General features: G+C 61.6%; 4 protein-coding genes and 1 long non-coding RNA gene across 14 annotated transcripts in view; 3 read left to right on the forward strand and 2 right to left on the reverse strand.

The window, feature by feature from the left end:
- The window catches only part of Faap20 (FA core complex associated protein 20), an 8,655-nt gene extending 7,113 nt beyond the window's left edge, over nucleotides 1-1,542 (reverse strand). Inside the window, exon 1 of the mRNA XM_078025040.1 lies at nucleotides 1,219-1,542. Coding sequence (XP_077881166.1) covers nucleotides 1,219-1,527 — 309 coding nt within the window. The 5' untranslated portion in view covers nucleotides 1,528-1,542. The remainder of the gene's footprint in view (nucleotides 1-1,218) is intronic.
- Nucleotides 1,543-18,008: 16,466 nt separating this feature from the next.
- Nucleotides 18,009-70,523, forward strand: Ski (SKI proto-oncogene). Its single transcript, XM_005339286.5, has 7 exons — nucleotides 18,009-19,038; nucleotides 64,583-64,708; nucleotides 64,793-64,908; nucleotides 65,151-65,413; nucleotides 65,529-65,821; nucleotides 66,676-66,906; nucleotides 67,471-70,523. Exons 1-7 carry the CDS (start codon nucleotides 18,070-18,072, stop codon nucleotides 67,657-67,659), a joined length of 2,187 nt encoding a protein of 728 aa, XP_005339343.4. The 5' UTR covers nucleotides 18,009-18,069; the 3' UTR covers nucleotides 67,660-70,523.
- Nucleotides 70,524-78,620: 8,097 nt separating this feature from the next.
- Morn1 (MORN repeat containing 1) lies at nucleotides 78,621-127,799 on the reverse strand. 7 transcript variants are annotated; one of them, XM_078025044.1, is made up of 14 exons: nucleotides 127,477-127,799; nucleotides 126,502-126,573; nucleotides 125,104-125,202; nucleotides 124,233-124,343; nucleotides 123,093-123,183; nucleotides 122,162-122,249; nucleotides 113,161-113,257; nucleotides 112,454-112,645; nucleotides 106,696-106,819; nucleotides 106,122-106,258; nucleotides 92,299-92,435; nucleotides 92,147-92,205; nucleotides 81,296-81,339; nucleotides 78,621-78,952 (listed from the first exon to the last, which is right to left on the reverse strand). In XM_078025044.1, exons 1-14 carry the CDS (start codon nucleotides 127,550-127,552, stop codon nucleotides 78,810-78,812), a joined length of 1,470 nt encoding a protein of 489 aa, XP_077881170.1. In that variant the 5' UTR covers nucleotides 127,553-127,799; the 3' UTR covers nucleotides 78,621-78,809. The 7 variants fall into 7 exon arrangements, with proteins under 7 accessions (XP_077881170.1, XP_077881171.1, XP_077881169.1 ...); XM_078025045.1 differs by lacking the exon at nucleotides 78,621-78,952 and adding an exon at nucleotides 80,488-80,592; XM_078025043.1 differs by lacking the exons at nucleotides 78,621-78,952; nucleotides 81,296-81,339 and adding an exon at nucleotides 82,803-88,178 and having other exon boundaries at nucleotides 112,454-112,564.
- LOC144367825 (uncharacterized) lies at nucleotides 91,302-106,100 on the forward strand. The gene is made up of 2 exons (XR_013427321.1): nucleotides 91,302-91,406; nucleotides 93,206-106,100. It is a non-coding gene; the product is annotated as an uncharacterized LOC144367825 (long non-coding RNA).
- Nucleotides 127,747-135,418, forward strand: part of Rer1 (retention in endoplasmic reticulum sorting receptor 1) — a 12,499-nt gene continuing 4,827 nt past the window's right edge. Inside the window, exons 1-4 of one of the 4 annotated variants that reach the window (XM_078025049.1) lie at nucleotides 127,829-127,966; nucleotides 130,165-130,324; nucleotides 131,544-131,631; nucleotides 133,549-133,653. In XM_078025049.1, the coding sequence (XP_077881175.1) occupies nucleotides 131,551-131,631; nucleotides 133,549-133,653 (186 nt within the window). In that variant the 5' untranslated portion in view covers nucleotides 127,829-127,966; nucleotides 130,165-130,324; nucleotides 131,544-131,550. Of the gene's footprint in view, nucleotides 127,967-130,164; nucleotides 130,325-130,363; nucleotides 131,259-131,543; nucleotides 131,632-133,548; nucleotides 133,654-135,418 lie in introns of those variants that run through there. The other 3 variants (XM_078025050.1, XM_078025048.1, XM_040287790.2) reach the window with 3 other exon arrangements.

Here is a 135,418-nt window from a genome sequence, read left to right on the forward strand (position 1 = left end):
TGCGGGTCCCAGGGCCCCACTGGACCCCCGTCATGGTAACTGAGGGGAGGAGGTGGATCCTGGGCAGTGGATGAGACCAGAGAGGAAAGGCCCCAGGGGACCTCTGTCAGCTCCAGGTCCCCAGAGCACCAGGCCCACAGGCCCTGGACTCTGCCCTGGGTCAGTGCCCATCTCCCCTGGCAGCCAAGGGTAAATGAGGCCCACGGGGGGGGGGGGGGGGAACTAAAGCCAAAGGAGGGGGCGCCCCGCCTTCTTTGTCCCAAGGGCCTACACTTCCTGGCCCAGGGCACCTGCTGCGGAGAACTCCTCAAGGAGCCAGCAGGGCTTGGGTCAGCCCTCAGAGCAGCCCAGGCCTCTTAACACTGCCCCTGCCCTCGCTCTGCCCTGCCTCGCTTGGGCCAAGAGCCCAGCACCTCTACAGGGAAGAGCCTGGTCTTTAGGGGAGGGGCAGGGAGGGCTGGGGTGCATGGCCCCCTGAGCCGTCCAGTCCACCCTACACCCAATACTGCAGTGGAGACAATGCTGATGGCCCCATTTACAGATGGGCCAGTTGAGGCCCAGGACATCCATCATCTGCTTGTCACAGGTCCCATGACAGGATCAGCCAAGCTAGCTACAAAGCCAGGCCCAAGCTGGGAGCCCTGCTGATCTCCTGGCACCCAGTGGCCTCCTGCTAGAGGTCAAGGATCAGGGTATGAAGTAGCACCTGGCCCTCTGGGCACCCTGGGGTGGCTCCTCCAGCCTAGAAGACCCAGCCAAGGCCAGGCAGCCAGTGAGGCTAACTCCTGCCCTGTCAGTTCCCAGCACATTCCATGGGCTGCCTCCCAGGCTTGGAAGGCCCCAGAGGTGCACAGGAAAAGGGCTGTCCACCCTTTGCTCTGCCCCCACACCTAGCCACCCCATGTCACCTCCTACAGCAGCCTCTGGAGGCCAACTTAGCAACTCCAGCTGCCCATGGCCCACCACCTCTGTAGATAGTGCTTGGCCTGACCCCCCAGCCCCCAGGCTAGGGCCCTGGCACGCACTTGTCCTGCCAGTGTGCTGAGCCAGCGTCCCTTCTGGAGGCATCTGCCTCTTCTGAGATGTTCTGCGTCCCCCAATATAAGCTTCTTTCCCGCACACTATAAAGGCTCCCGGCTGCGAGAGGTGGGGAGGACTAGGAAAAAGCCCAGCGGCCAGGGTCCAGAGACCTGAAGATCCTGCCTATGCAGGGCTTACCGGATCCCATGGCCCCGCCCACGGCCCAGCAGGCCTGGGAGTTAGAGGGCGCTCGCTCTGCAGGGTGGACCTTGTGGTGGCTTCCTTCCACGGCCCAGCCTTTCCAGGACCAGCAGGAGATGGACCTGTGCTAAACTGGCCGAGGCGGGATGCGGTCCTGCGGAAATGGGCGCCGAGCTGCTGGGTCTTGGCCGGCTCTCCCCGCCGGCCACCCACGGGCACTGCCTTCTGTTGGCCCGTCAGGGTTCCCGAGCTGCGCCCTGACTCACCCTCCCCCTGACCTGCCTCCGCTCCCCAGCCTTTGTCCATCTGCCGACCCTTCCTCCCGGCGGTCTCGGGCGCCCCGCCCGCGGCACCTCCAGCCGCCCCCGCGCCCCCGCGCCCCCGCGCCCCGAGAGCTTCCCACGCCCCGCCCCGCCCCTGGCACCGCCACGCCACGCCCCCCGGAGACCTCCACGCCCCCAGCCAGGCTCCGCCCCGCCACGCCCCCTCCCCATAACCTCCCACGTCCGGCCACGCCCTGTTCCTGTCCTCGGCGCCTGGGTCCAGGGCCGCTGCCGTGTCCTTCGAGCACCGGCTCTGGGGGTCAGCGCACAGCGACCTCGCAGCTCTAATTTCCTCCAGGTCCAGCGAGCTGGGCCTGGCGCGTTCCGCTTGCCTGGCGGGAGTCAGAAGTACTCCAGGGCACCTGCCCAATAGGTCATGTTAATTGTATGGTAGCCACCTATGGAAAGGTGAAGGGAGGTAGGTGGAATTCATTTTAATTGGTGTATGTTGAACGTGGCGTGCACATGGACTCCATCGCTGCACACTCTACGAGCACATTGAGCACGTCTTTGCTCCACGAGGTCTTGGGAGCCAGGGTGTTCTGCATGCCGTGCAGCTTAGTGGTCCCACCGTATTTCAAGTACTGGTGGCCCGGACAGGGGGAGTGGCACCGGAACTAGGAGGAGGAGGGGCTGCCTGGGTGTCCTCTGCCCCCTGTGGGCGTGTTCTGCCCCATCCAGGCTGTGGGCATCTTCCCTTGAATGGCCCCAGAAACGCTATGTCGATGCACAGGGCATCCCAAGGGCGGCCAGCAGCTGAACAACTCCTACCCTGGGCCCTAGCCCTCTGCACCTCACCGGTCCTCACACCTGGGGTTCTGGAAGACCCTCCCCTGCAGAGAAGATGAGACCTCACTTCTTCATTCCTATTTAGCCTGACCTGAGAGTTGATACCTGCTCGCAGGAAGGACACCCCCAGAGTTGGCATGCAGGTCCTCTTCCAGGGATAGTCCAGGAGGAACCAGAGCTCTCCTGATCACGGCACTTTCATGGTGGTTCATTTTCCCCCTGAGAAACTGTGGAGGAGGAAGACCCTGGCAGGGGGTCCTCCTGTCCTGGACTTCTCTCCAAGTAGCGCCATCCGCGAACCCCTGCTTCTCCTGCAGCCCTGCACAGTCCCAAAGGCATGCTTTTTTTTTTGGGGGGGGGGGCTTATTTAGACCTTTGTCAAGCCCACCACAGAAGTGCACTTCCACGGGTGGTGAGTTGGAAAGCTGTGGCAGAGATGCATCTGGCCCAGGCAGGGAGTTGAAAAAGAAGCAGTTTAACTTGAGTGAAGGAAAGCGGCAGAGACACATAACAGGGAGGGACGGGGTGGCTCAGAGTGTCTTCCATCCCACCGGTGAGACTCGGTGACACGGAGGCTCTGGGAGTCCAGAGTGCCCCTCCCTGGATGGAGACCCACTCTACCACTCTGGGCCCCTGTCCCTGCTGGGCACCTGTCCGTCCAGTCTTGTCCTCCCTAGAGTGGAAATGACATGCTCTGACTCAGGAAGAGGTAGACTTTTTTGCCCAAAGGCAAGTCAGGAAGAAATACAGAGTTGGGAGGGCTACGTTTTTGCCAGTGAAAGTCTGTGTTTGTGGGGAAGGTTGGGCACTTAGCCGTGCTGCACTCTGGAATGGGGTGCATTGGTGAGGTGCAGGAGTAACGGTTCACCCGGGATCTGGGGCGGGGCCAGGGCACCAGCGCTACTGATAGATTTGGATCTTGGTGAGGGGACCAGGCTGGCCCCAAGTGGCCTTTGGGGGCAGGACCCTCCCCTGTGACCCTTCAGCCTTCTCAAGTGTGTTCTGTAGGTTACCTGGAGCTGGGAGAGACCTGAATGAGAAACAGGCCCAGGGAGCCGCTGGGGGGAGGCAGGGGCAGAGCTCAGTGCTCCTGCCCCGCAGCCCGGCCTTCTCCCTCTGCGCCTAGCAGCACCCCTGCCCCGCTAGCCCCCATACTCCCACTCACTCATTGAGTGTTTCTGGGCACCTTGAGCTGGGCAGGTGGTGGACAGGCCAGAACTGCCCCAGAAGTCGCAGTGCTTCCTGAGGTGGGTGAGGCACACCAGTAGAAGCATTATCTAGTCAGGACAAGGGTGGTCAGCCCTGCAGGCACCGGCCCTCAGAAGGGCAGGGGCTTGTGTCACAGTGGCCTCTGTGTAGGGAGAACCCTGTGCCAGCTCCAGCCTGCCCCCCCCACCAGCTGGGACCTCAACCTTGTTTCAGCCTTGGATTTTCTCAGTGTCTGGGGTGAGGCCTCACAGCTACAGGCTGGCACTAGCACCTGTGCACAGTCTCTGGGTGTGTGTGTGTATGTGTGTGCCCCCCCGACCCCCTCATTGCTGGATCCCAGGCTTCCTTCTTGGTTCAGAGTGGTTTCTGCTAGGAGACTGAGGCTTGGGGTCTTCAGTCACACGTCCAGCATGGCCTGCCAGCAGGCTGTCCTCAGAAGTTCATGCCTGGGGCGGGGGGGGGGGGTCCTGTGGCCCTCGGCCAGGCTTTGTGCAGGTCCAGGACCTTGGCTGCAGAACCATGGCCATGAGGCCCAGGGCCGAGCTGTCCACCAGCGGCGGCTGCCCTGCCCGCCTCCTGCCCTCCTTTCTTCCTCCCAGCTTTGCCCCCTCCCTCCCTTCCTCCCTCCAAGCCTCCCTCTTCCTCCCCCTCCTGGCAGGCGGATTGCAATCCAAACCTCTTGTTAACGTCCCCCCTTCCAAGTTAAATATTACTCATGGAGATGAGCTCCCACTGGGCAGAGCTGGGCCTAGAGGTGGACTGGCCTCTGGAAGGTGTTGAGCCAAGGCAGATCCAGCCCTGCAGCCATGAAAGACCCTCCCTGCAGTCAGTGCAGCAGCTGGGGATTTGGGGGCAGTGGGGCACCCCAAGCCCATCCCTGGGTCCCTGAGCCTCCACTTGAAGTTGCCAACTTGCCTGTTTATTCAACCCCCAGGCTCCAGGAGAATGGGCAGGGCAGCGAAGAGCCGTGCCCTGGGTAGGGTGGGAGGGGCCAGCTAGGGGCTGCAGAGGGTCTTGGGGTGGGCCAGAAGAGGGCCCTCCCCTCAGCCTGTCACCCTGCCCTGTGCCAGGCTGGGGGTGGGGCTGGGAGCAAAATGTTCAGAACAACAGCCTCAGCTGTCCATTCCTCTTGTGGAGGCATAGGGGTGCTGTTGGCTCAAGGACTTGGGGATCCCCCATAGCTAGGGGAGGCATGAAGGCCTGACCCTCACTCACCCTGCTCACACCTATCCCCCAGGGAATAGAGCTAGAGCTTAACCATAGATGGGCCCTGTGTCATCTGCCTACCTCCACTCTCATTTCATCTCCCACCACCCTGACCTCTATCCCTTTTCATGGGTCCTACCTCAGGGCCTTTGCACCTGCTCTCCCGCTGCCCAGAATGCTCATTCTTATCTATTTTACAGCTTTGCTCAGATGGAGCTTGTGGGGAACTCCCTGCCTCAGACTCATGACCCCAGCCCTGCACCCTGATCTTCCTTCTAAGAGAATGGACCCTGTCCAACATGAAATATATAGAAATCTCATCATCTCTTGCAAAGACATAAGCTCTTGAGAACAGGAAGTCTCTTCTGCTGCTCTGCGCTTGCTGTAGATAGGCACTGGGTACCTGGGTGGAGAAACCGATTCTGCACTGCCACCTCACCAGGGGCTCACCCCCAGATGCCACTCCCCTTCCACATCACACCCAGCTCCTCCTGGGCCTCCACCTGCGCAGACATGGCGGGCTGACCAGCATGCAAACCCAGGGTCTCCCACGGGCCTTCTGAGCACCCCCGGGCCAGGAGGGAGGAGCAGTGCAGACGGGCACCCGAGCCCCAGCACAAGCCCTGAGGTGGGTGGGTGTGGAGGGGCCTCCTGGCCTGAGCCGTGAGCTCGAGTGGTGAACGCACCCTCCGGTGCGGCTCTGCTGACCCTTCAGACCCCGAGGGCTCCTCGGCTTCCCCTGCACTCTCCGGGCGGAGCCTGTGCAGTGGGTGCTGTACTGGACCAGCTATGTCCACCCTGCTGCTGTAGCTGGAGCCTCTTGCGTAGTCACCCATGTGCAGGGCCTCTGTCCCATTGGTCCTCTGGCCCTCTCCAGCACTGCACCCCTGAGACGGCCATGGGGTGTGGCTCCTGAAGGTCGGTGGCCCCAGGCTGTACATGCACCTGGTTGGTGACAGGGTCTCTGGACTCTGGAGAGGGCCGCCCACCTGCTGCCTCGTGCCCAGACCTGCAGGTGTGCCTGCCAATGTCAGGGGCGAGTCGGGACTTCGTACCTGGAACCCAGCAGGAGGCAGGAATGTGGGCCTCGAGACTGCCTGTGTCCGTGCCACCGAGGAGCAGCCAGCGGAGCCGGGAGGACCTGCGGATGTCCTCTTCCCTACCTGGGCAGGGCAGGACAGCGTGGCCCCTAGCCAGAGAGCCCAATGCCTGACCTTTCCTCCTTGACTAACCAGCACCTGCTTTGGGGGCTGAGGCTTGGGGGGTGCACAGAAGAACAAGCGCTGCGGAGGGGCAGGGCCAGCAGCCCACCTGCAGGTGGCAGGCCGGGCAGTGCGTGGCTGGATGGGCTCCTCTGTGGGCTTCTTGCTAGGAGTGTCCCTCCCTCGTGGCCACGGAAAGCAGAGTGGTCTGAGCCATGCTCACCCCTGGCACTGCCAAGACCCCTCCACCACTTCAGCCCCTCGTGCTGTAAACACGGGGCCTGGGTCAGGTAGCACACCTCCCACCCCGTTCTGGTCACTGGTGTTCCCATCCATTCCCAGTTTGGCTGAGGGCTGGCCCTAGACGGGCACTGCAGGGACAGCTGGATGAAGAGTGGCCCCCAGAAGGACATAGGCTGCCCTGGGAGGCCTGGCCAGGACCTGGGTACCTGCAGAATGACCTGCAACAGCTCGTGTCCCAGGTGTCCTGGCAGCTTTGTCTGAGGGGCCTGCGTGCACACAGGCACCTGGACAGGCCTGAGAGGCCACCCCAGGCTGTCCCAACCCTGGCTGTACTTGTGGGCCCTGCACGGTGGTGGCCGCCTCTCTTAGGAAAGAGTTTGTGCTGAGGGGCCACAGGGAGCTGGCCAGAGGGGCTGTGCCGGGGCCAGCTGCCCCTCCTCCCTCTCCGCCAGGGCCTTTGGTGACTCCACAGGGCAGGGCGGTCGGCATGGCTGGGATCCCAGAGTGGGAGGGCGGCCGCTTCTGGGTCACATCCCCTGGGCCTGTGCCCTCCGCCAAGGGGCTCCATCAGAGCCACTCCAAGGGGCATGGAGAAGCTGCCCCCCACCGAGCCCCTGATCCCTGGGCCAGCAGGAGCCTGGGGTTTCAACCTGGGGGAGCTGAGGAGATCTGGGAGGGGGTCTGGGAAGCTCCGCAGTCCCTGGGCCCCAGGCAGCGCCTCAGAGGCCTAGGCCGCAGGAAGGGGAAAGGTGACGTCATTGCCGCCTGGAATCTGCTGTTTGGAGGCGTCGTCATGGAGACCGGAAGGCTCAGGGTGGGTAAAAATAGCAAACCCAAGAGGGTGTAAGTTCCAAGAACCGGGCCTGAAAAGAGAGGAGTGATGTCTGCTGCAGAGGCCGGTGGAGCAGTGGGAGGGGGCCGCTCTGCTTCCGCTAGGCCGCCAGTCACACAGCTCAGGGTGTGGGTGTTTCTGCCACCCCCACCCCCACCGGGCTCTGCCCCCGGCAGGCAGGGTGTGGCCTGTGGACAGGCTCCCTGCAGGGGACGCAGGAGCACGTCCCCTTTCCTTTGGACAGGCACCGGAGCCTCCTGGAGCAGGGGCCGCTCCACTGGGACCTTCCCTTCCTTGGAAAGGGGAAGTGGCCGGCCTCTGAGTGGCTTCCTGGCCCCTTCCCAGCTGACGCTGGCCTCCAGGCTGCCTCTGCGGGGCAGTGGGCAGAGCCATCTTTGCTCTGGGCCTGTGTCCACTTTTCCTGCCCTGACTGCAACAAGAAAGGACTGTCCCATAGGAAAAGTCCCCTCCACCCTCCTGAGAGGGTGGTTCTCCTCCCAGGAGTCAGGATTCCCCTCCACACCAGGCGAGGCCTGGCCAGCAATGCCAGCTGGCTCTGCTGTGTCCGCCTGGGTCCCCCGCAGGCCCAGGCCACAGAAGATGCAGCAGGAGGTGCAAGGACCTTGGGCCCCTCTCCCCAGAAAGGGAGGGGTGGGAGGACCCCATGCATCTCTGGACTGGGGTTTGCATCCCAGCATCTGGCAGGGGCTTCCGGGAGCAGAGGGAACCCCTGCTGGGCAGTGTGGAATCTAGATGCGGATTCCCCCTGTGGCAAGTCCAGGTCCCATAACATTTGGCTCAGGACCTGAGGATGACCAGGTGTGCTCAGATGGGCCAAGACCCTGGGGAGGGGGCAGCCCCTCCCTGGAGAGGGTGGCTGTCCACCCCAGCAGCAGCCTGGGAGCCGTTTCCTCCCTCCCTCCCTGCTTCCTTCCTGAGGCTCTGTCCTGGTTCCCGGGGTGCCAAGGCCTGGGTATCTGGGTTTCTGCAGTTGCTCCTGTTTTGCAGACACCATGGCCCTCTGTTTGGGGACGGGGCCAGGGGCAGGCAGAGTTCCCTTCCCACAACACAGCAGCACTGGGGTCTCTCGCGCCCAGACTTCCCTTGTTCCTTCCCTCTGCACGGTTGGGGTAGCTCCAGGGGTCCCTCCTCTCATGCCCAGATGTCCCTTGGTTTGCAGCAGTTGGTGGCTGGTAGTTGGAGAGGGCAGGCGAGGGGAAATGGAGCCCCACAAAGGGGGAGCTCGTTCCCCCAAGAAATAGCTCGCATGCCTTATATAATGAGTGAGCTCACTCGGAGGCCCTGCCAGAAATGACGGCAGGAGGGCGGGAGGGGCCTGCTCGCTCAGGAGCCAAGTGTGGCTGAGATTTAGAAGAGGCCAGGAAGTGGTGCCTGGAGGAGAGAGGGGCCTAGGGCTGATATGGGGAGAGGGCTGCCGGCCAGCCTGGGCACAAAGGCTACCAGGGCACGGCCTGCGTCCTCCCGGGGTGGGAGAGACAGAAGGGAGGAGGGGCAGGTGCAGGGCAGGGCCACACTAGGCTGGTCTCTCACCACAGAGGTGCCTGGCCAGACAGCGCCAGGCCCAGGCCATCCTGCTCCCCCACCAGCCTGGCACCAGCAGGACCGTGATGTTAGAGGAAGGGCCCTCCTGAGTCACCCAAGACCCCCAGACCCGTTCTGAAAGTCCTGGAGGGGGATGGGCGCTCTTCCACCCAGCCCTGCTGTCTTCTGCCCTCCTGTATCTCCATCCAGGACAGCTGGCCAGGCAGAGGCTGTCTGAGGCAGCCCTGGGCGGGACTGGTCTCCAGCTCCCCTGGTAGAGACTCGGGCCCACCCCAGACCCCCTCCCTGTCCCTCGAGTGTACGCAGCACCACCGTTGCCGCCAGCCCTGTAGAGGCCCAGACTCCAGGGGACCACTTGGGACTGGGCTGGGGCAGCTGGTCCAACCACCCTCCACCTCCTGGGGAAAGACCCAAGTCCAGACAGGAGAGGGACTCGGGGGCTGCGAGGGGCCCTCCTGCCTTTCCTGGGGCCTCATGGGGCTATTCGCAGAGATGGGGGAGGCCCCTCGCTGCTGGCTGCTGGCTCCCAGGTAAGGGGGCAGTTCCAGGGCTGGGTCTTGGCCTGTACAGCACACGTGGTCAGGGCCGGGCCTGGAGAGGCCGGCAGCTCCGGAAGGGCCCTGGACCTGCTCTGAAGGCATGAAGCTGGAGAGTGGGAAGGGGTGCCCTCTTGGCAAAGCCACCTGCCAGTACCCTGCCCTGGGCCCCAGCCCCTCGCTGGCCGCTGCATGGCAGACACTGACCATGTTGAGACAAGCTGGTGAGACTGGGGTGGAAGCAGAGGATGGGACAGCCTGGCACCAGGGCTCCTGAGATGCGGCCTGCGATGTCGCCCTTGTCCCTGACTCTGCAGGAGCCACTGAAGCTCCTCTGTGACAGCAGCTACCTGTGCCCCGGGTGCTCTCTGCCCACCTGTGCGGCTCAGGGGCATATGTCCCTCAGAGGGCAGCAGAGAGGGCCCGGGGGTGCTCATGGTGCATAGGCCCTGGCCTGGGTCTCTGGCCCCTCTGCCCAGCAGCCTCTCAGCCCCACATCTTACACATGACCTCTTAGCTGGCCTTGGGGCCCTTGCTGGGCAGAGTGCTGCAGGGCATAGGTGAAGCGGCCACTCTGTGATCTGCATGGCATGGCCGGAGCCCCAGGCAGGCTGTGGCCAGCTAGGTGTACATTCCAGAGCAGCACAGGACGCTCTGGGGCACAGGGTCCAGAGGATGGGGTGTGGCCGCAGGGCAGGGTCATGGTTTAGCATGCAGCTTCTCCAGCCTGGCCTTGCTGAGTGTCCTGCTGGCTGTCCACAAGCCAGCACCTGGACTACTCAGGGTGGGGGGACCCTCATCTCCCGCAGGGGAAGGGGTCCAAGGGCCAGCTTTGTCTTCCCGCTCTGGCTGGCCAGGCCCCATCACACCTTCACTGCGGATCCAGAGCGGGGGCTGGCACCCATCTGACTCCTGGGGTTGTCCAGTGCCCTGTTTGGGCCCACAGAGTCTGATGGCCTCATTGTCACCCCACCACTTTGTCCAGCAAGTGAGGCCAGACCTACCGTTGGCAGAGGCCTCTGAGGAGTGGACAGAGAGGAAAGGGAGCTCCCCTCCCGCTCCTTCCCGCTCCGAGGATGGTGCAGGTGGCTGGCTGCTGGACAGGAGGCAGGCCCCGGGGTACTGCTGAAGTGGGAGTGGGCAGGAGCTGGGCCTGCGCTGGGCAGAGTGGTCAGCTGCCAGCCAGTTCCTGCTGCAGTGTGCTAGGTTTAGTCTCTTGTTCCCACTGGCCACACGGACAGGACTATCCATGGGCAGGCCCCTGGGACAGCTGCCCGCATAGCGCTTCCTATGCCTTACCTATTGACCCTAGGAGACAGATCTGGGCTACATATGGGTTGGTGGGACCCATGGATGACCCTGACAGGCCCAGCTCTGGGACCACCCCAGGGGAGGCTGAAGCACACTCAGGGCCACCTAGGCAAATGGGCCTTGTATGGACCATGTGGCTGACCCTCGGAACTCCACTGTAGGGGAGATCCCTTCCAGCCAGAAGGTCCAGAAAGAAACAGCAGGGAGCCAGGCATGTGGCCAACCTGTGATCCCCACGACTTGACTCGGGAGGCCGAGGCAGGAGGATGGCAAGTTCAAGGGCAGCCTGAACAACTTAGTGAGACCCAGGCTCAGAATGAGAAATTAAAGGGCTGGGGATGTCTCTCAGTGGTAGAGCACTCCTGGGTTTAATCCCCAGCACCAAAAACCAAAAGAAAACAATTCCAAGTACCATGTCAACCACACCCAGGAACTTTGACAATTTTCATTATTGTTGAGTTTAAAACATTCTGTGATTTCCGTTTTTATTCCTTTTTAATTGATGACTTACTCAGGTGTGTTTTGTCTTGCCCCAGACTATGGTTTTGTTTTGGTTTTTTGGCAGGGGGGATACTGGGGACTGAACTGAGGGGCACTCAGCCACTGAGCCACATCCCAGCCCTATCACATCTCCAGCCCTATGTTTTTTTTGGTACCAAGGATTGAAATCAGAGGCACTTGACCACTGAGCCACATCCCTAGTCCTATTTCGTATTTTATTTAGAGACAGGGTCTCACTGAGTTGCTTAGCTCCTTGCTTTTTGCTAAGGCTGGCTTTGAACTTGGGATCCTCCTGCCTCAGCCTCCTGAGCTGCTAGGATTGCAGATGTGCGCCACAGCGCCTGGCTCTTTGTTTTGTCGTGGGATTATGAGTTCATTTTCCTTGTTTATTTTCAGTTTAGAGTTCTGTTTTTTTTTTTTTAATTTGATTCTTACCCAGGAAAACCAGATATATAGATAAAAGGAACAAAAACCCCAAATATGGGGGGTTCTCAGTGTATCTGTAGGATAGCCTACGACTCTCTGTTGGCCCTGGTCCGGTGCCTCAGACTTACCCCTTCAGTTCTTCCAGCTGCTCTTATTTCTCCGTGGCTCCACGTCACGTGCTCACACTGCTCTTTGAGACATGGTGGCTGTAGCTGAGGATGGAGGCTCGGCTCTTCCCCAGTGCCATCCTCTACTTTCTTTTCTGTCTCCCCAAATCGACAATTTCATAATTTTTGTTAAGTCGTCCACACTGTGACAATTATGCAAGTGTTATTCACCACTGAAGCAAGTAGTGGAGTTGGCTTCAAATTTCCTTTTTGTTTTTCCTGGAGTTAATTTTTACCTTGCTTTTTTCATCTGCTGAGTTTTCTCTGGGCCCCCAGTTATTCCCTACTACCTCCACACAGTCCACAAAGTTCTCCATGTTCTGAGGGGCTCTCTACCCTGCCTTGGTCTGTCTGGGCTGCACGTCAGGGCTTATGGGCAGAGTTTTCCACAACCTATTCATGGAGTGGACAGCCCATGTTGGCCTTAACTGCCAGGCCTCAGCAGACCCAAAGCTACCCCAGGATTCCAGTTGGCTATCTGCTCCTCATTTTTATTCTATTTTATTTTTTTTTTTGGTACAGGGATTGAATTTAGGGACACTTGGGTACTGAGCCACATCCCCAGCCCTATTTTGTATTTATTTAGAGACAGGGTCTCACTGAGTTGCTAAGGCTGGCTTTGAGCTCGTGACCCTCTTGTCTCAGCCTCCCAAATTGCTGGGAGTATAGGTGTGCACAAGAGCACCTTGCTCCCACAGTGCTTTTGAGGTTAGCAGCCAACATGATGCTCCACTGCACCCCCAGACAGAGATTCCTCTTACATACCCATAGGGTGTCCGTGGGAGGAGGTGTGAGGACTCAGACCCTGTCCAGGGCTTCCTGGTTGTCACACTAACATTCTTTGCAGCAGAGAGATGTTGGGTCCATACATGGCACTAAGTCACTCTATCTTCTTCGTTTCCATTAGTCCAGAACATTCCTGGCCTTTCTCTGACTGCCGTGACCCTGGCGCCTTCAAAGATTCTGGGCCAAGGCTCCTGGGGTAGGTCCCCTGTTGGCTTGGTCTGAGGAGCTGTCACAGGAGGGTGGGGTGTGTGTCTTTGATGGGAGAGTCACAGAAGTGAGCTGCTGTGCTCACCTATCCCACCATGTAGCCCATGGCCATGGCCAGGATCCTCTTGGGCTGCACAGTGGAGTGCTGTCTGCCAGGGTCTGTGGTGGGGGCCTGCTGATCTGGGCAGGGGCGCCCCTGCCTGCCAGCTCTGTGTCCTCTGCAGGTGTCCCCTCTTTGGAGGCCCTTCCTCCTGCTTGTCCACACTTATCCTGGCCCTGAGGGCTGGTCATTTCCCTGTAGGATCTTGGCTGCCTTCAGGAGAAGGGAAGGCAGAAGCCAGCATCTGGGCCCTGCTGTGGTCCTTGCCTCTAGTGTCCCTCCGCTCATGGACAGAGCTGGGGATGGTACATAGGTTAGCACAAACCCATTTTCACATCTTGGTTTTGTTTGTAAATATGGACCTGAGATCTCACAGGTGTGGCCAATTCCAACCCAGCACTGTAGGTCTGATTTTCCTTTCTCTATATAAAACACACACACACAGAGAGAGAGAGAGAGAGAGAGATGGACATGGTATCTTTATTTATTTACCTTTAGGTAGTGCTGAGGATTGAACCCATGCTAGGCATGTGCTCTGCCACTGAGTTAGAACTCCAACCTTCTCTTTCTGTATTTTTTTTTTGGTGGTGAGGATTGAACCCAGGCCTTGTGAATGCTGGGCAAGCACTCTACTAACCGAGCTATAGCCCTAGCCCCTCTTTCTGTATTTTCAATGTGCATCTCTAACAGTGAGAAATCTGGCCCTTGACACCCTTTACGCTTTTCCTTATTTGGTCACCCCCATAAATTAGTCACCCTGCTGCTGTGATGTGCCCTCACCCTGGGGGCTGCCCCTGGGAATGGTGCTGAGACTGCTGTGTGCTCAGGTCTCCCAGGGGCCCATGGATAGGAGGCTCCTCCGCACTCCGGGGGGCTGGCTCCCTCTTGTTACACCACTTGTTCTCAAATCTCGGTCTGAGGGTCTGTTTCTGGTGGGACCCAAACTAAGAAAAAAGTCTTTTCTCAGTTTTTAGGAAGCTCATGTTACTTGAGCCGTCTTTTCTTCCTATTTACAGTGGACAATGGCTGCTTGTTCCTGGCTGCTACCTGTCTCTTCCTTCTGCATCCCAAGGAGTGGGGGGGGGGCATGGCATAGGGCTGAAAGGAGCAGGGTCCTCTGTGGAGCGTGGGGACTCAGGCCCTGTCCAGGGCTTCCTGGTTGTCACACTCACATACCGGAACTGTGTGGGCTGGTGGCTTGACCTCACAGAGTGCTTCTGCTGGGTCTGAGTTCCCCCAAAGTCGGGATGCCCCTTTCACTGGCAGACCCACATCTCTCATTCCAGAGTGCTATCCTGTGCATCTCCAAATTGCTGGCCTCTTAGGCTTGGGGCTGAACTCCAAGGCCAGCGCCCCCAGGAAGCCTTCTCTGGCTGACACCAGCCCCCTGCCCAAGTCAGGCTGCTCAGAAGTGGGTGACCTCACTGCCGTCCAGGCAGGCCTGTCACTGGGTTGTCAGTGTCCCACACAAGAATAGAAGCCACTGGGCTAGAAATCGGTTCCTTCCCAAGGGTGCAGCACCTGGCTCATACCTGCATGGTGCTGATGAACCATGTGTCACAAGCTGTCCCAGCTCCCTGGTATGGTGAGGGCTTGAGCAGGCCCTGTCTGTCTGCAAGCTGGTGTGGTTTTTTGTTTTTTTTTTTTTGCCGGCAGGCACAAAGCCAACCCTGCTCCACCCCCAACATGGCTGTACCTGTGGCCTGGACCCTTCACCTTCTGATGTAGTGGCCGGCCTATGGCATGAGTAGGCCACAGGCCAGAGTGGCTGTAGGTGGCAGAAGGAGGGCCAGCAGGTGGGGTACCCCTAGGTGCAAGGGGAAGCAAGGCCCCATCAGCTCCATCCCAGCTGCCCTGGCCCTGGGTGGGCTGGTTGGGCTGTTCTGGAATGCCAGCATCTTGGAGAAGGAGGCCTCAGAGGCCAGCCTGAGGCCTTGCCCGCGCTGCTGCCCAGGGCCCTTCAGCCGGACCAACCCCTCCCACACCCCTCCTGTGCTCAGCCTCTTTATCCTCCTGCATCCCCGTGGCTGCTTCCCGGTTCTGGGTTCTGTTACTTTCGGGTCCCTGGCCTGGGCCTGCAAAGCCAGAGGCATCAGGAGTGCAGCATCTCCCTGGGCTCTGGCCACTGGAGCCAGTCCTCAGGGGCCTGCTGAAGCAAGAGAGCCAGAGGTCTCCTCACTGGATGGGAGACTCGTCCTAGTCAGCTCTGATTCTGGTTATCTTCTTCGAATTACAATGTATTCTTTTCAGTCGTGGGTATTGAACCCACAGGCACTATACTACTGAGCCACATCCCCAGCCCTTTTCTAATTTTTAATTTTTGGTACCGGGGATTGAACTCAGGGGCACTTGACCACTAAGCCACATCCCCAGCCCTTTTTTGTATTTTATTTAGAGATAGGGTCTCACTGAGTTTCTTAGTGCCTCGTTGTTGATGAGGCTGGCTTTGAACTCGCCATCCTCCTGCCTCAGCTTCCCAAGCCGCTAGGATTACCAGCGTCCACCATCTCACCCAGCTCTAATTTTTAATTTTTGAGAAAGGGTCTCACCAATTTCTGAGATCCTCCTGCTTCAGCCTCTGGAGTAGCTGGCACTATAGGTGTGCACCATTGCGCCTGTCTGGATTGTAATCTCCCTGAACTGTATGGAATTCAAATCTAGATGGAAGGAGATGAATCCTTCGAGCCATGTTAACTTTTGGCGGAGGGGTCTAAATGTGGGCTAAGAAAACCATCTCCAGGAAAACAAATCAGTTCCTTTTCTTGTTTTAAAAATACCCCTTTTTCAGGAAACAATTGTCGTATTGGTTTTCTTATGTGTGAGCATAAGATGCCTTGTGGTGGGGATTGGGTACTGCTGGGGCCAACAGCGCAGGGGGAGCAGCAACTGTGTGACGAGGAGGGATAATCCCAAGGCTCCTGTAGGCCAACACAGGGAACTGGGAGTGGGCTCACGTATGTATGCTTGGTGACAAGCCATCCAGTTTTCAGACTCGGATAGGCACTCTAAGTCTTGAGCCCAGACTCGGGGTCACCCACTGATCTCAGCTGTCCAGACACCTGCCCCTGGCACAGAGTAACTGAGGCCTGTCCAGGGATACTTGCCAATGCCCCAGGGCAGGAACTGTGCCCCAGGAGTGCTGGTATGGGACCATTTCCAGCTTCCAGGGGGAGGAGAGATCTCCAGGCTGAAATGAGTGTGGCTCTCATCTCTCCATCCAGCTCTGGGAGCCTCTCTCCCCTGTTCCCCAGAGCCCAGGCCAGCTGAGGGCCTGGTCATGTGGGAAAGGCACCACTGTCCAGCTGGAAGTCCTTTGGCCTCAGGTGAGCAGAGCCAGACCCATCCACCCCTCTGCTGCATTCAGCTTCTGTCTAGGGCCACCTGACAGCCTGCTCAGCTCCGCTCTCCCTCCTGGCCCTTTCTGGCTTGTCTCCTACAGCACAGCCACAGTGTGGAGGGAGGTCAAGTGCTGTCTCATTCAAGTCGCAACCTGGGTGCCTGACAGAGTTCTTGACATGCAGGCCGCAGAGTGAGAGTCACATTAGCTGCTGGCTTGAGACACACTGAGGCTGAGTTCCTGGGGTTGGACACTGGCTAGTGGGGTGCCTCAGGGAGAGGCTGTGCTGGTGAGCACAGGGCTGGGCTCTCAGCACACAGAGCCAAGTCCCAAAGCCCCTTCCCTGAGAAGCAGGGAGATTCCTGCACTGGGACCAGGGTTCAGGTGCTGCTGCTGGCGGTGTGGTGGGAACCAGAGCCATGGGTGGTCCATGCTGCCTGCCAATCACGGGGTGGGATGGACCTTCCTGAATCTTGTTTCCTTCAGGTTAGGTCGTGGTGTCCCTGGGTGCTATGATCCTAGATCCTAGCATGTGCAGTGTCCCCATATTGTCTTAAGTGCGGCATTCCTTCCTGTGTTGGATTCCAGGTCCTGGTCCTATGTGGGCATTTCCACCATGTGTGGAAATCCAGCATGTGCTCTGGGCATCCTCGTAGCGTAAGGACACCGGGGTAAGCTGCGTGGCCTCCCTCTCCAGTGGGAACCCTGTGGTGTACCCTGCAGTGTTTCGCGACTTCCCTTTCGGGTGGGGCCTCTGGAGCTTGTCCCATGACGGGCCCCTTGAGTTGGGGATCCCAGTGCATGTCGCACGGTAATCCGTTCAGCAGAAACCCCGGGACCTGCGGTGGCGGCTGCAGAGACCGGCCCCGGACCGCCCCTCACTTGGTCTGCGGTTGTGGCGGGGACCCTGTGGGTTTCTGGGCCTCGGGGCGGCGGCGGGACGGGCGTCTACCCAGCCGCGCAGGAAACGGCCTCGGCCGGAAGGGGGGCCCCGGGCGCAGCCGCCACCAGAGGCCTCCGGTGGGCGGGGCCGAGGGGACCGAACGGGGCCGAGCGGGGCCGAGCTCCGGGCGGGCGGTCCCGAGCGGAGCCGAGCGGAGCCGAGGTGCGGGTGGGCGGGGCCAAGCTCGGCCGAGTCCCGGCCGGGCGTAGCCGAGCGCGGCCGAGCAGAGCCGAGCCCGGGTGGGGGAGCGCGCGTTCCTGGAAGAGCCGGCCGGCAGCGGGTCGCATTCTTGGCCGGCGCTGGGGCCGAGGCGGACGCACGGCAACAAACAGCGCGGGGGCGGGGCGGCGCGGGGCGGGGCGCGGTGGCGCGGGGCGGGGCGGCGCGCGGCAGCGTGAGCTCAGCGCCGGGCACTCAGTCCGAGCCGGAGCGAGCCGCCGGGAGGATGTGCGCCGAGCGCGCCGAGCCCCGCGCCGCCGCCGCGCTCTGAGGCCGCGGGCCAGAGGCGCCTCCGCCGCCCCGGGAGCCGCGCGCGCGGGCCGGCGGGCGGCCGGGAGCCGGCGGGCGGGCGGGCGGCCGGGGGCCGGCGCGGGCGCGACGCGGCCGGCCAGCGCCGCCGGGACGAGCCGGGCGGGCGCCGCGCGGTGGGAGGAGCGGGGCGGCGGCGGCGCGCCGCGCGAGGACGGCCCGGCGGGCCCCGCGCCCGCGCCCCCGCTCCTCCCGGGCCCCTCGGCCTCGGCCGCCGCGGCGATTCGCGCCTCGCGGCGCCGGCACCTGCCCGCGCGCCCCCCGCGAGCCCCGGGCCCGCGAGCGTTGGCGTTGGCGTTGGCGGCGCGCGCCGGGGCATGCCCCGCGCCTAGAGCCCGGGGGGCGCGCGGGGGGCGCGCGGGGGGCCCGGGCGGCGGCGGGCGCGGCGCGGGGCGCGTGGATGTGGCGCCGGGCCCGAGCGGCGGCGGGCTCCAGCGGCGGGACCCCTTCGCCCCGCCCGCCTTCGCCTTCGCGCCCCCGGGCGAGGCCGAGGCCGCGGCCGTGATCGGCCGGGAGCCGGCGGCGGGGGGCGGCCGGGGCCGGGGCCGCGGGCGCCGCCGGGGCGCGCGGGGCGGCGGCGGGGGCCGCGGGGGCCCGGGCGCGCGGGAGCGGGAGCGGCCCGTGGAACCCGAGCGCGCCATGGAGGCGGCGGCAGGCGGCCGGGGCGGCTTCCAGCCGCACCCGGGGCTGCAGAAGACGTTGGAGCAGTTCCACCTGAGCTCCATGAGCTCGCTTGGCGGTCCGGCCGCCTTCTCGGCGCGCTGGGCTCAGGAGGCCTACAAGAAGGAGAGCGCCAAGGAGGCGGGTGCGGCCTCTGTGCCTGCGCCGGTGCCCACAGCCGCCGAGCCGCCGCCCGTGCTGCACCTGCCCGCCATCCAGCCGCCGCCGCCCGTGTTGCCCGGGCCCTTTTTCATGCCGTCCGACCGCTCTACCGAGCGCTGCGAGACCGTGCTGGAGGGCGAAACCATCTCGTGCTTCGTGGTGGGTGGCGAGAAGCGCCTGTGCCTGCCGCAGATCCTCAACTCGGTGCTGCGCGACTTCTCGCTGCAGCAGATCAACTCGGTGTGCGACGAGCTGCACATCTACTGCTCGCGCTGCACAGCCGACCAGCTGGAGATCCTCAAAGTCATGGGCATCCTGCCCTTCTCCGCGCCCTCGTGCGGGCTCATCACCAAGACGGACGCCGAGCGCCTGTGCAACGCGCTGCTCTACGGCGGCGCCTATCCGCCGCCCTGCAAGAAGGAGCTGGCGGCCAGCCTGGCGCTGGGCCTGGAGCTCAGCGAGCGCAGCGTCCGCGTGTACCACGAGTGCTTCGGCAAGTGCAAGGGGCTGCTGGTGCCCGAGCTCTACAGTAGCCCCAGCGCGGCCTGCATCCAGTGCCTCGACTGCCGCCTCATGTACCCTCCGCACAAGTTCGTGGTGCACTCGCACAAGGCCCTGGAGAACCGGACCTGCCACTGGGGCTTCGACTCCGCCAACTGGCGGGCCTACATCCTGCTGAGCCAGGACTACACGGGCAAGGAGGAGCAGGCGCGCCTGGGCCGCTGCCTGGACGACGTAAAGGAGAAGTTCGACTATGGCAACAAGTACAAGCGGCGGGTGCCCCGGGTGAGTATTCCTGGCTCCCAAGCCTGGGAGGTGTGCTCTGGGCGGGGGCTCTCCTGGGCTGGGACCCCGTCCTCCCAAGGCAGGAATGTGCTTGTGTCCTGTCTTGCCAGGCCACAGGGATTTGTTTTAAGGAAATTTGGGGAAAGAAACTGTCCACTCTTGTTTTGTGTCAGTGTCCCTATCTGTGGCCCCACCGTCTAGGAGGAAGGCCTTCCTGCCTGGTGGGCTTGTCCTCAGGGGTAGCCTGGATGGAAATCTCGGTGGCCAGGCCTGGCGAGTGTAAAGTCTCCCCCAAGCCCTCAGCCGTGGCCTGGAGAGGTTGGGCCTTGGCCAGTCTATGAAGAGGCTCTGGGAAGTCCAGTGGACTGAACCCCAGCTGTGGGCCTCAGGCTAGGGCCCCCATGGGCCCCGTGGGGGCGTTCAGACAGGGTTGGGGTGAAGTCTCTCAAATTCAGAAGTCTCCCAGACCTGCAGAGGGGTGCCTGCCCTTCCGTCCCAGGCCAACAGCCTGATTTGATTCCTAACTCCCCTGAAGTCTTGGGACACGGACTTAAGAAATGAAGCCAAGCCTTGGCTGCTGTGGCAGGTGCTGAGACTTAGTGACTGCAGCCCTGTGCCCTGAGTCCCTGTGGTCGTGGGTCCTCAAGTGTCTCTGAAGCACATGGGCTGGTGTGCAGAGCTGCCCGCCCAGGTCCTGTTGTTTGTGTTGTTTCTGGGCAGCTCCCGGCTACTAGATGGTGAGACCGAGTCCACAGGAACTTTCTGTAGCGCGCGTCCTGAGTATCTGTGACTCTTAAATATTCTGGCTTACTAAACGGCACACACAGACGCTGCATTGGCTCAGCTATTCTTGGGAGGCCTAATTAATTCAGCTATTGCATCAAACTTTTTTTTTCTAAATCTGTGAATAGATGCTGCAGCCCGGTTTTCTCTGGGCGCCCCTCCAGCAGAGTGTCAGAGTTGTGGGGGGAGGGGCCGTGAAGAGGGCTGCTAGAGCGCGTGTGCTGTGTGTTGTGTGTTCAGTAGCTGTCGCAGTGGTGGTTCTGACCTGGCGAGGCCAGCGCCCAGGTGCAGCTGCCTGCAGCCCCAGCAGGCTGCTGGCCCTTCATTTCAGATGGGGAGTTGGCTATGGAGTTCCCTGTGAGCAGGGTCTATCTGTTTGGGGTGCCAGCTTGAGTGGCCCAAGGATGCCACGTGTGCGGGCTGCTGGGGTGGGCCCTGCTGTGGTGGAGCGGGCGACTGGGAGGCTTCACTGATTTCCAGAGTGGGAGTGAGCCAGGGAGCACGGAGGTCGGCCTGAGCAGGGCGTGTCTGGTTTGTTTGTGTTGACTCTGGGTCCTGTGTGTATTGGAGGTCTCTCTTTCTGGGCTTTGCAGGCCCACAGGGCCCCTCTGTCCCAGCTGTTGCCTGGGGGTGGGCCGCAGGTCGTCCCCTGCTTTGCAGCCAGCCCTGGGGTTCTGCTTTTGAGGGTCCTCGGGTGCAGAGAGGGCCAGAGCTGCTGAAAGGAAGGAGGATGGCACCCTGGGTCCTAGGGACAAGGCCTGGTGGCTCCTGGGTCATGGCGGATGGTTTGGAGCTTCTTTTCCCGCGTGTTCTCCCTGGCAGGGCTCTGGCACTTTGTTTACTGATTTAAGAGAAATTCCTCAAAGTGAAGAGGAAGATGCTGGGGTGACAGCCCTGCCCCTGCTTAGGCAGCGGTGGCCTGGGCCTGGGCGGCTCCTGCGTGCTTTCCTGATGAGGGAGGAGGGTGGGAGGGCCCGCTCCCCTCGTGGGACACTCCGCGTCTGTGTGCCCCCCTCCGCCTTCAGCCCAGAGTGTCCTCGGCTCTGACCTGCACTTGGGGGTCCTCCATATCCCCCCAACAGCCATGTGGTGGTTATCTGTGACAGTTCTGTGCCATGTGGAAATGGGTCGGTCTAGGGGGTGTGGACCTGAGGTTGACCATGTCCATGCACTGCCCTCTCTGCCGGCTCCTCCCCTCTCCTCTGGGAAGCCTATTCATGGGATATGTTTTGATTTCTTCACTTCCTTTGTAGCTTATTTTAATATTTTTGATCTACTGAGGAGGAGGGCTGGAGGAACAAAGACCGTACTGGAACTCTGTGCAGGGCCGCGGCTCCTGGCAGACCTGGGCCTGCTGACAGGCGTGAGCTGAAGTCCTTCCTGGCCTGGGTGGGAGGTGGGTGGGGCTCCCGTCCAGTGAGGCTGGCGAGGCCCCTGCCCTGACGCCCTGGCTGCCCTGGCCTGCCCGCTTGGCCATGGCCTGGCTGAGCTGGGGCCGGGTTCGGTGGGGCTCCAGCTTTGAGCCCAACCTTCACGAAGGCAGATACACCGGGACCTTGGCACGTTGCTGGGGCTGTGACAGTGTTTAGGGTTGGTGACCTGTGGTGACAGGAACTGTCCACTCTTGTCTAGAGGTGGACCTGGGCCTGCTGACAGCTTCCTGCTGGCATGGCTCGGAACACACAGGCTTCCTGGGTGCTCGTGAGCCACTTGTAGGACTTCCAGGACTGCGGTCCTTGGCGTGTGTCCTGCAGTGAGCCGCGCCTACCCAGCTGAGGAGCCTCTTGGGGTTGTGCTCATATTCCTCCTCTGTCCCTCATTGGCTGGGTGACCTTGAGCGAATTGCTTAACCTTTCTGGTACACTTTCTGTTCGTATAAACGGGGGCTAATACTTTCTGATCCTGGGTGTCAGGTGTTGCCGGACAGGTTGCCTGGCTTCGGGCACACAAGGTGGATGGATGGAGCCTCTCAGCCGTCCCCTCTGGCTTCTGCCTCACAGATCCCTCTTCCTCGCTCCGTCTTCCTATCAGCATAGATTGCTGTCTGTCTGAAAGAGAGACAGCCGGGGACAGTTCGCGCTGCCACTTGGCTTGCTGCCTGGGATGAGGCTGCTGTCCTCAGGCCGTCATGCTGTAGCCCAGGGTTGCCCTCCCAGGCTGAGACCAGGGCACTGGGGTGCCTCCCCTGGGCTGGAGTGGGCTCTGCCCTGCGTGTGTTGGAGGGGGCTGCCTGGCTTGACACTGTGGCTTGGACATTCTTATGGTGAGAAAGCTGGGTTCTTGGTCGCTGTACCTGTGCCCTTCAGAGCCAGCTTCCCGGGGGACCCATAGGTCTGGTTGTCGTTATTGGTGGTTGGTGTGGCCGACGTGCATTTAGGGGACTGCAGTGCGGATTGTCTGCATTCCTCGGGCAGGACTTTTTGCCTGGGCGCCTTGATGCCCTCCCCTGGCCCTAGGTAGCCTTTCAGTCAATAACTGGCTAGCTGAGTCCTGAGGTGCATTTTGCACTCCACCTGAGACTGGTGTGGGGACCCATCTGCCACCTGGGTCCGTGCTCCCTGCACAGCCTCTGCGGGTGGCCTGTGAGCGTGCTTCAAGCGTGGCTTCCTCGGGACTTGAGGTGTGCGGAAGAGGGCATGCCTCTGTGCTAACCCTGAGGTTGGGCCCTGGCCTGGAGCCCCTGCAGGAGGAGGGGCCTGCATCTGGTCGCTGGCTGAGGCTCCAGAATGATGTCCAGCAGGGTCTTTCCAAAGGGACGACAGTGGCTTGAGACTGGGCTCCAGGCCCTGCCTTCACCTGGGAGCCGTCCTGCAGCAGGGCAGGTGTGGGCCAGCATGACCCTGCCTGCCCACTCCCACGGCTGGGTTTCTTCTGAAGGGAGCAGAGCCGTGCCTGGCTCCTCCAGGGGTATGGTCCACCAGTTTCCAGGACCCTTGGGGACTGAGTAGGTTCCCTTAGCCTCTGGGGCAGCAGGGTGGTGGAGTGCCCGTCTCTGTCCCCGGCTGTCCCTTTGGAGTCTCTGTTGGTCTGGGCTCCGGAGAGTAAGGTCATTGGCAGCGCCGCAGCGTCTAGCTTCCCCGCCTCCCTGCAGCGGGTTTGTGTAATGTCTGTCTGAAGTGTCGCGTAAGGGCAGACAGGATGTGGAGCTGAGGAAGTCTGGGTGAAGTGTGAGCCGCCCCGCCCGGAGCCGGGTGTGGGGCGCCCCAGCCCAGGTCTGAGCCGCACGCTGCCCGCAGGGCTGGAGGCGGTTCCGGGGCCCATGCCCTGGCTGTCTGGCAGGAGGTGTCCGGCCGCCGGACTCTGTGGCAATAATGTGTCTCTTTCTAAGGATTGCGAAAGTCTAGGGAGGTTTCTCCACTGGAAGAGTTGTGCAAGTTTCAACTGAAATGTTTTTAAAAAGTGTCTTTGTTTTGAGTGAAAATACGGAGGTTGGATTACTTCCGGGAGAGGTGAGAGAAGGAGGCCCCAGTTCTGGCCGGCAGCCCTCGGGGAAGGGGATAGGTGTGAGCGGATGGGGGCTGTGGGTGGGTTCTCCTGGTGCCTTGGCCTCACCTGCAAGGTCAGGAGCTGGTTTTGATCCGCGTCTGTCCTGCAGCCCAGTGTGGTCACTGACCTGAGACTTCCTGATCTGTTCCTGCTCTGGACAGGTGCCGCGTCGGTGCAGCAAGCAGGGGCTCTGGGCACCCTGGGCCAGCGAGTGTCCCCAGTGTGCTTCTAGGGGCGAGGCAGGTGGGGCAGGGTCCCCCAGCTTCGGGTGAATCCCAAGTGGGCTGTGGAGAAGGGCAGTCTGCAGGCGGCCTCTGCGTCCCTGCGTTGCTCCAGCCTTTGCTGGAGGTTCCCGTTCTTTGGAGTCTTGTTTCTTTGGGCAGAAGCAGGTAAAAGGGCCTTGGCACCGCCTGGGCGGCAGCTGGACTCTGCCTTGGCGTTGGCGTTTTTATCTCCTGTGACTTGACTTTCTCGGCTTCTGAAGACTTTTTAGAGTGGCTGCAGCGTCAGCGGGAAGTCAGGTGTGGCTGGTGGGTGTACGGCCTAGTGGCCTCTGGGAGCTGTGGTGGCTACTATCAGGTCAGGGCTGGGTGGGGGTCACAGCTGTGTCCTAGCTCTGGAGGGGAACACGTGGGGCTGTGCGGCTGCTTCGAGGGCTGGCAGCTCTGTGTCCACGGATGGAGAAGGAAGGTTGGCAGCCCTCGGGAGTGAGCATTGTCTTTCTGGGGTGTCCTTCCCTCACCCCTTCTGTGTTTGGAAGGAAGCACTTCACCCAGGTTGTAGGTAGGGACACGGCCAGGGGTCCCTGTCGGTGTGCTCGGAAAGGTCTGGAATGTTGCGCTTGGCTGGTGCCTGAGCACTGGTGTTCTTCCCAGCCTGCCCTCCCTGGCTGTGGCTTCCATGGAACTTCCGCTGGTCACTGTGAAAGCAGCAGCTGTTGGGAAGGTCTCCCTGGGACTCCCACTGCGCTGCTTGTTTCAGGGCAGCACAGCGGCTGCCTGGTGGCCCCGGAAATCCTGGGTATAGGAGGCTGGTCCTGCTAGGGGACCCAGGGAGCGTCACCACTGTCCCCAGGATTTGCAAAGCTAGCTTCACACCAGGGCCTGAGGGAGGTGAGGGTGTCTCCTGGAGCTGACCAGACGCTGGTGTGGCTCACTCCCGCCGTGATGCCCCAGGAGCCCGGGGGTGGGGGGGTGACCACACTTGGCTGCCCGAGCAGTTCAGTGGGAGGGGGAGTACTGGGGGAGTGCCCAGAGGTGTCCCACCCACGGCACAATGGCAGCTCACTGGCTGGCCACACTGCCCCTTTCTGCAGTGTCCTTGGTCATGTTGTTGGGGCCACATGGGCGTCGGCTGAAGATCTCCTCTGCTGTGGGCTCGTGTCTGTGCTGCTGCCAGGTGTCCTGCTGATTACTGTGCTGTCGACGTCTGCGTGCTCAGAGCAGGGCCTGCTCCCCTCCCTTCAGACCCCTCAGCCGGGCTGGGCAGGCATGTGCACACAGGGACTGCGGGTCCAGCTGTTGGGACGGTGGGCTGCGTGGACCCCGTACCGGGAGCGACAGGAAGTGTCTGTTTACTGTGGATCGTGTCTTTCCTGTAAGCAGAGAAGTCTTTCTTTGCTTACTAAGCAAAGCCAAAGGGTGTCCCGTGAGGTACAGGCTGGCTGGGCACCTGGCTTGACGTCCAGGATGTGGGAGAGCAGCTGGTACCTGGGACCCGGGGCCACCGTTGCACCAAGATCCTGCTGTCCTCAGGTCTGGGAGCAGTTCTGCTGCCCTGTGCGTGTGGGCCTCAGAGGCATCTCTGGCCAGACGTGCTGTGCTGCAGTCACCTGGTGGTCTCTACCCAGGGCAGCTCCTGTGTTGTCAGGGGCCCAGGAGTGGGCATCCCTGGGCCCTTCCCTGCTGGCCCCGGGAAGTTTTGTGAGCACAATTGGGCCTTGCGCTCATTTGGAGAATACACACCCCTCGGCAGGTAATTTGTTCTTGTACTTCCTTCCAGTGGCTGTGGGCAGTGGGCAGGCCCCTGCACTGGCTACAGCACCAAGCCCACCCACACCTCTGGCCCTTCCAGTTACTGTGGTTCCCCAGGTGGCCAGGCTATGTCAGGCCTTTTTGCCCTGGAATGTGCTGCTGTCCTCTGCTGTCCAGGAGGTGGGTGGCTCTGCAGTATCTCCCTGGTCACAGACTGGGCCAGTCTTGATGTCAGCGCCCTGTCTGCCTTGGGCATCTAACGTGGCACTCTGGTCTCCTGGCTCAGCCTCGAGGCTCCCCTCTCGGGAAGCAGGAAGAGCCCAAGGCCCCCAAGTGAGGGGCTTATGCTTGTTATTGAAGTGAGCATAGGGCTGGACTTTGACCTGGCCTCTGTAGGAGCCGAGGAGGGGCTGTGGGGACTTGTGCCGCCAGCATGGCTCTGGGGTGTCCTGGGTGCTGTGGTGGGATGCACAGGCTCTCAGCTTGGTGCTCTCGGGAAGGGGCTTGGCTGGAAGCTGCCCAGACCCCGTGGCTGGTGTTATGCTTTTGAGGCCTCACGGGTGGCTCCCTAGTCCCCGTGTGGAATAGCAGGGCGTGGGGACCCTCCTGGTCCTGCCATGCTGTGCCCTCCCTGCCTCACCTGCTCCTACAACCTGTGTTGCCCAAACCATTAAAAATTTACACTCCCGAGTTGAATGATATGCAAATGTAGTCAATTAAGCGAGGGGATTTTAATTAGCAGTTTAAGTTCATGTGTGAAGTGCCTTGCCTTAATTACTTGACAGTTTTGTTGTAAATTTGCTAAGTTTTTTTTTGCAGAACTATCAAAACTGTGATTTTTTTTTTTAACATCCTTGTATGCAGTAAGTGTCGCCCAGCTTGCCTGACCCTCGTGGATTTCGCCTTGATTTATAAAGCTCTTTAAACTGTGAAAACAAGGTGAGCCCCGTGGGTCGCCTGGGTGCAGCGTGGAGAGTTAGGCTGTGTTCCCTGGTTGGCAGAGCGTGGCTGGCAGAGCTGCGGAGAGCAGGGGAGCCTCTCTCGCAGCCTGTCTCTGGCTAGCTGGTGGAGCCTGCACTGTCCACAGGGACACCTGGAAAGGACTCGGGAGGGTTTCCACCTGCCTGGGGTCCTAGAGCTGGGTGTGCTGTGGCCAGGGACCTGTGGGTTGCTGGAGTCCTTGATGCTGGCAGTCAGCTGTCCTTCCCCGTTTGTTCTCACGCCCCCATGGGCTCACAGGTGAGTTTACGAGAGGCCAGGGCTCCAGTTCTGAAGTTTCTTGCCTGACCGTGTGACAGCTTCAGGCCAAGCGCCTGCCAGGTGCCCTTCCCAACCGCTGGGCCTGGGCCCCACCTGTGTCCCTGGCTGGAGGCTGGGGTGGTGGGTGGTTGAGGCCTGGGCTACCTGCTGGATTAGGATGTGCGTCCACTTCCCTGGGCTGCCCTCAGGCCACCTATGGCAGGGTCTTGGGTTTCAGCCCGACTTGCTTTCATTACAGTTGTGTTGCTTAGTGACTGGTGTGTCCTCAGGCAGGTTGTAAGCATCTCAGTGCGGCTGCAGCCCTGAGCCCCCACAGCCCACAGCCCTGGAGTCCTGCAGGAGCAGGGCCCGGGCCTCCATGTTGGGTCTTTGCCAATCCCCTTTTCGCCTGTCTGTGGTGCTGTGATTGACACCAGGGCTTACGCACACAGGTGTGCACTGTACCACTAAGCCACGTCCATGACCCTGCTTTCTATTTTCTTTTGTGGTCCTGGGGATTGAACCCAAGAACTCTTTACCATCGAGCTGCATCCCCAGCCCTTTTTATCTGGAGACACTTTTGCCAAGATCCCCAGACTGCCCTTGAACTTGGCATCGTCCTGCCTCAGCCTCTCAAGTTGCTGGGATCACAGGTGTGGTGCCTGGCGGCCCTGTGCTTCTGCAGTGTCCTGTATGAGGCGTGCTGCAGGGCAGGCCTGACCAGCCTTCCCACAGTCCTGCAGGCTGCTCCCAGGCTCCACCAGACAGGCCCGGAAGCTCCCACCCGCTCAGTGGTTTAAGCCTGTGCATCGAGACATACCCCAGCACGGAGGGGCCCAGAGGAAGTGCTGGGCACACAAGCTGCCGGGTGGTCCTGCAGGGTGTGCCTGTGTGGCTGCACCTGCCTCTAGAGTAAGTGGTTTGTTTCCTCATTTAATGAGCATTTTTCAAAAATTTTGTGATTTCTTTTGGTGATTTGATTGCCCCTTCCTCTGCACCAATGAGAGGAGGGTGGTGACCAGGAGGTGTCACCATGCGTGGCCCCAGGTGGCTCTGATGTCACTGTGGTTGGCTCAGCTTCATCATGGGTAGCTTTGCTGTGTGCCTCTGGGGACAGGAGCACAGAGTGCCCTGGAGTCTCAGTGTGGTGCGTGTAGGAGCCGTGGGCTGTCCGCAGCAGGCCCGCCTTCTAGAGAGCTGCCCTGTCTCCGTGCGCGTGTCCTGGCTGTTGTGAGTGTGCGGTGTGCCGTGTGCCCGAGGAGAGCGTCTGGCTGGCCTGCCAGCACAGCGCACCTGCACGTCCTTCACGCACTTCAGTCACACAGGTGACCTTGGTTCTCGGCTGGTGTGTTCCCAGGTGGCAGGGCTGTTGCCTGGCATGCAGGAGGCCCTGGGTTCCGTCCTCAACACTGGAGAATAAAAAAGTCAGCTGGTGCACATTTCTGAACAATTCCTTGGTAGACTCACCCCCAGAAGGCAGGGCCTTTTCAAGGCGCTGGTCGCCTTGCCAGGACTCTGTGGAGCGGGTGCAGAGCTGCAGAGCTGCCTGCTTCTCTGCATTTTTTAAAATTAATTTGTTTCCTTTCACATGGTGCTGAGGATCGAACCCAGGGCCTTGCTCGTGCTAGGCGAGCGCTCTACCGCAGAGCCACCACCCAGCCGCCCCCTTTTTTTTTTTGCTTTTTAAATTGTTAGTTTCAGCAGGTTTGCCTCGTGCGTTTCTGTTTATCGTGGTAAATCATCCATGACACAGTCTCGTCACCGCTGTCTCTAAATGTGTGGTTCCGGGGTACCCGTGGCACTCGGGTTGCTGTGTGGCCATCGCCACCTTCCGGCTCAGCTGCCTCCTCTGCATGCTGTGCTGTCCCTGCCTGGCTCCTATCCTGCCAGCCCTGGACGTGCAGTGTAGCCTTGGGGCCTGACCCTCTGGCGCCGGGCTTAGCTGGCTGAGGGTCGGGGTCGCACCTGCCAGCCCCCCTTCAGGACCGAGTGACGCTCCACATCATGGAGGTGCACGTTTCTGTCACCATTGCTGGGATCAGCGGCTGCTTGGGGTGCTTCTGCCCCTGGCTCTTGTCACCCTGCCATGGATGTGGGAGCCTGAGCATCTGTTTGGGTCCTGTTTCCAGTCCTCTTGGGGTCAGAGTGGGATTGCTGGACCACGTGGCGGTTCTATTTTGAGCTTTTGAGGAACTGCCCTGCTGGTCCGCCAGGCGGTGTGGTGTTGCTTCCTGCCAGCCTGCGGGAGCGCCAGGGTCTGCACTGCCTGCGTTCCTGTCTGCTGACAGTGTCCGCCTGGCGCGCAGAGGCATCTGGCGGTGGCTTTGATCGTTTCCCTGGTGACAAGTGGTGTCCAGCATCCTTTGGGCTGGCACCTGTTGGCATGCGAACATCCTCTATGGGAAGGTCTGTTTGGGTTCTTCTGCCGGTCTGAGCCAGTTTGTTGGGGTTTTGTTCAGGGCTTTGTGGATGTCAGGTGTAGTTGTTGGGTTTGTGAGGGGTTGGGTTTGGTTCAGGTGTAGTTAGTGGGTTTGCGAGGTGTTAGGGTTTGGTTCAGGTGTAGTTGTTGGGTTTTTGAGGGGTTGGGGTTTGGTTCAGGTGTAGTTGTTGGGTTTGTGAGGGGTTGGGTTTGGTTAGGGTGTGGTTCTCAGTGGGTTTGTGAGGTGTTAGGGTTTGGTTCAGGTGTAGTTGTTGGGTTTTTGAGGGGTTGGGGTTTGGTTCAGGTGTAGTTGTTGGGTTTGTGAGGGGTTGGGGTTTGGTTCGGGTGTAGTTAGTGGGTTTGTGAGGTGTTGGGTTTGGTTCAGGTGTAGTTAGTGGGTTTGCGAGGTGTTGGGGTTTGGTTCAGGTGTAGTTGTTGGGTTTGTGAGGTGTTGGGTTTGGTTTGGGTGTAGTTAGTGGGTTTGTGAGGGGTTGGGGTTTGGTTCAGGTGTAGTTGTTGTTGGGTTTATGAGGTGTTGGAGTTTGGTTCAGGTGTAGTTGTTGGGTTTGTGAGGTGTTGGGTTTGGTTAGGGTGTAGTTAGTGGGTTTGTGAGGTTGGGGTTTGGTTCAGGTGTAGTTGATGGTGGGTTTGTGAGGTGTTGGGGTTTGGTTCGTGTGTAGTTGATAGTAGGTTTGTGAGGTGTTGGGTTTGGTTTGGGTATAGTTAGTGGGTTTGTGAGGGGTTGGGGTTTGGTTCAGGTGTAGTTGTTTATGGGTTTGTGAGGTGTTGGGTTTGGTTCGGATGTGGTTCTCAGTGGTTTTGTGAGGTGTTGGGGTTTGGTTCAGGTGTAGTTTGTGGGTTTATGAGGTGTTGGGGTTTGGTTCAGGTGTAGTTGTTTATGGGTTTGTGAGGTGTTGGGTTTGGTTCGGATGTGGTTCTCAGTGGGTTTGTGAGGTGTTGTGGTTTGGCTCAGGTATTGTTGGTTTTGTGAGGTGTTGGGGTTTGGTTCAGGTGTAGTTTGTGGGTTTATGAGGTGTTGGGGTTTGGTTCAGGTGTAGTTGTTTATGGGTTTGTGAGGTGTTGGGTTTGGTTTGGATGTGGTTCTCAGTGGGTTTGAGAGGTGTTGTGGTTTGGCTCGGGTGTCATTGGTTTTGTGAGGTTTTGGGGTTTGGTTGAGGTGTAGTTGTTATTGGGTTTGTGAGGTGTTGGGGTTTGGTTCAGGAGTAATTGTTAGTGGGTTTGTGAGGTGTGGGATTTGGCTTAGGGTGGTTCTCAGCAGTTTTGTTCGATCGCTCTGGGCTGTATGTTGTTTTATAGCAGGGTGTCATGGCTTCTGTTGCTGGAAGGCCAGTTCTGGGTGTCTGCTGGCACCTTGGGAGGGGGCCGTCTCTGGGCCCTGTGAGCCTGGTTCCCGGGGCTGTGACTGCAAGGTCTCTACCTCCACAGAGCCGGTTGTGCCTGGCTGTGCCGGGGAAGGGCTCCTGCCTGCCTTGGCTGAGAGCAGCCTGCTAGAGCAAGGGCTGGGATGTGCCTTGCGTGTGGAGGAGGTGGGCCAGGCCTGGGAGCTGCTCTGGAGCGCTGCCGTGTGCCTGGACGGCAGTGGCCACAGAGGTCGGTGGGCCCAGGGTCAGCTTGCTTGCTGTCTGAAGGCTCACCCATCCCCTTTGTTGGGGGTGTGGTCCTCTGGAAGCTCTGCTGGTGTGGGAGCTGCGGTGGAGGCCATGGCTGAGCGACGGCTGGCCTGGGCAGGGCTGCAGGAGGGATACAGGCCCAGGGGAGCTGCTGATCCCTGCCAGCTCTTCCTTCTGGCTCTGAGTTCCTAAAAGCAAGCCGTGGTCTCCCCGAAGGCCACGCTGCTTGCTAAGTCCACACTCCTCGCGACCCAGAGCAGGCCCCAGGATCTGTGTCTGCCAGGCAAAAGGGGCAGCCCTGCCCTGCTGCCGGGGTGCTGTCCACCTCTGGCTCAACCTCCACTGCCCCTCCCCTCAGCAGGAGAGAGCCCAGGACTCCTGGGCGCGAGGTCCTCCTCCTTCCTGGTTTCCTGAGGGAACTCGGGACACTTCCTTCTGGCTTGGGGACTGAGCTGACCCTGGCTGTGGCTCTCCTGGCCATCTGCATCTGCCTGCTGTCCCTGATGTGCCCTTTCCTAGGCCGCTCAGCCAAGGCCTGTTTTGTCCCAGCTGGGGCTGGTTTGGCGCTGTTGGTGGCAGGTGGCCTGGCTCCAGCATCTCATGGGGAGATGAGTGTGAATGAGCCAGGCTTTGGGGGCCTTGGGGACCTTGCGGTGAGCACCCTTCCCTGGAGACCCGTGGCCTGCCCTGATGTCTCTCTGGATGGTTGGTCATGCCTCCAGGATCTGGAGGTGGCTTCTGGGGGACAGCAGTGACCATACTGACTGTCCCTGTCCCTGGGGGTTACTCTGACTGAGCTGATGACTCAGCCAGGCCAGTGGCCATTTCTGTGGGGTTTACACAAGCCCTCCCTGGCCTCCTGCGGCAGGCTCCTGACCACGGGGCCAGCTCTGCGCTTCTGTCAGGCTTTGTCTTGGCTGTTGAATATTAATGAGGGGGGCTGGGGCGAGAGGTGGCTCTTGAAAGGAGGGTCCTTGCTTTTTGTTTTGCAAATACCTCTGTGGTCTGCTGCCTGCTGGTGGGAGTGACTTTACTGGTTGGATTCAAAGGGCAGGCCTGTCCACTGAGCCTGGGTGGGCAGCCTTTGACCCCAGGTGGGAGGTGGCCCTCTGCTTGGTGTGGAGGCCCAGGGGAGCCTGTAGCCTTCCCACCTCTGGGCTCAGCTCTTCCTTCCCTCCCCTTCCTTGTGCACAGGGGGTTGTGCAGGTTTCAGTGCTGAGTGTGGTTTCCAGCTCAGAGGGACGCCCCTCAGCTGCTGGAGGCCTGGGTTGCTGAGGCAGTGCTGGTGGGTCCTGGCTCGCGTCCTGCATCTGGCTCTCAGCTACCCTCTCTGCACAAGGCAGTGCTCGGAGCCTGAAGACTGTGCTGGGGTGCTGGGTGACAGAGGAGAGGCAGCTGGGCCCACTGCAGACCAGCCCAGGAGCCACAGCTGGCCTGGGCAGAGCGCGGTGACCATGGCCACGGATCAGTGGTGGATGCCAGCAGGTGCTATGAAAGCCCAGGGAGGCCCCGGGGCCAGCAGGTGAGCGTCCCCCTGCTGCAGACCTGCGCCTTGCTGGGAGCTCTCCCTGGCAGAGTGCCTCCCACGGGACCTTGCCCTGGCCCTGTTGCTGTAGGCCTCATTCGCCATGACGTGGGTGCTCTGGGGTGCAGGCCGGATTTGCATGGGTGTCACTGCAGTGCTCACCAAGCTTGGGTGACCCAGAGCTGCCACAGCAGGGGGCCAGGGGGGTCTGGAGCTCGGTGGCTGCCACTTCTCTGCCTTCTCCTTAGCACTCAGCTCTAAAGCCTGCTGCCGTAGCCCAGGAGCTTCTGCAGGGGTGGCTTCCAGGCGAGGCGCTCATCAGCCCACACACTAGAGCCTCAGGACTGGGCGGCCACCCCCAGGAGCAGCCCCTGGGTTGTCTGTTTGGAGACCATCACCCCAAGCGTGAGAGCCTTGGGAACTGCTGTGTGGAGGGGCAGCCGCGGCCCCGCCTCACTCTCCCTCCTTCCTGGTGGTCTTGTGGGTTCTGAATGGCCAGGGGAGGGCATGCCCCAGCTAGCGGGCCCCCAAGGCATTCTGCAGGTGTTCTGCAGACCGCGCACAGAAATACCTTGTACGACCGACTGGGGGCTCCCCACCGCCACAGCCCGTCGCCCACTCCCTCAGGTGCCGGTCGTGTGGACTGGACCTCCAGCCTGGGTGTGCCTTGGCACCTGGAGAGGTGCCAGGGTCAGAGCTCTGCAGACTGGTGTGCTGCCTGGGAGCCTTCCCGTGGGTTAATGGGTAACCGTGGGGAGACTTTCGACCCTGCCTGTCCCCTCCCTGTGAACTTTCTCCCACGGGCTGCAGGCCCCCTGACCCCGCCTGGCTTGGTGCTCTGGGCCCCTGGGAGAGAGTGCCCCCTCCTCCCCACCCTGCCTGGACTGATGGGGGACTGCTTCCTGGAGAGTCGCTGCACAGCCCCCGGTGCGCTCTGATGCCCAAGGTGCCCTGGTTGGCACCCCTGGGGCTCTGGTGGGTGCTGGCTCACGTCTGATCCGGGCCACTGGGCTTTAGGCTCATGAGGCCCATTCTGAGGTGGACACTGTCCTCCCAGTGGGTGCCCGCCTCTGCGGGGTGCTGTCCAGTGGCCGCTGTCCAGCAGTTGAGGATCTGCACGACCTTGCTGCTGTAGCGTTTGAGGTGCACAGATGTTTTCAGGCTGTGCACAGAGCAACTTCTGGAAAAGTGGGCAGCAGAATGTTTTCCGCAGTGTCGCCTTCCCGCCATGTCGCCTTCCCGCCCTGCTGTCAGCCAAACCTCGCAGCCTCCGCCCGCAGTGTGCTGCTTCCCTCCTGTGCCTCGTGCTGGTACTGCCTCGTCCCCAGCCATGGCGGTGCCCAGACACCGTGTGTGCTGGGCTCAGGCTCCTCCTTGCTTGGGCTCTGCCTGTCACGGGGCTGCCTTGGAGTCTCCAGGAGGCCTGCACGGGCCCGCCAGGTTTTTGGATAGGTCTGTGTGTCCCGTTGCAGGTGAGGGTGTGAGTGGCCCTGTGGTGTGGGTCTGAGGGTCTGAGGATCTAAGGGCCCAGGAAATGAGAGTCTAAGGGTCTCAGTGGCCCTGGCGGTGTAGATCTGAGAGGAAGGGCAGGTTGGGCAGGGCTCTCTTCCTGAGGATTTGAAGGCTACTCTTTTTCCTCCAGTTTTAAAACCAACTTTACCCCATCTTAAAATTCCAAAAGTCTTGTAGGGTAAAGAGTCTAGTCTGCCCTCGGGTGCCCCAAGGGAGGTGAGGGAGAGGAGCGCAGTGGCTTCAGGAGAGGTGCCTCCTCCACACTGCCGGTGGCAGGTCCTCTGGACCCAGCAGGGTCGCAGGTGCACTTGGCTCTGGCAGATGGGGACCCCATGGGCCACTGGTGGGTCAGCACCATCTGAGGGTCCTAGAGAGTCAGCGTGCTCTCTGCCTGCCAGGGCCTCTCGTGTCTCTGAGCTGATGACCGCCGAGCAACACCCTGACAGTAAACAGAAGACAGATGGCTCAGTGCCCAGTGCTAAGGAGAAGGCAGAGAAGTGGCAGCCACCTGGTGTGGCCAGTGCACACTCAGGTGTTTCTGCAGAGGACCAGGCCCGTGTCCCCACAACTGTGCAAGCCGGGGTGTGGGCTGTTCACGTGGGCCACACAGGCTGACCTCCCTCTCCTGGAGGAGCCTGCTGGTCCTCCTGGGCTGCAGGAGGCGGCTGACGGACTGGACTTGACTGGGAGGGTGCAGGTTGCCAGTTGGAGCAGACTCTTGGTGCTGTGATCCCTGAGGCACACCAGCTGCCCTGCGCCCCGCACACAGTGTCCCCGACCTGAGTTCCAGAATACCTAGGCGTGGCCAGAGACCACCTTCTCCACCAGCATCTACATCTCCAACAAGTGGGCGTCACAGGCGCTAGGAGGTGTGCAGGCGTGGGGGCCTCGGGCACCCTAGGAGGGCTATGTGGAAGGTGCCTTCCAGGTTGGCGTGTTCTTTGTTGGCACTTTCTGTGGAGAGGGGGACAGGGCCACGCTCCCTCCGTCAGCCGTCCTGGAAGGTGCTGGCCTGTCGGGGACCCTGCTCTGGTTCCTGAGGCTCATCGGGAAGTGAGCCCGTGCTGCACAGGCCAGCGTTCGAGGAAGGGCGGAGCTGAGGGAGAAGCTGCCCCTGGAAGGTCAGGAGGGAGCGGGCCGGGCTCCTGGTGTCCTGTCTGGCAGAGCCACATGTCTCTAGGACCCTTGTTGCCCCCGTGGGATCTGTACACTGGATGGGACGTCTCTGAGCCATCCTGAGATGGGCTCTGGCCTCAGGGACAGATGTGTCTGCAGAGGGCTGGGGCTGTGGTCTGTGAGTGTCCCGGGCACCTCTGCAGGGGAGGGCGTGCCCCCTGAGGCCCACTTGTAGGAGCGCGCCTGCGGGGAGGCGGTGTCCCTGGGCGCTCGGCTCTGTGAGTGGCTCCTTGGCAGGATTTTTCCTGTTGTGCTCCAGAAGGACCGTGATGACGGGGTCTGGGCAGCACTGCCCAGGAGGGGCTCGCCACGTCGGGGGTGGCTTGGCCAACTCCAGACAGTGGTTCTCAAGGGTGGCCGTGCAGAGGGGCTGCTCTAGGCTGGATGCACCACTGGGAGGTGGCCTGGTGTTGGTAGATGGATGGGCAGGGACACGTGCCTCTGCCCTCCTCCCTGTGTGCTCCCGTGCCACAGGAGGCTTGGGGGCTTCCACCCAACTTTGGCCTCTGGGTTGTTATGACCTGGTCCTGGAGCAGCTCTGTGGTGACGCTGCACCATTCCCAGAGCCCAGCAGCCACAAAGGCCCAAGATCCTGTTTAGATATCTGCTCGGCTGCCTTTGCTCTCGGTGCACTTGACACTCGCCTGGGCACATGGCCTGTGGCTCACTGCTGCCAGTTGTGCTGTGTGAGGGTGATCGACTTGGTTGCTCCTGCCACCTCAGGGCTAGGTGAAGGACACGGAAGGCTGGGCGATGGGGAGGGCTCCTGTTGCAGTCCAGTCCCAGCTGGGCTGCTGGGGCGTTTGTTGGTAGGATAGCGAGGCTGTCAACATGTTCTAAAGTGCATGGTGGTGGCCCCTGCTGTGTACCCGTGGGTCTTGGGGTCAGGTGAGCTTTGGGTCTCTGAGATGGAGATGCGGCACACACAGCACCTCCCTCCTTTGAGCCTGTGCTGCGTGGTGAGCAGGGGTGGTCTTTGGTGGTGTTGGCCTGGTCTGGTCCCCCAAGGCCTGCTGTCAGGTCTGTTTGTTTTTGTCTTACCTACCACTCAGGTTTCCCGTTTATGATGGAACATGGGCTACAGAATCCCAGCACATGGCTTGGAGTCAGAATGCCAGAGTCAGGTGATAGTGTGTAGGTGTCCCTGTTCTCTCTACCACCATTTGGCCACTGACAGGCATGTGTGTTCTCTTGGCCCCACATTTCTGGGTGATGAGCACTGGGGTGCTTGACCCCTGCCACCTATTCTTACCTGATGCCACTGGGTCTCAAGCTCCAATAAATCTGGTCTTTTGTGATTATTGACAAGCATCTTCTCATCTCATTTCCTATTGGTGCTGCTGTGTTCTGATACCGTTTCCTGCTTGGAACACCACATTTTGATCTCATTTCCTGCCTGGGTCACTCTCGGTTCTGATCTCACTTTCTGTCTAGACTATTTGTTGACCTCATTTCCTATCTAGGACACTATTCTGACCTTATTTCCTGTCTGGATCATTCTGTTCTCACATCATTTCTTATCAGGGAAATTCTGTTCTGATCTCACTTCCTATCTGGAACACTGTTCTGACTTTACTTCCTTGTCTAGATTGTTCTGTCCTTCAATTCCTTCCTGGGCTGCTCTGTCCAACCTCCGTTCCTGCCCGGACCACTGTCCTAAGCTCACTTCCTGCCTGCACCGCTGTGTCCGGACCTTACTTCCTGTCTGGACCTCAGTCCTGACCTCACTTCCTCTCTGGACCTCTGTCTTGACCTCACTTCCTTCCTGGATCACCAGTCTGACCTCACTTCCTGCCTGCACCGCTGTGTCCTGACCTCACTTCCTCTCTGGACCTCTGTCTTGACCTCACTTCCTTCCTGGGTCACCAGTCTGACCTCACTTCCGGCCTGGACCTCTTTTCTGCCCTGGAGGGGTAGGCTCTCATTTCCTCCTCACTTTGTGTCCCTGGTTTCCGTCCTCTCATCTTTTCCTGGCATTTGGTTTTCTCAGGATCTCTGGCTGCTGTGTCCCACCCAGTGCTCTCCCCTGCCTCTGGGCACAGTGCTGTGTGGTTCAGTGGCCTGTCCTCCTCCTGCGCACTGCTGCTCCTGGGCCTGTCTTCTTCCTGGTGTGGGCTCCAGGGCGCCCTCCGGGGTCTGTTCCCATTTATGAGTGAGCACAGCATGCTGTGTGAACGGGGCCTGGGCTCAGAGTTTGGGCCTTGCATGGTGGAGCATTGACTTTGATGCCCTGGGTTGGCTGGGCCAGGAGGAGAATGTCTGCTCCACCTTCTAGCGGCTGTCTCCTGTGTCCCACAGAGCCCCGGCCTGGGCCCGCTGACTTGGGCCTTTGCATGGGAAGGCCCTGCATCTGTCGCCCTAGAGCTCTGGGAACCTTGTCTTGGCCTGGTGTCTGTGGTGTCCCTGCAGTGTGTTGTCTTTGCTTGTCTGCAGTGGCCTCTCCTGCTCTTTCTCTCCGGGGGAGCTGTGGTGGACGTTGGTGCTCCTGCATGGTGCTGCTTTCCCGGTGTCTCGGCATTACTTCCTGGAGCGCTCTCGGCCCTGTTAACCAGCTCTTGGTTCTGTGATTTCATTGCAGTTTCTAAGCGTCTTTCCCTTCATTTCTTTGTACAGGCTGCACCTGCCCGTTTGTCGGCGAGCTTCCCTCTTACGGTCTTCTGTTGGTCCCTCTGTGGGCGGTTGCCTGGTGGCTTTGGACCTCGGCTTTCCCAGGTCCGCACTGCTTCACCCGCCCGCCGAGGCTGCAGGGCAGGAGCTGCCAGGAGCCGGGCCTCCGAGTGCACCCTGTGGTTCCTGTGGCTGCAGTGACTTAGCACCCTGAGTTCTGGTTGGGGTCCCCTGGCACCTTCCTCCATGACTGCGCCAGAGCAGGCTCGGGCAGGGTCTGAGCGGACGAGCGTGTGCTGGGCCTCTTGAAGCTGGCCTCTTCCTGTGCTGCTCATGAGTCCTTATATCTTTTGGCTGTTTCTCTAGATTTCACAAGTCTTGGGGGCAAGTGTTGGCATTTTAAACATCGAGGAAAGAAGGACACAGAAAGCTGCTGGGCAGGGAGCGGGCGCGGCCCTGGCCTTGGCCCAGGAGCCAGACCTCCAGGCTGCGCTGTGAGTGGGCCCCCGTCCTTGGGCCTGACATTCCTGGGTCTGTGGCAGACTCAGTCCATGATCTTTGGAGAAATGACTCAGATGCCCCAGTTCCAAGAGATTTGATCACCCCCGAAGGACGGGTCAGTGGTCATTCTGTTGAATGTGATGTGAATCAAGCATGGGAACTACAGCCTTTTAGAACTGTTTTGTGAAAAGGGTCGAAACTCGTCAGGAAATGAGAAGAAGCTGCAGGAGCCATTGATCGGCGGGTGTGTTATGGGGAGGCCGTTTCCTCCTTTTTTCTTTAAATATTGTTTAGTTGTTGATGGAGTTTTATTTATTTGTGTGTGGTGCTGAGAGTCGAACCCAGTGCCTCACGCATGCCAGGCAAGTGCCCTGAGCCCCAGCAGCCCCTGTTCCTTTTTCTCTTCCTGCTTTTGGGAATTAATGTTCTTGGTGGGTGAACCTAGTGTGGTGCTGGGCAGGTCCTTCACAACTGTTCTGCGCCCAGCCCTGGACTTGTCCCTCAGCAGAACTGCCCCTGCTTGCTGCTGGTCAGCAGTATTGAGCTCAAGCCTTGGCCTCCTGGTCTTTGCTTGGGGGTCTGGATCTGTCCATGGCCCTGCCGGTTCTCTAGATCAGTGGTTCTAGCGTAAGCTTGGGAATAATGGGATTTCCTCTTAAATAATGTAGTCCTAGAGTTTCAGATTCCTCGTTAGAGTGGGCCAAAGAGGTGCTTTTTATTTATTTATTTATTTATTTATTTATTTATTTATCTATCTATCTATCTATCTATCTATCTATCTATCTATCTATCTATTTATTTATTTATTTATTTAGTGCTGGGGATTGAACCCAGGGCCTTGTGCATTCAAGGCAAGTGCTCTATCAGCTGAGCTATGTCCCCAGCCTCAGAGAGGTGCATTTCTAGCAAGGTTCCTCCGTGGCTAGTGACCGTGGTCCTAGGAACTGCTGGCTTTCACCAGGCTGCTGGCCCAGGTCAGCGGCAGTGCTTGGTGCTTTGTAAATAGAGTGTTATAGGCACAGGGGCGCGCCCACCCCTCCCTGCTGCTGGTGCTCCTTCTGTGCCAGCTGGAGTTGGGACCGCAGGGCCCACAGAGTCACACGCAGCTGTGACTCGGTCCTCCACAGCAGAGACCCCTAGGCTCCCGACCCAGAGAAAGCTTTGCTGTCTGCAAGGCTGGGAAGGAACAGGGCTTGCTAGCGTGGGCCACGACAGAGGGTAGCCTTGACCTGTGAGCCTTCAGAGCAGCTAAACAAAACCGTGCAGCAGCTCCGCCTGCCGTCTTGCCACCGGGAGGGTGGTACCCCAGGCCAGCCTCAGCCACTCATCAAGACCCTGTCTCAGAATAAAAGACAAGAAGGGCTGGGGGTGTGGCCCAGTGGTAGAGCTCCCTGGGTTCCCTCTGCAGTGCAAACCACAAGACAGAAGAACCACAGGACAGACGATCCTGGAATGGGAGGCCCCGTGGGATAGTTGCTGTGTAGAGTTTTTTTTTTTTGGTACCGGGGATTGAACCCAGGGATGTTCTACCCGACCCATATCCTCAGCCCTTTTTAATTTATTTTGAGACGGGGCCTTGCCGACTTACTGAGGCCAGCCTTGAACTTGCCATCCTCCTGTTCCAGCCTCCTGAGCCACTGGGATAGCAGGCTATTCCACTTCTTACCTGGCCCGGCCACAGCTGCTGTGGACGCTCATGCCCAAGTTCTGTGGGCTTGGGCCGCTCCAGTGTGCAGGGGCAGGAGCGGTGCTGCCAGATTGCCTTCCTCCTGCTTCCCGTCCCCGGCTCCTGTCGCCTGGTGCCTGTCGCCTGGCGGTGGTTCTGACCTGGCCTCCCTGCTGACCAGTGGCGCTGAGCACTGTGGGTTTTGCGTGCGGTCCCTCTGCTGGGCCTGGGCTGCCGTCCCCACCCAGCGCCCTTGCTGCCCTGGGTGGACCTGCTCTTGGGCTGTTCCCTCCGTCGGTGGCTTTCTTCTCGGTGGTGCCTTTTGAGACGTGTGGTCTTCAAGTTCTCCTCTGGTCCAGTCTGTTCCTGGGTAGGTCTGTGGTCTCGTAGCTGAGAGGCCTTTCCCTGTCTCTCGTGCCTGTCCTGTTTCCTCCTGGAACTTTTAATGCTTTGTGCCTCGCACTGAGGAAGCCTTGGTCCACTGGGAAGCTAGATGCTGTGCTGGACGAGGTGTGGACCTCGTGTGTTTTTTTGTGTGTGTGTCTGGCCTTGGGTCCCCCCCTTGGGCTCTGAGGCGTCCCCCCCCCCTCCCCCGAGCTCATGTGCCCGTGGGCCGTGCCTGCTGGTGCCCTGAATTCCGAGGGTGAGCACCAGCTCCCTGGCCCTCTAGACTCCTTTCCTTGGGCTGCTTCCCATCTCTTGCCCTCGGGGGCTCTTCACACCTTTGTCAGATGAACCTCCAGGTTTTCCCGCAGTGCTGGTGGCGCGGGAGCGAGGCAAGCCCTGCACCACGGAGCTGCACCCTCAGTCCTTTATTTTCTATTTTACTTCCTTAAGTCATAACGCCAAGTCTTAGAATTCTCTTCTTTTTTCTTTTAGTTATAGGTGGACACAATACCTTTATTTTATTTATTCATTTGTTTTTTACATGGTGTTGAGCATCAAACCCAGCACCTTGCACGTGCTAGGCAAGTGCTCCACCACTGAGCTGCGTACCCACCAGTTTTTATTTTGAGACAGGGTCTCAAACTCGCAGTCCTCCTGCCTCAGCCTCCTGGGTTGCTGGGATGGCAGGTGTGACCACTGCACTCCCCTGTCTGGGTTTTTCTTTGGTTTATGTAGATAGTATTGTTGTTAAAGTCCACTCCTCTAGCTCACTTACTGGCACTAGGGCCTTCCCATAGATCTGCAGGACTGTGTGCAGGTGACGGGCGCTCCAGCCAGTGTGTCCCCCAGTGCTGGCTGCTCTCTGCAGGACAGGAGAACTAAAGGACAGTCCTTGTTCTCCATCCTCCGCTGTGAAGTCCATGTGACCTGCTGGGTTTTGTTGATTCCTTTTTAGACCAGGAGCTTGTTAGAGTTCTATCCCTAGTTTATTTATTTATTTATTTATTTATTTAGTATATTTTATTTTTTAGTTCTCGGCGGACACAACGTCTTTGTTGGTATGTGGTGCTGAGGATCGAACCCGGGCCGCACGCATGCCAGGCGAGCGTGCTACCGCTTGAGCCACATCCCCAGCCCCATAAAGAGAGAATTTTTTTTAATATTTATTTTTTTCAGTTTTTGGTGGACACAACATCTTTGTTTGTATGTGGCCTAGTTTATTTTTATCAGGTGCATATTGGGTTCTGTCAAATGATTGCTCTTCATTAATTATCGAGATTACGGACGTGGTGAAAGTCCTTATTTTTTTTGGTTCATTAACATGGCAGATTATATTGATGGGTGTTTTTAATGCCAAGCCGACCTTTCGCTCCTGGGATAACCCCAGCCCCACCCGCTGAATCATGATGCATTATTCTTTTGGAGTATGGCTGCCATCATGTGCTGGCTTTGTGGAGGAGGTCGAGTTGTTCTGGAGCTGTTCGCTGGTCTGTGGCTGGCTGTTGGCATTGCTGGCCTCCTGGAGGCATGGAATATCCCCTGGCCGGGCCTCAGCAGCCACTGCGTGGGACTGGAGCCCGGGAGGGCGTCCTGCTGGAGAGGCCGCTGTGGCTGTCCCGTGGCGTGGCCTCCTGTGGTCTGGAGGCCCTGGTTCCGCCTGTCCTCCTGAGAACCAGCTTTCCACCTCACTGGGTCGCTTTTCTGTTCTCACTGATGCAGGGACCTCTGCCTTTCCTTCTCTGCTTACTCTGGTGTTAGGAGGCATGGAGTTGAGTTTCCCCAGGCAAGCGAGGTGCTCAGGGTGTCTTGGGGTGGGTGGCTGTGTCACCCACGTGACCACAGCGCCTGAGGAAAGCAGGGTGAGGCAGCCAGGCTCGGTCCAGTGCTGCCGCCCTGGCCTCAGGTCTTCGCTGGGTGGCGCCTCCTGGTGGAAGGGCACGTGGGACCAGCTGCTCGCCTGGTGGCAGCAGGAGAGTGGGGCAGGAAGGGCACAGAAAGAGATCCCTTGCTGCACACGCCTGTGACCTGCGCCCCCAGCGGATCCCCCCTGCGGTGGTTTCCACCGCCTTCCAGAAAGGCCGTCAGGTGACAGGCCTGCCCAGGGAAGAGTCCACAGGTGAGAGGGAGCCTGGGGACCAGGCCGCAGACCCCCCCTGCACCGTCCTGGGTGCGTGCTGGCTTGCTCTCAGGCTGCTCCCGTGCTGCGCAGGTGCGGACTCGGGGGTTTTCCCAGAGACATTCTGTTGCTGGTTTCTGACTGAGTTCCTGGGTGTCGGGGAGTTTGTCTGGTGTGACGTCTGGTGGCCCGAGTGTGGCGCCTCGCTGTGCCTCGCTGTGCCGTGGTCGGCTGGCTCGCCGCCGGGCGCAGGGTGGACTCTTGGTCACTCTGTGGTCTGCAGCCTGGTTGTGGGGGCCTCCGTGTTCTTGGAGGTCACGGGTGTCCTGAACCTGCGTTGTCCCTGGCAGACAGCCTTTGCCTGGTTGCGAGGCCCGACCCCCCTGAGCTGTGTTCGTGTGGGGCTCTCCCTGCTGCCCTCTGCCCTCTGAGGTGAGTGCCTGGGCCGCCGGGGCCACACGCCCCAGTCTGACGCTCCTCCTCCCAGTGGGGCAGGTCTGCCGCCCCTGGTGCCCTCTGCATGTCCCATTGTCCTTGGCCCTTTGGGATGGTTTCTCCCTGATTTCTGCATGCGTCCAGGTCATCTTCGTGGTCCTCCAGGGCTCTCACACCGTCATACCCAGGTGTCCTGGACCCTGGAGGGTGAGGGAGGCCTCAGTGGAGACGTCCTTCACCTCTTGGCCCTTCCTGCAGCTTGTCTTTGCTGGTGCAGGCCTGTGGCATGCCAGCACCGTGCTCGCCCTCGGCAGAGGCTCATGCTGCCACTGCTCACCTGGCTCGAGCAGTGCTGGCCAGTGCCTGCTTCCGCCCATGGGGCGTCCTGCATCACTCCAGAGCAGGCTTGCTGACCTGCCCCCCGCCCGGCGTCCCTGGTGTTGGACGGTGTGGGGTCCCCGGCCCTGGGGGCCGCACCCTCTGCGGGCTTGCTGCCTTGCCTCTTCTGACGTCGTGTGTCTCTCCTCCTCTCCAGGTGGAGCCGTGCACCCAGAAGCCTCTGTGGGGGTCCACTCTGGTTAAGCTTGGGCACTCTGGCCATGGTTTCCCAAGCTCTTGGCCCTGCTGCCCGTCTGCGTTGGGTACCAAGGCCCCGCTGTGCGCCTTCCAGGGTGCTGGTGCTTTGTCTCCAGGGGCTTGTGGGACTGTCAGCCTCCATCCCCACCCGTCTCTGTGAGGCCCTGCTGTGGGGACTCCCTGTCGTCTGGTTTGGCCTGCTGCGGGGCACTGCTTCTCCAGGCGTGTGTGTGCTCTCTGGGTGCCGGGCCTTGAGGCCAGCTGCTGCCATGTGTCTCCTTGAGCTTCCTCCTGGGTGCAGCTAAGTCATTTGGACACAGTTTGGTCCTTTTAGGTTTTGTTTTTATGATTAAAAAAAAATTTTTGTGGTTTTTAAAAATTTCTTTAGTTATAGATGGACACAGGCCTTTATTTCATTTGTTAACTTTTATGTGGTGCTGGGGATCGAACCCAGTGCCTCACGTATGCCAGGCCAGCGCTCTCCCACTGAGCCACAACCCCAGTCCCCTGCTTTTATGATTTTTTGGTGGTTCCAGCGCAGTGCTCAGCCCAGAGACAGTTACTGCCCATGACTGGGCAGAGCCGTCCAGGGAACCTGGTGCCCTGTGAACCCTGGGCTTTCTGGTCTACGGGAGGGGAGGGTGCCTCCCAGTAGGTGAGCCCCAGGCCTGGTCCCTTCCCTCCCTGTGGGGTGTGTGTCCGGGGCTCTGGGCTGTGCTGCCCGGGCCCTGGAGGACCCTGCTGCCCGGGCCCTCTGTGCTCTCCTCTCAGCTGCTCTGTCCTGTGAACTGTGGCCCTCAGCTGCATGGCACCTGGGGCCTCACTATGGCAGGAGGGCTTCCCTGGGATTTGTCTCTGAAGCACCTTCCCGCTTCGCTTCGTGGTCTCTTGCATTTCGCCTCTGGGATTGGTTCTGGGTGACAGGTGGCTACAGGCACCCCCTCCCCAGGAGGCTGTGGCTGGGACCACACCCCTCCCCCCTGTCGTGCGGGAAGGCTGCCCCACTGCTGAGGCAGAGCTGCCAAAGGCAGGAGCAACCGAGACAGGCCCCTGGTCTCCACCTGAGGGACCGTGAGCGGTCGCCCCGCCGCCGCCGCAGGTTTGAAGAAACCCCAGTTTGCTGACTGGCACGTCCTTGTGAGCGGATGAGCCCCCCTCTGCAGTAATTTTGGCTACATTAGATGGGTTTTGTTCACATCTTCATTACCGCCTTTTCAGCCTCAGTTGGGGTTGATTGTGAACAAAGTGCTGTGATTTTGACTATTCAGGCTGCAACTGCCAGCAGCCCGCGCTCAGCCAGCTACGGAGCAGGCGTGGGGTCCACGCCGCGCTCAGTAACATCTGCGGAGCAGGCGGAGCCGGCTGTCAGGAAGCGGGGATCGCCGAGTGCCACTCAGAATTCGGCTTGAGCAGAGATGAAATGAAATTTTTTTGGTTTGTTTGCCAGAAGGTCAAGGCCGTCCCTTTACAATGGGGTGGTGGCGTCTGGTGTGGTCAGGCTGTCAGAAGTGGGGGGAATGGCTGCTCCGCCATGTTGTCAGTAGACAGACCTGTGCTCATTCCAAAGGCTTCTCCAGTTGAGGCGCTGGGGACCGCTTGGGTGGGTCCAGGCCTGTGGATTGCACATGTCCTGGGAGATGCCGGGGGGGGGGGGCTGCCCTGTCCTCTGCGTTTGGGCAGTGGCTGGAGCACAAGGACAGGCTTGCTCTGGGCAGGCATGCCCAATGAGGTGCGTGGCCCTCCTGGCCCGCATCCCGATCTTCCTCCAGGGCCCACACTGGCCTGCTGTGGTCACCTGACCGTCCTGAGGTGCAGGGCTGACTCGGGCTCTCAGCTTCCGGCCGTGGTCTGCAGGGCCACTGTCTGTGATGGGCTCTCTGAGCAGAAGTGCCGTGCTGGTTCTGCAGAATCTGCCAGAAGATCACCTTTAGTTCCGTTTCACAGCTAACCCTGGGTCACCCCCGGCTGGAGACTAGAGATCTCCTGGGCAACCCGGGCCCAGTGCTCTGTGGCCACAGTTATGGCCACACCTGTTTAGGGGCTGGGCAGAGACCTTGCAGGCTGGGCAGCCCCTGACTCCACCGTGGATGCCCACTTACTCTTGGAAGCCCTTTCCCTCTGCTGGGGTCAGAACTCCGAATTGGGGCTTCCTGCGGTGTGTGCCGGGTCGGGGAGCCGGTGCTAAGGTGCTAAAGTTGCTGGACCCATGCTGGTGGCTGTGTGCTGCAGTTCCTGTGCGCATCTGCACCCTCAAGTCCCTGCCATGGCCAAGCGTGAGGGCCTGGGGCTGGACCAGAACCCCTGAGTGGGGAGTTATTCCCCGTGGCCTGTCGTGTGGGTGGCTGGGGCATAGGCCACCCTTCTGGCAGGAGCCTCCTGCTGCACAGAACTCCCTGCATCCATGGGGTTGTGCTGGGCTTGGGTCTTAGAGGGCTGCCCTTTCCTGTCCCCATTAGCAGGCTGCCCTTGCCCTGGCTGGGTAGGGGCAGTGCCTGCTTTTCCACCTTGACAGGTAAGGCTCCTTTGGGCTCACAAGGGCTGCCAGGGAGGGTCCGAAGGCCATGGGCACAGTCAAGGGGAGGGGAAGCTCCTCCTGGAGGCTGGAGTCCTGGCCTCCTGTTGCTGGCCCCTGAGGGAGGAGCTGGCTGGAGGCAGGATGCAGCGCACAGCCAGAGCCTGTGGGGTGGGGAGGGGCTCTGTGGTGGCAGGACCCTGCAGCAGGCTGCCTCAGCGCTGGCCCTGGGCACTCCTCCATCCAAGGCTGGGATGTTCTTGTTGAGGGCACGAGGCTCCAGCAGCGTCTTTCTCTAGGTGTGACCGTGAGCACCGCTGCCCAAGAGGCCTGGCAGGCTGGTGTGGGGGCTGCTGGCCAGCGCAGTGCACCTGGCTGGCAGGATCGAGCTCCTGGGAGCCGCCCACCCCATGGTCCTGGCACTTCCCTCTCTGCTTCCTGGGCCTCTGCCTCTGATCTGGCCTTGGGCACCGGGGAGCTGCAGGACACAGCTGTGCACTGGGCCTGAGCTGGCAGTGGTTCCCGAGCTCTGGAAAAGAGCCTGTGGGCCCAGTGGTGCCCTGCTGCTGTCACAGACCTGCCTGTGCCCCATGCCCCCGCAGGGCTGTGCACAGGGGAGGCTGGTCCTGGTCACTCTTCGCCCTGGCTGGGCAGTGGACTGGAGGTGGAAGGAGCGGTCTCCCTGTACTGGGCCCAGACTGGGCAGGCAAGCCAGCCAGCCACATCGGGACCCGAGTAGCCATCACTGGGGGCTGCCCAGGGCATTCAGCTCCCTGTCAGTCTCCCCTGGTCACACCACCCTGATGCCAGGAAGCAGGACAGCAATGGGACACAGCCCCGGTGACCTGGAGCTTCCTCTGCTGGTCCTGGGAGGGGCTGGGGGTGTGGCCACGTCTTGGGCTTTGTCCTGTTTATGGGAGGTCAGGCGGCCACAGGGCTGTGGGCCTGTGGCCCCTGGGCTGCCATCTGGCCATTGTAAAAGGGGCAATCCACATTTTTGGTGGGGGATGGTGGGGAGCAAACTGCGGACGGCACCCCTCCCCCGTCGTGCCTCCTGGCAGACACCTCTGGGGCCTTCCCCGGGTTGTTCCTGAGGTGAAAAGTTCAGGCTGTCCCGTCTCCAGAGGGGCTGGAGGTGGGGTGGGCTGGCCACTCCCCACAGCGCTTGCCCCTGGCTGCGTGGACCAGGGCTGGCCTCACTGACTTCCCCAGCCTGGGCCTGCTGGGGAGCAGGGTAGGCCCTCCAGCCATGCCAGTCCTCACGGGCACCTGCCCCCTGCACAGGGGACGTCTCCCCAGCCCCCAAGGGCTCGTTTTAGGAGGGCCTGTGGAGTGCCACAGTGGTGGAAGGGTGGTCGCTGGGTGCTCTGTGGGCCGCTGCCCGCACCTGGAGCCCCTTGCCTGCCCCTGGAGGCCCAGGTGCCAAGGGCCCAAGGTTCTTGGCCTTTGTGCCCCAAGGACTGGTACCGTGGGCATGACAGCTGGAGACATTCCAGAGTGGTTTCCAGAGGCACCTGGTCCCCCAAACAGCAGGCAGTGTCCTGGGAACTAGGGCTGGTAGTAGCACCTGTTGGTGGTTTCCTTCACCTCTTTTTTTCTGGGGAGGGAGAACTTGCCCCCATGGGCAGGTGCAGGGCAGCCACACTGAGAGCTTGCCGAGGAGGAGGCTGGGCACCCACCCAGCCCAGGCGGCTCTCTCCAGGCCTGCGCCTACAAGGAGGCCAGTTCAGAAGGTCACTGCCCTGATTTTTATTGCTGTCTCCTGTGTTCTCACGACCCCTTGCCCTCTGCGCAGACCAGCAGGGCAGCAGCTTTGACAGGGCCTAGCCTTCAGGGGATCACAGCCCTCTCAGAGGCCTGGATCTCAAGCCACCAAGGTTAAATGTGGTAGTAGCTCAGAAAGCGGTGTGACAAACTGGGAGAGGGGCAGGGTCCTAGAGTCAGGACAGGCCCAGACGTGCCGGCGGTTCCCCACACAGGCGGCCAGCTGGGAGAAGTGGGAGGCACTCCCGTCCACATGGGCCCCTGTGCGGGGCGTCCATGGCTTCCTGTGGTGGAAGCAGCTGTCCTCCCAGCCTGGCTGTCTGTCGCAGCCAGACAGGGAGGCCCCTTCCCAGCTGAGTCTTGGGGTGGCCCTGTGCCTTCTCGCGTGGCCCTGGCTCTCCTGCAGCAGTGCTGTGCAGTGGAGGGCTGCTCTAACAAGGACTTCCTGCCGTCGCTGTCCTAGCATTTCCTGAGTGGCACGTCTGGCTCCCTGGTTGGCATGTGCAGACCCTAGTTTTCCCGACCAGTGACACCTAGAGCCCTCTTGCAGTGGCCCCTCGTGCCCCAGGCTCCCCTCGGGGGTGGGCATCTCCCAGGGATGGTCAGGAGCAGGTGTCTAGAATCAGGGAACTACCCGCGTGCAGAGCTGCACGCAGAGTGGGAGCAGGCGCTTGCCCCAGAGGTGACCCCAGAGCCCTTTGGCCCTTTACCCTGGGGACAGATGGAGGCGTGTGTGAGCTGTGTGCCCTTTCCCTGGGTGCCTCGCCTTGTGCTGGCCAGCCACGCTGGGCCCGGAGGAGGCCGCGCAAGGCCCACGCGGCTCTCCCCTGGCCCTTCCCCTGGCCCTTCCCCTGGCTCTTTGCCTGCAAGGAAACAGAAAGCCCCAGCTTGGCTCCTGCAGTGACCCAGAGCTGTGGCCTGTGGCAGAGGGTCCTCCTCAGCCTGTGAGCAGGCGAGACCACACTGGGTCCCCAAGTCAGGCAGTGGTGTGTGGGCAGTGACATCCAAGGAGAAGCAGCAAGCCCCTAGTGAGGGACCCGATCCGCCACGCTCCCCAGGTGTCCACCCGAGGGGCCCTGGGCCAGCCCTTGGGTGGGTTGAGCCTCGGTCAGCTTCTCCCAGGCTTGCGCTGCTGCCTGGCACAGCGGGCCTGCTCTCTGCTGTGGGGGGGCAGCACCCAGCCCACTCAGCTGCCTCCCGGGCCCCTCCAGGGGCACGGAGGGAGGATGAGTCTCATTCTTTGGGTGCTGGGGACGGAGCCCAGGCCTGGTGCATGCTGCTATCCTGGTGCAGCCCCAGTGGGCGGCGGACGCCAAGTCCAGCTCTTGCTTTTCTTTGAGGCACTCTGTCCTCGTCCTCTCACCGTCCACAGTGCAGAGGCTTCATTGACGGAGGGAGGGCGCTCCCCTCTCCTGCTCTGGGGTCCTGCCCTGTCAGGCCCGGGAGGTGCTGTGTGCTCTGTTCTGCCCTTGCCGTGGGGCGGCGAGGCCTGTTTCCTGGTGGCCCCAGTGTGCCCGTCACCCGCATGTCTCCCCTCACCAGTGTGTGGGAAGCCCAACCCTAACCATCCCAAGGGACACGGTGCTCACCCCTCAGTGCCCTGAGGTTCTGTGGCCCAGTCATGGCCATGTGCATCCTGGAGAGGGAGGGCCAGTCTTCCCAGGGTGCCCTGGCCGTGGCTGGCCATGAGCCTTCCTGCAGTGTGTTCCAGAAGTGAAACTCCACGTTGGCTGAGATGGGCATTGCCAGCTAGCCTGCGGTGGCCAGTGTGGGGTTTGGAGGGGTCTCTGGAAGTGTGACTGTGTGCTGGGCCCCAGAGAAGAGTGACCGTGACACAGGGGCAGGTGAGGAGAGCAGGCATCCTGGCTGGCGATGGGCAGGGTGCCCGGATGCTGGGTCTTGGCTGTCCTTGGCTCTGAGGGTTTTCCCAGGGCCTCTGGGCTGTGCGCCTTCCACATGGTGGTGTCAGGGAGGCTGGATGGCAGTACCATGTGGGGCAGCAGAGGCCCCCTGACCTGTGAGGGCTGTGGCCCCATGGGAAGGACCTTGAGGGGCAGCACCCTGCTGAGCAGGACAGGGATGTTGGCACATCCTGGTCTCTAGTGTGTCCTGAAAGGAACGTGCAGCCCCTGAGTGTCCAGAGCAGATGGTGGGGGTCTCCAGGCCCTGGGAAGGTGCTCGCTGGCTCTTGGCTCTGTGAGGGTCTCATGCCTGTGGCTCTACCCTGGCAGGGCAGGGTCGGGCAGGGACAGCGTTTGGTGTTTCCCAGGTACTCCCCTGGTTCTGTAAGCCCTGCCCCCAGGAGGTCCTCTCCTGCTCTTGGGCAGCCTCAGTGCAGGGTTTACAGGCTGGGCCTGACTCCTGGCTGCTGTCCCTTTGCTCCTTCTGCGTCCTTTCCTTTGGCTGTCCCCTGAGCCAGGGGCAGGATCCCAGACCCCTGCAAGAGCAGGTGCTCCAGGCCCCACATCCTCACTCATCGCCTCCCACCTGCTGTCTGTCACCTGCACCCTGGGCCTTCAAGCCACCCAGGGGCACCCAGTCCCCGGGGCTTTGCAGGAGGCCTGGCTCCCAATGTGGGCCTGCCCTCTCCTGGCCACAGCCCCTGCTCCTGTGCCTCTGTGCTCCCGGTCCCCTTGCCACCTCCCCAGAGGGTTTCCAGACCTCACAAGCACCACCGTAACGAGGCCCGAGGGCTGGCGCGCAGTGGTGGAGCGCTTGCCTAGCGCGAAGCACTGGATTTGATCCTCAGCACCACATAAAAATAAATAAAATAAAGTCAAGGTGTTGTGTCCATCTACTATATATATGTTTGTTTTTTTTTTTTTTAACTGAATTTCTATTTGTATGTAGGAAACGTGTCCCTGTGTAGGGTTGAGGTGGCTGTCAGCCTGCGTGGACACACCCTTACCTGGGACTTTGCTACAGGAGCCAAGAAAGGGCTGTCGGGACTCTGTCACAACGGCAGAAGGTGCGACTTACGCAGTCAAGGGGGAGAAATAAAGAATGTCCACGCGCTTCTGCTCTTTCAATGCTTTATTCACTCAAATCACTCAGTACAGTTTCACTCTAGAGGTTTTTAATCAAGAAAATGACAATCCTTAATGCTGGGCACTGCAACGGCACCTGCAGCAAACAATTCTGCACACACACTCAGGACAGGCTCGCGACGGACATTCCCTCTGCGTGCTAGGCTCCAGGCTTAGGTTCTGAGTCCAGCAGATGCCCGCGGTGACCAGACCACGGTGATCAGGTAAAGGACCAGGGCAGACTTCTCCTGGGGTGCAGCTGACGGCTGTCGGGGAGCGGGTCGAAGGGTGAAGTCATGGAGCTCAGCAGGGTCAAGACGTGGCCATAGCACTTGAGCCGTGAGGAAGGTGCAGAGGGTCCGGCAGATGAGGAGAGCTGGGCGTGGGTCCAGGTCCTCACCAGGCTCTCCAGCCCGAGGGCATCAGTGTGGCCGGCTGGATGTCTGTTCATTCGCTCCATCCTTGGGTCTTGTGACCACCCTTTCCGTGCCTTTCAGCTGCCACGGATTTCTCAGTGATGTCACTTGCCCTGGGGTTGAAGCATCTGGTCTGGTGGTCCCCACCCTGCTTTTCTTGCCTCTCCTGCTTATGGGGTAAGGACAGTGTGACAGACTTCACTCTGAGCTTGCCGGGGTGGGGATGGTCATATTGAGGGCTCTGGGTGTGCCGGTGAGAGGGCAGGTTTAGAGTTTTTAAAATGGAGTTGCCTAGGCTCAGGCCTCAGGCTGTCCTTACCGAGTCCCCTGCAGAACAGTGGAGTGACTATGCCCGTGCCCGACGCCTGCCGCCTGGCTTCCCCGGGTCCCCCGCCTCCTTTGGGGTATGGACGGGTGGCTTCCTACCTAGCCTCTGACCCCGGCCTTCCAGGGCTTCTCAGGTGGGAGTCTCTGCCAGTCGCTGGGGGCTGGGATCTGCCCAGAGCCTGGCTGGGCGCAGGTCAGTGGTCTGCCTCGGCTTGACCGAGCCTGGCGTTGGTGGGCATGTGGCTGTGGCGGCCCAGTGTCCAGTCGCTCCAGGTAAGACCGTGTTCTCCTTGACTTGGGTGGAGAATGGGATCCCAGCGTCCCACTTAGCCTGGTGACTGTTTCCAAGGAAAGCCACAGGGTGACGTGCACATCAGGCGGGTGCAGTGGGAGCTGCAGACTCCATCTTCTCCCTGTGTCCTCGGGGAGGGGACGGTGAGGTCTCCCCAGTGCCTCTCTCTACAAGGGCTCTCAGTTGCCTGGCCTGGCCCTTCTGCTGGAGGCCTGCCCATTGCTGGCCATGAGTGCTGCTCTGACCCAGCCTCCCTATCCCGGCACCTGTGGTGCAGGGGGGCCCCCAGGCACCTTCTGTTGAGCACAGCCAGCAGAGCCTCTGGCTGCCATGTCCTCTAGGAGGGAGAAGGGCTGCTGGTAGTCTGGTGGCCCAGCTGCCCACTGTCTTCCCTGTCCCTAATACCATCAACGTCTCCCCGCTCTTGATTGCAAGCTGCACTCAGGCAGCGTGTGGCTGGCCCAAGCGACTGACTTGTGGCCTCACCTCGTGCCCTCTGACACCTGTGTCCTGGGGAGGACTGCCAGGCGGGGCTGTCTGTCAGCCTGGTGGGGCTGGAGAGCTCTGTCCCCGTGGCTGCTGTTGGGCGCAGTTCCCTGGGAGCTGCAGCCCCACAGGCCTTGGGGACCTGCCTCCCACCCGCTGGACTTGTCCCACACGTTTCTCATCCCCTGGGTCCTCTTGGGGAGTCGGCAGCCTGGCAGAGACCTCAAGGCGGGGACGGAGGCTGGAGATGGCAGTTTGTACCTAGCAGAGATCATCTTCCTTGTCCAGGGGCCAGGGAAGCTGAGGCACCAGAGGAGGGCCAGAGGGACACCTGTCACCATTGCAAGGTGGCACTTCTGAGAGCAGCCTGCCCTGTGACTGGTTGGACAGCACCTCAGAGGACTGGCCTCACAGAGTCCTGGACACCTGTCCACCTGCCCCCTTTGTCCTGGAGAGAGCTCTGGCTCGCGGGGTGCCCGGCCGCCCCCTCTGCCTCTGGGTTTGCCACCAGCGCAGGGGTTGGAGGTGGGTGGGGAAGGCCCGGAGCTCCCCCCGGCACAGGGTGCTGCCAGCCGCAGACAAAAGGTCCTTCCGCCCCATCTTTGGACCTCTCTGCAGGCCCTTGGGGAGTCGAGGACCCAGGAAGGGCCCTGGCTGACCTGCAGGTCTCCCGGGCGAGAAGCCTCTGTGTGGTTTGTGGTGGGGTGTGTTCAAAGCCAGTCAAGCTGGGTCCCCTTCCCTTCCCCAGCCAGGGCCGTTGCGGCCTTAGGAGAAACGCCAGCGTCCTGAGCCATCCCTCCCACCCAGGCCGTCCCCGTCCCTCACAGTGGACATCTGCCACTGGCCATGCCATCCAGACTCCAGAGCTCCCCAGTGGTCTCTGATGGCCTGCCTCCTCTAGGTGGCCGGACAGTGTGCCTGTGGAGGGGCTGCTGGTCACCCAGCCCTGCCTGCAGTCGGGAGGCGGCTGGCCGGCCCGCTGAGCTCTGGGCTGAGGCGCAGCTCCTGGGGAACCCTGTCTGCCCCGCGCACACTGCCTGCCACAGGAGGCTGCCGCCGCCCTGGCCTGGAGCCTCGCGGCTGGCCCAGTGACCTGGCAGTTCCTGTCCGGGTCCCAAACATGTCACCAGGCCTGCCTCAGCTGTGGCTCTGGAGTGTCAGGTCCCGGCCAACTGGCCGGCCTGGAGCCCTGGGTGAGTCCTGAGGACCTCCAGACCTCCCGGGCAGGAGGTGAGCAAGTGGAGGTACACCTGGGGACCCTCGCTCCATCCCACACAGGCCGCGGCCCCGCCTGGGTCTGACGCGCGGCCGTGTCCGGCTGCTCCTCCCTCCACCTGCCGCCACAGGGCCACTGAGGGGCTCTCGCAGGAGGGCCGGGCCTCCCAGGCGCGCAGTCCATGTGGGAGAGTCTGCTGCTGGGGTGGGGGAGCGCTGGTGGCCTGGCCTTGTCGTGTGGCCAGGGGCCCCCAGCTCGGTTCTGGGGTCTTTGTGTGGGGGATGTGTTTGCACCTTTGGATGCCTCGGGTCTGTGGGAGGCGCTGAGTTCTGCCGGTGACTCCCTGCTGCCCCCCGCTGCCCCCCGCCCAGGTGCCAGCAGCTGCTGCAGGGGCTGTCCACTCCGTGTTGTGTCTGTTTCTATAGAGAGAACACAGTGTGGGCGTCAGCTGGGCAGAAGGGAGCAGGCCCCTGCTGAGCAGACCGCTGGCTGGCGGGCAGGCGGGCAGGCGGGCGGGTGGGGTGGGGCTAGCCCAGCCTCCCCTTTCTGGTGGAGCAGGAAGCATCAACAGAGCCCCCGGGTGAGGTCCTGGGCCAGAGGTCATGTGGGCAGGTGCCGGGCCCTGCCGCCTCGCCCAGACTGCAGCCCCCACAGCCTCGTGGCCAGGGTGGGGGAGGCTGCCCTCTGTCCCCTGTGTGGTAATAGCCAGGGCTTCTGCAGAGGTGACAGCAGCAGGTCTGGGCACCAGGCCGCATGTCCTGCCTGGCACTGCTGCTGCTCTGGAGACCAGGTCCCTGGGAGGAGGCTGTGGGGACTCCAGAAGGTGGCCCTCCTCATCGGGATGACTTGAGACCTGCCCCAGAGGTCCTCTGAGACAGCTCTGAGCAAGGAGCAGTCTCCGGTTCTGACACTTATCTCCCAGACGCCAGAAACCTAACGGGGCCGCTGTGAGCACAGACGGGTGTCTGGGGAGAAGTCCTGTCGGGGCGCAGGCAGCCGGGGTGGAGGCCGAGCTGCGGGGTGGCCCCAATGCTTGCTGGTGCCCCGCGGCCTGCACACCCAGCCTGTGAGAGGAGTGTGAGAACGGCTGGGGGGGGGGGCGGGCGCCCCGGGCCGCACTGAGGCCCCGGGCCTGCGGGGACCCTGCACCCTCGGTGCTGGTGAGGCCCTCTGTGGGAGCACGTCGGGGTGGACCTGAGGGTTCGGGCTCAGCAGCTCTGTCCCTGTGACTCACAGGACAGGAACCCTTTGGGTTCCCACCGGGTCAAGGCAGCTGCGGCCAGGTGGGCTGCGATGCTGTTCAGGGTCTAGGAGAGGTGGGCGGTGGGGCCCAGCCCTGTCCACGAGGGCCCAGCCGAGTGGCGTTTTCCGGAGTGAGGAGGGGTGAGCAGATGGGCCTGGGGTCTGGGGGGGCGGGCTCCAGCCCTGACCCTCGAGTGCCTTTAGGCCCTGGGGGCTGTTTTATTCAGGATTTGAAGATGGGAAGGTGTTGGCCCTGGACAGAAAGTGTAGTCATGTGTTTTTCTCGGGCACAGAGGCGTCCAGTTTGAAGAGATGGAAACCTCTAGACGTTCAGTCCCACATCCCGGAGGCAGCATCTGTGGGAAGGTCCTCTGGACATGGTGCAGCTGCTGGGCTCCACCCGGAGGGGCCTGCTGCCAAAGGCCTGCCTGTCAGGACTTTCCCTGGGCGCGGGTCAGCAGGACGGGTAGTGTCCCCTACCTGCTCCCTGCAGTGGGGGCTCCTGTGAGTGGGATGAGCTGTGGGCAGGGCCTTGCACGGAAGGGCTATTCCCGAGCAGGAGTCCCTTCTTGGGGGCGCTGTCCAGGTTTTCTGCCTGTCCTCCCTACTCAGGCCAGGAGCCCACCCTGAGCATGGCCTCCGCACTGCCCTGTGCTTCCTGCGGGTGGCGACGTGCCCTGCCTCTTCCTGCTTGTGGCAGGTCCTTGTCACCGAGCTGTGAGCCTCACCTGTAGGGACCCCAGCTCTGCATGGGAAGTGGAGCAAATGGGTGGTGTTGGGTGGGGACCTACTGGACTCTCCTGCCTGCCTGGGAGGATGGGGATGCGCCCGGGGGAGGAGAGGTGGGGTCGGCCTCCTTCCTGGCTGCGCTGTCCTTTCCAGTATCTCCCTGGCCAATTGGAAGGGATGGAGGTTGCTGCCCACACTGCCTCTGCAGAAGGGCCACTTCCCTGGGCTTAGTGGGGGCGGAGCTCACTGCTGTCCATCGGTGGCTTTCCCGGATGCCTTGGCCCCTAGTGGGTCAGACTGGGTGCACCTGTGAGCCGGGCCTGTGGGGTGCAGTGACTCTGGGGACAGGACTATGGGGAGGAGGTGGCCTGCTTGGATGTGTAGCCCAGGGGCCCCAGCTGTGTATGGGTGCAGGAGGGCCGAGCTGGCTGAGGGGCTTGGGCCTGGGAGGCAGTGCCAGGCGCCAGCAGCCACTTGGAGCAGGACCCTGGATCAGCAGCATCCAGTCCTGTGTGAAGCCTCGCAGTTTGGGGTAGGCCCTGGGCCTGTCTCTCCCGCCTCATGGGCTTGGGAGCGGAGGGCCCTTCCCGGGGGCCACCCTGCACACCTCTGGGCCCAGTCCTCGCCCCCTGGCGAGCTCCTACTTAGGCCCACTTCTTGGTGAGTCGGCCTTCCAAGAACAGTGGCCGCCGCCTCTCGTGTCCCTCCCCACAGCACTGGGTGGAAGGCCTGTTTGTCTTCATGGACTCTGGTGAGGGGTGGCAGGCAGCCAGGCGTCCATTACAGGCCGCCCCGCCCGCCTGCGAGTCACGGCGATGGAATGTCTCTGGGCGCCCAGGGACGCCACCCAGACAGAAGCGGGGAGGCTAGAGCAAGCCCAGACCCTGAGCTGAGGTGCACGGCCGCCTGCCCCCGCCCCCCTGGGCTTGGGCTAAAGCCCTCTGAGGCTGGCCCCTCCGGGGCTTGAGAGGGAGCAGCCCTCGCTGCCTTTGGGGACTTCCCGCTTTCTCTGCCTCTGAGGTGTGGGGCCCCATGTCATCGGGGAGGTGCTGGGGTAGGCGCCAGTTGAGACACATGTCCAGGGTCGCCAGGTCAGTGTCGGCCACAGCCTGGTGTGACCAGCTGCTGCCCCAGGACCCAGGGCCCACGGGTCCTGCTGCCGCTGGGTCTCCTTATGTCCGGCCTCCACACAGGAGCCTGTCCTGCAGCTAGCGAAGCCCCTCACCTGCCTGGCTGGGGGCCAGGGCAGGGGCCCACTGGGTGTCCCCGGAGGACACAGGGCGGTCCTCGGTGACTGGGTTTCCTTGGAGAAGACTGTCTGTCGCTATTGAAGTAACCATGAGTTGACCTAGTTAAAGAAAAATCAAAGTGAGCCTTCAGAATTGGGATTCTTCCTCCATCTGGGGGTTTGGGGTTGCCTTGCAAATTTAATCAGCTTCCTCTGTACCGCGGTGATCAGAAAACTGGGTTACCCCGAGCAGGGTGTGAGCTGAATTGTCCTGTGTAAAATATCGGTGGTGCTCATAAAAATAGCCTTGCAGCTTCTGCAACTGTGGAGCCTTCGGAAAAGGTCGAGCTGGTTCCCAGGTGGGGACTTGGGACGGCACCTGCTGGGACAGCGGAAGTCCACAGGCCCTGCCCACCCAGTGCCAGTTCCTGCAGGAGCCTCCGTGCCACCTGGGGTGGGCTGCCTCCTCTAGACCTGGGCCCAGATGTGGGGTGGGCCTGCCCAGCTCCTTGCCCTGGGAACCCAGGAGGGCCTGAGCAGACGTGGGTGAGGAGCCTGGGTGGGCCAGGCGGGAGAACCCACCCCGCAGGAGGGGCAGCACGGGGGGTGGTCTGTGGATGCAGGGTGGTGGTCTAGGCTGTGCCCATCTGCAGAGGGCTGGCTGACCCTCGCCAGGTGGTCTTTGTCAGCTGGCTACTGTGACAGGACCCTGTATGAGGCACAGAGAGGGGAGGACCCAGGCCTGGCAGAGGCTGCTGCTGGCCCTGGCACAAGACTGGGAACTGTGCTGGGCCTGCCTGCTGCCCAGAGGGTATGAGGGCCAGTTGCCGTTCACGGGCAAGGTGGAAGTCCTTTGGGGGCAAGAGTACTACCCGGGCGGGTCCTCTGGTGCCCTCTTGGGATCTGGAAGCCTAGGCTGGTACAGCCTGCCTTTGGGGAGGTGGTGGCCGCCCAGGGACAGCCGTGGCATCTCCACCAGTCCGGCTGTCTCGGCTCAGCCTGGAGCAGGCCTGGGGATGTGGGTCTGCAGGGTGGGGTGTCCCCTCTGCCCAGAGCCCCTTTTCCCACAGCAGTCTTAGATCTGTCCTGGGTCCCAGGGGAACAGGGACCCAATGGCCCTTTCTGCACAGGTGGGGGGCCGCTGGGGATTGGGTGGTCAGCCTGTTCGCTGGAGCAGAAGTCCGTGGGTCTGGTGGGGTCTGACAGGAGGTGCTGTGCAGGAAGGTTTGCGGTCTTGTGACCCCAGGAAGTCAGTGCTGGGGTGCTCTGCCATCCTCTCCCCAGATGGCTTTGGAGCCCCCTGGTAGCTTCTTGGGGCTTGGCAGTGGGGACGGACTATCAGAGTGACTGGCACCGTCGGCGTTCAGGGGGTGTCTCATTTGCCCGCCCGCCAGATGGCTGGAAGGTCACTGAGCATGCCTTGGGGTGGGGCTGTCCCCGCTGTGGTCCTCACAGGCCTGGCCTTGTTCTGCCCCATCCTCAGGGCTTGGAAACTCGGCTGGATAAGAGTCGGGGTGTTTTGTGTCTTAAACGCAGATTCTCCAGTGACTGAACTGCGGGGCCACGTCCCAGTGTTAGATTTCTGCCTTTTTTCTGACTTGGGAATATTACGTGGTTGAATTTCATGATAGATGGATCGACTAAGAAAAGCTGGTCTTCAGTTCATCTGTGAACAAGGAACTAAACAAGTGGACGGCGATTCCCGGGGGTTTTTGAGGGTGTCCTGCCTGGGCCTGTGGCTGCAGGAGGACAGCTGCATGGCCTGTCCAGCCTCCAGGTCAGGACGTGTTGGTGGGTGGGCCGCCTCTTCTCCTAAGACCCCGGCTTCAGGTGAGGGCAGGGTCCATGGGAGAGAGCGGGCCAGGTGGGCGCGCCGGGCCTTGGCCTGTTGTTGTGGCCATGGTGGCCTCTGGCAGTGGAATTTGCCCCTTGGCCGGGTGGCAGAGGGAGCCTGGGCTGGGGCTGTTGCCCTCAGGATGTCATTGGGGCATTTGGGGTAGATATGGAGCAGCCCACCCCTGTCCACCAGGCCTGGCCAGGCCACCTCCTGTGGCCGTGGCTGCCGACATGGCCTGGCCAGTCGAGTTGGGTGGAGACTGGCCCCTTGGCCTCACCCAGGAGCTGAGAGCTGCCGCCTGCCCAGGGAGGGTTTGCAGGGACTGTCCCCTGCCTGGCTCAGCCAGGTGGCACCAGAGTGGAGCAGGACCCCACCCGCTGAGGAGTCCCGACTGTCCGCCTCACAGCTCACTGCGGAATGTTCTGTGTACTTGGTGGAGTGCGTTGGCCCAAGGAGGGTTGCCGTGGGGTGTTGTGGCCTGGCCATGGTGCCCCTGGTGGCAAGGGCCTGCCTGTTCCCCCAGCAGGAAGTCGGGCCATCTGCCCTGACAGGGCCTTCTGGACTTGGTCTCCGCAGGAACCTCACAGGGTGGACCCTGGCGTCAGCTCTCGGCCAGGAGTCCTGTGTGTAGCTGGCCTTTGGAGGTGGACACTCCCCAGCCAGCCTCAACACAGGCAGCCTTGCAGCTAGCGGGAGTGTCCACGGCAACAGATGCCGCGCTCCGCGCTTAGCCCTGGGCCCAGCGAATGGTGGCCGCCTCAGCTCGGCGGGCAGGCCCAGAGGGCGTCGGGCTGGTTTCAGGCAGGTGTCTGGTTGCCGCGCTGCCTCCCTTTCGAAGAGCTCGGCCACCCGTGTCCTAACCTGCGCGCCTGCCCCCGGAAGGGACCCGCACCAGCCTCTGTCGGGCCAGGCCCCGAGCTGTCCCGTGGCTTCCTGGCAGGACACTGCAGTGAAGTCGAGTCGCAGGGCCGTGACTGCAGGTCACAGGGTCATCCGTGTCCGGGCCCTCACTGCTGCCAGGGCGTGTGCTGCTCCTTCGTGTGACGGGCGAGCGGGCTGCTGCACCTCCGTCTTCTGTGGTCTTGGGAAAGTCCCTGGTGGGGGGACGCCAGGTGCGTGGTGGCTCACGTCCTGCCAGCAGGCACAGCCTCTGCGTTCCCTCACCAGCACTCCTGTGTCCACGTCGTAGGAGCCGCGCTCGGCTGGGAGACAGAGTGGCCCTTTGCTTGTCTCTTCTTGGGGACGACTTTGGCAGTTGATGGCCTTCCTTTCCTCGGGCGTCCAGGGTGCCTCCCACGCAGGCGAGCGCTCCGCCCCGGCCCCGCGCCTTTTGAGACGGTGCTCTCCACCTGAGGCATGCAGACAGCCCTCTTCCTCCACATCCCTCCAGGCAGTGTCCCTGCCTCCTGGGGACAGTGTCCCTGGGTGTCTGTCGGCCACCAGCCAGCTGCTCAACCTGGGAACAGCGGACTGCCACAGCCGCAGCAGCTCTGCCTTCCCGCCAGCGGTGGACGAGGGCTGCGTGCAGCCTGGTGCGCGTCGCGCTCTGTGCCTGCCCAGTGCCTGGACGCCGGCCATGCTGCTGCGCTCACTGGCCATTGGTGCGCCTCACGGAGAAACGTTTGTGTGGCCGTGTCCAGTTTTTGCCCCGCCGTTGGCCGGCGTCTGGTGACTGACCGCACACGCTTTCCTCCGCCCTGGCTCCCGTCCCTGTCGGGGGGGCCCTTTTGAAGTGAGAGGTCCCTTCAGCTCCAGTGCACCCCGCTTCTCTGCTCATCTCGGATTCCTCGTGCTTCTGCGCCAGCTGAGGGGCCTCGGGGGCCGGCTGTGGCGTGTCCCTCGCAGACCCGCCCCTGTGTCTGCAGCCTGGGCTCTGCGTGGCGGCGAGGCACACTGCACTGTCACCACAGGGGCTCTTTAGGACAGGTTGGGTGGCACGGACCCTGCAGTCTCTTCACATGACAGCCCACCCCCAGCGGGAGGGTGACCTGAGAGCAGAGGACGTCTGGTTGTATGCTTCAGGGGCAGCTGCAATGTGCCCTGCAGGAAGCACCGGCACCTACAGAGCGTCCCCGGGGGCTGCCGCGCCCGGCACCTCTCCAAGCCTGGTGCTCTGCCGCTGTGGGAATGCTGGGTCCCCAGGGTGGCACTGGGCTGCTGCTGGGCTGCAGAGCAGTGGGAGCCTCTTCTCCAGGCTGCCGAGTCCCTGTTGATTGGAGAAGTTGTGACATCGGTGTGAGGCCTGCTGTGTGCCCTGCTGTGTCCCTGTGCCCAGGGCTGAGTGCCCACACTTGGGATGGCAGGCAGGCTTCCCTAGGGTTCTCGCTGGGGCACACTGTTGGGTCTGCTTGCCGCAGCAATCCTGGACCTCTCGGAGGTCTGCCCCTGGAGGCCAGGCCTGTGGAGGCCCGGCAGAGGCCCTCAGGTGAGGTCAGATGTGGAGAGGGGTTTTCCTCTGCTCTGGGGGTGGCACCCAGGGCTCTCTCCGGTGACTCACTGGGTTTGGTGAGTTGCCCAGGCTGGCCCTGAACTTGCAAGCCTCCTGCCTCGGCTTCTTGAGTCCTGGATCGGAGTCTCTGCAGGACTTGAGATGGTTCATGTTGGTCTTGGCTCCGTGGGTAAGTGAAGCCGAGGGATGTGGCCCCAGGTGAGAGGCCCGCTGGGCTTCCCTGCTGGCCTCCTCAGCTTTGCCCTTGCCCTGCCAGGAGGCTGGCGGGGGGCTGGTGTCCCTGGTGCACCACACAGCTGCCCACCAGCCCCTCCTCTTTGCAGTACGCCCCAGGCGGCCAGTGAGGCGTGGAGGCACCACCACCTGGGCTGCCCCGGGGGGTGGAGCCCGGCTCTGCTGGGCTGCTGTGGCCCAGGCAGGTCGCCACAGGGGCTTCCCAGGTGTCTGAGGGTAGCCAGTCGGAGCAGGCGTCCTAGGCTGAGGCTCAGGGACCCGCTGCTTGGTGGTCCTGGTCCTGGGGGGCCGTCTCCTACAGCAGCTCGCTGCAGGGCAGGTGAGGTGGAAGCTGCCCTTGCCCACAGCGGACCAGGGTTCCTGGGAAGGAGGCGGCAGCCCATGACTGTCCTTTCCTGGTCCCTGAGGACTTGGGGCCAGAACTCAGCCCCAAGCCCCAGGCCCTTTGCACTGGTTGGGGCCTCCCTGTGTCCCTTCGTGCCTTGCCTCTTCTGCGTGGCTCTCAGCCCAGATCTCTGCTCCCCTGGACACTGGCTCTTGCCTCACCAACAGGCCTGACCTGCTCTGCCCATCCTGTCAGGCCTGGCTGTGGGTGGCCCTGCACACACACCTCTGGGGGGACCTGTCCTCCTCCATGACCTCCCGGCCCCCTTGCTCTGGCGTGGCCCTGGGGGCCTGGCCCCGGACAGGGCAGTTCAGAGACCTTCCCTGTGGGCTCACGGGCATTGGTGCCCGGTACCTGGCGCCTGGGCTGTGGCTGTACAGGCGGGGAGCTCCCGCTGCGAGGCCCAGTGTGCGGTTGGGCCAGAGGGCACCCGAGCCCTGCTGCGGCCTCCACGGGCCCCAGCCAGAGGCCCCGAGGAGCAGCCTGGTGTGCTCAGAAAGCCACAGCGAGGCCCACCTGCCCTGGGGTCACCTGTCTCTGCTGGTGGCTCCAGAGACTGTCCCTGCCTCAGCTCCCTGGCGCCTGCCGTGAGTCCCTGGGAAGCCTGGTGCAGCTGGGGCTCACGCTGGCTCCGCAGCTGGCTCAGACGGCCACGGGGAGCCCAGGTGGAGGCCCCAGTGGAGGCCCTCGTGGCGGAGATGGGCCTCCTGAGCGGGCTGGGTGGAGGTGTGCTTGTGAGCCCCAAGTCCCGGGAGCGGGTCGTTCCCGGAGCCTCTCCCCGAGTGTCCACTTCCTCCTGCTGTGGAAGCAGATACAAGCTGGGCCTCAGTGGACATCAGAGGCTCCTCCGAGGGGCTGTGGCCTTCTGGGCAGCGTGGCCTCATTGGTGTCGGGTGCCAGGCGAGGTGTCTCCCCACGATGTGGCCGGAGCCCGACGAGGACCCTGGTGTGCCCTGGTGGCTCCCTGCCTGGGCTGTGCCCTGCGTGGCCAGGTCCTTGTAGCTGGTCTTCTCTCCCTGCTGCTCAGCAGACCCTGAGGACCATCCAGTCGGGCAGAGTGGCCAGGGTACTGTGGGGAGGTTGGGCAGTGCGCCGGTCAGTTCCTCTTCCCTGTCTGCTGCCCCACTTGCCCCAGGGAGGGCGTGAGGAGCGGCTGGGAGGGTGGCCAGGCAGGCCCTGCAGCAGGAGCTTGTTTCTCTGAGAAACAGGGAGGGGACGCTGGCCCCGGGTCGGGTCCTGTCCCTCAGTGACCCCTCCTGCAGTGCCCTCTGGGATGGGGCTGCAGCCAGGTCCAGGGCCACTGGGAGGAGCCCTGGGACTCTGGAGCTGGCAGGCCCCTGCTGGCCACCCCTGCGCCACAGACACCCTGTCATCTGGCCGCTCTGCCTCCGCCCCAGGTCAGTTGGAGGCGGGGCATGTCCCCCCCCCCCAGCTGTGAACGCGCGCGGACCCCTCGGCTTTCCCCTGCTGCCGGCTGCCACGCTGCGGGCCTTTGCCTGGTTCCCTGGTCTTCCTGCCCGCCTGGCCCTGGACAGGCGTACACCTGCTGGAGGGGCGTGGGGAGCAGCATCTCCTGTCGGGGCTCCAGGGGAGGTGGCCCGGGGTGGGCTGTGGCCTGCAACCCCTGGACCTAGGGCTGCTCTGTGCCGCCCTGCTCAGTCTCTGGCCTTGTGAGGCGGGTGAGGGCCCTAAGGAGGTCACACACCAGAGCACCTTGTCTCAGCCAGTCCTCAGAGGGTGACGCCGTGTCTGTCACTGCTGGGCCCCCTGGTGCTGAGGGCAAGTCCCCGTGGGGCCGGGGTTGGAGAACCAGTCGGCCTCCCTCGTAAGAGGTGGTGTTCGCTGTGGGGGCGAGAACAGAGTCTCAGGAGGATTGTCCCAGCCCCCCCAGGGACCCCACCCTGGGCATGGTGGCCTCCCTCCACACCTTTCTCCAGACCCGCCGGGCTTCTCGACGGGGCACACGGGCGTCTGACGCGCGGCTGTGGCTTTCCGGTGCGAACAGAGCTCACTTTCCACTCCTGCCCTCCGCCCGCTGACAGGAAGCCCCCGCTGGCAGTGCCAGCCCTCGTGCCCTCAGGGTAGTTCCCCAGGGGGCCCTGCCACCCCCCCCCCCCCCGCAGGACCTGGGGCAGCCCCGGAGTGGTCGCCCTGAGAGGCTGAACGCGCTCCACGCCTGCCCAGGTGGCTGTGGCGGCTTGAGAGCAGGTTCTAGAGACTGCCCACAGCAGGGTTTCTGCACCCGCCAGGTCCTGGCCCAGAGGAGAGGGTCTCCTGCTCCTCCTGAGCCCAGCCTGCCCTCCTGGCGACCTGCCCTGGGAAGCAGGGTGCTGCTGCACCCCACAGGACTAGCTGCTGACAGTGTTTCCTCCAATGTCCTGGAAGGTAGGAGGAGCCTGCGTCCAGCACTCTGTCCCTGGAAAGGGAGCCTCTCTCCAGCCCCCAAGTTGGACCCTGCTCTGCTGCCCCGAGGCCCTCCCTGGGTCCGGAGAGCCGGCCCCGCGTCACTCCCGCTCTGGCTCCAGGCTCAGGAAGGAGGGTGGGTCTCCTGCCTTTTTGCTCTGGAAAGACCCTGTGTCTGTCGGTGTGCAGATGAAATGTCCCTCAGGTTTGGAGCCTTGGCTCAGGGACATCTGGGAGGCCGCTGGCTTTTCCACATTGACTGGGCCGGGAGCACTGGTGTCTCTGGTTCCAAGGGCACGTGTGGGGCTCGGGAGCGGAGCTGGTGCTTAGGACAAGCGAGGGTGGAGGGCACACCTCCCAGCTCTGGCCGGAGGCCCCCAGGGCCGCGCCTGTCAGGCCTGTCGTGCTTGGCGGTAGACAACTGAGGCGTCTGCTCTCTAGCCGAGTGGTGGCAGTGGCCGCGCCGGGCACTCTGCGGACTCCTCGCCCACAGGCAGCATCACATTGGGTTCGCACCTGGCCAGTGAGCCTCCTGCCAGGTGGCCCCTTCCCAGCTACTCTGGGTCAGCACCGGCGTGCTTGGCCTCTCAGCCGGTGCCACGGCCCGGTGCTGGGTCAGCCCCATCCCTGCCGTGGGCAGGACGGCAGCTCCCTCTAGGTCTCTGCAGGAACACAACATGCTATAGGAGGTGGCGTGAATGGACGAGGGCAGGGAGTGACGGTCAGGCGGGCCTCTGTGGAGGCCAGAGCCTGCAGCTGTGGAGTGAGGTCACCTCGTCACACCGCACAGGCAGCACAGCACTGCTCTGTTCCCGTGGGGATGACGGTGGCCTTTCTGCCCGCGGCCTCCGGAGCCCAGCTCTCGGGTGCTCCACACGCCACGTGCCTGTGTGCCCACAGGGCTTCTCGTGGCCTGGAGCCGTGGTGGCCCAGCAGTGCCAACGAGGCCTTTTGTGTTGATCGCAGGTGTCCTCTGAGCCCCCGGCCTCCATGAGACCCAAAACGGATGCTGCCTGCTCTCAGCCCCCCGCGTCCCCCGAGAAGGACAAGCAGTCCAGCTGGCTGCGGACCTTGGCTGCCTCCTCCAATAAGGTGCTCCACCAGGACCTGCGGGTTCCCCGGGAAGTGGACCTGGCCTGGCCTCTCCGTCCGCTGACCGTGCGACTCTCTTGACAGGGCCTGGGCTGCGTTCACCCTCGCCAGCGCCTCTCTGCTTTCCGACCCTGGTCCCCTGCAGTGTCCACAAGTGAAAAAGAGCTCTCCCCCCACCTCCCGGCCCTGATCCGAGACAGGTGAGTGCCCGACCTGCGCCTCTGGCCAGGGCCCTCAGGTGCCAGCGAGCTTCCCACAGCTTCCCGTGCTTCCCCGTGGCTTGTCCACGGTCCGGCCCTGCCGAGGCTGACTGAGGGTCAGCGTGGGGAGAAAGTGCCTCCTGGACCCCGCTGGGACTCTCATGGTGCTGGCCCTGTGTGGAGGGCAGGCGGCCGTGGGCTCAGGGCTCCTTCCCAGCCCACGCCTGCCATGCCCTTGGCAGCTTCTACTCCTACAAGAGCTTCGAGACGGCTGTGGCCCCCAATGTGGCCCTCGCGCCACCAGCCCAGCAGAAGGTGGTGAGCAGCCCGCCGTGCACCGCTGCCGTCTCCCGGGCCCCCGAGCCTCTCACCTCGTGCGTTCAGCCGCGGAAGCGGAAGTTGGCCACAGACACCCCAGGAGCTCCGGAGACAGTGGCACCCGTCGCGGCCCCCGAAGAGGACAAGGACTCAGAGGCCGAGGTCGAGGTCGAGAGCAGAGAGGAGTGTAAGTTCCTTCGGAGCTTCCTGCGGGCAGCACCCTGGGCAGAGCCTGCTGGGCCGTGTCCTGGGCATCCCCCAGCCCTCCTCGAGCACCCCTGACTTCAGCCTGTCTTCCCCAGTCACCTCCTCCTTGTCCTCGCTGTCCTCGCCGTCCTTTACCTCGTCCAGCTCTGCCAAGGACCTGAGTTCCCCAGGAGTGCACGCCCCGCCCGCAGCTGCCCCAGATGCTGCGGCCCCTGTGGACACCCCGAGCGGGCTGGAGGCGGAGCTGGAGCACCTCCGGCAGGCCCTGGAGGGCGGCCTGGACACCCGGGAAGCCAAGGAGAAGTTCCTGCACGAGGTGGTCAAGATGCGCGTGAAGCAGGAGGAGAAGCTGAGCGCGGCTCTGCAGGCCAAGCGCAGCCTGCACCAGGTGAGCTGGGCAGCGGGGCACTGAGGGACCCCAGGCCCTGGGCACCTGCCTCCCTCCCAGCTGCCTCATGGGTGCCCTGCGCCTCTGGGGGCCTTCCCAGTGTGCCAAGGTCCTGACGGGGCCATTTCATCTCCAGAAGTCCCTCGGGGCTTCCAGGGAGGCCCCTGCAGTGGGTTTGGCCACCACATTCCAGCCATAGGCCCTGGTGGAGCCCAGCTCGGGAAGGGGCACCTCGTTCAGTGTTCTGCAGGCTGGACTCTTCAGGGGCTGAGACCGTCTCTGGCTGGGCACTGGGCGTGAGACCAGGGTCAGCAGCAGACCTCACCTCACTGCGCCCGGGAGGCCTCGCCACTGTGCTATGGTTCCCACGGGAACCAGGGGGACGCAGGCCAGGCAGCCACCTGGGGAGGGAGGCTCGCCCGGCAGCTGGTCCTCACCCTGGCTGGCGTCGGCAGCTCCGGGGGCTCCACCTGCGTGGGCTGTGGCCCTGGGAGCTGCAGGGTTTCAGGTGGCCCCTGAGTGTCTGCCCTGCCCCCACCACATTGTCCCAGTTCTGGGTGGAGGTGGGACTTCCCACGTGTGCTCACAGAGAGGCGTCTGCAGAGAAGTGTGAGTCACCAGTGTTCTAACAAGGGGGCGGCCTGGGCCTGGGGCCTGGATGCTGTGGCCCCACTGTGCGCTGGCCCCCAGGAGTCTGTGGCATGGGCATCTGGGGGAGGAGGTGTACCCAGCAGTGACGTGGCTGGCTGGGGTCATCTGGGCCTGGTAGGTGTGGACGAGCTCTGGGATGTGGGTGGACGTGGGTGGACGTGGGAGGCAAGGGCTGGCCGTGACCCGGGCCTGCCTGCCCTCAGGAGCTGGAGTTCCTGCGTGTGGCCAAGAAGGAGAAGCTGCGGGAGGCCACCGAGGCCAAGCGCAGCCTGAGGAAGGAGATCGAGCGCCTCCGCGCGGAGAACGAGAAGAAGATGAAGGAGGCCAACGAGTCACGGGTGCGCCTCAAGCGGGAGCTGGAGCAGGCGCGGCAGGTCCGGGTGTGTGACAAGGGCTGCGAGGCCGGCCGCCTGCGGGCCAAGTACTCCGCGCAGGTAGGCGCAGGGACAGGTGCCACCCGGTGGCTGAGGGGCTGCGTGGACCCTGGTGGCGGGCCGCCACGTGCTCACGATGGGCAGGGCTGTGTCGCAGGCCAGGCCGAGGGCCTTCCCCCGTCGGGACCCGTGTGGCTCCCTCCTGTCCACGTTCTCTTGGTGGTTTTTTTTTGAGAAACAAGCTCTGAAGAGACCAGGGTGCAGGGAGCCCGTGCCCGGGGTGGAGGGGGCTCTGGTGGATCACAGCATTGGGCTGTACCACCCCATCAGGCAGGGTGCCCGGGCAGAGCAGAGCCTTCCCAGATGCGGGCCTTGGGGAGACGGGGAAGGTGCTGCAAGGCTTCATGCAAGTGGGCACCAGCTGGCCCAAGCCCTGGGACGAGGGTAGGGCGGGGCTGCTGGCCTGGTGTGCCCGTGCCGCCCTCCAGGCCCTGCCTCGCAGCCCAGGGGCAGAGAGGTGCGGTGGGCACGAGGCAGGTGAACAGGAGCCAGCCCAGGGAGACGGGGCCTCGGGCAAGAGGCCTAGGGCCAGGCATCACTGCTGACCGCCTGGATCCCTTTCAGATCGAGGACTTGCAGGTGAAGCTCCAGCACGCGGAGGCGGACCGCGAGCAGCTGCGGGCAGACCTGCTGCGGGAGCGCGAGGCCCGGGAGCACCTGGAGAAGGTGGTGAAGGAGCTGCAGGAGCAGCTGTGGCCGCGGCCCCGCCCGGAGAACACGGGAGGCGAGGGCAGTGCCGAGCCGGAGCCCTAGCTGAGCGCCGCCCGCCCGTGTCGGGTGCGGACACAACTCGGGGCAGCGGGCCGCAGGCGGGGTGCAGCCCCCAGCACAACGTCTCTTCTGTGCCTACTACCAAGTGAGTGTTGGCGCCACGCACTGTCGGGATCCACAGCAGAATCCCACTGGCCCAGTGCCGGGGAGCAGCCGCGGCGCAGCCTCTGTGGCCGGAGGTTCTAACGTGGACACTTTTGTTATAAGCTATTTAAAATCCACAAGGAGACTTGATACTCAGAAAGCCAACACATTTTTTAAAAGACTGACTGCGGAGCCCCGGCCGTCGCCATGTGAGGCCCATGTGGCGGGCGGCGTGTGCCCGCCCAGAAGCCATCACCGCTCGTCTGCGCCCGCGGCTGTGCTGTGAGGACAGCAAGGGTTTTTCTTCAGAGTCTATTTTTTCAGCAACAAGGACCCGGGTCTTCCTGCTGCTGCCAGGAGGAGCAGGGAGAGCACCGCGAGCCGGACGAGCCCAGCACTGCCCGCCTTACGCCGCCCCTGGCCACCCCACCCCCGCCCCCCGCCATGCCGCTGCCCCAGGCCCCAGGAAGCAGAGCCGCGTGGGCACGGGACACGCCAGCCCTGGGCTCCTCTGCCCCCAGCTCCACTACCCAGTGCCCCCCCCCCCAGGTGCTGGCCCGGGCAGGGCGTGGCGTGGCCAGGCAGGAGCACCTAGGCCGCGGGAGCCTCTCCAGTCGGCCACGGTGCCCCGTTTCGGGACTGAGGCTGCAGCATTGGAACAAAACACAGCATTATATTACTTTTTTATTTGTTCATTTAAATGTATACTTAGAACTGCACTTTGTCAGAACCGCCCTGTCTTTCTACTCCTGTTAACTAAGGTTTTTACCGATTTCTAGAGCAGTTCAAACCCTAAGTGCTGAGTGCTGGGAACCCCTCTGGTGCTTGGTTGAACAAGGGAATCACAAGAAACGAATCGCAGAAACTGAACTTGGGGGTCGCTCTGTGCCTTCCAGCGTCTTGTACAGCCAGCCTGACTCGTCTTCTCACCCCCACAACATCGTCTCAGCAGCGACTGAACCTGCCACTGTCAGAATAGGTTACTTGCATTTATTCCAAATAATCTCGTTTGCCCTCAACTGTTATGCAATTGTATAAGGTTTCTATGCCCAAGCTTGAAGGATGATTTCCCAGTAGACAGAGGCGGCCACCCTCCGAAGTTGTGGTCTTCGTTACGTGGGCAATGGCACAGGAGTCCGCTCGAGTCCTGGCGCCCAGGCCCTGCACTCGGGGGAGGCAGGGACCCCGCGTGCAGGGCCGAGGGCCTTGGAATCGCCCAACGCCGCCGGCAGCGACCAACAAAGACCAGAGACTGCTAAGCCCTGTCGCCCGGGTGACGAAATTGCCTGTGGGGTCTTGCCCTTGGTTTACTGAGGGGGCTCGGTGGCTGCCGGGACCCCCTTGTGAAGTGCAATGCAAAGGGACATCATGTATAGGCAGCGTTTGTTTGGGGTTTTTCTTTGGCTTTTCTTTTCCTTTTGCAGTTACGAGACCTGTATGCATGGGGTGTCGCGCCCTGCCGTAGGTAGACCCGTCCATGGGCATTATTACCGTGTCTTCTTGTAAAGGGTCGGTTTTGTTACGCAGCACGCAGAACGCTGTTTCCAGCCATGTTTTTCCAGAATTGTGTTTTTTCAGTCATTTCTTGAAGGGAAACTAAAGGATTCAGTTGGAGCAAAGCTTTAAGTGTGTGGCGTGCTTGTGTGTGGCTCTTTCTCGCCAGGTCTGAGGATCGCAGTGTGCTGGGCCCCGGAGGGACACGCTCTTCTCAGCCACTTTGGGGCAGGGCCTCCTGGCCCTGCCTGGTCACCATGGTACCCAGGCCCTCTTCCAGTATGGGAAGTGCTGTGACGTGGTGGAACTCCCGCGTGCCAGCTGGCCCGGGGAAGGTCCTGTTGTCTCGCGAGTCTGTCCCACCTGGGCCCAGGCCTGCTACCACTTCCTGCCAGAGCCAGTGGGTGGTAGGATGGGGTGGGCAGGCTCCTTCACCAGCAGCTTGTGCCCGGGCCTTCCTGGGCAGCTCGGCTGCCTCTGCCTGGCTCCCCGGGTCCCTGCCCCGGGTGAGTGGGTGGGGCGCTGGGTGGTCCCTGCCGATTCCCTCCAGGGGCAGCCCTGCGGCAGCCCCCTCACCTGCCCCCCCACCCCGTCAGTGAGGTACAGTGAGGTTCTTTTCATGAAAAGGGAGAAGAGGTATCTCGCGTTGGCTGTTGACTCTCCCTGTGTGTAGCCATCGTCGGGGACTGTGTGGCCTCGTTGTTTCTCTGCGGAAGAAGATTGTAATGAGGGAAAAACAACAGCAATAACATTCGTATCGGGGAGCGGCTGACCGTCCCGCCACCCTGCTTTCCCGCAGGACCAGCCAGTGTGGAGCGGCTGACCGCCCCGCCGCCCCGCTCTCCTCCCGGACCAGCCAGTGTGGAGCGGCTGGCGTGTGAACACCGTCTCGTCTCACGCCCTGTTTTATACCTGTGTATGGCGGGTCCTTTTTAGAAACTTTTCTTACCTGTTAGTCGTCTTATTTTCTGGGTTGTTTTTAACTGAGGGAAAAGATGCTCATCCGCTGGAGGGACGGAGCAGCCCCGGGCGCCTCCAGCCAGCCCCCCCCCGGCCCCCGGGACCGCCCCCACCCTGGCGGGAGGCGCCCTTCTCCGCTCAGGCAGGATCGCGGAAGCAGACCCCACCTCCACCTTATAACCTGCACCCGCACCCTGTCCTATGCTGCTGCTAATGACAGTCGATGGCTTCTCTGCTATTGGAAAACTATTTTTATGTAATTAATGTATGCTTTCTTGTTTATAAATGCCTGATTTTAAAAGGAAAAAGACGCTTGGCATGTCTCTCTCTCACTGTGTACCTGTTAGTCCTGCCCCACACACGGACGGCGATGCGCAGCAAAGGACCGAGGGCGCTGCGGGCAGCTGTGCTTTGCCCCCCAGACCCTTGGGGCCAGTGCAGGTCTGCCCTGACCTCCCGTGCACTTGGGCCACGGGCCCTTTGGACGTCAGCGGGAGCCCTGGCCTGGTGCTCCGGTGGCTTGGCTGGCCAGGCCTCCACGAGGAGCTGCTGGAATGGTCCCTGGGGCTTGGTCCCTGAAGAGCCAGCAGAGTTGCTGGATAGTGGCCTCCGGCCCCGGGTCCAGGAGGCTGCCCTGAGGAGCGAGCAGTGATGTGTACAGAGCCCACTTCACCAAGGGGGGACTCAGCTGTCACCTTTTGACACTTAGCCACCCAGGTGCAGCCTCCCCAGCCTGGCCTGGCCCCTCATCAGAGGTCATCTAACCTCTTTCAAGCAGTGGTTCGGGGAAGCTCAGCCCATCCCCTGGCAGGACTCCTGGGTCCCCTTCGTCCCCAGCCCAGGGCCCTTGCCCTGGGAGGGCCCACCCTGGGAGCTGTGGGGAGAGGGGCGCAGGGTGGGCTCTGGTCAGGGTCATCCCCACCCCTTGCCATGGAGCTGGGAAAGCCCACCGTCCTGGCCTGGCCTCCCATGCAGGCCAGGTCCTGGTCGGGGGACTGTGGGTCCCACCCACCAGGGGTCACGTGTGCTCTGGGGCAACGCCCGTCTGCAGCAGTGGGAACTCCGGGCCTGCTCTGCCCAGTGCTGCCCACGGGGCCACCCAGGAGCTGTGGATGGGTGTACGGCAGTGGGCCATCTCCACAGCCCAGGGGGACGTGCCAGCCAACTGGCCAGGCTCTTGCCACCGGGATTCCCTCTGCACCGTACACGCAGGGCTGACTGCAGAGCCGAGGGAGGGACAGAGGGTGGGCAGCTGGGGTCCAGTGCGGCAGGGCTCAGAGGCAGTAGTGGGCAGGTAGCTGCCGGTGAGGCTGTCCTGGGGAGGCTATGGGCAGCGAGGGCACCCTGCCTGCCAGGGTCTTGGGCTGGGCACCACAGGCTCTGGCGCCCCAGACCCAGGGTAGGTGCCAGAGCCCCTCCTCAGGGCCTGCCTGCATGCTGCAGGGGTGCCCGGGGGCCGGGAGGTGGGGTGGGGGAAGCTCCGCCCCTGCTCGGGGCCCACTGTCCACCCCACTGGGGCCGACGCCTGGCCCCTGCGGCAGCCGCTCTGCACCCTCTTCCTGGCTGGGCTCTGGGTCCGGGACCCCCAAGACCTGGGCAAAGGTGAGCCTGGGTTGGGAGGCAGCGTGGGGGCGGCCCTCCAGGTGGGCCCTAGTTTCCATTCCTGCCCCGTGACTCCCGTCCCAGTTTCCATTTCTGTCTTGGTCACCAACAGCTGCGCCCCCCCCCCCGCCACCCTAGGTCATAGCTGTGCCCGTCTCCCCTCCTGGAGCCCCAGTCTGTGGTCAAGGGGGCTGACTGCGGCCCACCCACAGCGTGCCACTGGCCCCTGCCCCCCACCCAGTGGGGTCCACGTGACAGCCTGTGTCCTGGGTGTGCCCTGGGGTCCTGGGTGCCCAGTGGTGGTCAGCAGCCCTGCTGCTTGGCTGCTACTGGAGGAGGGCACTCTGAGCTGGATGCCCCCCGGGCCTGGAGGGCTCCACCCCCTGCCCTGCCCAACCCAGGTGTCCAGCCTCGGCCCAGCACCTGCACTAACGACCCCACGTCCAGCCTGTCCCAGGAGACGAGGCCCAGGCCCCACCACACAAGACTGAGGGGAGGACCTCCACCTAGGACCTGTGGAACGGTCACCTGCAGGAAAGTGGAGATGCTAAGGAAAAGGGACCCAGGGACAGTCTTCCCTGAGGAAGGGGCAGGGTGGTGACCCAGCAGGGCTGGCCTGGGAGGACACTACCCACCATGACCAAAACCCACTCTGCTCCCGTGGCCCTGGGGAGGGGCGGGCACAGGACATTTGAGGACTGGATGCCTGCCCTCCTCTGCCACCCCGTGGTCTCTGACGCACATGGCCATCTGTGACCAGGCCTCGCCAGGTGGGTGGAGGCCTCAGAACCGAGGGCACCCGGCCCGGAGCAGGTGGCCCACTGCAGGCGGGGGACAGGCCGGGGAGCCCGCCAGCCCGGCTAGTCTTTGCAGCATCCTGTGCTGGGCCAGGAGTCCAACCAGGCCGGGCTGGACTTTCCGGCTCCCGTGGCTGGGCCTGGCAGCCTTCCCGGGCAGGAAGCCCGGTGCGGGCTCTCGCCCATGGTGCTCCTGCTGCACAGGGACCTGGTCCTGAGACCCGGGGACCGGGCACCCAAAAGAGCTCGGTGTGGGGCCCCTCCGCAAAGACCCCAGCCAAGCACCCGTTCTGGGTCAGGCCCAAATAACGGCGTCCCTGAGCCCCTGGTCCAGGGCCGGATGACGTCTACCCTCCCTGCAGCCATCCCAGGCCCCTCTAGGACGGGGGCCGTGTGCTGAGCCCCAGCTTGGAAGGGGGAGCTCCTGGCTGCCCCGCGGCTCAAGCTGCAGCGGTCAAGGCCTCACACTGCTTGTGCAGGCCAGGCCAGGACAGAAGGGGACGGCAGGCCCTGGAGTCCCAAATGAGGGCTGCTGCCCTCTGGGGCCCCACTGTGCCTGGCAGGCTGCCTCACGCAGACGGCCCTGGGCCAGGCGAGCTGACCCCAGGGCTGGGGCCCCGCCGACAGCAGGCTCTGCCCAGGACTTGGGACACTTCACCCCACTTGGCAGGGGACACCCTGCCTAGAGTGCCCTACGGTGCTTGGTGGCTTCCTGGGGCCATTCCTGGACCTGAGCTGACAGCTCAGGGTGCAACAGACAGAGTGTCGTACCCCACCCCGAGGGCCCCGGACACCCAGCCCAGAAAGCTCTGCCGTGGGGCCTGGGCCCCCTGCCCCGGCTGCACCCTGGCCTCACAGCGCCCCCGCAGTGTGCCCATCTCAGAGAAGGACACTGTGTGATGTCACCCAGGAATCGTGCACACCCCAGATTCCCACTCCCTCTGGCCAAGGGTGAGGGAGTCACCAGCCTGGACAGTCCTGCTCTTGGGTGACAGGTCCAGGAGGGCTCAGTCGATCCGTGAAGGAAGTCACCTCCACGGGCAGACAGGGGGTGGCCCTTCCTGTCCGGTATAGCTGCCTGCTCCCTGAGCCCACCTTTCCTCGGCCGGCAGGGGTAGCTGGGGGCTGGGGTCTTAGTGGCTCCAACCACAGGAGCCCCCACATCACAAAGTTTGCAGAGAGGGACCCCAGAAATACCTCTCCTTCTGGGACCCCACCCTGCCCCCTCGCCTCCATCAGGGAGGTAACCCCATGATACCCACATACCTGTCCCCTGTACCCACCGCTTGCTTCTCCGCTCAGGGCCATCCTTGGCCCACTGCCCACTGAGACCCCAGCCCCCACGGCCTGGACCGCTCCTCCCATCCTGGGGACCTCTTTTCGTTACTGCCCCAGCTCCAGGCTGAACTCGCCTCCCATCTGCCCCACACCCAGCTTCCTCTGGCCAGTGTCTAACTGTCCCCGAGCGAGGGCTACTGTGACACCCTCCACAGATCCCCAGTCGAGGTTAGGGTAGCTGATGGGACCCAGGAGGGGCAGCCTGGGCTTCAGAAGCCAGGCGGACGTCAGGGCCAGGCCCACCCATGCCAGGTTAGGGGGGCAGGGCACTGAGCCGGCCTGGGCCTGTGACAGCCTGGTTCTACCACCCTGGCGAGAGCCAAGGCTGTGGGGTCCCAGGGGAGGCTTCCTAGGGGCGGCCACAGGCCGGGCAGTAGGGAGCCAGGCGCCCGGGGTCGGTCCAGCCAGGGATGGGTCCTGGCTTCCCCTGTTGGCACTGAGCAAGTGGACCGTGCCCGGGAGCCAGAGGTGCCAGGACCCTGTGTGGGATCCAGGGAGGCCTGCCGCTGGCCCTGGTGGCTGGGGTCTCAGTGGGCAGGTGGCCCTGAGGGGCTCCCTCCACTCAGGCCCACCCCAGTGGGGCTCTGGAGATGTGTCACTCGGGGGCCCCCCGTCCAGGGTTGGGGTGAAGGTACCTGCGGGAGGAAGTGTTCCTTCCTATCCATGCACATTGTCCTCAAGATTGGCACTGTCCCCCCTGAGAGTCACAACTGGCTAGGCCTTGCTGGGGCTGTCCAGCTGACCATGGGCAGCCTTATTTATGGTCTTTATCCTTGGCCATGACAAAGGTCAGCCTGTCTGCGCCCCAGAGACCCGAGTTCCCACGCCGCGCCACCTGGCCCCCACTTCCTGCTGTCCCCAGGTCCCCACAGGGCTTCCCCAAGGCGTGCTGAGGGCCTCTGGTCCTGGGTCTGGGGCCTCAGCCCAGGGCCACCAGGGGCCACAGGCAGCTCTGCCCACCTCCTAGGGCTTCCTGGCCTTCCTGTCCCCCTTGGCAGTGCTCCCCAGGGTCTCCCCCCTCCGCTCTCCCTGCTCTCAAGAGGTGGGAGCGGGAAGGGGCAGGGGCCGGGCAGCTCCTGTCACGGAGAGTCGTTTGCTGGCCAGGGGTCATGCTGAGACAGGCCTGGTGGCTGCCCACAACACGGCCCGAGGACGGCGGGCTCCCAGGCAGGCAGTGGGCTGGCAGGGGCCGGCCAGGCTGCTCAGGAACCAGTCTGGCAGGCTGGGCACCCTCCAGGAAGCCCTGCCTGGGAGGCGCCCAGGCTCCACACAGCTGGCCTCATCTCCTTCTGGCACTGACACCAGGCAGGCTGCCCAGGCTGCAGACAGGGCTCCGGGAGGCGTCCCCTGGGAGTGTCCTGAGTGACCAGTCTGGCCAGCATAGAGGCTGGGAGGAGCCTCTTGTGCCAGGTGGCCCAATAAGAAGGTGGCAGGGACTAGACAGACCTGTCCAGCTCCCGTCCTGGGCTGTGGCCTGCTCAGGCTGTCCTCTGCTGACCCCCTGTGCGTCTCGTGGTCTGCAGGGTGCGCTGGCTGAGGCCCTGCTGGGAGCGGGTTGGGGGGGAGGCACCCCTCCCTCCCTCCCTCCCTCCCTCCGAGTCCCTCTCCCTTGGTCCACTGTCATTACCCTCCCCAGAGACCACAGAGGACGCTCCTTCCTTCCCATCAACGCGTATCATCAAGGGGTCCAGAGAAGGGGCTGTTCCCCTCCCTGGGGGGTCACAAGTCAGGAGAGGGGCACAGGGGAGGGCTCAACAGAGCCTGGGGACTGGATCCCCTGCCCAAGACCCTCCTGGGGCAAGAGCTCCTTGGGGTGTTCTGGGGGTACAAAGGTCAACTCATGTCTCTGGGGTAGCCAGCCTCATGCCCACCCCTGTCCCGGTTCCCAGGGGAGGCACCCAGAGGCCCTGCCTGCACCCGCCCCTGGGCCTGCACCCGCTCCTGGGCCTGCACCCGCCCCTGGGCCTGCACCCGCCCCTGGGCCTGCAGGCCGGGGGCAGGTCTGGCCCACCTCATGCTCACCCCCACCAGCCTGGGGCGGCTGACTACCATCAGCTCCCATCCAGCTATGCTGGCAGGCTGACTGCCACCTGGGCCACCCCGGGCCACCTGGGGTGAGACGGGAGCTGTGTCAGGCCTGGCCTGGCTCCCCAGGAATCAGTGCTCAGACCAAGATGGGCCAGAACCAGAGGGCAGCTGTGACAGGCCACACCCTGGACCTGGTCCTCCCCAGAACATGATCCTCCTCCTGGACACGGTCCTCTTGCCTGGACATGGTCCTCCCCCTGGACATGGTCCTCCTGCCTGGCCCTGCCCTAGGCTGAGCACTCTGTTGCTAGTTCTGGCCACTGTGGGTGGGCCGTGGGAGAGTGGCTCCCACAGGGTGGGCCAGGCGGACTCCTGAGTGGGCCCACCAGCTGACGGCCTGTGGGCGAGAATGCACCATCCCCACAAACCCCAGGACAGCGAAGGGCCCTCCGGATGAGTTGCCAGACCCGCAAACTGCCCAAGAGGTTGCCTGGACCAGAGGGGACCCTGGCTGCCTCCCTGAGTCCCCGGGGCCTGCGCTGCTGGCCGGGCTGGCCCCAGGGAGCCCTGCCCTCTCCTGGGGGCATGCTGCAGACCTGGGTGGGAGGGACCCTGAGCTGCACAGCTTCCTGGCCCACCACCACCCCTTCCTGGTCCACAGCTGGGGCTGGACCCTGCTCTTCTCCCTCACCTTCTGCGTCCGGGACAGAGCCCTTCTCCTCTGGCCTCTTCTATTGTCGGAGAATTGAAAATCTGCATGGATTTAGTTTGTGGGGAAGTTTCAAGGTGGGGCTGAGGTGGACGTGGTCTTCTGGCCCCACGGTGGTGCTGGCCAGGCCCAGAGTTGGACGGAGCTGGAAGAGGCAGAGCCCGTGCACGGTCACCTCTGCTGTCGTCACAGGGATCCCTTTGGCAGGGGTTGAGGGACAACCAGAGGACGACCTGGCAGTGAACAGCCACCTCGGTGGCTCCAGGCTGGGACCAGGAGGCCCTGGGTACAGTCTCGCCCTCAGGCCCTGCCAGGAAGCCGAGGGGCAGAGGACCGCGCGTCCTGCCTGAGCCCCCATGCTCTGAGGCCCACAGGCAGGTTTGGGTTGCTGCTGGCCCTGGGAAGGAGGAGGTGTCGAGGGCCTCCTCCTGCAGAGCCGCCTGCCTGAGCCTGCAGGACCGACCGGGGACTGGCCTCTTGTTCCCAGGGGAGCCCTCTGGAGGCGCAGACCCGCCCCGTGCCTCCGGGGTGGAGCAGTGGCTCTGAGCTTCCTGCCGTGGGTTTGTGACTTTAAAAACCACGCATGCTTTGGGGGAATTAAATACCAAAGGACGCTCTCCACACGCTGGACGCAGCAGCTGCTGCCGTTCCCAGCAATTTTTCCTTCCTAAATTGAAACATCATTTTCTTTGTTTTTCTTTGGACAGAAATGTGGTTTCATCTTGAAGCAGGAAAAACAAAGCTGCAGAGCACCTCTCGCTGTGTGTGAGGGGAGACCGGGCAGAGGGTGCCCAGGGCAGTCAGGTGGGGGTTGGCGGGTGTGGCCCCGAGTCACCCACACGGCTCCCCACCTCCTGGCCCTCCTGGTTCCTCGGAGGCAGATGGCCAGGTGGGTGCAGCCCAGGTGTGGGGGGCGCTGAGTGCAAGGGAGTCTGAAACCCCACCGACGGCCGAGGAGGCTGGTGGCCGGTGCCCAGGGTCAGGCACGGGAGCCAGATGCCGTGGTGGAGAGGGGCTATGGCCTGTGGGTGGCCCAAGGTTGGAAATGCAACCTTGCCCTGGGGCACTGCCCTGGGCTTTGGGAGGCGTGGAGAAGGACTGCCTGCCCTGCTCCCCGTGGGGGCGGGTACACCTGGGGCTCAGCTCTGCTCACCCCAGAGCCTCGGGGTGCTGGGCCTCTCCAGATGAGGCTGCTGTGCAGGCAGGTGGAGGCAGGTGTGTGGGGCAGGAGAGCATGGCCCAGGGCAGCATCTTGCCCCTTGTGGGCACAGGGGACAATTGCTGGGGTAGGACAGGGGGCTGTGGCTGGGGATGGAGAGCCACCTCGCAGAGAGCTGGCCAGGAGCTGGGTTTGGATGGCCCCCTGTGGCCTACTCCTCCCTGGGGGAGGTGGTGCATGGCCAGCTGAGCAGCTGGCTGCCGGCAGTGACCAGGAGAGCATGCATCAGGCTGAGGCAGTGAGGCAGTGCACAGACGGCCAGCACATAGGGCCTGCACGGAGTCCAGGAGGGCACGGCCAAGCCAGGAGGCCCTTCCAGAGGTCATCCAGGTAGACCGAGTGGCCAACATGCCCTTCAGGGGCAGCAAAGAAACCCCTGGATGACCCTCCTTTATCACCGCGGCAGGTGGTACCCAGACACACTGCCTGCTGCTGCTGCAGCCTGACCTGGCATGGGTGGGCAGTGCCTGGCAGAGGCAGCTGGGCCACCCCTGTCCCCAGCCTGAGCTGGCAGAGAATTCGAATGCAGGCTTCTGGCCTGGGCAGGGCCTGGATGGGGCAGATGTGCAGGCCTCAAAGGGCATTGGCCAAGCAGCAAAGGCCCCAGTTACGGGGTGCAGAAGTGACCCTACTTGCCCTGTGGGCCCTGTCTGACTTCCCAGCTCCACCCACATGTGCACCTGGGAGGGCCATGCACGTGCCACTCAGGAGCTGGTGTGGAGTGCTTTATTGAAGCCAGTGGCCACGGGACTCCCGTGGGCAGCCCTGCACACCCAGGCTGCTCAGGCCACCGGGGGACATGGGACATGGGCTCCTGGGGAGGCAGCAGGAACTTGCCTTCCAGACGAAGGTGGCCTCCGGGGTGCTGCGCTCTTAGGTGTGTCACGAGCTGCCTCTGGCTTCAGGATCTGACGCCTTCTTCGGGGTCTTGGGGCTTCTGGCCGGTCCCCTTGGCCAAGACCCGCAGGTGTTTGAAGGCAGTGGGCAGTGTGTGGCCCAGGAAGGGAGGGGTGGTCACGTCATCAATCATTATCACATACTCCCCTACAGGGAACGGGTGGAGCTGGTCCTGGGGCCCCTGGTGGACACGGTCGCCCAGGCTCCTGCCCACCCTGTCCAGGCCCCTTGGCCTGTGATCTTCACCTGCCACCCTGTTTCAGGACCCTGCCCAGTGCCCACCCGGGGCTCCAGGTGTCCTGGGACGCGGCTGCCACCCCCCTGGACGGTCAGTGGGTGATCCTGGAAGAAGACGATGAGGGAGAGCCTTTGGGCCCTGGCCCTACTGATCTACTCCCCCAGCCGAGTGGCCCTGGGGGTCCACCCACAGCTAACTGGCCATGTGGCTCAGCGATTCTCCTGGAAACATTTTCCTACTTTTTTCAGGAGGAAAATTACTTGGTTCCTCTAAAATGTCTGAAGGAAGCAGGCCGCTGAGGCATGGCGTGGCTGCTCTGGTTTAGACACCCCGGCCCAGCCCGATGCGGGAAAGGGGCCATCCAGGACTCGGGGAGCCTGGGGGCTGCCTGCTGGGGGGCTGCCGAGCAGGAAAAGGACTTTTCCTTTCTGCAGTCTGTAAACTGTCTGGAGAGCTTCAAAGTTGGAGAAACCATAAAAAAGAAAATAAGAAATAACAAAAAGGGAGGTTGCCATAGAAACGGTCCTCTCCCCCTCCCCTGCGCCCGCCGGGGCTGGCACCAGAGCAGGGAAAAGGCTCCCCAGGCTGGCCCAGCTCACACCAGGAATGTGGCCGCAGCTGAGCGGAGCAGATCGACATTCCAGACGCCAGGCCTGGAAAAGGGGCCGCTCTCCTGGCGGCCGGGCGGGGGCTGGGGACGCCTGCACATTCCTGGGGCAGGAAGAGTGGGCTCAGGGGCCGGGAGTCTGTTCCCTGAGTCAGAAGAAGAAGCCACGGTTCTGGGGGCTGCACCCTGGGCTGGGGCGCCTGGGGGGAGGGACACATTCTGCAGCCGGGCGGCCAGCATCAGGTCAGCCTCCCCAGCGGGCCAGGGTGTTCCCAAGCAGCCTGTCTCGGGGCGTTCCCCAGAACACGCAGCTGCGCCAGCCGGCCAGGGCGGCTGGCTGTGGAGCCAGGGTGAGCTCAGCTGGGCAGTGGCCGGGGAACCCAGGCTGCAGGCCTGATCTGACCCCGGTCCTCAGCACCGGATCCATCGGATGGAAGAGGCTGGCAGGAGGGGGCTCCGGCGGTGGCCACATGCTAAGGCCTGGGTCTGGTGCCACCTGGCCCCTGGGTGGCCCCTCACTCCCTGGAGCTGCCACAGCTCTGGGAATGAGTCCCAGGCAAATGATCCTTCTCCCAGGGCCTGCTGACCCCCAGCACCCTGGGTGCTCCTCCCGGAGCCCAGCGCACACACCGGGGCTCCTCAGAGCCTCCTGTGGGCTCAGCAGTGGACCACGTGAGGGCTGCTGTCCAGCAATGAGGGACCCTGCCCGAAATCCTGGTCCTTCTCCCAGCCTAAGCACTCCTCTGGGGCGGCTGGACAGTGGGGGCTGTGGACCTGGGGCTGAGTGGTGGCCCTGTCTCAGCTGACCTCGGGCCTGCCAGCAATCCTAGCCGTGTGAGGCGTCCATTTCTCAGGCCGTCCCAGACTCTGGAGAGGTGGGGCTGGGCCATGGAGCCTGCTGGCCGCCAGCCACATCCTGGAGCCGCAGGGCAGCAGCCATTTCTGTGGGCCAGGCAGACAGAGGCAGCCTGTCTCTGTTGGACGCACGTCAGCTGCCCCGTCCCCCAGCCCTCCCAGGTGTCCTCTTCCTCTGAGGAAGCTGCAGGCATCCAGCTTGTCTGGGGCCTGGGGCCTCGGCCCAGAGGCTGGGGCTGAGGTCCAGGCTCTGGAGAAGCCCAGGCCTGAAGCTGCCTGCAGGGGTCACTGGGCCCCAAGAGCTCTGTCCACGGCTGCTCAGGCCTCGCTCTGCCCTGTGAGGCCTCTGGGGTCAGGGGGGCGAGGGCAGGAGGGAAAGCCGGTGTCCGTCCACAGGGGCCCAACATGAGCCCCCTGGTCTCCCTGGACCTGCCACCACGCCTGCATGGCCTCACTGCAGGAAGCCCTTGCTCGTTGGGCCACCGCCACGGCGGCCCCTCTGTGATGGCAAGATGGCTCCCACGGCGGCCCTCTTCCCTTCTGGAACATTCTCATCACCTTCCAATCCTCCTGGGCCCAAGCGCCCGGCCCTCCAGCAGCCCGAACCCCTCCCCCTCCGGGCCCCGTCTCCCAGGCCCAGGGCCTGGGGTCCACACCCCACACTGCCGGCAGCCCCGGCGTCCACTGTGAGCAGGTTGGCTGGCTGGGGTGCCTGCTGTACTCCTGCCCGCCTTTCCAGAAGTGGATGAATGCCCGTGGGCCCTGACCGTGGGCCACCACAGCTCCCTACCTGGGTATGCGTCTGCCACCAGCTCTGCCGTGGTCCCAGCAGGCCTGCGGGGAGAAGAGAGCCCTGAGAGCCTTCCCGGGCCCCTCTTTGAGCTGCGTCCACCCAAAGCAGGGCCAGCAAACAGGAAGGGGTGATGAGGGCCCCAGGAAGGCAGAGACTCGCGTCCCCGTGGGCCACTGGGCAGGCACATGTGCCCGGCTGCTCTCTGGGGTCCCTCCTCTGCCTTCAGAGGCAGAGTGCTCACAGTTCTCTGGCACCGCTACGGCATCCACTCCTGGAGAGAGTCCCCGGGTGGCCTCTGGCCCGGCTCTCTGCTCCATGGACTGTGGGCCTCAGTGAATGAGCCCTTTGTCTAATCCCAGGGACGCTGGGCAGCAGGGTGACACAGTCTGTGTCCAGGGCCGCCCCCCTTCTCACAGAACTGAGGTGCAGCTTCTGGGCAGCTGGGGGCCCAGGGCAGTGCAGAGTGCATTCTGCAGCAGCCGCGACCTGGGGCCGGCTGGAGGCACGGAAGGATGTGCTTATCTTGTGTCCGGAAGGGGCACCAGGCAGCTGGGTGCTGGCAGGCTGAAGCACCCACATGTGGCTGTCCCCCCCACCCCCACCCCCCGCCGGGACAAAGGGCCAGTGTCACGTGGAGCCTCCTGAGTCCGGGAAGCAGAGTTGGCAGGTAAAGGGAGAGTGGCCAGTCCTGCCTGAGTCTTCCTGTCTGGAGATGGCTCCGGCTGAGGGGGTGTGACCTCGCTCTGGCCACACTGGCCACCAGAGACTGCCCGGCCCCTGAGGTGGATAGAGCCTGTGCCTAAGACTGGCTGCTGACCCAAGCCCAAGTTCCAGGGGGGGGCTCCGAGGTCCTGCCCACGGGCTCCTTTCTTCTTTTGTGGTAGTGGGGATTTGACCCAGGGGTGTGTGTGCCGCACTGAGCGACGTCCCCAGCCCTTCCTGTATTTATTTAGAGACGGGATCTCGCTAAACTCTCCTGGAACTTGCAGTCCTCCTGCCTCAGCCTCCTGAGTTGCTGGGATCCAGGTGGTTTCTGAGCTTCAGTGAGGGATGGTGGGTTTGTCCCTCCTGCCAGGGCGGTCGGTCATCTCCAGGGAGGGAAGTGCGGCCAGCAGAGCCCTCCCTCAGGTGGTGTGGTCGGCATCTGTCCCTTGGCTGAGCTCTTGGCCTTTCTGGCCTCCTGATGAGTGGACAGGGGCTGACTGGCCACCCAGCCTGGAGGTGTGCGCTCCAGGTCGAGGGCCGGTGGGTCCGGCTGGGCTGTTTCCTGAGGTCCGTCCCAGTGGGTCTGGGGAGCCCGGAGGCTGGTACTGTTTGTAGCCTCCTCCTCCACCCCTGCCTTCCGAGGCCAGTGACTTCCTGTCACTCAGGGCCCCGAAGTGGCTCATGGCCAATGCAGAACTAGAGGCGGAGAGTGCCGGGACTCAGTGACTGGCCAGGCTTCGACCCCTTGATAAACAAATACCACATGCATGGTTTGGGTGATAAAAAATTAAAGACAAAAGATTTTAAAATTACTTCATTTTGAGTGGGGGAAAAATGGGCCTCTGCTGAGCCCCAGGAGCCATGTTAAAGATCGTGGAGTGCGGGTGAGGAGGGGAAGGGAGATAAATAATTTAGCACTAAGAATAACCAGAGTCTGTCAGGCTGCCAGCGTTAAGAGAAATAAACGGGGTTACAAGAATCCAGAGAGTTTTTAAAGCACCCCCAGGGCTTTGAGAACGCCGAGGCAGAGCCAGGAAAGAGCCGGGCGGCGGGGGCAGGGAGCCCTTGGGGGCTCTGATTAACGGGCAGCGGCGCGGGAGACATGTGGTCAGACCCGAGGCCAGTTTCCGTGGAGACCTGGAAGGCTGGGCCCGGGAGAGCAGAGGGCAACGCAGGGCCGCAGCAGTGTGAGGGAGGGGTTCCGCTGACCCCAGATAGCAACCGGGCACCCGCTGTGTGTGCAGCCTGGCTCAGCCTCCAGGAGGCAGGAGAGGTCAGAACCACACATCCTTGGAGTCCGCTGGGGCAGAAGGCTGGCCAGGGCCACGCAGGGCTGGTGTCCAAGGGTGGGCTCAGAGCTCCAGCACCGGGCCCCTGGGTCCCCATGACCCCTTCGAGGTTTCTCATGCTCCCGTGGTTGGGGGTCCTGAGGGTCCTTGGATCTCAAGTCTTCAGTTTTCATCCAATTCCGCCCCCGCCACGGTGGGGTCTCTGGGGCATGAGCCTGTCCTGGCCAGGAGCCCCTCCCCAGGCCTCCAGGTGTCCGCACCTCCTGCAAGCTCCCGCTGGCCCGGGGCAGCGAGCCCTCGATGTCCTACACTGGCCCCTCTCCAGCCGTCCGTCCCTCCTCTCCTCCTCATCTCTGGGCCATCTCATTGCTGGCTTTTCTTCCCTTGTGGCTTGCATTCTCGGCTAGTGCGGTGGTCTCTGATCCCGTGCCCGACGCTGCCAACTTCACCTGGTGGAGTGCTGGATGTTCCTGGGCTCCTGCAAGTGTTCCTGAGGCCCTGGAGTCGCCTGGAGATAATGAGTCCTCGGGTGTTGCCTCAGGAGGCTTGTCGGTGGTGTTTAGGGTGGGGCTGATGATTCCACCTCCACAGGGCCCTGCCCCCTCGGCCCCCTGAGCTCCACCTCTGTCCCCAGCTCCTCGGGTCCTCTCTGGTGGTACGCCCCTGGCCTCCACCGCTTCCTCTCCTGCAGGCACTGACCTGGGCTCTGCTGGCCTCGGGGGCTCCTCTCCTGCTGGGCCCCTGGGGCAGACACAGGGACGGAGCCACCTCCACGCTCCCTTCTGTCTCCCAGGCCAGTGGCGTGGAGGCCCCAGGGCTGCAGACCGGACGTCCTCAGCCAGCATCCCTGGGCAGAGTAGGGGGCTGGGTACCAAGGCTGAGGCATGCAGCTCCGCTCAGGGGCCTGGCTAACGGTCGCTGCTGCCGGTTTACCAGCCTGTGGCACAGGGACATCCTCCCCCACAGGCCCTGCGCCTGACCTGGTCAGGGGCTGGACAGCGAGGCCTGTCTTCCAGTGGCAGCCCTGCTGCCAGGCCAGAGAGGTGTTGACTCAGGGGTTAGGGGTCCCCTCCTCGGGGCAGACCAGCTTCTGGGCATCCAGAGAAGAAGCCACCTGAGCAGCTGGGGTCAGGGCCAGATCTGGGGGATGGGCCCAGGAGCACCTGCCTCTGCTCCCTGGGGCTGGCCCAGCCCTATGGGTACAGGACGCTGGCTTAGGGAACTGGGAGCTGTTGAGTCAAAAGCCAGTGGGGGGGCCGGCTGGGGGCTCAGTGGTGGAGCACTCGCCTGGCAGGCGTGAGGCACTGGGTTTGATCCTCAGCACCGCATAAAAATAAATAAAATAAAAGCATTGTGTCCATCGACAACTAAAAATATTTTTAAAAAAAGCCAATAGAGGGCCAAGTGTGGTGGCACAGGCCTATAATCCCAGCAGCTCCAGAGGCTGAAGCAGGAGGATCAAAGACAGCATCAGCAACTTAGAGAGGCACTTAGCAACTCAGCGGAACCCTGTCTCTAAATAAAATATTTTTGTTTTTAAAAAGAAAAGGGCTGGGGATGGGGGGCTGTGGCTCATTGTTAAACGCCTGTGGGTTCACTCCCTAGAACCAAAAAAAAAAAAAAAAAAGCCAGTGGGCCCAGGAATTGGGAAGGTGGGCTGTGGGAGGGCAGGCAGCTTGGGAGAAGCCTGAGGGTGCGCCCAGCCTGCTCTCTGGGGACCTGCACCCTCAGGCTTTCTGCAGCCCCAGGGAGAGCCCAGACAAAAAGTTCCAAAATTAGAACAGTCAGCTAATTGCCAGAGCCCAGCAGGGCCCTGGTTGTGGGCCAAGCTGGAGAGGCTCACAGCCTCCTTAGCACCCCTAGGAGGAGGAGCCGCTGGGGCCTGAGGCCTGCGCGAGTGGCGGCCTGGTTCCCAGACGCGGTCTCAGCTCGGGCCCCTTCTCCAGGGAGGATGGCCCATGCTCTGCCCAGGGCACTCGCCCCTCAGGGCCCCCGTGCAGCCCAGGGCAGCCCCCATGGTTCTGTGGCCGATTTCCAGGCAGCAGAAGGCAGGGGCTTGATGACCTCTGGGCCTGGCGCCGAGGGACAGGACTAGCCAGGGCCACCAGCAGCTTGTCCCCAGCAGGCTGTCAACCTCAGTGGCCCATTTGGAAGACCTGCGATGGCGCGCCCAGGGCTGAGGCTGCTGCCCCCTGGGCCTCCCCATCTGCCGCGGGCTATTCTTCTAGCGGGTTAGGGCGCCGGGTGTGCTCGCCCGCGGGCCCAGCTGCTCCGGCCGGCCTCACACCTGCTGGGGTCATCATTCCTGCTTGACAGGACAGGGCTTAGGTGTCTGGAGAAGTAAGAACCCAGGCCACCCTCCTGTGGCTGTCCCTGAACTCCGCCTGAAGGAGCTTCCCATGGGGTGGGGGCTCGGGCAGCAGAGGCCATGTGACCTTGGTGACCTTGGGGCCTCAGTCCCACAGCCCCTGAGGTTCCCTTGTCACTGCCCTTTAGCCCTAAGCCCCAGGTCTGCCAGCCCCTCCTCCTCCTGGGGTGCCTGGCCCCGGGGCTCATCCCTGCCCTGTCTCTGAGCACCGGGAGAAGAGCCAGGGACAGGCCCCGGGTGAGCTGCAGGGGTGGGCAGGCCGGGCCGGGGCCTGCGGCTTTGTGGCCCGCCACATCCCGTGGGTCTCTCTGGGTCCTGCCTAGAGTCACTTTGGGTGGGTTCTACAGATAATTAGAAAGCACCTGCTGGACCTGTGTGGGACACAGAGGAGCAAGGTGCCCCGGTGGGCACTCAGCGTTCCCCGCCTGAGGCGAGCGCAGCCTGCAGCTTCCTGGAGGCTTCCACTCAGCAGAGGTCACCTCCTAGGAGGCGGGGGGAGGTGGCGCCCATGGCCATCACACTCTCTGCTGTGCTCGGGGGTGGGGACGGGCACTACAAGCTGCTTCTCCGTGCCCCCCATCCCAGGGTCTTCCTCCATGGGGTCTGCGGACCCCCACTGTGCTCGGCAGGGCGCTGGGCTCTGTGACAGTCAGCGCCTCAGGTCGCGGGCCCAGACGTGCCTGGTGTGCCCCGTGCCCCTGGCTGTGTGGCTGCTCCATGGCTGGGCCTATCTTGCTGGTCGTGGCCACTGACCAGGGCCCATGTTCAAAGAAAGGTCTCAGCAGGACCCTGTGCCCATCCTCTTCCAGGCCCCCTGAGCCTGGCCGCCCTCGCCAAAGTGTCCCTGGGGGTTGGTATTCTGTGGCCAGCTGGAAGCCACTCTGGGCTGCCCTTCATGCTGGAGGAGGGAGCAGCTGGCCACCATCCTGCATCTCCAGGCTGAGGAAGGTGGGAGCCCAGGACACTGTGTCTCCCTGTCAGGAGAGCAGCAGCCTTTGGAGGGAACGCAAGGCTGGAGTGAGGTGCACGTGGTCGCCCCTGGTCGGCTCAGAGAGGCTGCGCAGGCTGGCAACATTATCTTTTGAAGTAAAAAAAAAAAATTAATTGACTCCATCTGTGTTGGCCTAATGACTGATTAAATGACTAATCACGGAAGTCTTAATTAAACCCATTTTTCTCTGAGCCGGAGAGGAGAAGGGGTTCTGTCAGCCTCCAGCGTGTGTCAGGCACCAGGCGAGCTGGCCCTCTGCTGAGAGCCACCAAGGAGCAACTATGCCCAAGGTCACCCAGGGCTAGCTTCTCCTGCACATCGCAGGGCTGACTGGACCAGGCTGGGCTGATGGGCTTGCAGGCAGACGCATTTTTCCATCACCAAGCTTGCAATTAGGATTGCTGGGGGAAATGCAGGCAGAGCTGTGCTGCTCTTTGGAATGCTGGTGTGCGGCTGGGAAAAATCAGGGCCACGTCCACTAAATCAAGTCCGTTTTCTGCAGCTGACACGATTTCACGTCACTCGGGGACTGACAAGAGCTCTTGGTCGCGCTGTGGAATTCCGTAACGGGCCTGGAATGTGTCCGCAGGAATGCAGCCGGGGGCCCTCCACAGAAACGTGCTCCCTCCCGGGGAAGCAGGCAGCCGGGTCTGGGGGAGCCTCCACCCACCCCTTCAAGGAGGCCGCCCGCCCGGCTCCCCTCTCCTGAGCCGGTCCTGGGCACAGGGAGCATGGTGAGGCAGCAGTCCAGGGCCTGGACTCTGAGGATGCAAGCAGCCCCTCCTGAGGCAACAGGAGCGCTCCTGGAGCCCAGGATCCCCTCAGGTGTGCAGCTCCAGACGGGCAGCCTGGACTCTGCGTGGCAAGGCCTGGGGTGGCCCTGATCTTACCAGAGGCAGGAGTAACAGCAGGAGTAAGGGTGCTTCTGGTCTCCTAGCAGATGGTCCAGGACCTCTGCACTGGCCTGTCCATGCGGGGCCCTTGCTGCAGGCTCCCCTCGTCAGGCCATCTTGCACACCGTGACCTGGTCTGCAGGCCTCACACAGGAGGCTGGGTTGGCAAGCCAGGCACGGACCTCTATGCCCAGACACTGTGCCCACACTGGGGCACGGTGTTCGTGGGACCCTCTGCCTCTCTTTCCTCCATCGAGACCCCGGATTCAGGAAACACAAAGGTAACTTCTCTTATCCCAGGAGAGATTGCAGAAGCATGCTGGAGGTGAGGCAGGGGCCAGGGCTTCTCCAGCCCTCCTCCCTCCTGTGACTCAGAGCCAGCTGCTCCTCTGGAATTTCAGGCTGGTGTGTCCCTGTCACTCTTGGGAGGTGCAGGGGCGCCCTCTCACTCCCTCCTATGGTTGGAAATCTTCGGATACAGCGGTGGCTGCTGATGTGGGCACAGGTTGCTTTGGGGGAGGATAAGTGAGGTCTGCTGGGGTGTCCAGGGTGTCCAGCAGGTGAGCACAGGCAGGGAAGCTGTGAGCTGCCTGCCCGCCCCAGTAGGCCGTTGGGTGCTGAGGGTGGCATCCGTCTACAGAGTGGCAAGAGAGGGGACACTGTAGTTATGAGGGCCACAGGGTCCCCGGGACTGTAGCTCAGCCTGGCTACCTGTGGCCACTGTTCCTGGATGCCAGCGGCAGAGTGAGTCCACCTGTTCTGGCCCGCACCTGGCCCCTCTGCAGCATGGCAGCACCTGGACTCTGCTCCGTCCCTACCTCGAACCTCCTGGGAGGGACACAGAAGCCGACTCCCATGTCCTGCTGGCCTCTTCCCACTGATGCTAAATGCCAGGCAGGCTGCCACTGACCTGACCACTCCTCACTGGCCACTTAGGGGATGACGCAGGAGCCCATCGGGTCTGACAGGCCAACTTAGGCCACTGGAAACTGAGCTTCTGCCCTAGGGATGGAAAGGTTCCCAGGCGGCCCACGGCCTGCCTGACCTTTGCCGGCAAGGTATGAGAAGTAGCTCTGCTGGGCCAGGTGGGTGGCACACAGGGAACAGAGCTGGTGTCCCCACTTGGAAGCCTCACACATATGCCTGCCTTGCATCGTCTGGTGAAGTTGTCCCTAACTTTGGAACCCTGATGGAGCCAAGGCTGGCCAACTGGCTGAGATTACCAAGCAGGAGACACATTGTAACAGTTTGTTGCAGTCTCTCAATACCCGCATCTTAGGCCTGCGGACTAGTGAAGGCACTGGCCAGAGGTTTGGGGCTGGGGAGGTGGCTCAAGCGGTGGCGTGCTCTCCTGGGTTCGATCCTCAGCACCACATAAAAATAAAGATTTGTGTCCACTGAAAACTAAAAAATAAATATTAAGAAAAAGGAGGGAAAACATCCCAGCAGTGGCTCTGGGGACATCAGAGGGACAGAGCCATGGCCCTTGGGTTCCTGGGACTGTGGGCTGAATCCCTTGGGGAGAGGTTTGGGGGCTGAACTCTGTTTATTGCCACAGGGTGAGGCCACCAGGCTCCCCTGTCCCCTGTTCCTCTCCATACCCACAGTTGCTCCCTCCAAGGAGCTCACTCTGGGATGGAGTCAGACCAGAGAAGGAAGGAGGGCGGAGGAAGGAGGGACAGAGGGAGGGAAGAAGACAGGGAAAGAGGAAGGGGGGAGGAAGGACAGAGGGAGAGAGGAAGGGGGGTAGGAGGGTGGGAAGGAAGAGCGAGGAGGCACAATCAGGAACTGTGATCCCAGGGGCGGTGACTGACCTGGCTGGGCTGGGCGTAAGGGAAATGGGGGGCCACCAGTGATGGCGATCTCTGAGGGCCTCTGGAAGAGCTAGAAAGGGGCTTCCTCCGGAAACTGGGCACTAAGCTGGAAAGGGGAGGTCATGTGTTGGGTGGGGTGGCAAGAACATTCTAGACAGAAGGTGCAGAGGTGAGCAGGATGGAGAGGTCAGCTGGCAGCTGCTCCTGGTGTGGGCAGTGAGAGTGAGGGTCTCTGGGCACTGGTGGCAGAATCCCAGCTCAAACTCCTGCTGGTGAGGGCTGAGTCCTGAGGACAGTGGAGACCCTGGCCTGCCTCCCTCCCACACCACAGGGGTCTTGCCCTGGACAAAGTGTCAGGAGCATTCATTCCTCAGCCCCTGCCTGGCCACTGGTGGGCAGCAAGCCCTTGGCACACCCTGCCTGGGAGAGGGACTCAGGAATGACACCTTCAGAACTTCCTGGGTTTCTCATGTGCAGACCAGAGGTGGGCTCGGAAGGTGCTCCTGCTTCTGCCTGGACACAGGCTGGGCTGCTCAGAGCACGGCTTCCTGCGTTCTGCAAGGTGGGGTCCTTGGGTTGGCGACTGCCACGGGGGGCTGGTGGGAGTGCAGGAGGCTCTGGGGCTGGGGCTGGGGTGGGCCCTGCCTGAGGCTCCCCCTTCTTCTTGGGCAAGGGTGTCACACAAACACCCACAGAGACTGAGTGGCCCCCAGGGGACAGAACTGGGGAGTCCCTGGAAGGTGACTTGAGGTCAGTGTGCAGTGTGTGGGCAGCGGAGGCCACGGGGCTGGAGGGAAGCCTGGGGAGCTGGTACAGGAATGAAGCCATGCCAGGGCCCCAGGGGTGCACCTCACAGCTGGCCCCCCCAGAGGGAGAACAACTCTGGGAGAACTCAGGATTAAAAATCGCTCTGGGGTTTCTAAATCCAGAAAACTCTGGCTACAGAGAGCCAAGAGGCTCCCAGGGAAAACCGGCCTCACCTTGGCCTAGAGGAGGCCCTGTGCCCAGCCGGTGCCAGCACGGCACCACAGCCCCAGGAACCCCTGAGGCTGGGAGAGACGTGGGGACTGGCTGCCAGGCACAAGCCCACTCAAGAGCTGGGATCTGTGAAGGCTGGAAAGTCGGATGTGCCGCCTGTCTTCCCTGGTCACAATAACCCCAGTGTGTGGAAGCGCTGGGTGGGCAGGCGGCAGGACGAGCTGGGGCCCCTCCGTTTCCTGGGGAGGAAGCAGGCAGCAGCAGCCTCCTGCTGGGACCAGTGTCTCCAGCCCCTCAGGCCCACTGGGCGGACAGGAGCCCCTCAGTGGCCGGATCTCGGCTGTTTCTGTCAGTGCTTCAGCTTCGCGAACGTGACTCAGAGCCGCCTGGGGATGCACCGGGCTGGCAGCGGCTCTGTCCCAGCGCCGCCTCGCAGGGCCTCAAAGGCTTGTCAGCGCGCCAACACCGTGCCAGCCTCCAGGGTCCCGGCTGGCCCACCCCCGGCGTCAGCGACGAGCAGTCTGATCGCTGGAGCAGCAGCCGGGCGTGGACTGCCGCCTCCGTCCCCAACCTCCCCTGGAAGACTCCCCTGGGGCTTCTCCACGCAGTCCCCAGCTCCCAGGCAGGCGCTCGCCGCATGCTCCCGGTGGCTCCGGCCTGCTCCCCGGGACCTAAAGCCCAGAGGCTGCGGGTCGGAGCGCGGGCGTGGCAACGCTCGGGCACCCGGGGCGCCCGGAGCCCTCCACCGCCCACGGAGCTCTTTTCTGGGCGGCTGAGGGGCAGTGTAGTACGCCCGCACCCCGCCCACCTCGGCCGGCCCCGCCCACCTCGGCCGGCCCCGCCCACATTTCGGCCGGCCCCGCCCCCACCTCCGCCGGCTTCCGCCCACATTTCAGCCGGCGCCGCCCCACCTCCGCCGGCCCCGCCCACCCCATGGCTCCGCCCACCTCGGACCGCCCCGCCCGCCCGGCCCCGCCCGGCTGGGAGGACGCTGCGCAGCCGGGTCGCCGGAGCGCGCCTCTCTTTAGATCCCGAATCTCACAGAATCCTACGGGTTCCATGAGGCGGAGGTCAGAGGGAACCCCTGGCGGGTGGCGGTGGGTGCCCGCTGCTCTTCCAGAGACCCGCCCGACCTCCCTAGCTCCTGGGCCGGCCTGCAGGTGCTGAGGGCTGCGGGGTCCACCTTGCCCGGGGTCTTAGTCCGGCAGTAGGAGCGCCAGGCTCCGCGCTTCCCCCTAGTTGACAGGCAGCCCTCTAGTTGTCAGACGAAAATCCAGACGTGATTTGGGCAAGCTGTTGGTGAACTCTGAGACCCTGACCCTCGGTTTCCTCCTCTGTAAAATGGCTGGTTATGGCATCCCACTTGGGCCTGACTGCACCTGGCCTGGCACAGATGCTGAGGAAACTTGACCAGCTCGCAAGCCCCTCCCCAGGTGCCCCTGCCTCACGTGGACCTTTCCCCAGCTGGGTGAAGCCCGGGAGCCCCCTGGCTCTGCTCCACCCAGGGCCCTCCAGCCTCCTGAGACAGGCTGCAGGAGGCCGAACGCTCTCCCCTGGCAGCCAGACACAAGTGGGGCTGCACTTCCACCACCAGTCCCTGGAAGAGACCCCTTCTGGGCAGCTGCACTGTGGGCCTCTCCTGGTCACACCCAGGAAGACCCCTTGCTTGTGCAGTCCTCTGTGTCAGGGGAGACTGAGGCATGCGGGGGGCCAGGCCCAGGGGATGGTCAGAGCCAAAGGCTCCCCCAGGACCTGGTGGGAAGACCAGAGCTGGCCCTCTGGAACCCCTGGAGTGGGGTCTACCTCCTACCTGCTGCCTCCTGCAGCCTCCTGGGCGGTGGGCATCTCTCTGGGCTTACTGCCAGCCTTCTAGAGGGTTGACAGGAGGAGAGAGAAGCAGGCTCAGAGAGGCCTGGCCAGGGGCTCCATGGACGCACTGTGTGGGCAGTGAGCCTGTGCTACCTCATGGGGGCTGTGCAGGAACAGGAAGGGCTGGCGTCCAGCCGGAGGAGGCCCCAGGAGCAGGTCCCGGAACTCAGCACAGCCTTGCTCCACCCGCTGCTGAAGGTCCTCGGGACAGTGGCACTGGCCTCCCCTGGCTGAGAGGAAAGAAAGGAAGGACCCTTGAGTCATGGAACAGACAGCCAGAACCTTCCACAAAGCTCTTCTGAAGTGTGTCTCGAGCGTGGGGCGGGCTGGGTGCAGACGGCCACATGGGCTGGGAGACAGCCCAGGGCGCTGGCCATCCGCCAGCTCCCATGACCATGTGGGCAGAAGGTGGAACCCGGCAAAGGATGGACCTTTGTCCTGTGTCTCACTTTGTACCAGCCAAGTGTACAGGAGTGTGGACAGGCAGTGTGGACAGGGAGGGTAGACAGGGAGGGTGGACAGGCAGTGTGGACAGGGAGGGTGGACAGGGAACTGTAGACAGGGAACTGTAGACAGGGCAGTGTGGACAGGGCAGGCAGGCTCTGTGGTGGGTGAATTTGGGGTCCCACACCTCCGCCCCTGTCTGGGCTCCAGCATAGCTCCCCGTAGGCCAGCTTTGGGCTGGGGTGGGCCGCACCTCCATTTCTCTCAGCCGAGGTGTCCAGCTTTTATTTAAGGCCTGGCAGGGACACAGGACAGAGAGGCTGGTGCTCAGCCCTGAAAGCCGAGCTGAGCCCTCTTCTCTCCACAGGGGGAGATGGGAAGCTTCTGCTCCAATGTGGCTTCCCGCTGGGCCTCCTGTAGGCCCCAACCACCGCAGATAGAGGCAGGAGCTCGGGCAGGGGCAGCCCCACTGGAGCAGCAGCCCCAGAAGACCTGGAGCGGGCAGAGGGCTGGTGCCCTTTGCAGACCCTGCCCATCTTGGCTCTCTCCTCTCCAGGGTCCCAAGGTGTGGCCGATCAGGGGTGCTGCCTGCCCACCACTGGGGCTGCAGCCCTAGCACCCCCTTCCTCCTCTGATACAGAAAGCAGCTCGGCGGAGGGTGAGCATTTGCATGCTAGGCTGGTGCAGGGGTCCTGGGAGCCCCCCGGGTGTGTGCATGGGCGCACGCAGGCACGCACACACACGCACACACACACAGACACACATGCACACACACACACACAGACACACATGCACACACACACACACAGACACACATGCACACACACACACACACACATGCACACACACACACACACAGACACACATGCACACACACACACACACAGACACACATGCACATGCATCAGAAACCACTTTCCTATGGGGGCTGGGCTTGAGGACCCTCCTGACAGCCTCCACCCTGATATTCCTGAGAAGGCTGGAGGCAGGGAGGTTCTGAAGGGGGAGCCTGGGCGAGGACAGTGGCCTCAGCCATAATGGAGGGTCCCCAAGGCAGTGACACAGTGAGACACAAGGGATGGTGCTTGGTAGCAGATGGAAGGTGGAGCAGGGGGTGCACCCAGGCAGGGATGGAGCAGGGCCTGGAGAGGGGTTGGCCAGGGCCCAGTCTGTCTGACCCAGCTTCACTAGAGGCAGGGGACATTACAGACGGGGTGGGGTCTGCAGGCAGGACCCCACTCGAGGCTCTTGGGGCTGGTTCCCTTGGTGAGTGGTGAGTCGTGGGTGAGTGGAGGGGTGTCTTTCGTGTGTGCTCTGGATGGGTTCCTGGGGCTGGAGGCATTCATGTCCCCTCCCTGGGGTCCCACTTCTGTGGAAAGGGACAGAGCTGCTGTGGGGAGCCAGGCCTCGACAGTACGTCCAAGCTGCAGGTGGGGGAATTATCCCTCTCAGAGGTGTCTTAATCTCATCTCGTGGTGCATGATCCAAAGCAGTCCCTCCTTTTGCAAGGACAGTTCTTATCTGCGTCTTCCTCCCCCCTCCCCAGCTGTCCCTGTGCTGCTCGTGGCCTGGGCAGCAGTGGGCACTGAGCTGCCAGGGCCTGGTTCCACTTCCTCACCCACTGCAGGCTCCTTGCCGGCTGAGGGTGCCAACGGGACCAGGTATCTGTGGGTGACTCTGGCAGTGCCAAGGCCAGCTTTCACCCACATCCCAGCCATTCGCGTCCTCCTTGGGTGGTGACCGCCCGGCGGGCCCCAGCTGGGGAGCACTGATGATGCTGGGCTCACATCTGGCAGCACCTCAGGCCTTACCTGCCACCTGCCATTCTCAGGTGCGGGGTTAGAAGGGACACAGTTTCTGCTGAGCAAATAAATATGTGTCCAAACCGAGCCCCAAGGGTCCACCTCTCGGCTGCAGGCTCACCTGCGCTGTCTGAAGCTGTGCCTTCCCTGAATGTCACAGTAACTGCTGCCTGTGGGCCACCAAGTTGGGCCAGGCATTTGCAGGCAGATCTCATGAAACCAGAGAGTGAAGCCCTGTCACCCTGCCCAGATGGGCCAGCCGCGGAGCCGTGGCCCAACCCCCGGGCCCTCCGGGAGCCCTGACCTGGTGGCACTGCAGGAAGAGAACCTGGAGCACCAGGGGCCCAGGAGAGCCTGTTCTGGGGACGGCAGCGCCACTCCCCCTCCGCCATCCCTGGCTGAGGGGAACAGAGCAGGGTGCTCTGAACTGGCAGGGACCTGGCCACTGCAGTGAGAGGAACCCGAGGGGGAGCGGGGACCGTCCTGGCAGGGAACCTTCCAGGTCCGGCTCCTGTGGACCCAGGAATCCCTCCCCAGCAAGGCCACGAGACCACACCGAGGGCCCTGGGGTGGCTGGGCTTTGCTCTTCCATTCACTCGCCCAGATGCCTGCTCCCCGCAGCGACTGCACAGCCTCGCTGACCACGCGGGCTCTGCCTGCTGCTGACCACCCGCTGCCTCCGCGTGTTCATCTCACATACGTCAGACGCCACCCCCACTGCCCACCGCTCCCCCGATGTCGGCTCCTACCCCAGCGCTGCAGTCAGAAGCGGAGGTCATCCCCCAGTCACCCCCAGCCTGTTCCCTCCACCCCGCAGTTTGTGCCACAACAGTGGCATGAGGTCACTGACTTTGCCTCCAAAACACGGACCCCTCCAGCTGCCCCTTGCCCTGCCGCCCTCCCCCTGGCACTGCCTTCGTCTGGGCCAGACTCCTGGGGCCCTCACCCCTCTGTCCGTTTGTCCCCAGGGCAGCCCTTCCCCCGCCGAGAGCCCTGCTCCTTGCCCCTGAAGAGCAGTACAGCTGGGTCGCTGCCTCCTCCACTCCTCGGTCTAGTGGACAGCTGGTCACTCAGCAGGGTGGTCTCTGACAGGCCACGCCCAGAGCACCTGTGAGGGGTGGCTGGCGACACAGGGCTGGGCGTGGGGCAGCTGTGGGGGCAGCTGAGCCTGTCCAGGAGCCCCACACAGTGCCGTCCTCCAGGGCGGGGTCTGGCGAAGGCTTGGCGGGCTGCAGAGGTCTTGCAGGAGCGGCTTTCCCTCCGGGGGGCAGGTGGCGTCCCTTCCGAGGCAACTGCCCCGAGCAGGAGCATGCTTCCACGGGCTTCTCTACTTCAGCTGGAGGTGGGTTTTAGGAGGCCACCGTCCATGCACTCCTGGAATCCGCTGAACCTCGCTGGGCCTCCTTCTTCCCTTGGACACTCCTGGTTGCTGCTGGCCTGCCCCCTCACTGCCCCTGGCTCAGGCTGGCCCTGGTGCAGGTCAGCTTCTCTCTGCCCCGGGCCCTCTTTGGGCAGGCTCCTCACTTCCTGTGGAAGCGAGAACCACACTGACTCCTGTGAGCCCCTGAGCTGCAGCAGACATGGGCTGCCGTCCCCAGAAGGTCACACAGCAGCCTCGGGGGCCGGGCCCCCATCCCTGCTCCACCTGCTCCTCGATCCCTCCTTCCCCCACGTCTGCCCGTCAGCCAGGTCTCCCCAGATCTCTCTCCACTCCTCCCCTAGTGGGCAGCATCCAGGCCACGTCCGGGGCCCAGGCCACCACTGCCTGCGGCTGGGATGACCGTGGTGGGTCCCATCGCAGCCCCTGGCCCTGTGACCCATTTCTCACCCAGTACTGGATGGGTTCAGGTCATTAGGAAGCCCTGGGCTCAGCTGCCCCGGCTCCGGGGTTCTCTTCCGCCATCGCGGTCAGATGCCCCATGCCTCCTGCGTGTTGATCATGGGGTTTCTGCCTCCCCTGCTGGCCCCGGCCTGGGGGCACTGCCCCGAGCTTGTCCACCCTGTGTGCAAACTCGTTCTATCAGGCCACACCGTGGAAAGGGAAGGGCTATTGTCTGAAGGCCGGCGCCCGCAGGGACGAGAAATTCTGACTGCAGAGAGGACTGTAAACGCTGCCGTGTGCAGGCCAGCTGTGGTCACGGGGCGCCGTCAGGGTGGCTGCTGCCAGGCTGGGAGACTGATCCCAACTGTGTGCTCCCTGGGGCCCCAGGAGCCCCAAGAGACCAAGAGGCCCACCTGGCCAGTGCTCTGGGGGAGGGGCTGGGAGGCCAACGGTGCCCTCCAAACTCGCACCCCTCCAGCCAGGCTGACCCTGAGGCCAGGGGCCAGCTCTGGGAGTGACTTCCAAAGCCTTTATGTGGATACTAATTACAACAATTATGGCTTTATCAGCAAGATAAAGGTCGGCAGGCACCCGAGGGAGGGCGTCCTGGGCAGAGGCGCGGGCAGACTGACCTCTCCGGGAGGGAAATGTCAGTTAATTATCCTTTTACAGCTGAGTCAATTAGACTCCCCAGTCACCTGTGTAGGACGCTGAGGCGCAGGCAGAGGGGTCGCAGGGCGGACAGGCTGGGAAGCCCGCACCGCGAGACGGCTGCCGCGGCTCAGGCGCCCCAGGAGGCGCTCGGGCCCAGGCCCAAGTGCTTCCCTCATTTAAGCGAATTCAAGAGATAAAACGTGATTGGCCCCGAGGGGAAGAGAGTGGCCCAGCGTGGAGGTGACCAGACACACTGCGTCGGTCTTCAAGGTGGACTCCACTAGCCCAGGAGCTGTGCTCACTGGGGGGCCTGGCGCAGGAGGCCCAGAGCTGCGAGATACGCAGAGCCGTCCAGGCCGTACCGACACGTGGGGTGGGGTCTTAAAGCCCCCCAGGGCTGTGCAAGGCCAGGTGGCACCTTTAGGCCTTCGCAAACTGCCTAGGCCACCAGCCAGGGGCTCCCTCTCTACTGTCCGCCCATCCAACCTGCTGTGGCCAGGGATGGCCTGGCTGGGCTGCCCTCAGTGGACGGAGTGCCATCCCCACTGGCCCAGAGACCACGGGGCACGTCCTCCTCGATCGGTCCCTGTGGCTGTTGGTCTCCCTGCCGGCGCCTCCCCCAGCACCCAGGGTCCCTGGGCCCTCCTCTTCCCCTGGGCTGCCACCCCTGGTCCTTATCCAGCCCTCCAGGGGCCAGCAGGGACGTGGCCCAGGACGGAGTCTTGCCAGGCCCCTTCTCCATGGTCTACACAATGACCTCGCCCGCTATCCTCACTCCCCGCACAGAAACCCAGGCGCGGCCCGCTCGGGTCCAGGACCTCACTGCTCTGCAGGCACCCCGCTGCAGAGAGCCCCTCCCGGATCCCTGGGGTGCCAGCAGGTGGTGCAGTGTGCTGCAGCAGCCCGTGGCCCCTGCCACCGCACCCTCCGGCCCTGGCGGCCACCTGCTTCCTGAAGCACAGAGAATGGGCTCGATTCCATTTGCCCAGATCCCCTAGGCGCATCTGGATGACAGTAGCCGTGGCCACCACGGCTCCTGGCCCCACACTGTCTCTGTGCCACTCTGCTCGCCTCACCTCCCAGGCTGTGCTGGGCCCCCACACTCGCCCTGGGGCAAGCCGCCACCAGCCAGCGGGGCCTGGGTCTCTCTGGGTCTCACTCTCAGTTTCTGGAGGCAACCCACTCGGGAGCAGTGGCCCAGCCTGGGCGGGCAGCAGGAAGTGAGAAGAAGGGGCAGGGCTGCCCAGGGGCAGGCTGGGGACTGCCTCATTCCTGCAGCAGTCTCAGCACTACCCCGCAAGTGCCCAACCCTGGAACCAAGACCCCCCACTCCCCACGGGACTGTGGACACCGTGGTCAGTCCCAGCCCAAGATCCTACCGCTGGCCAGTGGACAGCCACAGGCAGTGTGAGCTGACGGGGACAGAGGCCAAAGAAACTGGGTGACCCCTGAGTCTCCGAGGATGTAGTCACTTCACAAGAGCAGAGGCCGAGCAGGACAGCCCTAGGCAAGGACAGCCGAGCCCAGCCCCGACCTGAGACGCCATGGTGACCAGGGAGCAGTGGGTACACAGAGCCGCAGCACACGGGACCTCAGCCCGCCCAGCAGGGCCAGTGTCACATGGAGATGGACTGCTGGCCAGGAGACACTAGAAAGCAGCCTCAGAGCCAGCGGGTGCCAGCGTCACCTGGAGGTGGACGGAGTGGTGGGTAGAGGAGGTCGTACCTGACCCTGAGATGCCCAGTCAGTGGGTGAGTGGGCACACCCGGGACCCGCTGTCCCCGACCCATGCCCAGGTGTGGCCTTCTTTGTTCCTGGGCCTCTTCTGGTGTCTGCCCAGCCTGGGTGGCCCTGAGGTCACCTACTGCAGCACAGCAGTGGTCAGCCGGCCCTGGAGAGGCAGCTGCCAGGAGCACCATGGAGGGGCAGAGCGGGGCGCGGAGCTGTGAGGCAGGAGGAGCCTCGGGGGCCTGGCCTGCTGCGCTGCCATGGGTAGGAACGCGGCCCCCTCAGTCCTGGCGTGGACGCAGGCCCAGGAGGCCCGCAGGTTCCTGCTACATAGGTGGAGGGGCTGACAGCACCAGGGCAGCTGGCCATCTGCCCGCGTCAGGACCATGCCCAAGAACACTGGGCACCACACGCCTCTCGGGAGGGAGGGCGTTTTCTTCTTGAGCTGCTGACCCCACACCCGCAGCAGGCCTCCGACAAACCAGGACCTCGCCCGCCACGTTGCACGTGCACTGTCCACGGCGGGGAGCGGGACGTGGGCCCCTCCAGGCTTCCCGGTTGTTGCTGTCACATCCCCTACAGTGGAGACCGGCCTGGTGGGGTCCACACATGGCACCAAGTCCCTCTGTCTTCCTCTTCCCCTCCGTCCAGAGCACTCATGGCCTTTCCCTGACGTCCACAGATCCCAGGCCAGGACTCCTGGGGAAAGTCCCCGGTTGGCTTCGTCCGAGGCGCTGTCACCCGAGGATGGAGGGTGTGTGTCTTTGGCAGGAGACAAGACACTGGCCCACCCGTGGGGCGGGGCGGGAACCCGCGTGTCCTTGACTGGGGATGTGGAGCCTGCTGGGTCCCCTGTACTCTGTGGCCAGGACTCTGGGGAGGGGCGGAGGCCACCACCAAACGCGCCACGCTGCCCAGCTCGCTCCTGTTGGTCCAGGCCCGGACTCTGCTCTGGCCTGGGCCATCGACCTTCATCTGAGTGCTCCACGTGCCCCAGGCTTCCTGGAGGTGCCCACTCCGTGGCTGGTGCCGTCCTCTATCCTGCCCGCCGGCTGCATGGCCACGCCCACCTCAGGTTCTCCTCGGGGGACGGTGCTCTGTGGGCAGCCGCTCTGAATGACCACGCCTTCCAGTCCTGAAGCTCCAGGCTCTGGCCAGTCACTAGGTTTCGTGGGACTTGGTCGTTGTCCCCTCTGGGATAGCCAGGTGTGGCTCCGGGTGCAGGCGTCCCCAGGGGTTCAGCTCCGCTCACTGTTCCTTGGAACCCTACCCCGGGCCTCACTTGAATGGCTTCTCTCAATAAGAGGGTTCACAGTGCTCCTCGCTCTCTTTCCTGGGACCCCTAAGGTCAGAGGAGCCAAAGAAGGGCCTCTCTGTCTCCGTGTGGAGTGACCCGAGTGCTCAGGCGTGGGGCGTGACAGCTTGGAAACCCTGCTCCAGGGCTGAGCCTGGCCAGGGCTGCTGGGCTCCCGCACACCCTGGGGCACGCCACGTCCAGCCCGCCTCTGGGGGAGGCAGACCCCAGCTCACGGCGCAGGGCCTCGCTTGGCCTGTCCCCATCATCACCCTGGCCCCACACAGAGCCCTGCTCAGCCCCGGGCTCCAGCCACTCCTGTGGTGTCTTCCTGCCCCACCCACCGTCCCCCAGCGTCCCCCTTGCCTGGCTGCACTCAGCAGCTTTGAGATCAGATGGTTGGGGGGGGGGGCAGGGGCACAGGGAGCACCTCAGAGGAGAGATGGCCTGGGAGGGCAGGCGGTGAAGGAAGACAGCTGAACCCTGAGGGGCGGAGGTGACAGTTCCCCTGCCACACAGGCTCTCCCTGCTCCGCCCTCACCCTGACTTGCTGCACGCGAGGCACCAGGACTTGCTCCCTGCAGTCACCTGGGACCCCGCCCCGCCCCACCCCCTGCTGCTTTGGTTTGGACAGACACACACCAACGTCTGGGTGGATTTCCATTTTTATCCACTGTTTTGGCACTGGAAGCCACACAATATCTTTTTATACTATATTTTTCTGGGACATTCCCTCTGCACGATATGATTCCTAGAAAAAGAATTTATAGCCCAAACTTCCTTTGAAAATACGGCTCTGGTGCTACTCGGCCGTGATCAACCACAGACGATTAATATTGAAACGTGGTATCGTCCCACGAGGCAATGAAATTTCCAGAAATTCTCTGCCACACATTCCGCCCCTTTTATTGGCAAGATTGAATCAGCGACAGAGGGCACCTTGATTTCTAAAATCATTTTACAATAATGGTTGATTCCTTCTACATCCCATCTGATAGACACTCAAAACCATTTGTCCAACGTGTGAAAGAGAGAAAGCACTCAAACCAACTGCAAGCATTCACCGGGAGGGTTTTGTGCATTAAAGAAAGAAAGAAAGAAAAGCAATCTGACCTTCTCTGACTGTGTGGCTCCTCTGGGTTCCCAAATCCAATTTCAGGGGATTGTCTGAGCTCCGGGGCCCACAGTGTCCATCCTGCAATCAGGGGCACCTGCTTCATGAGTCAATGGGCCCAAATTACGGGGGCCGAGGCGGACGCCCCACCAAGAACAAGGAACACAAAACAAAAGGGCTCTGTGCTTCAAGCCGTGGGTGGGAATTACGAAAGGTTAAGAGACTAAATATAAAAACCCTGCTGAATATAAAATCAGCGTGCTTTGTTGCTGAAATCTGGGTGCTGTAATTTATCCAGAACAGGGTTTAGAATATCTGGCAACAGTTCACGTCTAGGAAATCGTCTCTCCTCCCCAACAAAATGAAAGGCGTCTATTGCAAAGTTAAAGACAATTGAGCAGCTGAGATAGTTCATATCAACAGAAGAGTGAAAGACTGCATTTTGCAATGACATATTACTGACATTAGTCCCCTGGAAAGAGAAAATGCTTCTCTCTTCATTTCCTTATTTATATGAGTGGAAATCAAGTTTTTGCAAGGTTCCTTTTCTTAATTGCTGAGTCCAGCCGGGCCAGGGCCAGTGATGCCCATAGTGGCTCAGTTTTCTTAATTGCTGAGTCCCAGCCGGGCCAGGTGTGGGCCAGGGTGGGCATCCAGAGCAGCCCGGTCCACCTGAGGGCCAGCGGGTGCTGGGCAAACCCCAGGGGTGTATCTCTGCAGGTAGGGGCTTGAAGGTCCGGGCAGTGGACAAGGCTGTGGGGGCAGGGTTGCACGTGCCACTGGGGAACCCAGGGGCCTGGACCAGCAGGCGGGTCCCCCCTTCACGCACAGTGGTGCCTAGCTCCACGGCACAGCCACTGTGTCACACCCCAGGCAGGGAGAGTCCTGCAAACGTATGTGGCCATGTTCTTGCAGTCCAGAGATGGAGGGTGAGCTGGGGCCCTGCTGCTCCCGCCCCGGGTTGTTGGCACCGGGCCCCAGGAACACGCTGAAACCACCACCGTGCTGTGAAACGCACGCACGCGGACCCTGCTCTGCCTTCTCCCGGGCCTCACTGGGGCAGAGTCTTCTCCTGGGGCTGATGCCCTTCCCCGTCTCCTCCCCGGGCGCCGAACTCCTGGCCACAGAGAACAGAAACCCCATGGCCCCGAGTGAGTGCATCCAGGGCTGTGGAGAAGAGCTGGCAGGTCACTCGTCCTCCAGGGCACATGTGGCAGGTGGGGCCGGGGAGCAGCATGTCCCCACCGAGGCCCACTGCACCCACCTGGCACCAGCCCCACCTGGCCAAGGCCAGGCTGGCCTCAGGCGCTGCGTGAGCTCCATGTCAGGCCCCTAGCGCCTGCGTTCCTGGAGCTGTGCCCTGGATGATCACACACAGCCGCCTCCCACACGCCCGGCTCTGACAGAGCAAGCAGCCTGCTCACCAGCAGCCCGGGCTCTGACTGCTGAACCCGCAGCCCACAGCTGGCCTTACAGTCCTGTGGCCTGCACTGCAGGGCAGCCTCAGTTACAGATTCTCCTGGGGCTCATCTTGCAGAGGCGGCTGGACACTGCCACATTCTTCTGTGCATCTAGCAGTGCCCAGGAGGTATAAGTCCATGGCTGGACGTCTATTCGGCCAAGGGCCTTCCTTCCCTTCTTCTCCGATAACCGAGCCTCATCTTTCTTGGCACATTGTATTTCTTCATGTGGCCTGGTGTGGTTGTGGCCATGTAACCAAGTTCTGGAACTTCTGCTTCTCCCTTCCTGCCAGCTGGAACAGAGCCTCCTGGCTGGAGCTTGTGCAGCCACTTAGGGCCATGAGGTGGTACATAAAGATGACAGCAGCAGAACAGGAAACAGAAACTGGAGTCCCCTGTGTTGGGGAGGCGCCTCACTCTCCCTCTGGTCACCACTGTGCTGCAAGCACACAGCTTGCCCATACTGAAGACAAATTCAGCAAGTGTTCATGCCCCTCCATTCCGCCTCCAGATCAGCTGCAGGGAGAGGTGGCCAGTGGGTACAAACACCCTGAGGCCTGGCCATGCTGCGGCCTGATGAGGTCACAGAAGGACCCGGGCCTTCCGCACCTGCCCTCGATCCCTGCGGGAGAGCCACCTAGGTGGCTCCACGGGCTGGCCCTGCTGGGGTCTGCCAGCCCCTGGGTCTCAGCCTCGCACGATCCCCGGGACCTGAGCTGCTGGGGCTGTCGTCCCTGTCCTGCTCTGGAACTCTGGCCGATGGCAGTGGCTGAGCGGCCACCTCCCAAGACACCCAAGCACACGGGGCAAGAGCCTGCTCGTCCGGAGCCCAAGGCACCTGGCCTTCACCCCGGGAGGCACAGAGGCTGGCCGGACTCGCCAGGCAGGACCACAGACGTAGGACTCCCAGGCTGTTGGCAAAGGCGCGGCAAGGAGGAGGGTGCCCCACAGGGCCCCCACACCCCAGTGTGCTCCCTGGGGCAGAGGTGAGTCTGCAAGGGACGATTCCTGGCTTCTCTCTTTCAGGTAGTGGACACACACCTGCTCTAGTGACCCCTGCTGGCTGGTTGCAAGGCCTTGCCTGGTGCTGGAGTCTCCAATGGGGTGGGGCTCAGACCCCCTGGAACGGGGCTCCCGGCCCCCACACCAGCTGGAGCCCTGCCGACTCACACCTCCTTCCCGCTGGCCAAGGAAGGTCCAGTGTTGGGGGGACGGGGCTGGGTGCGCAGCAGAGGGCTCCTCCCTGGGCCGTCACAGCAGGCTTCCTGGCACAGGGCCGCCAACCTCTCTTCTGCTGAAGCCGTGCCAGCTCCAGGCTCCCTCTTGCCCACGGTGGGCACTGTCCTCAGCAGGACGGACTGAGCTTGGCCGGGCCTTCATCCTCTTTTTGCAGGATGCCTGAGGAGGAGACCACCTGCTCCAGGGTGGGTGGGGTGCGGGAGCTGGGGTGGCTGGCCCACCCTGGCCAGCACCCTGCCCGGTGAACAGCGGGCGGCAGAACGCCCCAGGGGTCCTCGGCAGCGGGTGCAGGACCTTCGCTAGGACTTTCAGTGGGAGGAAGAAACCGGAGAGGCTTATTTTGAATGCTCCCTGGACTGAGTCTGTCCTCTGTGGGGTCACAGAAGGGAGACAAACACAGCGGGCGGAGGACGCCTGGTTCTGCCACGTCCCGCCAGCCTGGGCTGCGCGGACCTGTCTGCTCAGGTGTGCTCGGGCTCCGTCCAGGGCCCCGGGGCTGGCTGGTGGGCCAGTTGCCATGGTGACCAGCCCTCCTGGGGTCTGGTGGGAGGCTGAGGGATGGGCTCCGTGGTGCACAGCTTCCTGTGGGTCCAGGACCACCTGCCCCTTCCGGATCCCACCCCAGCGGCCGCCACCAAGAGATGGACCAAGTGAAGATGCCCACCCAGCAGGCCGTGGAGGCCGGGCTAGGACAGTGGTCCTGCTGTGTGGGGCGACCAGCCCTCTTCCTGGAAAGAAAAGTGGAACCGGCAGAGAGCCCCCTCCCGCCCCGGGCCCCTCCTAGGCAAGGGGGGGACCAGCAGGTCGGCCCGCAGACAGCCTGGGCGGCGGGTGGCTCTGCCCTGCCACACGGGGGGCTGTGGCCCTCATTTGACAGAAGAGGAAACCGAGGACGGAGGCTCGGCTGGAGGCCGCGGGGGGCCTAGTTCCGGATGTGCCGCGTGGGGGCTGAGCAGAGCCACCCCAGGGGCCGAGAGAAGGGTGCCCAGGTCCCCAGCTCCCTCCGGCCCGCAGCTGTCACCCACGCACACCCTGGTGTCCTGGGAAGCCTGAGTCCCCCGAGAGGGAGCCACTGCTCCGGACCACGCCTGGGGTGGCCGTGGGGCGGGCCCCAGGGCCAGCTCACAGGTCACACACACAGAAGAACCATGACCAGCCGCTGAGCCATGGCTGTGTTCCGGGGCCTGGATTCCATCGCGCCCTTGGAACCGAGTCTCTAGGAGCGGAAGGCGTGGCGCCAGGGAGCATCTCTACACTGAACTGTGAGAGCGATTCTGCCGGAGCTGAGATGGCTTCCAGAACTGAGGAGGAGGCCGACGGGGGACACGGCCAGGTCCCGCCTGTCCTCAGAACCCGCAGCCTGCCGCGGCCAGCCAACTTGCCTTCCCCGGATGCTGGGGTCCAGCTGTCCCTGCGGCCTGCAGCCCCCATGAAGATGGAGCCCAAGGCCGGCCTCCCTCCTCATGCTCTTGGATGGAAAGCCGTCCAGCCACCGGCAAGGACAGATCCCCCGCCACAGGGCCTCAGAGGCCGCAGGTGTCCGGAGGCTCAGGTGCCCCTCCTGGGCGGCAGCAGAGCCAGGGACCAGCCTCTGCACACCGCTAGGGAGAGAGCACCCTGAGGAGGGTCTGCGTGCAGAGCGGGGGCCGCAGGCGGGACACGGCTGGGCAGGGTGGGGACCTGGGTCTCGGAGGGGCTGGGCCACCTGGGGGAAAGGGGAGCCCTGCCAGGGAGAGGCCCTGCCCATGTCTGCCGGAGGGTCCGGGCACAGCGGCAGGGGGCAGCAGGGGGCAGCGCTCCCCACCCGGCCGTTAGCCCCTGGAAGGGGTCTGCTTGTCTCCTGTGTTAGATGACGTGTGACACAGGGCAAGGGTCAGAGGTGAGATGCCTGGGTTCTGAGAGCCTTCACTCCATCAGCAGTGGGTCCACCTGAATGATCTGCCGGAGGAGACTGGAGGTGGGTGGCTGGAGGAGGCCGGGCCCAGGGGCGAGCCGTGGGCTTCACACGTCCCTGGAGAGCAGAGCTCTGGCTCCTCCTGAGGCCTGTCCTGAGCTGCCTTGCTCCTCCACGCCCCGCCCCATGGCCTTTGGCCTCCCCTCGGCCCAGAGCATGGAGAGGCCTGGATCCAGACCTCGCAGACCCTGAGCCCCACGCGCACTCCCCATCCTCCAGAACTGCTCCTGGTCACAGCAGTGAGAACTCTGAGGCCAGCTCAGGCCGGAGCCCCGTCCCCAGACCCTCTGTGCCCCAGTCCCTGGGGGGCTTTGCTCGCCTGCCCCGATTCCGGGCACCTGTCTGGCCACATGCCCCTCACTGCTGGCAGCGCCAGGCCAATCAGTTGCTATGTTGACCACTCACCAGCCAGGCCACTGGGGGTGTCCCCTTGGTCTCCCTCCGGGAGTGGTGACTCATCTCCGGCACTTTCCTGGGCAGCCTTGGGCTCCAGGCCCCGCCAGGTGGGGGTGGACAAGGGATAGGAGATGCACTGGAACCCACTGGGAAGGGAACACCAAGGTCAGGCCTGAGGGTCAGGGCCGGAGGCCCGTACAGGGGAGGCCTGTGGCCTGGCCCTACCCCGGGTATTGGCTGACGCTTGGAGTCCAGGAGCACTATCCAGGCACCCTGGGGGGGGCTGTGTGGGTCACCCCAAGATGCCTGCTGGGGAGGGACCGACTAAGGCCAGAGAGAAGGGCCAGCCAGTGCCCTGCGGTCCCCTCCCCGAGGCCTGCCAGCCCTCCATGCTACTTAGTTGCGCTTCCTCTTGGCCACCCCCTGTGCCTTTATGTCCACCCTCCCAAGTCTGCTGCGGCACAGGTCACATCCTGCCTTGGTCCTGGCCCCGGGGAACATGTGGGTGGCCCCCTCCAGTCCGACTCCTCCTCTGCCTTTCCAACCCCAGTGAGAGGCGTCACCTGGTGTCACCGTCACTCACAAGGGCGTCTGCATGGGCGTCTCTTGGTGGTCTTCATCCACTTTGAAAAAGCTGACCTCGGAATAGGTTGGGAGCTGCACGTATCTGATGCCGGCGGAGATCCTCAGGACCCGGCCACTCTCACCTTCCAGGAGAGAAGTTGGGGAGCAAGGCCCTAGACGGCGGCCCCGGAGGAATATGGACAAGGGCGCAGCCGGACCCCACCCCGGGGGGCTGCGTGGTGGGCCTGCCACACCCCATTTTCAACTCAGCATGACCACCTTCAGCTTGGGTGGCCTCCCCTGGGTCTGTCCTGCAGCGGTCTCCTGGCCCTGGAACAAGCTCAGGTTCAGTTACAGGAGTGCAGACGGCGGGCTCCAAGGAGGCAGAGTTTACCACGTCTGGCACCCAGTCAAAGCCACCGGCTACGCAAAGAATGCAGGAGAATGTGGCCCATAAGGAGGAGGAAAATAGATTGGGGGCTGGGGCTGGGGCTCAGTGGTGGACTCTCGCCTGGCCTGTGTGGGGCACTGGGTTCGTGCTCAGCACCACATATAAATAAACAGAATAAAGGCCTATCGACAGCCACAGGGAAAGATTAAAGATCTTAAAAAGAATAGAGAAGTAGGTTGAAGCCGACCTGGAAGCGACCGGTGCTCAGCAGCCAGGACACAGGAAGGTGGGCGTCGCGCTGGGCTTGAGGGCTCAGCCTGAAGCAGAAGGTGGACCGAGGGCAGCTGGGCTTCTGGGCTGAGCACGGCGACGCGAGGGGCGAGAAACACGGACTCTGACCCGACGACGCCGAGGACAGGTCCCCGGGGCTCGGAAACAGAGCAGAGGAAGAGAGGGAAAGAGGAAGGGGCCGCAGACAGCTCGCCCCGTGGTGCACGAGAGGCTGCCGCAGCAGAACCCGGAGAGGAACGGCGGCCGGGAGCTTCCAAATCTGATGAAAACTATGAACTCACAGGTGTGAGGAGCTCAGCAAAACCCCAAGCGCAAGAGGCACAAGGAACCGTCGCCCGTCACACCACGACCAGGCTGCCCGAGTGCCTGGCCACGGGCACAGGCCAGGAGACCTCTCCTGGGGACCGGCCAACTGGGGAGCAGTGGAGCAAGGCCTCAGCCCCCTGTGGGCTTGTGCCCGCCAACGCGGCTAGAGATTGGAGGGTGGAATCCAGACGTCTGCAGACACAGAGATGCTGAGGGAATTCACCAGCAGCACCTCCACCAGGAGGGATGGCGGAGCGAGTCGTCTGGGCCGACAGGAAGGAGCCGGAGGACCAGACGTAGGAGGTAGGTGTGTAGACGAGATTTTTTTCTCTATCTATGAAATACTATTGAAAAATAGGTGGATGGGTGCTGTGGCACATGCTGGGATCCCAGCAACTTGGGAGGCTGAGGCAGGAGGATTGTTAAGTTCGACACCAGCCTCAGCAACTTCGTGAGGCCCTGAGCAACTTCGGGAGACCTTGTCTCAGAATGCAAACTACAAAGAGCTGGGAATGTGGCTCAGCGGCCAGGCCCCCTGGGTTCAATCCTCGCTACACAAAAATCACACCAGCGGGGCCGGGGTTGTGGCTCCGTGACAGCTCGCTCATCTGACACGTGTGAAGCACTGGGTTCAAACCTCAGCCCCACATAAAAATAAATAAATGAAGGTATTGTGTCCACCTACAATCAAAAGAACATGAAAAAATTACGCCATTACGTCATGGAGCTTATACGTGTGGATGTAAAAAATGTATGAACATATTAGCATAAAGCTTGGGATGGAGGAAATGGAGACTGTCACACAGTTCTGAGTGTGACTGGAACGAAAGCACATCACATGAGGTGACTGTGGTAAGTTAAAACACTCGTGTCACCTGAGAGCAACCCTCGAGTAACAGAGCAACAGTCCCAGGGAAGGAGCGTCAGAGAAGGCACAGAGCAGTGTACAAAACTCAGCTCAAAACAGACACAAGGGTAGACACCTGGGCCAGCGAGAAGCAGCAAAGAGTGAACTTGAATCCACTACCTCAACGATCCCAATAAACATGAAAGGCGTAAAACTCCAGTTAAAAGGCAGAGACTGTTAGAGACGGAATCCAAGGCAAGACCCAGCGGGCTTCTGAGTTCTCACGGTGGAGGTGAGACCCATGGGCCCAAAGGAGAGGGCGGGTCGAGAGCCCAGGTTAGATGGTTGAAGGGGGGAAGGTCGCTGTCCTGATGTCACAGGAAGTGGGCGTCAGACCCGGCCAGGGGTGAAGAATCAGAAGACCTGAAACCTGAAGCATTCATGCGCCACAACAGCTTCAAAGTACAGAGGCAGAAACGGACAGATCGTAACGAGGGTCAGAGATGTCGATATGTCACTTTCAGCATTTGACAGAAACAAGCAGACCAAAGACCAGCCAGGGTACACCAAACTCAAATGCCAGCACGGGATCAGTGTCCTTTACACAAAATGCTGGGGACCAGAAATGTTCCAGGTTGGGGAGTTTCTCAGATTTTTGGAAATTTTGCAAGGACTTTATCTGATGGACATCCCTAATGCAAAAAAAAAAAAAAATCCCAAATCTGAAATGCTCTAAAATCTAAAACATTGGCCCTCAAAAAGTTTTGGATTTTAGATTTTAGATTTTTGGACTAGGAATGCTCAGCCTATAAAAACAAGATTGACCTGACTGACATTCATATAATACTCCATCCAACAAAAGAATGCACATTCTTTTCAAGTACACACAGAACATTTACCGAAGTAGACCCATAAAAATTCTCAATTAAACTTGAAAGAAATCGATAAATACAAAGTATAGCTCTAACCATATGGAATTAAGTTAGAATTCAATAGCAGAAAGAGCTCTATATTTGGAACTGAAACAACACACTTGTAAATAACTCATGGATGAAAAAAAGAAATTAAAAAGGAAACCAGAAAGTATTTTGAACTGAATGAAAATGAAGATACTACATCTCAAACTTTGCAGGATGCAGCTACAGCAGTATTCGGGGGAAATTCATAGCAATAAACCTTTATATTATAAAAGCAAGGTCTGAAATGAATGACCTTAACTTTCACCTTAAGAAACTAGAAAAAAAGAGAGCAAATTAAATCTACAGTGAGCAGAAACAAGGAACTGAGGCTGGCCTGGGACACCTGTAATATCAACGACCAGGGAGGCTGAGGCAGGAGGATGGCAAATACGAGGCCAGCCTGGTCAACTTAGCAATCCTCTGTCTCCAAAAAAAAAAAATGGCTGAGGATGTGACTCAGTGGTAAAGCACCCTGGGTCCAGTCCCCAGTACTACAAGAAAACAGACAACTTTTGTGTTTCAAAGGGTACCATCAAGAACTGCAAGATGGCCCATAAAATGGGGAAAAGTGTTTTCAAAGCAGGTGTCTGATGGGGACTTAAACCTCTACATGTAAAGAACTCTTAAAAATACACAAGGACGGGGCTGGGGACATGGCTCAGGTGGTAGAGGGCTTGCCTTGCATGCACAAGGCCCTAGGTTCCGTCCCCAGCATAACCACCAAAAAAAAAAAAAAAAAAAAAAAAGGATCTGAATAGACATTTCTCCAAAGGAGATCCAGCAGCAGAGAGCTCAGCACGGCACCCTCAGGTCCCGACTGCACGGTTCCATGGATCTGGAGACTCGTGAGGAGCCCTCAGAGAGACCAGCACTGATAACTGAGTGCAACCAGGCCGAAGCACGCGGGATCCACACACAAAACCCACCTGAAGCCAGCATTTGAAATGGAGTTAAGGCCATCCCCTTCACAACAGCACAAAAAGAATGAATCAGATTCACGAGTGACCATCAATAATCACACTGATCACATAATTTAATCAGGCATCTAATCATAAACTTCAAATTATTAATGATTCCTTTAACAAGAGGCACCAGACTCGTGCGTGCAGGACGTCAAACGCTGGGAGAGAAAGCAGGGCTCCGACCACGCGAGGAGGAGCCACGGGGAAGGCGGCCCACCCCGGAGGCAGCCCCATCCCCAGTGGAGTCCAGCAGACAGCAACAGGTCAACCCTCAAGTTCATGTGGAAACAGGAAGGCCCAGAAAAGCCAAAACCATGTTGAAAAGTAAAACAAGGTTGGAGATGTCTCCAGTTCCTAAGGCCACGGTGATCGAGATGGAGTGTCCTGGCAGAGCCAGGGTTTACCTTCTGAGGGTGGACACACAGCCCAGTGCCACAGATCCGAGTCCAGGCCGGCGCCTTCACCCTTGGGGTGAACGATTTCCCGTTCAACGGGGGAAAGGACAGTCTCTTCAACAAATGGTGCTGGGAGATGGATTCAGAGCTCAATTTCATCCAGAGAAAATAGGTCAAGATGGATCACAGACCTAAATATCAGAGCTCAAACCATAAAACTTCTAGAGGAAAACGGGGAGATCTTTGTGCACTTGGTGAGTAGAGAACCCTTAGTCATGGGACCCGAAGTCTGGCAGGTTGGGCTTTACCGAGATGGAGAACTTTGTGAAGGAGAGAGACAGCCTTTAGAGAGTGGAAGAGCGCCCAGCGGGAGGCGTTTGCAATGGCGCATCTGTCTTCCTTCGCACCCCAAGAACTCGAGGTCAAAAGTAAGAGCACACTCAGTGCGGATTTTTAAAGTGGGTAAAGCGTTTGGACAGACGCTTCTCCAGAGAAGATACACGGACGGCCCACGAACCCAGGAAGAGCCGCCCAGCAGCCCCAGCCAGGGACACGCAGGCCCCAGCTGCGAGGAGCCAGCACTGGAGACCTTGGCTGCAACCCGGCAGAGCACGCCAGGCTGGAGGAGCAGCAGCCGGAGGGAGGGCCGGCACGCAGGAGGGACGCAGACGTGCCCGTTCTGGGAATAATGGACACTTTCTTGAAGCTGGACTGTGAGTCCACTGCATGGCCCAGTGGTCCCACTCAGGAGAGCCAAAGGCAAGTTTTTCAATAAGGACTTGTGCCCAGTGTCCACAGTGGCACCGTCCACAAGAGGCCAAATGTCCACAGTGGGTGCCACTCTGAGAGGAAGGAGGGCCCTGATGACGTGGCCAAATGCAGGAGGCTGACATCGTGCAGGAGAGAGGACGGAGCTGAGCCACAGGCAGCGAGCTCCCATTCACATGAAGTGTCCAGGAAAGGACAGTCTGCAGAGTCTGAGGACGGCTAGGGCTGGCTAGGGGCGGGTGTGGGGCAGGGCTTCGAGCGGGGGGTCTTTCCAGGGGAGGCAGATGTGCTGAGAGAGTCATGCTGTGCTGGTCGCTGCCCAGACCTGAGGGCTCGGCACAGGTTTGTCTCATGGCGTGAAAACGATGCCTGCCCGAGGCTGTTAAGCAGACCAGCTGGCCATGACTGAGGTGTCCGCCACGCCCAGGAGGGGCGTCCTAAATGCAGCCTGCTGGGCCAAGGGCTTTGGGAAGTTGGCGGGCCCATCCCTCACAGCAGGAGGGGCTGAGCTCCTGACAAAGGCCCTCATCCTCCTTGACCACCCCAGGGGTGGACTCAGCCAGACCCACAGCGTCTCTTCCCTCTTCCGTGTTCTGTAAGATGCGCGCTGACCTTGGGCAGCAGCCCACACGCAAGCCAGACACGGACTCTGGCGCGCACACCCAGAAACCAGGCTGCCCACCAGTGGGAGGGCGGCCAGCTACGCTCCTTCCGCTGGGTCTGGGCCACCGGCTTTGGCACACCAGCACGGGTGCCAGGAAGCCCCGGAGGCCTCTTTCCTGGGCGTCTGCTGCCCAAGAACCCCACCCCGGGCCTCTGCCCTTGGGAGAGGCGCCATCATCCCCTGGTGGAGCTTACTCTTGGCAAGGTCCCCGTGGGCCTGCTGCAGCTGGACCCGCAGTGTGAAGGGGGCTCCTTGGGCCACTTCCAGCACCTCTGGACCCAGAATGACGATCCTCGTGGCTTGTTCTGGGAGAGGGCAGAGGACAGCGTCAGCGGCTGGGAGGGTCGACCCCTGCAGCTCCAGCCCTCTCCTGCCCGTCGGAGGAGCTGTCCGGAAGACAGTGTCATGTGACATCAAGCCCGAGTGAGGAGCCCAACTGGGGTGCAGGGTCGCCGGGGCTGAGGCCACCCAGGTCCCGCCAGGAGCAACAGGGGAGCAGGAATCGTGGCCCAGGGAGGTGGCCAGCCCCTCTGTAGGCCATAGGCCACTGTGTGGTCACTTCAGAGTGTACAGCGTCAGGGGAGTCAGACTGAGGCTACTGGGGGGCAGTGCAGCATGACCAGGCCACTCCAGATGCCTGTGGCTGGGAGGTCCCTGGGTGGGGGTGTTGTGAGGGGGTCTGCGGCTGGGAGGCCCTGCTGCAGCAGGACCCTGCATGTCCACAGCCCTGTGGACATCAAACCACCACATGCTTCTCCTAACGGGGAAGGGACTTTGGGTTCCATCTCATCCCAGGCCTTGCCCAATGTGCTTGAGGCCCAGTGTCTCCAGTGGGACTTCCCAGGGCCACCTGAGAACGAGGCCAACCCCACAGGCCAACAGGAAGGCCAGGGACACCTACCCACTGGGTGGCCGTTGATCCACAGGCCACAGTAAGTGACTCCTGAGTAGTGGGCCAGGCTGCCCAGCCCACTGAAGACATCACTGTGCCACTGTCCCTGCAGAGAGGACAGAATGGCCTCAGAGGTCAGTTCCACAGGGGCCCAGTGCTTTCCTGAGTGGAGGCCATTCTGCTGGGGTGCCGGCCAGCTTGCTTGGTCAAGGGTCTCTCCTTCGGCTTTAACACGCGGGGAGAACAAGCTCACAGCACCCCAGAGACTGGTCAGAGACAGCCTTGTGTCCATCACAGAGACCCGCCCCCGCCCAGGGCGCCAGGACGAGGTGCCTGTCAGGCTGCACGCTCCTAAGTGGAAAGGCCATTAAAGCACAGTGACCGCAGGCCCCCTGGGCGGGGCCCGCTCGCGGCATGCCCCCTCCAGCCGCTCCCCAGCAACAGCTGGCCTCCAGTCACACGCACAACGGAGGGTGGAACAGCAACGTGACAGAGCGGGAGAGGCATTTCCACGGAAAATCCCGGGGTGTCGTGTCTGACTGGGTCACTTCTGTAAGGGGAACTGGCCCAGAGCGGCTCCGTTCCAGCCGCTCCGCTGCAGAGGTTAACCGGGCTCCAGGATCCCCGCCCACCCTAGGCCTCAGGCTGCACGGTGGAGGCACGGGCTCTGTGGGCACCGCACTGGCCCTGGGACATGGGCCATGTGGGCCCCGGAGGGAAGGCAGCCCTGAGGGGCGGCAGCAGAACGGGGGTATGGTGGTATGGAACCCTCAGGCCTCGGGGACTGGGAGGCCGAGGATGCCCAGACTGGGGAGAACCAGAGACAAGTGTGGAGAGGGCCTGGGGCCGGCCACATCACAGGGTGGGCAGCTCAGAGCTGACCTCCCCACACAGCCGGCGCCTGCAGACCTCACCCCTTTCTGATCTGGGCAGAGTCGCCCTCCCACGAGCTGCTAAGTCATCCCTATGGGGTCTCGAGGGGCCCCAGGCGGCCCTGTCCCTCCTGCACGGAGACCGGAGTTCCTAGTCCAGCACGATGGCTCCCGACTCCCACGGGGGCCCACTGGCCGTGCTCCTGGAGTGCCCAGTGCTGAGTGCTGGCCGGTGTCGCCCATGCCCGCCCCAGGGTCGTCCTGGTAGGAGGAGCTGCAACTCACATGGCCTCCGAGCCCCAAGCAGCCCTTTCCCCTCGGTGCAGCCATGGACCTGAGGCCCCAGAGCCAGGCCCACGGAAGAGGAAGGCAGGGCCTGGGGCCGGCTGCCAGGAGTGGGCTCCAGGCTTGCAGTGGCGTGGCCATGTCCTGCCGGAGCCGGCACGCGGGTCCTCACCCTGGCCTGGCCTTCTTGGTCACGTGACTACACTCCCCAGAAAGGGGGCCATGGTCCTCATTTACTGCTCCTCCCTCGTGGCCTCCTGTCCCCTCCTGGCACTGCCGTCCTCACTCCTGTCCCTGGTTTCCTTCGTTCCCGGTCCAGCTCTCCAGAGAGGCGATGATCTAGCACACATGCTGGAGTGGACACTGGGTCTGCAGCGAGGCCTGGGGCAGGCACACCGCCTCCAGACCAAGGCCCTTCAGCCAGCTCCTCAGAGGAGGTGCGGCCACGTATCTGTCCACGGGTGGGTGCCACAGGCAGAGAGGCCAGACGGATGCAGGGCCCCCACCGTGCTGCAGAGAAGCCTACTCGGGCACACAGCTGGGGAGGGTGGTGAGAAGCGCTCCTTGCACGTCTGCCAGGGGCCCTGGCCACTGCGCTCCCTGGGGCCACTCGAGCATGGCCAACGGTGCCCATCATCCATGGTGCATGCCACCGCTGCGGCAGAGGTGACTGTGCCAGGCACTCTGAGCCCTCTCCATGGTTCTGGGGCTTCGGCACAGCACTCGGCTGGTCAGATGGCTAACCTGTGGGCTGGTCCTGGCTGCACAGATGTGAATCCCGCACTCGGACACGCTGCTCTTGCTGGTCCACATGCACCCTAAGAGGGAGCCGTACATGCCAATGTGTCTCATCCTCAGTGTGGAGAGGTTCCTTGCCACACCAGGGACCAGGGGTCCTGGGGCCACCTGGAAGCAGCCCGAGGGGCCAGGTGAGCAAGGCTGGCCTGCACTTGAGAGCCAGGCATGTTCCGGGTCGGTGCCCAGGGCGGGCTGCAACGCACGGCGGCCTCGGCTGGGCCACAAGGCCACTGACCAAGCCCCTGGGGTGGGCCTCGGCTGGGCCAGGGTAGGACAAAAGGCCACTGACTAAGCCCCTGGGGTGGGCCTCGGCTGGGCCAGGGTGGGGCACAAGGCCACCGGCCCAAGCCCCTGGGGTGGGCACCACTGTTCTCCCTCCCCCTAGGTGAGGACAGGGTGCAGTGAGGGGACACAGGAAGGTGCAGGCGATGGCAGGGTCAGCCAGGGAAACCCACACCCAACATAAAGCGAGACTGGGGAACACGGAGACCAAGGCCAAGGAGCGGTGTGCAGGTGGGAGGGGGCCGGGGTCAGCCTCCAAGGCGGCCTCAGGGGAGGGGTGCCAGCCCAGCGCCTTCCCGCCCGGCGGCCACCACCCTGGCACTCCCAGAGGCCTCCGACTCCCGGGGCAGGTGAGTGCAGCCAGGCGGGACGCTCTTTCAGTGATGTCCCCAGACACTCTGACAAGCAATGCCCCGTGGCTTGCAAGCCATGGGCGCCGTCCAGCCACGGGCAGGCTGAGTGTAAATGGACCGTGAGGACAAATGCCCAGCTCCTTCTCAGGCAGTGGTCTTTCTGTGGTAACTAGGGGTGGGCCCAGGGCCCGCTGCTACTGAGCGGCACCCCCAGGGCCTTGCTAGGTTGCTGAGGCTGGCCTTGGACTTGCCAGTCCTTGTGCCCCAGCCTCCAGGTGGTGGGACAGTGGTGTGGCCAACGTGTCGAACTCCGGGAAGCTCCTTCCAGCTCATCAAAGCCGGTTTTCCCTAATTTTAATTAGAAATGACTCTGCAGCTGCCCGGCCTCCTTCCCGCAGCGTGTGCCTGTCCATCCTCGTCAGAGGTCCACCTCTCAGGCTCCTGCCCACCGCAGTCCTCCCTGGGCTCCAGGGACCTGGCTGATGACAGCAGGAAGAGCCTGGCAGGGGTGGGGAGCCACAAGCCTCTGTGCTGCTCTGCTCTGAAGGAACTGTCCCCAGCTGCAGCCAAGCCGCAGACCTGAGCAGGTGAGTGCTGAGCTCACTCCCCGTGGGGACCTCGTGGGCAAGAGCAGCTGGGACCTTCCTCCTGGCCCTGGGGCCCGACGGTGAGATGTGTGCCGCCCCTCAGCCACCAAGGACGGGTGGCCCCTCGCTTCCCAACGAACGGCGGGGTCCACAGGGTGCTGCGCCACCCCGTCCTGGCTGCACCTTCCTGGGACTTCCTGTCAGCGGACCTGCGGTCTTGACGTCACCGATCCCCATGTTCTGTGGGGTTACTGACCTGGCACAGGCTTCGCCCTCAGAGTTCCTGTGGTGACTGTGGCCAGTGGGGAGGGTCCATGCCGAGTGGTTGGCTCCATAAAAGGCCACGGCTGGGTGTGGATGCTCCAATACCCCCAGTTTTGCCTGGGATCTGTGGGGACCTGTTCTGGGGGTCACTAGCCTGCCTTCGTGGACTTGGCCTTTCTGACCCAAGGACAGGGCACAGGATGTGGGAGGGGCTCTGGGCCCTGTCCTTCGGCCCCTGGGTCTCTCTGGAGCAGCGTTCCCACAGATCCCAGGTGAGGAGAGGGGGGCTGGAGACGGCTGCAAGTGAAGGTACCCGTAGGCCGGCCATCTGCTCCCCGAGGAAGACCAGCCAGTCTCCTGGAGCCATCTCTTCTGTCTGGAACCACAGACAGACACCGCGCTTCACCAAACCAAAGGTGCCCCCCCAAGACCCCGCTCCCCCGGTGCACTGCTCTGGGCTCCACCAGGGCTCCCCGAGTGTTGCTGCCCTCCAGGGGCCACCCTGTGCCTTGGGGCGCCACCAGGCCTCCCTGGGTCACCTGCCCGTGAAGATGTCCTCTGGGGGTCTCTGCGCTCCTCAGGTCTGGGTCTGACCTCTGTACAAGCCAGGACAACCGGGGCTACTGTGAGAAAGGGCTGGGGCCAAGCCTGGAGGGCTGAGAGGCCTCGCCCAGAGTGGAAGGATGAGGGAGGGGACTGGCTGCTCTCCAGTCTTTTCAGAAAACAAAGCTGCACCTGAAATAAGTGGGAAGTAGCTGGTGGGCCTGGGGGGCTTCCTGGAGGCAGCTGAGCACCGGCCCATCCGACAGGCAGAGCCCAAGGCCAGGCACAGCCGTGGGAAGGCTCTGCACAGAGCCCCAGCACAAGCCCTGGCAGGAGAGAGGGCCTTGGCGTGGCCAGCCCGGCCAGCGGGGTGGGAGAGATGGACACCAACAGAAGGCGCAGATCCTGCCTCAGGGGGAGGGCGAGGGTGGAGGGTGCGGGAGCATCTCTGCCAGCTGCGGTTGGCAGGGCGCACGCTCATTAGGATGGCGCCGTTGACACAGCCAGAAAAGGAGGGTGGGCAGCAGGTGCAGAGACTGAGCCCCTGGGCACCTCGGTGGAAACCAGAAAGCGCGCAGCCACTGCCACACGGTGCCCTCACCCATGTGGGTCCACACAGCCCCACAGAGCGGGCTCTGGAAGGGACCTGCACACCAGCAGCCTCACCACGCCAAGGCTGGAAGCAGCGGGCCTGGCGCCCGACAGACCCGGGAGAGAAAACGTCACCTGAGTGGACGCGGTGGCCACGGCTGGAATCCCAGGCGGAGGCAGGGGGATCACAAGTTTGGGACCAGCCTCAGCAACTCAGCAATTTAACTCAACATTTAAACAGGTGGAACGGGGCGCTGTGGTGGTGTGCGCCTGAAGCCCTGCTCTGGGGAGGCTGAGCAGGGGATGGCAAGTTACTGAGACAGTTTCCAATTTAGGATGGTTTTTAAAGGTCGGGAGGTAACGGAGGGTGGAGCCCCCTGGGCCCGATCCCCAGCACCACTCAAAGAGAGTGGTGTGTACCCCTGATTGGGGAGCACTCAGCCTCACAGAGGGAATTCCCACACGGCTGCAGCGAGGACAAGCTTCCAGGATGCTGTGACTTACGCCAGACACCAAGGGCCCAGTCCCTGGGGATTCCTTTCACGTGGCGCCCCCATAGTCAGATGTACAGAAGAGAAAGGAGGACGGGCGCTGGGCCGGCAGGGGACGGGGAGCCTGGAGCTGGCAGGCGGAGACGCACCCGGTGCGTGTGGATTAGTGCACAGAGCTGCATGCCGGAAACCAGCACCATGGCAGATGCCATGCCACCCGCATTTTGCCACCAGGGTTATCCTTACAGGAAAGGGCTCTGGTCCACACTGGTCCTCAGCCACACCAGGGCTGCTGAACAAGGCGCCGGAGGGAACGGAATTCAGGGCTCACATCATGTGGCCCTGGGTCCTCTGGTCACTCTGTGTTCCTGGCAGTAGCTGCTTCAGTTCCTGCCACCACTCTTGATGCCATGAGAGTGTCTGGGCCACAGGCCAAAGTGGCACAGAGGACGGGGACCATCTCCTCCCCTTCCCCGGACACTGCCAGGGCTCCTGACCCAGCTGGTCGGCCACGGGCCAGGGGCCAGCCAGGGCTGTGTGCACAGGGCTGGGTGAAGGGCCTGCAGATGGGTGGAGCGGAGGGCGTCCGGGTCCTCACTGACAGACCTGCAGGCCGCCCAGCGGTGAGGCCTCTCTGAAACATCTTGAGGAATTCCAGCCTCTGGCCCCAGGACAGGGAGGTCACAACCACAGGCAGGCCTGCGCTCCCAGAGAGGCACCGGCTGGGAACTGAGGCTGGAGGCTGGGGTGGTGCTGCTGAGTGGCGCTGGGCTGCCCCCTGGTGGAGTGGTGGAGCTGCCGCAGCTGGAGAGCCACTTCCACCGCCCTGTCCCCAATTTCCGGCTTTAGGGTGGAGGTGCAGCACAGAGCTGGGTGCACTGGTGCCCAGAGGCAGCATGGCCTATGGTAATTGGGGAGAGACCTGCCTCTGGGGTCAGGATTCGGCTAGGGGAGCACAAAATCTTGGTGACTCCCCCGACTCTGCCCTGCTGAGGGCTCTGTCCTGGCCACCAGCAGACACCACTTCCCCCTTGTGCTTGGGCAGAGGTCAGGCCCTGGGGGGACCCAGCAGGCCAGTCCTCCCTGAAGCTCAGGGCATGCAGCACTGGGCTGTGGCCGAGGCCCTGTGCTGAGGCCCAGGGCTGCGCCGTCACTTCCTAGTTTGGGAGACGTCCTGAGCCTCCGTTTCTCCATCTGTAAATCAGGGTGATGGCCTGTCTCAGAGGAGCCCAGGCTGACACCGTGAGGAGCTGAGCAGGGAACTGTCACGTAGCAGCCACACCAGGCACCCTGACTCACAGCCGTGGGGCAGGTGGGGTGCAGGGCGGAGGTCTTAGTGGGGTCCTGGCTCTGCGCTCTGCCATGGCGCCTGAGTCAAGCCCCATGTGGGAACGCTGGTCCTGAGCAATGGACCCTTGGGCCCCGCTGGGGGAGAAGATGTGGCTTCCTTCCAGACTCTCATGTCCTACAGGCAGCCAGTGAGGACCACTGCTCCTGTGGCTAGCCACCTCCAGCAGAACCCGCCTCTTCGCAGCTCTGACGGGAGTTCAACCACCAGGGCCACTCTGCCAGGAACGAGGCCTCCCTCAGGGGCCTGGCACCTCTCTCAGCTGGGGCTGGAGCTGTCCAGAGGCCTGAACTCGCCTCCTTCCTGCTGAGACTGTGGGACGCTCAGGGGACCCCCTCAGCCAGTGCAGTCACCATCGCTGCCATCAGCCCAGTGCAGCAGAGCTGGGCTCCCAGGCCCTGACCCCGCTGGCCCTTCACGTCCAACACGGTGACAGCTCCAGCTGTGAGAAGCCCCAGCTCCGCCCTCCTGGCTCCCAATTCCCACTGCAAGGGGCTCACCCTGCAGTCAGGCCCCGGGGCAGCAGGCTAATGCCACCAGACCTGAGGGCCCTGGGACAGCAGGATGGCGCCACCATCCTGGAGGGCCCTGGGTCAGCAGGATGACGCCACCATCCTGGAGGGCCCTGGGACAGCAGGATGACGCCACCTGTCCTGGAGGGCCCTGGGTCAGCAGGTCAAAGTCACCCCATCCTGGAGGGCCCCGGGACAGCAGGCAATGTCACCCCATCCTGGAGGGCCCCAGGTCAGCAAGTCAACACCACCCCATCCTGGAGGGCCCTGGGACAGCAGGATGACGCCACCCGTCCTGGAGGGCCCCAGTCAGCAGGTCAACACCACCCCTCCTGGAGGGCCCTGGGACAGCAGGATGGCGCCACCCCATCCTGGAGGGCCCTGGGACAGCAGGATGACGCCACCCGTCCTGGAGGGCCCTGGGACAGCAGGTCAAAGTCACCATCCTGGAGGGCCCTGGGACAGCAGGCCAACACCACCCCATCCTGGAGGGTCCTGGGACAGCAGGTCAATGCCACCCATCCTGGAGGGCCCTGCAGCAGCAGTTCAAAGCCACCCCATCCTGGAGGTGCCTTGGGGACACTCTTGCATCGCTGTTTTGGTGTTGTTCCTTTGCCCTTTTCTGGGTCGGTGATTCTTGCGTTGCACTTCCTCTGGTGACAGTTCCAGAGTGGCTTCCTCTCCTGCTGCATCTGGAGCAGGTACCTTCTCCTCCCACGCTCAGGCCAGGAGCCCACCAGTCCTCCTTGTGTCTCTTCTGCCTGATGCCCTCCTGTCAGTGAGCCCCACACCTCTGTCCAGACGCGCCATGCCTGCTGGCCGCACCCTAAAGGCCGGTACCTGCTTCCTGAAGAGTGTGCAGGGCCCCCGCGCCTGTCAGTCTCTACACGAGAGCCAGAGACGAGAGGGGCTTCGTGACGGGCCGAGGCTCGGGGACAGCAGAATGCCTGGGCCCTGACTGCTCTTGACCTTGCCCTCTTTCTGCGTGTTAGTCTCTCTGCCCTTGCTGCTCCACGGCCTGGGAGGCTCTGCCCTTCCGTCTCTAGGTGGCAGCTCGTCCACCTCCCGGCCTCAGCTCCAAGGCTGGTCCCTCTGGGAGGGCCCCCAGGGCAGGTGTCTGTGCCCGGCTCAGTGGAGGACGCACTGGCTGCTGGTGCCCACACCAGCCCAAGTTGGCCGCTGCTTGCTCTGCTCCTAGCTGAGCTCTGCTCCTCATGGTGAAAGCCATGACGAGGGCCTGGGAAGGTCTCCCTACCTGCCCAGCTCTCCACCTGCCTCCTCAGAGCCTGAAGTCCCCCGGAGGGAGGGGACCACGCGAGCCTCACTCCTCCTGCCTGTCTATGCAGGGGACCTCCTGGGCCCACGTGTCTCTCATCAGCACGCTTTATGTGACCAGAAGTGACTCTCTCCTCTATAGGGCACAGTGTCACGGTCCTTCGTGACTCCAGGAGGCGGGCAAGCTGGTGCCAAGGCCTCCAGGGCCAGGTGTCAGTGAATACCCAAACTCAGCTCAACCACACCACCTCATTAAGCTTCAGTTTTCTCATCAGGAAAATGAAAATCTCAGTGCCTGCCCCAGGCGTCTTCAAGGGACCAGGGTCCGCCCCACGGCAGGCCTCGCTGGAGTTCACATCAGGCTGAGAAGCAGCCGGCACTGGAGCAGGCTCTGCACCCAGACCCAAGCTGCCAGGTGGAGAGGGAGGTTCGGGCCACACAGGGCCTCAGCTCCTGGGGTCTCCCTTGGCAGCAGGAAAGAAGGGCGCCCTCCCCAGGGCCTTGTCAGGGGCGGCCCCTGAGTGGGCTGCCGAGTACGCCGCAGAGCAGACGCCTCCTCGGGTCCAGCTGGAGAGGGGCCCTGCGTCCACTGGGTGGGGGAGCCCTGTGCTGACCGACTGGCTTTCTCATTCGCCTGACTCGGCACCAGGCCCGTCCAGCTGAGGACGCTGTTGTGGGGGAAGCCTTGCCCCTAGGGTGCCGAGGGCTGGAGGTGCCACCTGGAGGTGCCGCCAGGTCCAGCAGCCTGCTCCCTGGGGAGCTGCCCGCCACCCAGCCGCCCACCTCCCCTGTGGGTGGTGAGCAGATACCTCGTAGGTGGATCCGTCAGCGCAGTGCAGCACCCCGTGTCCCTGACGCCGGTCCTGGACCCAGTCCCCTTCATACTTATCACCGTTCCTGAGGGGCACAGCACAGGCCTCAGCAGGCAGCCAGGTGGCGGCTGTGACTCAGACCTGCTCCTCCCACTGGCTCAGCACGCACCACCCGGACCAGGGCAAAAACAGGCCCCCGAACAGATGGCCTGCGGGTCCTGCCTCCCCAGGGCCAGCTCAGGAGGGCTGGAGTCGGGCAGGACGTGTCTGCCTGACCCTGCAGGACCCGCTTCCCGAGCAGGCCGGCTCCACACCCTGCGAGCTCGGGGAAAGGGTGGACGAAACGGGAGAGGACGGGGAGCGCGCAGGGGGTGAGTGAGAACCGCTCTGGACAGGGCATTCAGGCCCCAGGCCTCATATCCTCGCCTGGAGGGTGGCTGTGCTGGCCAGGAGGCACCCCTCATCAAACCCGGGTGGCCGTGGCCTGGGGGAGACCACCTCCCCAGCCCACTGCCCCACCAGGTGCTTTTAACTTGGTTGAGTTGCAGACGGACAGAATGCTTTCCTTTCATTTACTTATTTCTACGTGGGGCTGAGGATGGGACCCAGGGCCTCCCACGTGCCAGGCTGCCCCACTGAGCCCCAGCCCCAGCCCACCAGGCATTTTAGTTGGGGGGGGTTGGACTTTTTTCCACTAAACACATAACCCGTTCGAATGAGGAGCGGGCAGGGCGCGGCTCAGCGCTTCCCACACGGGCAGGCCCTGGTTCCACTCCGGCACAAGAGAAAGAAAAGAGACGGTTCACAAAGTGACCCTGGGCCAGCGTTCAAGGACTGGACGCCCATGGCTGGCGCTCTGCAGAACCCACCCCACCCAGGGGCACCCCTGCTCTGGCCCCACCTGGCCCACCCCGAGACCCACACTCACTTAAAGAGCATCTGTCCCCGGCCATGCCTTCTGTTGTCATGGAACGACCCCTCGTACTCCTGTCCTTCCCCGTCCACCAGAAAACCCTGTCCTAGGAAGGAGCCAAAAGACACAAGGGTACTGCTACCTCCTGCCAGGGACGGCCTGCTCCTGGCTCTTGGGGTGACTGCCTTCCAGAGGGACTCTGCCTGCAGCCCCGTGGAGGCCCTCCCTGGCAGAGAGGCCAGCAGGAAGGGGTGAGCCGAGGGGAAGGCTGGGGTTCCGTGACCCTGCACCCAGGAGCCAGGCTGTCCTTCCAGGCTGGGCTACACAGGGGTCACGGGCACTGCCTGGACAGGAATAGCAAATGTGACTTGGCCACTAGTGGGCTGACCCGCAGGCCATGAGCCCAGCTCCAAGAGGCTGAAGGAGGGCTCTGTTGGAGGCCCCCAGACCCAGTGTCTGAGATGGAGAGAGCTGAGCGGCGCCGGGTGGTGTGAGGTCTGCACACGCTGGCTGGTGTCCAGAGGAAAGGTGAAAGGTGGCCTCAGGAACTCGTCAGCACTTCACATCTGGACACAGACATGGGACACAGCCAGCCTGGGAGGAAGGAAGCCACCCCTAGAGCGGAGGTGGCCCTGCCTGCCCGACTCCTTTCCAGATGTAGCCAGTCCTTCCACCAGTGGCTGGGCAAAGGGACAGGACCCCTCGAACCTGCCTCCTGACTTGCTCTGGCCAACAGACTGAGAAAGGGGCCGCTAGGCCCTGGGAGGGCCTATAGTCTCCCCTGGCAGTCCTGAGACACGGAACCTTGGGCAGCACCAGGCCTGCTGAGCTGTGGCTGCAGGCCTGGGGCAGCTCAGGTGAGACCAGAGGGCCAACCTGAGCACCACAGGAGCCTGAGCAAGTGACCCCAGTGTTGGGCATGAGCTAGGGGCAGCAGACAGCTGAGGTATGACCAGTGTCACTGGACACAGCAGGGGGGGCTTAGCAGGCGGACCTATACTGGATGTGGTCTGGGAGCAGAGATGAGGGCATGACCCTGCCCCCAGGGCCCCCACCTCCTTTTCCAAGCTCCAAAGCCAGACAAGCTGAGTCAGTGACCCCCATGCCGGAGTGGGCATCTGGCTCCAGCCCCCGCAGCACCCTGTGCACACAGACCTGCCCTCAGGCCGCGAGAGAGCTCCCCTTCATAGTGGCCTCCGGCTTTATACTTCATGACGCCATGTCCTTGAGGCTCTCCCAGAATGAAGTGTCCAGAATAGGTGTTTCCTGGGTAGACAACAGGAAGAAGTCAGTGCCATGTCCTGCATGTCCTCTCCCCTGACCAGTGTGGTGGCAGGGGCCACTTCACAGTGGACATCCCTGTCTCTCACTCCTCACATGGTTCATGGGGGACAAACAGGACGACCCGGGCCTGGTCCTCCCTGCCTTGGGGCCTGCTGCTGTTCCAGGTGACCTTCCCTGTGGGCACTTGGGGTCACGGTGTGGGTGAGACTTGTCCCCAGGCCACTGAAAACAACTGGAAGCAGAGCCTGAGGGAAGAGTTCCCTTGACGCCCCCCCCTGCCTGCGGGCTCACAGTGGGACACAACGGGACACAACGTGGTTGAAATGTCTTTCACAAAAAAGGAAACTGCAGCTGCAGGATGATCTTTTTCCTGACAGTCTTCCGATGCTGCCCAGGCTGGCCTCCAGCTCTTGAGTGCAAGTCAGGTGAGCCTCCTGCCTCAGCCTTTTGCAGAGAGGGGACAATAGCCCAGTGCCACCAGCACTGGCTGTGTGATGACAAATCTTTCCAGCTCATGTCTGGCAAGGTGGGCACACAGCCCCGACTGAGCTGTCCTCAGTGGACCAGGTTCCGCCTGGGCACAAAGGCTATCTTTGCCGCTGGTATGCTGTGGTCACACTGCTGTCCCAAGCTAGGGAACCTGGGGCCTCTCGTTTCCTCACAACACTGTGTCCAGCAGCAGGGGACCAACCTATGCCCGAGAGCGCCTGGGAGAGGAGGCCACATGTTCCTCTGCACTCACCTGACCAGGCCCAGTACCGGCACCCGAGCCCTGTGATCTCGCCATCCGCAAACTCGCCCTCATAGTAACTTCCATCGTTAAACAGCAGCTTCCCGTGACCTGGGGAGGACCACGGAAAGTCAGGGCCCGGTCCTCACTGCCAACGAGCCCTGACTCGCCAGCCTCGTCTCAGAGTAAGGGTGGCGACACCTAACCCTCAGGTCTCTCTGGCCCTGTCACATGTCCACCGTGTGCTCTTTGCCAGTCGCCCAGGTCCTCCACGTTTATCTCCAGAATCCTCCACCAGGAGCCAGAGGCAGCAGCACTGCAAGCTTGAGGCCAGCCTGGGCAACTCAAAATAAAAATGTGGGGCTGGGGGGTGGCTCAGTGAGAGGGCGCTCGCCTACCATGCATGAGGCACTGGCTTCGATCCTCAGCACCACATGGAAAAACTAAATAAACAAAATAAAGGTATTGGGTCCATCCACAACTAAAAATATTTTAAAAAACGTAAAGAGGGCTGGGTGGAGCCCAGTGGCAGAGCACCTGCCTAGCATGCAGGACGAGGTCCTTGGCTGCATCACCAGCACCACAAAAAAAAAGAATACAGTTCTCAAAACATCTAGTGACTGGAGTGCTCTGCTTTGTTCCGCAGCACTCTGCATTGGCTGGAAGGACCACAGAGGCCCAGAAGTGTACATGTTCCTATCTCCCTCCCAGAGGGAGGCAGGCAGGAGTGACTGGGGGCAACCCCCCACGCAGTCTGGGTAGGAGCTTCCACACCCTGGGTGTGGCAAATCACCAAGTAAAAGCTGAATGTCGAGAATGGAAGAGCAGAAGCCAGCAGATGTGGCCAGCCCAGCCCTCCGGGGAACACAGGAAGGACGTGGGCAGGTGGGGCCCAGCGACAAACAGCAGATGCTGGTGAGTCCAGACCCCGAACACTCACAGCACTTGCTATTGCATGTAGGGTATTTCAGGGGGTTTTACTTGAGGCTTTCTTTCCTCTATTCTTCTATAAAAGTAGGTCATCTCTTTATAATCAGGAAAAATCCTTAAAGCACATTTTTACTCTGGAAAAGATCAGCTAGCTAAGACTCCAGGGAGGACTTCCAAGCTGCCACTTCCTTTGCTGAAAGTGCCCCAAGGCTTGTGGTACCGCAGCTTGCCAGGGTGGGGTGGGAGCGGCTCCCTGCGTGCCTGTGGCTCCTCCCAGCCTTGCCAGTGGCTGGCAGCTGATGAGGGTGGCACCAGGGTACTGTGAGTGGGAGCAATGTGAAAGGGACTTACTCAGCACCAGCATGAGCCAGAGGAGGCTGGGACCTGCTGCTGGCATGTCCCAGGTCATGCTTGTACAGGGCCATGGCCCATCCCAAACTCCCCAGGAAGCTGGCTGCACCTGTGTGTGGGGTTTCCTACCGTGTATCTTCCCCTCTTTCCATTCTCCTTCATATCGAAAGAAAGAATTTGGGAATACGTAGACACCATAACCTGAACATTGAGAAGAAAAAGAACATAAGCGACGACCTGGCACTAAGACTGTGATATTAACAGACACCTGAAGGTGGACAGCTCTGGGCTCTGGAGGAGGTGTCTGTACGCTGTTGGCCTTTCAAGGAGTCTGTCCACTTCACCTGGGTTAACTGCTGAAAGGCTGTGTGAAGTTCAGTTTCCTGCTTACTATGGACCCCACCAGGGATCCTTTGGCTCCTGTGATACATGCGGGGCACCCACAGTGTGAAGACAGGACATGGAGAGCAGGGCCAGGACCAAACAAGCGGGCCCTAGGGAGTCCACATGTCTCAGGGGTGTTGGTGGGGGTTGGGAAGGACTGACCTGGTTAGCAGGAAGGTAGGGATGCAGTGTGAGAGCACAGAGGCCCTTCTGGGACCTTCAGTGGTCCGGACAAAATCCGGACTTACACCTAAGGAGGCCTGGCCAGCCTCCTCTCTGTTCATTCAGCTTTGGGCACCATCCCCACTCTCAACTCCGGGTGGAGCGCCCGCCGCCCGCCCAGGCAGGGGCGAGCCCCCAGCTCTGTCCGTGCGCCGACCTCGGGCCAGTTTCCACCTCACGACCCGCGCAGACTCTGGGTTCAAGCTGGTCTTGCTTTTCCCGGCTTGGGGTCAACCCCTATTAGAGTCTGCATCTCGCGGCCTACGTTTCCAGGGCCCCGCGTCGGGTGGGAGGTGGGGGGCCTTGCGCGCCCGCCCCGCTCGGCCTCGGCTGCGCGGCGCCCACCGGTGCAGCCCCGCCGCCCGCGAGCCCACAGCTTCGCCACCCCAGTGTCTGGGCGGCCGGCAGCGGGTTCAGACCCTGGCGGCCGCGAGCTCCGGGGCTCTTGGGCCTCGTCCTCGCAGAGGGGGTGTGCTCCCGACGCGGCGCAGTCCGTACCGTTCCGTGGAGGCCGCCCGGGAGGATCCCGTTGCTGAGGGAGCGAAGCCGGGCCGCTCTCGTTGGACGCCGCCATCTTGCTGCCAGGGCTTCACTAGCAACCAGCCACGCCGTGTGCCATTGGCCTCGGGTCGTTAGGGGGCGTGGCCTCGGCCAGTCCAGGCTAGAGAAATCTCCGGAGCGGAACGTTCGGACCGGAGCCCGCGGACGCCACTGCGCCTGTGCAGCGCGACGACTTCCGCCAGCCCGCTCCTTCCGCCGAGGGAACCGCTCGCCAACGGCCGCGGTGTCCGCACCGGAAGCGGAAATGGTTGGAGCTCCTGGCCCCGCCCCGCGGCCATCTTGGAGGCCGGAGGCGGCGCCGCAGGACGGAGCGGAAGTTCCCGTGCAGCTTCCCGGAGCCCGAGTGAGCGCCGGCGGCAGTCCTGCCCGCCGTCCTCCTTCTGCGGTCGTGAGGGAGACCGCGGCTCGGCCGCAGCGGAGCTGCGAGGTGCCGGGGGTGGGCTGGTGGCGCGGGGCGGCCGGGCGGCGCCGCCTCCGCCTCCCTCGGGCTGTCAAGGCTGCGGGCGGGCGGGGCCAGGGAGGGTCAGCCGGGCCGCGCGGGGACTGGCCGAGCCCCGGGAGGACCCGCGCGGAGACTGGCCGAACCCCGGGAGGACTCGCGCGGAGAGTGGCCGAGCCCCAGGAGGGACCGCGCGGAGACTGGCCGAGTCCCGGGAGGAGCTGGCCGAGCCCCGGGGAGAGACCCGCGCGGAGACTGGCCGACCCCGGGAGCGGGCCGCGGTCCTGCCCTCCTCGGCCGCCTCTTTCCCCCACGGGGCGGGGCTTCTGGGGAGAGTGGCCTGTGGCCGCCCGCAGTTGGAGTTGGGATGGTTGTGGCGGGTGACCACTTCCCCAGTACCTGTTGGCCCGCGGCGGAAGACGGTGCTGAAGGGGCTCAGGGAAGCCCTGTGTCGGCCAGGAGCGTTTGGCGGCAGTGGTTCCGGCTGAGCGTGAGGGCTTGAGTCGTGCAGGATCTTAGAGAACATTCAGTGGCACTTCCTAATTTTCAGGTCTATTGTCCTGGAACTGCTCAGTTTTAATTGGGTTGACTTTCCACTTCATGGTAAAATGGGATTTTCCCATAAGTGAGTGAAGTGTCCTCAGTAATTGAGACTTAGCCAGTGACGGTCATGATGTTAACAGGTGACTGGAGTGGAGGTAGGGGTATAAAGGCCAGATGGGATCTAGGTGCCCAGACTGGAACGCAGCCTCGGGAATAACCAAGAGTAGGGACAAGAAGCGTATTCCAGGGAGAGAACAGCACAGGGGCTTTCATGGTGCCTGGAGTCAGTGACCATTTCTTGTCCAGGAGGAATTGACCCCAGAGGCTAGGCAGAGGGCTTTTTTCTGTGCAGTTCCTAGTTTAGGAGTGATGGATCATAGAAACTAGCCAACTAATGGGTTCTAGAACAAGGCACATGGAGAACATTCTCTACAGCTTCTGGTGGGTACTTAGTTGTCTCTGCCTGGAATGGTTTTTGTTTCAGTTTTCTTTGAGTGTAAAGCAGTTACATTGAACAGGTAATTGGTTGACTTTCTTTTATGTAATGGGCACTTCTAGATGGTAAGGCCTGGCTGTGACCCAGACAGGGGCCTCCTCAGGAGCTTGCACTGTAGTGGGAGGAGATTGAAAAATAAACTAAAAGGCATCAGAAACAATTGCTGCACAAAATAAAAACATTAGGGACTGGTGGTCAGTTTGGACAACAGTCAGGCCTCTCTGAGGAGGAGGTGACCTTTACACTGAGCAGGAGGAAGAGAATTGCAGACAGAACAGCTGGTGTGAGGGCTGCCCTAATCCAGGAACTAGTCTGACGTGTTTTCGGGGCCGGCACACACATGGTGCCAGGCTTGCAGGCTCTCCATGCGCTGCCACGAGCTCCTTGGGAAGCCTGGGCATAGGGTGCCAAAGTGCTGTGACCATCCTGCAGATCCAGCCCCACACATTCTTAGGTGGCTTACTCAGGTCCTGCTACTGGGAAGTGCAGTGCTGGTTGTACTCCAAAGTTCACATTCTTGATCAGGTTACAGTGCCACTCGCATGTCATTGGCAGCAGGTTCAGTGGAGCTGTGGAGTCATGGCTGAGGTGCAGCTCAGTGGCAGAGAACTTGCCTAGCACGTGTGGGGCCCTGCTCCATCCCCAGCACAGGAAAAAAAGGTGTAAAGTCATATTTTCATATGTATGCTTGTTAGATAATCAGTTTGTGACTGATGCATGTTTTAGTGAGTTTCTCACATCAGCCTGTAGAGTAAAAAGTTTTAAGTAGTTAGCTTCTAGTACATACTTTAATGGGATAGCCAGGTATTTTGTTTCTAATATTACTTTTGGCACTTCCATTCACACAAAAGTGTTTTTTCAGTAAACAATTGGTTAGAGTAAAATGAGGAGAAGTTTGAAAGCCCTACACGATGAAGACTCTGAGTGAAGTAACTTTCTGCAGGCTGGGCTTTGGTGTAAGGAGGGTGGTCAGTCTAGATGTGCATGTAATGTAGCCTTTATTTAAACTGGGAACCCCTCTGGTGAAGTGTAAAGATACTCTTCCCAGAAGGGATCGGGAGGACTTGGGAGCCATAATGAGCTTTTAGTTAAACTGTGTGTCTTTGGTTTACAAGGCTCTCCTGACCAAAGGGCATTTCTTGAACAGCTCTGGGCACTGTGCTCTTGGGTCCTGGAAATGTATACATGCTAAAGACTGGACACTGTGGCCTGTTCAGCTGCAAGCCTGTGTTTAAGTTGTGATTAGAAAGCTGTCCACTCGAGACCTAGGGACTCATCAGGTGGCTTGTTGACTTCCACTTCAGAAGGTGGGTTTTCCCAGTGCTCACAGTGAAGATGTGGTTAGAAGGTTTTGGACTTAGGCAGGTGTGGGTCTGGTTCCAGCCCCATTGCACATGGCTGATTGCTGGGGACAGCACCCTGACCTTTGTGAGCCTGTTCTCTCTTCTGTGAGTGGGAGCAGTAACAGTAGCCTCAAGGCTTGCTGTGGAATGAAGATTGTCCTTGTGTCTGGTGCTTAATAGGGCTTCATTTTGCAGATGGGAAACGGGCTGGCTAAGTGGCCAAGGGGGTCTGCTGAGGACCTTTTCTGCTCAACATAAGTGGAACTTAAGCCTGACAGTGGAGTCTGTTTCTCCTCTTCACTGTCATGATAGTTGCAGAGGGAGTTTGGGCAGTTTGTCATCCACAGATTTGGGTGGGGGATGAGCCCTGCCTTCCCTATCTTAGGGCCCACAAGTGCCTTGTCTTTAAAGTGGGAGGGTCCCAGTTATTTAGCAGTGTCTCTTGAAGAGTGGTGGACCTCTGAGTCCATGCTCAGGAACCAGTTGTAAGGCTGGGCTCTAGGCCTGCTCAGGAGCAGAGTTGTGGCATGACCTTGGACTTCTTTGTGAAATGTGGATAATGATGTCCCTTCTCTTAGCCATGTGGGAATTAAGTGGGACAATGTGAGGACCTGGGATTTGGCACCTGGGTTCTCAACAGGTGAATTCTGCCTGGGATCACAACAGCATGTCGAAAGAGTCATAAGCAGATAGGATTACTTCCAGTTTTCAGATAAGAAACTGGGATAGATAGATGGGCTGCCTGCGAGTCCTGGATGACATCTTTGAGTTGATGGAGGATAAACCCAGGACAGGCCATAGAGAAGACAGGGTGCTTGCGGGAGGCTGGGGATCCTAGAGGAAGAAGTATCTGGAGGGTACTTCCTGTGGACTCACCGGGAGACTCCAAGCTCAACAGGTTAGGGTGGACAGCACTCCTGGAGAAGGGTTGGGGAGAGAGATTGTGGTGCTGGCAGTAAAAATAGTTCTTTAGTGCTGCTCAGCACATCAGCTTGCTCTGTCCTTTCCTCCACCAGAGCTTGTCACCTGCTTGTTTCTTTGTTCCGAATAATTCAGTGTAAAAACACAAAGAAATGGTTTGGATGAAATACTGAGTATGGGAAAACCTTGACAGATTGGTCAACAAATTTTCAAATCTTTGAGTGCTTTTTATTTGATTTAATAGTATTTTGTGTTTTTCTAGTTACAGAATGTCTGAAGGGGACAGTGTTGGAGATTCAGTCCATGGGAAGCCATCAGTGGTGTACAGATTTTTCACACGACTCGGACAGGTTGGTGCATTTGTAGATCAGTGTAAATATTTGGAAGAGAAGTTTTGGCTCCTGACACATCTTCAAGCGTGTGAGTTTGCTGCATTGCTGAGGAGAGCTAAGCACTAGCTGGCTCTACCTGACACTGCTCTGTGCTGGGCTCTGCTCTCCTGTGAACTCTTGCACGCATGTTTTCCAGAAAGGCCTGGTAGAGGAGAGTCCAGGTGCTGGCTGGGGGCCACATGTGGTCTTGGCCACATTGGCCACATGTATGTGTTTTTTTTTTGGTGGTGCTGGGGATGGAGCTGGGGCCTTGTGCATGTGAGGCAGGTGCTCTAGCCCTGAGCTACACTCCCAGCCCTTTTTAATTTTCTTTTTAGCAACTTTTAAAAATGCTCTGCAGATATGGCTGGTGGCCTTTGCTCTGCTCTTGCTGGTCCTCTTCTGCCACCCACATCTAGTTTTCCCTGCAGGCCTCACCTTCTTGGCCTGCACATGGCTATTGGGTGCTGTGTCCTTAGCGCTGGCCTAGGTGGATGTGGGCCACCATATATCTGTAATCCCAAATATGTGGCTGTCTGGGCTGCTTGGTGGAGTGGTGGGATTGGAGTTATTGGAACACTTCGTGCTTGAACTTGAGTCTAGAAGTCTAAGTTAGTGAACACTTTTTGATGCTGATTCTTTTAACTCAATAAAAAATTTATCAACTTTTTTTTTTTTTTGGTACTGAGGATTGAACCCAGGGGCACTCACTGAGCCACATTCCCAGGCCTTTTTTGTATTTTATTTAGAGACAGGGTCTCATTGAGTTGCTTGGGGTCTTGCTAAGTTGCTGAGGCTGGCTGTGAACTCGAGATCCTGCCTAAGCCTCCTGAGCTGCTGGAATTACAGGCATGTACCACCACTCCTGACAAATTTATCAACTTTTAAAGTAGTATACGGCAAACTATTTAATTAATGAATCTAGGTGATGAATGTGCGTGGTCTCATTTTATGATTCTTTGAAAATTTTCACAATTTAAATTTTAAAATTAAACATGTATGTGTATGAAAAATGAAGAGCTCCCTTAGTAATGTCCACAGCTGCCTTGGTGCACTCACATGTGAGCTCTGGCTGCTGTGGTCAGGCTGTGGCTGACCCCTTGTGAGTGAAGGCAGGACCAACCTGGGGTTGCTGGGCCAGTGGGAGATTCCAGTACCTTAGGAGACGCCCGTGGAAGAAGCAGGCTTTGGGTCAGGACTTGGGTTGTGAAACCTGTTGTATGGGATGGTGACTTCAAGATGGGTGCCTTCTCCTTTTCAGTTGATGTCCTTTTAATTGGGGTGAAATTGGTCTTACCCATAATGATATCTTTGTGCTAATGCCGCAGTACTCTCTTCTAATTTTGGTTGTTTTATAGTGTTTTTGTTGAGGAGGTGAACCACTTTAGGAATTATTGTAAATTTTGAATTGTCACTGCTTTGTGCTGACATGTGTATTTATTGCTGTTTTAATGAACTCTTTAGAAAAATTTTTTAAAAAATATTTATTTTTTGGTGTAGATGGACACAGCACAATGCCTTTGTTTTTATGTGGTGCTGAGGATTGAACCTGGCTCCCGCCACTGCTACAGTCCTAGCTGAGCCACAATCCTAGCCCCTCTTTTGAAAATTTAAAACTAACTCTAGCTGGGTATGGTGTCATGTGCCTGTAATTCCATATATTTGGGAGGCTGAAGCAGGAGGATCACAAGTTTGAGGCCAATTTAGTAAAATTTGAAACAAGGGCTGGGGATGTAACTCAGATACGGAGCACTGGCCTAGCATGTGTGAGGACCTGGGTTCCTTTTTCAGTATAGCCAAAAATAAAAACAACTATAGTGAGAAGTACACTTTGTAGCAAAGTTGTTGTGAGAGTTCCAGGGTGGACCTAATGCTGTTTAACCCTTGTCTCTTTAGATTTATCAGTCCTGGCTGGACAAGTCCACACCTTACACGGCTGTGCGGTGGGTGGTGACACTGGGCTTGAGCTTTGTCTACATGATTAGAGTTTACCTGCTACAGGTAGGTATGGACTCTTATATCGGATGTGGTGTTGGTTGGGACATTGGTGATCCAGTATCGAGAAGGAAACGATCTATAATAAGCACTTTTCAGTTCAGCACCAATGAACGACGAATTTCAGTGACTGTCTTAATTTTTAAAGAGGATTGTTTATGATTCACCTTGCTTGTCTCATTCTGTAGCTTGAGTTCCCAGTGCACAGGCCATTCTTGACCTCTGCCTGTGTTCTGCCCTTGAGTGACCTGCTCTGGACCATGGGCTTTCTCATCCCCTTATCCTGTCATCCCCCCGCCACCCCGCCTGAACCTCAGGCACAGATCACGTTCTGTGGCAGATACCTCATTTGTCGGTGAAGACGTGGGCATTCACAGGGTTTAGCTGTTTTTTTTTTTTAATATTTATTTTTTAGTTCTCGGCGGACACAACATCTTTGTTTGTACGTGGTGCTGAGGATCGAACCCGGGGCCGCACACATGCCAGGCGAGCGCACCACCGCTTGAGCCACATCCCCAGCCCAGGGTTTAGCTGTTTGATGAGGCCTTTTATGAGGCCGAGGAGCCGAATGAGCTCGCTGTGGTCTGTGAGTGAGTGGTGTGCTAGCCTGAGGCAGGTCTGCTCATCCCTGGGCTGCCAGTGGACACCCCCAGGGCAGCTGCAGCCTCTTGTTGTTTCCTAATGGACACCTGTCCTCAGGGACTCCTTGCACACCTGGAGAGGAGACTGTTTCTTATTTGTAGGCTCGGAGGGTGTACAGGTTAAAAGCCTTTTATCCAGAGTCCAGAAGAGATGTCCTCACTTAAAGCATACCTTCCTTCCTGCTACCTTCCAGGACTTGGGAGGTTGTCAGCCCATGAATGGACAGGTTTATTGGACTCAACCATGTTCTGGAGCTATGTGAAATTCTCACTTAAATTGAGTATAAGCTGGGTGTGGTGGCCACACCTGTGATCCCAGTGACTCAGGAGGCAGAGGCAGGAGGATCTAATCTTGAGGCCAGCCTCAGCAACTTAATGAGGCCATGTCTCAAAAAGTAAAAAGGACTAGTGGTATGGCTCAGTGGTGCAGCAGCCTGGGTTCATTCTCCAGTACCAAGAAAACAAAACACCAGGGCTGGGGCTGGGTCTCAGTGGTAAAGTGTTCACCTAGCATGCACGAGGCACTGGGTTCGATCCTCAGCACCACATAAATGTAAAATAAAGATATTGTGCCCACCTAAAACTAATAAATAAATGTTAAAAAAAAGATAACAAAACATTGAATGTAGAGCTTGAGTTTTGTTCTCATTCATCGTTTGTTCCTGTGAGTGAACCAACTTGGATTGGTATGAAGGTGGTGGCTTTTCTTATGTATCATAGCAGAACCCAGACTGTACAGAATGTCTGGAATTGGTGTTGATTTTTAAAAAATTGGAACTTGGCCCATTCACTAACGGAAAGACTGGTCCAGCAGCCTTGAGTTAGGGGTGTGGTGGTGGTGCGGCGGGGGGGGGGGGGGCAGCACACAAAGGTTAGTTCCACTCTGTTTGGAGGCAGATTTGTGTCTGATCTGGTGGCCCTCAAGGCTTGGCCTTACATGTGGTTGTACTTTGCATTAAGGGGATTTTTCATACCTACTTTGTAGTTGTCTAATTTAAAACTTTTCTGCAGAAAGATTTCCTCTTGTTTATGAAAAAGTGCAGGCTTTGAAGACTGAGAATACAGTTATAGTATTCACCAGGAGGAGCTTGGTGCTTTGGCGTGTTGCACGTAGGGCCTGCCATAGGTTC

The sequence above is a fragment of the Ictidomys tridecemlineatus genome, chromosome 11 (assembly GCF_052094955.1).
Source record: "Ictidomys tridecemlineatus isolate mIctTri1 chromosome 11, mIctTri1.hap1, whole genome shotgun sequence".
Taxonomy (NCBI): Eukaryota; Metazoa; Chordata; class Mammalia; order Rodentia; family Sciuridae; genus Ictidomys; species Ictidomys tridecemlineatus.

Bases quoted from the DNA above. Each gene is read 5' to 3' on its own strand.
- Ski (XM_005339286.5), top strand. From the start codon at position 18,070: ATGGAGGCGGCGGCAGGCGGCCGGGGCGGCTTCCAGCCGCACCCGGGG. The intron at 64,709-64,792 runs GTGCTCCACCAG...CTCTCTTGACAG, and splicing joins TGGCTGCCTCCTCCAATAAG to GGCCTGGGCTGCGTTCACCC. The intron at 65,822-66,675 runs GTGAGCTGGGCA...GCCTGCCCTCAG, and splicing joins CCAAGCGCAGCCTGCACCAG to GAGCTGGAGTTCCTGCGTGT.
- Morn1 (XM_078025041.1), bottom strand. From the start codon at position 127,552: ATGGCGGCGTCCAACGAGAGCGGCCCGGCTTCGCTCCCTCAGCAACGG. The intron at 126,574-127,476 runs GTACGGACTGCG...CTCAATGTTCAG, and splicing joins CGGGCGGCCTCCACGGAACG to GTTATGGTGTCTACGTATTC. The intron at 125,203-126,501 runs GTAGGAAACCCC...GGTCCTCCCCAG, and splicing joins GAAAGAGGGGAAGATACACG to GTCACGGGAAGCTGCTGTTT.